The sequence below is a fragment of the Tauraco erythrolophus genome, chromosome 6, assembly GCF_009769465.1.
Source record: "Tauraco erythrolophus isolate bTauEry1 chromosome 6, bTauEry1.pri, whole genome shotgun sequence".
Lineage (NCBI taxonomy): Eukaryota > Metazoa > Chordata > Aves > Musophagiformes > Musophagidae > Tauraco > Tauraco erythrolophus.
Window position 1 is genome coordinate 57013972 of NC_141470.1, and position 132712 is coordinate 57146683.

Here is a 132712-nt window from a genome sequence, read left to right on the forward strand (position 1 = left end):
TATTTAAAGCGCGTCTTCTGTAATGCCCATGTTGTTAAATATTACAGTATTAGGTATTTTTATAGCATTGAAGGGGCATCCTTCTGTTTTTTATGGATGGAAGAATAATTATATCCCATGACAAAAGCTTAGGAAGAGGAGCAGCTGTTCAGTCTTATCCAGTGGGAGCTGTCAGAACATATGGGTCTATTTTTCCAATTTTAGCTGAAGTACTGAAGGAAATTGGCATTCTTGATTATTTCTAACATAAAATAGAGCAGAAAGAAACCCTCCTTAATCCTCTGCAGGCCATGATTAAATAATGAATTTTATCCAATTCAAGTAGGTTCAAAGAGAAGGCGAGCAGAGTACTTAAAATACAGAAAACAAAACACACGAATGCCAGGAGAATTCTGTAAGTTATTTTCCTATAAAGAAAAGGGTGTCTTTCTCCACAGCTACTTCCTCCTTGAGCCTGCCTGCTGACAGGTGTTTTTGATTTAAAAGCAGAGTTAGGATAAAATGTGTTCTATTCCTTATTATTCTATCACCGCTATCCTCTCTCCTTTGTAAGAAATTGATATTTTATGTCATGTATAATGATAGCTAACCTTCAGAGTTTAAGCTCAAATAAAAAATTGACTTTTGTGTTGGTTTCACAAATGTCTCACTAAGTAAGATGAAGTCATCCATGTGATACACAACTCTAAAAAATTCCACATATTTCAAACTGCTTGGCCTTCAGTATTTGGTAAAAACCACACAATCAACCATAAAACCAAAGCAAACAGGCCTTTGGATGAAAAGAATAGAAGAGCCCAAATGATTCATATCCATATCTCCCTTCCCCTTTTAAAAAAAATTGTATCAATAAGGGATGGGGGAGGGCAGAGTGTTTCTATTTTTTCCTGTTGAGTAACTGAAAAAAAATTGTGTTTGGGTTAGAAACAAGCAAAGTGCAATTTAAAAAATAAATGTGTCACAAGTAATTGTCTTTGTTCATGCTATAGAACCGTGTAATCACGCCAGCAGAAACCAGGCGCTGTGCTTTTTGGCTCTAGGTGTCTCGTCAGGTTCTAAAATGGACTCTGAAGACATTCGCTCCCGCGAGACAATGGTGACCTCTGTTGTTCCCTCTTGTTGATAACCAGCCATGATGCTATTTTGTCATTGTGTCGCACGCTGTTTCAATAACGCACTTTGAAGCAAGCTGGCAGTTACTGAGAAAGTACAGGCCAGAGTGTTGTAAGCAAGTTTCTGGCCAGGAGGGGATGTGTCTATTCTGCACTCCACTTGAGAGAATTTAACTTGAGGTTTTCCTCTCAAACAGCCCCTGGTCTGGTTACCAGGTTTTTCAGTTCATTGCTGTAGAAAAGAGCAGTTGCAAACATTTTAAACCACAGCGCTAACAATAACACCTGCAATCTATTATGAGAAAAAGCTGCAGATACAGTTATGGAGGAGGAAGGCAGAAGAAAGAACGAACTTGTTTTGGACAGAGTCCATTCCTAAAACTGGAGCTTAGATTTAAAAAAGGTGTTGGGTTGCAAAACTTCTGGTCCCCTCCTAAGATGCTATTTAAAAAAAAATTTTGGCATACTTTCACACTTCAGTGATTCGGACTGTGTAACTCTAAATAAGGATGTTTCCCCTAGTGCAAGAGAAACTTTTAATTCCCTAGAGTCTTTTTTTGACCTTTTTAAACTGCTGGTCTACCTTTTTACATCACTATTAAAAATGGGGTATCCACTCATTCACTCTTCCGAGGCAGACATTCAGTATTGATTACTACTGCCTAAAAAAAAATGTTGCTGTTCCTGATTGTGGAAAGCCATCGCTTAGCAGGAGCGTAATTGGGAATCTTTTTCCCTCTATCACTGACTTAAGGTTACGTTAAGCAAGTCGTGTAATTTCTGCATATCACAAGCAGCTGCAATGACACAGTACAAACTATCTATCACACAATAATTAACAAAAGTTCCTAATGTCCTTGAAATACACATTTTCGTTGTCCTTGATATACACATTTTCATTGTCCTTGAAATACACAGCCCTCGAAGACGATTCGAGGGCTGGAGCACCTCTGCTATGAAGACAGGCTGAGAGAGTTGGGGCTGTTCAGCCTGGAGAAGAGAAGGCTCCGGGGTGATCTTATAGCAGCTTTCCAGTACTTAAAGGGGCCTACAGGAAAGCTGGAGAGGGACTTTTTACAAGGGCGGGTAGTGATAGGACAAGGGGCAATGGATTTAAACTGAAGGAGGGAAGATTTAGATTAGAGATAAGGAAGAAATTTTTTTCATTGAGGGTGGTGAGGCAGTGGAACAGGTTGGCCAGAGAAGTTGTGGATGCCCCATCCCTGGAAGTGTTCAAGGCCAGGTTGGATGAGGCTTTGGGCAACCTGGTGTAGTGGAGGGTTTCCCTGGCCATGGCAGGGGGGTTGGAACTAGATGATCTTTGAGGTCCCTTCCAACCCGAACCATTCTATGATTCTATGATTCTATTTTTATGCTCCTTTTTGTCTGAGAACTGGGAAATGTCACTTCACAAGGTATAAACGTACTTAGCTGCTGTATTTACGCTGATTCTTGATGACGTGCAGAAAATACGTATCAGCAAAGTGATACATCAGTTCCCCAGGGTACAGATCAGCCATAAAATGTAATGCAAAAATAATCAATTCAAAGTATTTACAGCAGATGGAGCTATACATGTTGCTCTGATCATATGTTATGTGATATTCCAAGGTAAAGTGTTCAGTTTGGCAAGGACAGAGAACTGCCAACAGTACCGTCTAACCACGGAATGGAGTTAGTCACTAAAGGCATTTCATAAATTTCTGTAATTAACTCTTCTGGAAATAATCCTTGTGGCATCCATAGGAATAGTAACTCAAGAAAATCTTACTGCTGTATATGGGTGTCTTAAGAGAAATCACAGCTCCAGCCTGAGAGTTTGATGTATCCGCCCAGCAGTTTGAAGGTGCTCGTGCCTCTGCTGGCTTCTGTTCACCAGTCAGGTAAAATAAGCACTGAGGAGAGAACGCGGGTTTCAGCATACACTGCCAGCCAGAATGTATACGTGATGTCCATGGGTTATCCTTAGGGGGTCTGGGCTCCGACACAGCCGACGTGTGCGCACTGAGTGTACATACTTGCACATGGCTCCTTATCTGAAATGAACCTGTGCTCCTCTTTTTTGCTGCCATGATCCAGATGAGTATTTTTCCCATGCTGCATTTGCATCTTCTTTAAGCTACAAAAGTTGTGTTTACACAGCAAGGATAAGGGAGATTATTTTTGCCCTTTCTAACAATCAGAATGATTTTACCCCAGAGCAGTGAAGAGAAATCAAGTCCAACAATTCCTATTCTCACCATGTTTGAATGTGAACTAAAGTTTGGGTCCCATACTCTTGTAAAAGCTTGCCCTACTCCCATGTTCTGAGCTGACCCATCTTGCGTATTTGAACTTCACCCTGCCCCCCACGGTCTGCTTGTCAATTCCCAATCACTGTGTCACTTGCAAAAAAAATAACCCAATTTAAAAAAAAAAAAAAAAAAATCACAAGCTTTTTATTCGCCACTTAAGTATCATTCATGACACCAATAAAAGCTACTGGTCTCAAATCGTATCTGGAGATTTTAAAGTTATGGTAATGAAGAGGTGGTAGATGCCCCATCACTGGAAACATTCAAGGTCAGGTTGATGGGGTTCTGAGCAACCTGGTCTAGTTGAAGATGCCCTTGCTCGTTGCAGGGAGGTTCAACTAGAGGACCTTTAAAGGTCCCTTCCAACCCAAACCATTCTATGATTATGCAAGTCAGCACTGCTAACAGGACTGGACCCAAATATCCCAAATTCTTAACAGCATGATGAATATTCTGTTACTACCCACAAAATAGGTGTGGGGGAGGATGATCCAATACAATAGGCAGGTACCAGCTACTCCAGGGGTGATGAGAAACACATAGAAGGCATGTGAGATGATTTGATTTTATAGAAAGAACAGAGGAACATTTATGATTCCTGAAGCGTGATACCCACCAAACTTTTCGAGAAGAAGCACGCCTACTCCATTCCCCATTTACTATTTTCTTTCTCCGTGTTTATCCAGTTCAGACATATTTTTCAGGAGACAGATCATGGGGCTGATTGTGAACTGTGTTGCATCTCTGTTGTACTTTATTTTGCTTTTCTCGTATATTGCAAAGGGAATTAAGGTGTAGGGGGAGGGACATAGTAAATATGAATCAGCACTGCACCCAGTAATTTACTGATCCACTGGTCGAAATATTTACATAGAAACAGGCCAGATAAACTGAATTGTAAGAACAGTATATAATTCAGCACAACTGGTTTTGTAAGCTTTCCCATGGCTTGCCCTTATAATGCCAATTTCTCTGCATTAAAAAAATGAATAAATCTTCACCTTTATAAAAATTTAAAATTCATTCTGTTTGTTGACTGGAATAAAAGTTTAGATTCTTCCTCCAAAATTAAAAGTCACTTTCTGGGTAGGTGGGAAAACAATGCGCTTTATGAATTTGCTGTGTTTACTGAGATCTTCTCTGCCAAAAACTGAATATGGTTTCTGGGCGTGAAAATGAATACATAAATTAAAAAAATACATAATAATAACAACTATTTAAAATATATACAATATATACTATATGTAATAATAATGAATAAATAAGTAAAATAAGAATGAAATGGTGGTATCTCCTGAAATGAGATGTTTGAAGATATTTTCTTAGGAGGACAAGGACGAACCCACAGATAACATTATATACAGGAAGCTTGTCCATTTATTTCAAAATTGGAGATTTTATAAAATAAAGTAGAACTATTCACTAGTAAATACTATTCTTATTACAGCATAACACTTTCTAAAAACATTTTCTTTTCTAGTGTACCAACTATACAGAAGAATATATTTCTTTCTCACAAAAATTAGCTTTGAGCAACAAGTGCAAACATTCAATACAAACCACTGATTGAAAGCATTCAGAAGAAATGTATTAGAAAGTACACAGAAATGCATCTCCTTCAGTATATCTTTTGGTGCCACTCAAATCCTCCCAGCATTTGATTCCATGTAAATAACCGTCACTCCTCACCACTTGCCAAAGAGCAACATGTATTTTAAATATTACATTCCTTACTTACAAATGATTTCTTCAGGGTAAACGTCCCTCATTAACTCTTCAGCACTTTACAGATTTCATTTTAGACTGGAGAACTCTAACAAGAAGAGTAAAACACTTTCTTCAGCTTTTTACACAGAAGAATATAATAGCACAAAGTGGTATACCTACTAAAATATGATTTGTTCAAGACAAAGGCAGAAATTGTGGGTTTTTTTATTACAATAAAAATAGACTTATTTGACTTGTGTTAAGTTATTTGGCATTAAAAAATGACTGCATTATTTCTCTCAAAAAATGAGCAGCATATAATTTGAAAGTTACTTGATTTATATCAGACCAGTAATTTCTAACTAAACACTGGTGATTTTCTGTTACAGTCTAATAACGGCTGTGGATCAGGGCCCCCCGGTATGAATTGGTCCTTGGACACAGAGCACATCTAGTCCGTGAATCGAAGAGATTCCAGGAAGGCCCAGAAAAAGTAATGAAACTACTTGGGGAATAAAATATTACCTGACCTGAAGACAGCAGCAAAGGCCAGGATCTAGCCTTTCTTGGAATGGTAGATTCTAGTATTTCTCACCAAGGTAAAATGAATTAGTTTTATTGCCCCATCTGAACTTTTCATGAGGAAACAAGCATATTAATCACCCAGGGGCCAATTTTATGTTCCAGAGACATACACTTAAGACATTCCCCTCATGGTGAGAAAATTATACAGTTCTTGTTTTCCAATATCAGCAGTGGCATCTGCCTGGAAAGGAGTCATCCAAAGTGCCGCTGAGATGGAAGGAAGTTTTCCACATCTCACATTTGGAGGAAGAACGAAATACTTTGATGTTCCACAATTTCAGTTAAGGTAACCCTGAAATGGACATGGCACTTGAAAATAAAAGGGTTAATTTTTCACCCTTTGTGAGATCTAGAGTTGTGTCAAGTGAAGGACAGAGTAAGCAAGCTATCCCATTCAGCATATGGCTTTTCCCTATGATTTAATGTGCATATACCTCCCATCCTCCTGCATGAAGGGTGGGTGGGAACAAGCCATACAGCAGGGCCCTTTTAGATACAAACCTGGAACGTGAACAATTGTAAGTTGGGCAGCTGTAAATTAGTGTTATCGGTGGTATGCCGAGGGGAAGAACGTGATGTTATTTACCTGACAAAAAACTGCACAATGTGGAAATACACAAACTTAGGGTTTTTTTACCGCTGTTAAGATCCGCTACCTGTTAGCTCAACGGAAAACAGTGGGCAACCTATTGTCAGGGTAAGAGCTTTCGGCTGTAGCCGTTTGGGAACTTTCATGGCCACATTCCAGCCTGCAAACTCACCCTCGTCTCCCAGCCATTCGTTCCCCACTGTTCAGAAACAGAAGTAGAAGTTAACTTCCTCAAAGAAAGAGAGAATTGATCCCGCAGAATTTAGGCAAACAAATCCTATGCCTGCAGAGGGGTTAACTGAAGTCAGTGGCATTGTTTGTGTACATTGGATTTGGGGGATCCAGCGCTAAGGGCAATGCTAGGCTTCAGCTAGTTCCTGGCCTATGTGATTAACCTCTATTCAGGTCCCCTCAGGGCCAGATCCCATAGCGTGTGCGTAGCACACAGAAGATGTGTTGCATTGACTTCCACAGAAGTAGAGGAACTGAACACATCACTGGATGCATTCAAGTTTGCGCTTGACAAGATGGGACTCCAAGTACTTAAAGCTAGCATAAGTGATAATGCACTATTATAACTGTTATCTTGTTAGATGGCTGAATACGATTCCATATACACTGGCCAAATTAATCTTCTAAAAGCTCTGATTCTGTGGGGATTGGTGTGGAAAACCCTAAAAAAAACCCCATTGGGTATTGCATGGTACCCCTGTAAACTCAATGGAGCACTACTTGGATAAAGAAATTACAGGCATACTGAGCTGGAGTAAATTGAGTCTCCAGAAAATGTAGAAGATTTAAGTGTGTTTAGACACCAAATATCGACATGTAGAAATTTCAGCCTCTGGAATTTTTAATGGAAGAAAGTAGCTTAATCACTCAGTATATTTCGCAACTTTAGCTGAAAGTTTAACATCACAAAATGACATATTGCTATGCAGCTTTAAGAATCACACAATTGTATTCAATCATTTCCCATGTTTTTCAAGTCTGCTGTTCATTAAAAACTCTTGTTTGAAGTTTCCAGTTTTCCAATGGATGACACAACCGATGCATAGCTTAATGTTCATTTTCATGGGTCATAATTAATAAATAATCATATCACATACATAGAATTTTACAGGTACTCTTAAAATGGTTTTACAGTTCTATTAAATATATAGATAAAATAATCACTGCTATATAAAAAAATCATTTTAAAACAGCTGAACTCTAAAGCTTTGCATAAAATTCTGTAGACACATTCATTACAATCTAGAAACTCAATAAAAATACATTTTAGAGCTCAATCCATCAAAAATATTCATGGCATTGAAAAGTGATTGTCATTTTACTGTAATCTGTGCATGCCCTATGTTTGCACTGATAATTTCCTCCAATTTGGCAAAGGCTATTTTCAATTCAGTTTGTAGATTGTGTGACTGTTTAACTCGTTTCTTCAACTCTAAGACATCTGCCCCATAAATGTTGTCTTTAATAGCATATCTTTCCTTGCACTTTCTATAAAATCACAATGAAACATTTTGCAGTAAAGTTACATGACTGCAATAACATTGAACCATCCTATTATAGTTGTCTCTCAGTCTTTAAAGGTGCTTCTGTGAACACAAAACGTCCCTTATCCAGTGATCCTCAAGCACTTCCTGACACACTTCACAATACTCTGCTCCCACACATTTGCTCAACAACAGTTTTAGAAATGGTCTTAACAGATCGGTACCCTTGTGTATCTGAATTCTGCTGCTAAATCAAAGTACCAAACGTGGTCAGTTCAAACTTAGCATTTTTCAAAAACCCAGGCAAAAATTCAGCAAAAACTTCCTTATTCTGACAGTGCACATATCCATTGGAAAATGGATAGATGATAGATTGCCCACCAGCCTTTAAAACCTCTGCTCCCTCAAGTCAGTTGTCTGGCCAGTGAGTTAAAACAGGCTTTGCCATAGTGAGGGCTTCACAATCAGCCTTTTTTAGACTGTAAGCTGAGAATAGGACACAAAGTCCAACAACAAGCAATGTTTTCGGAATAGTGTGCTTGCATTGAGGGATTGGTTCTTGCTCTGTGGAAGAAGAGATGCAGGCTTACAAGTCATTTTAAGTGGGGGAAGCTGCTGCTTCTGCAGGTGTCATTTTTTGTAGTTCCAAGTAATGGCAAAACTCTTGAAGAGTTCAGTCCCTTTCATGCACAGTTGACCATACCAGTATAATCACTTAACTCTTTACCCTGGATCTTCTTACCCATGGAATGGCTATGGTAGCCTGCTTCTGTTATAGCAAAAAAAACCCCAGCAAACCCAAATACGGAAAGCAACTTAATACCAAGTATCATGGACTAATTTAGTATTTGTTTTCATCTATTTTGCGTGGAAGAAACAATCTCCGTCTCTTCATGGGATAGGCTGGAAAGCGTACATCAGTTTAAACATTGGGTGAGATGATCAAGACAATTGCTGGGTGCTGTTTGAAACTTAAACTGCCCATTTCACTGTTTCAGTCACTGTTCAGCAGTGGGAGACAAGAAAGAAAACCCTGGGTTTCCTCCCTCTTGGAAGAAATTACTGTGTAACGAAATTGCCAGCACCACTGCATTCCTATTCACTTTTCCATTCTTTGTGGGCATCGGTTGCTTAGATGAGACTTCCAAAGACCTCCTTATTCTGATTCATATTCTTGCGAGGAAGGAGAGAAGACAACAAGAAGGAAGCTTATTTTATTTGATTTAACTTTGATAGCTGTAAAGTTCTAGGAAGAGACTGTAATTCAACTCCAGATAACCTCTGCTGAAGACTAAGAAACGTGGAAGAACCAGAGAACAAGACAGAGGCTCAGAAAAAGTTGTCATAAATCAAAGGAGCCTATGAAGACTGGCACATAATGAAGAGCTGTCAACACTTTTGCTCCAAACTAACGTACATTGCTCCTTGCTAAATAGCAGCCATGCCCCAGCCTAGTATTCAATGGTTTTCAGGATGAAGATAAAAAGTTTCTTGTATTAAGTTTTATTTTTTCAAAGAAAACGTACCAGAGCTTCAATGTTATATTTTAGCCTACTTCAAGAGAGCATCTTCAAAAATTCTAACACAGGTTTTCTTCTGGAAGAAAGTATCACAGTCATCATCAGCAAGCACAAACAGGTTCATGCATCACAAAGCAGTTGATTCAAAACTCTGAAGAATATTTTCATTAGCAAGATGAAAGACTATTTTTTTTACTTATGTTGATATACACAGAATTAAGTTGAGAAGTTTGGATCTGTTCCTCACCAAGCACAAGGGATCTTATTTTTAGGTTCATGAGGTGAATCCAGCTTTAGTCAACGGTGACGAGACAGAATAGAAAAGATTTCAGCTTTCTGTTGACTGAAAGAGATGCAGATTTTTACCTTCAATGTTTGAGATCTCCTGCCATGCACTGCTGCTATTGAATTCTAACTGCAGCTTGGAAGAAAAATCCCAGGGAAACAAAAAGCTTATAAAGAAGAATTAAGTGTGATGGATGGTTAGTATTACCCCAGCAGACGACTTGACTGCAAAGAGGTTTTAAATACCTGCAAATAAATTGCTATATAGTCTAATGTGTTCTGACACAAAGTACTATTCGTTCAGCTGAAAACTAAGAGGGCAGAGACACACATGCTAAAACAAAACATGTAAAACTTATAGCCACATGTTGTAACTTTCACTCAATGAAAATTATGAAACCTCTCATTTTATGAAGCACATTGCATTCAACCTTAGCAATTTTCAAGTGGAAGAAGCAACATGACGTAATCTCATAAAGCATACCATGAAACTGAAAATGTCCCAATGAAAAATAGTGACTTCACTAAAAGTCACACAGAGAAAAGTTACTGCAATTAAAGCCTTCTCTTTTCTCCTGTAATGCACAGGTACACCTCCTCTGGCAACAATCCTAAATCCAATATCCTAAAGTGATCACTGATGTGGACAAAAATTACAAGATGGAGAAGAGGCTCAACTGTGTCTACGGACAAGCCACATGAGTCTTCAGTTGCACTAGAAAGTCAATACCAGCTGTCAGCATTTCGCTATATTTACGTTTACATCTGTCATTTCTTTCTCCATTGATTCAGGCACTTAAAGGATGTTTCTAATCCTTTTACCATGCACTCATGCCTTAAGACAAGCTTCAGCAAATTAAATTACCTATTATTTTTTGTATCTTCAGAAAAGAGAAATCTTCATGTGATCTAGTAAGTAAAAGCAGCAGAGAAAAAGAAGCAGAAGCAGCCTCAGGAGGAGTAAGGTACTTTAAAAAAACAAAACAAAACAAAAACTATGGTTTTGGTATCTATTCGTGATAAAACTATTAAGCTTCTTGAACATCTTTTCAGAGATGGCCACCATCAGTAATGTAGAAAAAGGGTATTTCTTCAGGTATTCTCTACAGAATTTTCTGGGCTAAGATTTCCTGTATGATCCCTCCTAAGAAGCAGCTAGCATGTATGTTCTTCACAGTTCTCCACATCCAATTTATTCCTGCAAATTAAACATAACAAAAGGTGCAAGATAAAGATGAATTTAAAACCTAAAAAAACAAACTCCCCTACCCAAATAAACCTTCAACCTGATTTTGTTGTTCCACCAAACTGCCATTAGAATTGTCAATTCCTGGGGTCAGCATGTTCCACCACCTGCAGTTCTGCTCTACCTACAGCTCTCTCAAAGAATTCCATGGAAAAAGTGAAAAAGCATTTCAAGCCTTGCCCCTGGAGCTGGAGGTGGGCCAGATTCATGGGCAAGTCACCACTACCCCTCTTCCACAGCTGTCAGGCCCTACATCCCTGCCTAAGTAAATGAAGCCAGAAGAATAATTTTTGAAGACTAGAGCTCTGAATTGTTTATATTTCTACTGATAATTATCTGGTTTTATTTAGCATCTTATAAAGCAAGGCACAAATGTACAAAATTGCATCTACTAAATCAGGTAATTTTTATATATATTTACACAATTACCATAATATAAAATGTGCTTAGACACTGTCATAGCACAAGTAAAGGAACTGAGAACAACCTGATAATAAACACAAATACCAGGTCCTACATTTCTGTTTGTGCTTCACCTGAAGGAACTTAATTCATATGCAGATACACAAAGCAATCCAGCCACCATCATTTTTTTTTCCACACCTCACAGAGATCAAACTTTCTTGCTAAGAAGCTGTGGAAGGAGTAAAAGGCAGTAGACAAGGACCCAGAAGAAAATGATGAAGTAGAATAGTTCTGGCTGCTCAACAGTCGTAATCTCATGAGTTGATGCTGGAGTCTCACTTGCTTCTAAGTCTTTTTTCGTCCTGAAAGCAGGAGAAAATTTGATAAGAGGCACGAAAAAGAAGAAAAAACACTCACTGTTAATATTTCCTGTAAAGATCAGAGAGTGGAATAAAAGACAGTGGCTAAATGAACCATTTCAATCTAGTCAGCTGGAGCCCAAGCTAGCTTATGAGGTGCACGATGGGCTTTAGCAGCAGGTTTCCCTAGGAGCCAATGTACATAGCAATTAATCCTCTGAAAACGCTGGCCAAATTCTCAGGTAGTTTAAACGCATGCCATTACAGCACAGTCCTTTGACGTAAGATGACTTCCGTCAGTCAAAAAGATGCCCTTTTTATATTCAGAACCCTAAACATAGCTCTGGGCAACACATACCACACTTCCACAAATTTACTTATACACTGTATCCGACTTGATATACTCTCCCCAAATCATCAGCTTTCAGAGATTCTCATGTCAGACACCAGAATATTAAACAGAAAAAGCCCAAGACTTCCAGAAACCAAGTAGCAGTCTGGGATTTTGTAGGACAACTCCAAAATTCCAGCTTTCCAAAATTGCAGCTTCATAAAGGCAAAGCCTCTTGGACTCTGCCAGCACCACAGAGCACTCACAAAGACAAGAAAAGGTCTTATTTAAAAAGGCACAGGATGTTACACTCATTTTAGAATTTTATAATACTACATGAATCACCCTCTGGTAGACTTTTTTTTAATCTACTTTTGGAGAAAATTGCTTTTTGGCCTGTTTTAATGAGTCTTTTTTCTGGCCTGAGGCATCTTACTTGCTCAGATATTACACTGGATATATACCTATTACACAAAACTTGCTCAATATCAGCAGTCTGCAAACAGGCATAACTGTGACGACTATTCATGTATTTTTGTAACAGTGTGTTTTCTGCATTTAAATGAAACCATCATGTTAACTAGAACTTCTAGGAGGTACTATGCAGCATCAACTGAGAGGGAAAGCCTAAAGCAATCCTTGTTCCTTAGATATGTAGACTCTAATACCAAAGGGATACACACTCTCTGTTCAGGATCCGTCACCCTAAGTCTAAACTAAACATGCATACAAATAATGAAAACTCCTGGGTGCTCTAACAGAGGCCAGAACTCCACTGAATTATCATCCTTCCCTAGCACTGACCACACTGAACATTGCCTTGACAGTCTTCCACACCTGGCAAGAGTCACCACTGCCAGAGGGTCTCGTATTTGAAGACCTCCCACTGTTTTCTTGGTCTGAAATATCCACCATGTGGGGAGAGTGCTCACAATCTTGCTTGGGCAGCTGAATCTTTCCTCTCAAGTCAAGAAAAAACCTTTTAGTCATGGCAGAGATCGAGCAATAAAGAAAGTTTGTATGTTACACCTATGGGAAATACGGACTCTGAGCCATTACACAAGACATCCAGTCAGTCTCTACCATTATAGTTAATTTTCATTTCCCTTTGTAACATTGTTAGAAGTACCCAGGAGTTACGGATTCCTTGCAAAAGGCTTTGTTTGAATAAGAATGACTCACCTGATGATTAATGGATTTTCACTCTTATCTGTCATCTTCTGCTCATTTACACCATAGGTTTCCTTAAACAAACCAGGAATAGATTATATAAAAAAATAAAATTCAGCATCTTGCAAAGATGGTAATTGTGTGTGTATTTTATGCAGAGTATGTCTAACGCTTGCTCAAATAAAATGAAAGTGCGCCTATAAATTTATTCCCTGCCAGCACATCCACCACTGCATCTGGTACACACATAGAAAAGGAAAAAAGATGTGAAAAAAAAATTTTTTTGCTTTCAACTGCTTTCACTCAGTTGAATAAAGCTCCCCTCATTGATATATATTTCTAGTAGCTCTGATAGCGTTGCAAAACTAAAGCATCTGTGTGAAACCTCAGTTTCTTTGAACATTGGTAGCAGCGTTTCTTTAAAACTCTAAGATGGTCAGAATTTTTATTTTGTGCTGAGAAGAGCCATATTCCTACCCTTGCTTAGTGTGCCCAGATTGCTGATGCTGTCCATTCCTTCTGACTCAGAAAGTAAAAACCCAGAGCTCAGTTGTATAGCGTGCTCTCAAGAAACCAATATGAATTTCATCTGCCATTAAGGATGCAGTTTCACATTACAACTAAATTTCTTTTAGGGCTAGCTGCGGCTATTGAGTTAATGTAATACACCGCCAGTATGATGGAGAGGGAAAGAGGCCAATCTTTCATAAAAAGTGCACTGCAAGAGACACCCAGCGTTTTTGCAGGGCTGTAACCAGGACACCAACATACATACAGAGAATGCACACACTAAAAGAAACCGGAGCAGAAAATAAAGACAGCTTCAAAGAAGTGAAATGTTGCAGCTATACAGTTATGATGAAGTAAGCCTTGAAGTTACAATAGATTTAACTGTAGCATTAGGTACTCCTTTCTGTGTTTGTTCAACGTTCAGTAAGGTCAGTTCCATACATTTAGGAGAGTTCAGTAAAGCTTTTCAGCTATGCCTGGTTTTGGTGCTAAAATTATTAGAAGTCCCAGGGCTTTTGTATTATCACAGAGCTTTGGATATGTAGTAGACCCTTTTATGGTATGTGAACTTTTGGAGTTTAAGAGAAATGGAGAAACAAGGATAGGTAAATTGCCACAGACTTACCTCCTCAGAAGTATTAGGAGATTTTTTTCGGAGGTAAATGTTGGAATCGCTGTCACTGGTTCTGAAATATATGTAAAAGCAAAGTTTTTAAATTCATAAAGCTAAGTTTTGTTTTGACTTCAGAGAGAGCCACTGCAATTGCACATGCTAGTTTGAAGCTATGCAAAACCACAAATATGCATTGTTACAAGTATTAGAATATGGACTTGAATTTATCAGTAACATTATGAAAAATAGCTTTGGGAAAATCTGACCCACGATAAAGAATCTCTATGCTCAAATTGGAGTCTTTTCTGAAAATGGGATCTGATAGGCTTTTTGCGCCTTTGACATCACTGACAATTAAGTGAGAGTATACCCCCGGTTCTATGGCTGTTTATATAAATAAAAAATTGACAGACCTTGCAGGGAACAGAAAGATTGAAGGAGGCAATGGGTTCTTCTACACAAACTCTTTCAAATTCATTACAGTGCTATAGTGATAAGCATCAACAAATTACAGTTCATGTCCCACTCTAATACGTTACCTAAGAGCTAAATCAGGGCATAAGAGAGAACAGAAGAGAATGGAGTGTGTCCACTCCAAAATTAGTGGAGTGTGTTGGACATTAGGATTCCACTAATTTTGGAGTGTCCAACCCACTCCATGTCCAAAATTAGCTGAGCGTGTCTGTACTGGGTCTGGCTGGGGTGCAGTTAACTTTCCCTCTAGCAGCCCTTCTAGTGCTGTGCTTTGTATTTGTAGCCAGAACGGTGCTGATAACGCACCAGTGTGTCAGCTGACCCAAACTGACCAAAGGGATATTCCATACCAGATGAAAACATCTAAGAAAAAGGAGGAAGCTGGCAGAGGGAGGGACACACATACACATTCCTTATTAAGGCATTTGTCTTCTGAGGCAACCACTACACCTACTGAGGCCCTACTTCCCAGGAAGTGGCTGGATATTGCCTGCTGATGGGAAGTAGAGAATAAATATTTTCTTTTTCTTTTGGTCTTCTTTTGCTTCGTTTCCACATGTGGCCTTTGCTTTTTTTCATTAAACTGCCTTTACCTTGACTCATAAGTTTTTCATCTTATTTTCTCCCTCCATTCTGCTGAGGATGGGGAGTGAGAGAGTGGCTTGGTGGGCAGCTGGTGGCCAGCCAAGGTCAACCTATCCCAGTGTTGTTCACTTGTTCAGAGATAGAAAAAAGGCCAGCAAATATCTGTAGGAATGAATATTTCATCTACGTTACAGAACACTCGGTTGGAAAAACAGTTGTAACACTGCCATGTTCAAAATGCACTGAGGTTCCAGTTGGGTTTTGCACAGCAAAGCTTGTATAGCAAAGTCAAATCAAGTCCCTTTGGCACCAAATCACTCAACGTGTTTAAGTTAAACACAGGAAGAAGCCAAGGAGTCCAATACACTGCTCCTAAAAGAAGTCTACAAGAAACACCAAATGAACAGGGCACACTTCAAAAGACCATGCATTCATACTAGTTAGGTGTATTTAAGACAAAGTTAATGTGAAATACCTGATAAATTCCTGACAATCAGCAATTGCTTCCAGTTTATCTTCTGACAGAGCAGTAGTGGCAACTTCTGAGATCTGCAGGTCTTCTGCTTTTATGATATTTTTCCCTTCTTCCTCCCTATTACTACTGTTTTCTGGTGTCTTTATGGCTATTGATAAATCCTCTAGATGTTCTACTATGGCCTGCTGAAATTAAGAAATGTTCTGCATTAGACAACAAGACTGTTTCCCTGCCCTTCTAAATATCTTAGTGGTGTAGCCTACTCAGATGCTAAATTGTATGTAGCGCAAGATTGAAGGTCTCACTAATGAGAATAAAAAGCAATTCATTTCTTGAAAATCATTTTGGATACATTGAGCTATAATGTATCATCAGTTCAACACACATACAATTAGTCGTCAGTTCTTTTTATATAAGAAGTCTTGACATGACATGACTCTTTGAAGTAATCTGCTAAGGCTTTTTTTAATCTATCTCAAATTGAAGCTAACAGCAAATTGACTTCATTACTCTAGTAAGTGGCAGGACCAAAACATGTCCAAGCAACTTGTCTAAGTAACATATAGAGTAACATTAAATGGACACTCATTCCTGAAAAACACTGTCTAAAATTACTGCGTTAGAAAACTTTTAAGACAATTCAAAATCGGTGTCTGCGAGAAGAGATGCAGCAGCAAAATGCCTAAATCCAATACACAGAATAATTACCAAAAATCACCCTTTTCTCTTCCTCCAGTGTAGACAAGCCTTCATTCTACCCACGTCATTTATCCTACTCAAATTGGTTTAGGTTTTCATAGGCAAACTTACCTGCATTCAGACAAAAATTACCCTTGCCTGCATCCTTTCTGTATCAGCAATACTACTTTCTGTTCATCTCATTACAAATTATTGAAAAACCCATCTGTGACCATCTTTTATGCCTAAGGATTATACAGGAGCTTCAAACTACTTTAAAACATAATTAAAATTCATATTTTTGCAGTACTATTAGTATTAGAGCTTATTCTCTCTTTTAATGTCAGATCTTCTCAGGGATCTGCAATTCCCTTCATTCCAGTAGAGGGCTGTGGCAAACAGCTTTACTGGACAGGAAACCAAGCATATTTTACATATTTCTCCAAAGCATTGCAAAACAAAAGCAAATGAAAACCATTAAGGTCAGATGCTAATCCTCCATATATATGCAACGAAATGCTGGTAATAAAAAAATAAAATACCTCAGGATGTTGTGGAATGGTGGAATCTTGATAGTTGGTGGCCTTTTTGCCATCTTTTTCAATTTCTAACTCTTCTCCTACTAGTAATGGCACTTCTTTTTCATCGGAAGAATTCATGTGACTGTTAATATCTGTTGTTTCCTCCTCCCCATTCTCAGTATCCATTTCTGATGGAGGGACACCTAGCTTATTCCCTAAGTCTGGCTCTGGAGCATCTTCCTTGTAGTTCTGTTCTGGTAAGCCCTTCACATGTAAAACATCCATTACTGTTTCAGAAGAAGCTTTGTCATTTCCAGTATCATAACCTTCAATACAAGGCTCAAGGTAAGCATCCAAAACTGCTGATATGGGAACATTATAATGTGGGTAATAAAAGAGATCATGGGGTATTACAGATACTTTCGAAGAACTGGAGAGCACTTCAACTGAAGACTCAAATTCATCACAGCTGTCTGGGTCCTCTGGATTTCTAGATACATATGAGAGAGAGTCATCATCTGTTTCATGCTGTGTAGATGGTTCTTGGCTTTTGAGATTAGAACCATTCAGTGAACAATGATTAGTTTCTGTTGCCTCAAAGACAGGTGATTGCTTTGTATGTTCATTTTCTGGAAGTTTCAGTATTTCCTCGTTCAGCAGATGAAGAACATACTTATGTGTGTCATCTTGTTTTGAGGTATCTTCTGGTAAAAGAATTGGAGTTTGGGGTTTGCTCTCTTCTACTCTATTTATAGATTCATCTGTAAGTATGCCTGAAGTCCAGGATAATGGACTCAAAGAAGAAGTATTGGCTGAAAAGCTCTTAGTTTCATTGTCATATTCAGTAGAGGATTCTTTAGTTAATTCTTCAGAGTAGTCTTCAAAAGAGTTGACAGAATTTTTCTGATCTGTCAGAACAGCTGGAGAAAGGTCATCATTCTGTTTCAGTGGATCATCAGATATGCCTCCTTCACCTGGCACGAATTTATCACTTAGAACCTCCCAAGAGGAACTAGATTCAAAACTGACAGATCCTGTAATGTTAAGTGAGGTAGGCCTCTGAGGCTCCTCTTCAGATGTTTCCTGTGCATCATCTGACACTTGACTTGATTTCCCATTACATTTTTCAGGAATGGTTTCTGATGGGATTCTCTCAGGTGCATCATCAATATGAACCTTTGGAGGAGCAGGATGACTCCTTTCATGATTAACAGTATACATGTTTTCTTCACTTTCCCTTAAAATCAAGATTTTGCCTTCCTTTTCTGAAGGTGTGTCTTTGATGTGGACGTACGTGGATTCAATTGGAAGCTCCTTGTCAGGATCTATAAAGTCTTCCTATAAGCGATGATACAACATTAAAAGACAAATCATACCTCAGACACCATTTTACTTTTTCCAGGCACTACAGAAAGAGTAACTAGGTAGCCCATCACCTCATTACCTTGTGAATGGCCAATTGATGACTCACTTATTTTGAAAGTAAGGAAACCAATTTGGCAAGTCAAGTGAGTTGAACAAAGCTCAATGTCAAGAAGCCACTTGTACAGGAAGATTAGAATACAGACAAGCCTATTCCTCAGTTGTTAATGTATTCATCTCTCCCTGCTGCACCTGTGGAGACAACTGACTTGGCTTTTTGACACAATCCCAAACCATGGGGATAAAATAAATCTAACAAGTCCGTTAAATCCACTGTTAAATATATTAATATACTAGATTATTCCATTCCAATTTAAATTTAAAAAAAGAAAAATTTTTTTTTTAAAAAGTAGGCTTTTTTTTTATTAAAATGCCCACAAATCCTAATGCCAACAAATCTTACTGCTCATCTAATCTAATAATCATAATTAGATTACTATAATAATTCTAACTCTAGTAACTTTAGTAATGCCCACCAATTTTATAAGCTACAAAATACACACCAACTGGAGCATTCAGTCAAGAAATGAGAGGAAATGCCTTTCATGTAGGAACCATCATTTATGTGCATGTACTCTAATACAAAAACTTACCCAGATACTCGAGGGACACAGAGTCCCTTGGGAACCCTTTCAAAGCAAAAAGACTACGTTGAACTAGGTTTGTCTGGAAGTATGAGCAGCCTCCAGAACAGTTTGACAGCTTATGCAGATCTCTTCTCCAGTTCCTGAGACTTCCCATTTTTTCTTCAGTTTTCTGTCTCCTATCCTTTATAATTCCTCTATAAGTTTATCCTGTTTCTCCAAAACACCTCTGTCAATCCCTGACACTGTCAGTCCCTACTTGCTCCTCAATTCTTCGTTTTTGATGAAATCTGCATTAAAGTCCTATTCCTTTAGCTGCAGTTTATTAGTGCCTTTGACTGCTGCGTCGACAACATTCAGCCTCTGGTATCTTGTGTCTGACCTGCTACATTCAGGTTGATTGTGGCCCTCAAACTTGAGAAGACAGAAGTCAAAATGAAATTCAAAGTCCATCGAATCATGATAGATGAAGGGATAAATTTCAGCCTTATTCTGAGACTAATATAGCAAAGTAGTAGAACCCTATGTAACCAATTCTAACCTCTGAAAGTTATAGCTGGATGCAGATTTTTAAAAGTACTATTCTACCTAAAGCATTTTAGCAATCGCCAATGAAAGCCTATTTGACTGGGTTTAATAAAAGGATGAAAAATTAAAACTGAGTTTGTGGTTTATTTTAAACAGTTTAGAAAGAAAACTAGAAGATAAATACAGCAATATCTGACATGTTAAGTATGGCAAAACAAATTTAAAAAATGATGTGATGTAGGAGTAAACACATACCCCTTCCAGCTCCGGGAAGTGCTCCAGAAATTGTGCCACGTACGTCACAATTGACTGTTCATCAGGTGATTCCACCATGATATCTATGGAGACAGATGGAAGGGGCTTGAGCACACATGACTTTAAAATGCCCTTCCAGAGGAACAGATCATCAGACATTTATCCTGCCTTTATGATGAGAGAAATAACAGCTACAAATGCATTTCTTTTTCTGACAATCAGAGAGAATGGTCCTTTTCATCTTTCATGGTACTCAAAAGTTCTTAACATCTTACTCACATTAATTTTTCCCTATTTCCAAACACATACCGAACCCTGATCAGAATCCCTTTTCATCCACCTTCGTACTGTCATTAGACAGTGATCTTGCTGAGTGACAGCAGAGGTTTACTTTCAGCAGGATGGCCCACTCTTCTACCAGGTGACCAGTGAAAGCACAAATAACCAATCTGTGCTTTCAGTCATAAAATCAAGGCCTAATACCTGTCTAGTAGAGTTCAGTAGAAAAGACTGCAAGAAGCAGCTCCATTTATATACATATATTTATATACAAACATGTATGCTTATATTTACATATATAAATATATATATATGTGTATATATGCATTGTAAAGAAGAAAACTGGAAGATGCAAATACATTTGAATAGGTATCTACCCATTTTGCTGGTATGGCAGACTCACATACTTCATCCTGGAGTGACATTTAGTCTCTACAGACTGTAGGCATTACGAACTGGTGCTAACCTACTGAGACACCTCTTGGCATAACAGAGTGGTGATTAATGCCCACTAGTAATGCAGATGTCACACAGCATCTAAACATTAACCTGGACCAGTGTACATAGCTAAAACTATGGTAAGATCTCTGCTCCCCAGGAGCTTACAAATATGATACAACCACGACCCAGTTACCAACTCATTTTTATATTTCTTATCAATCAGCCCAACACGCTGATCACATCGACAGCCTAATCACTGGGAGGTATTACAATACAATATTCATGAATTCATTATAGTTTGAATGTTACCCAACGAAGTTGATGTAGGTGTTTTACCTTCTGGTTCTAGGAGCCGAGGAACACCCAGCTTATTTTGTGCTATGCTGAAAGCATCCTCCAAGTTTTCTCGAGCTGATTTCTCCAGTGCTTGCTTCATGTCTACCAGAGTCGAGTCTATTGCTTTTATGACAGCTAAGAAAGCAAGGCCACTCCTCCAACTGCTGGCAAAGTCCTGAACTGCAACACCGTACCTAAACAGAATGACATATTTACATGGGTGGTTGTGTTACAAAATCCAAAGCAAAGGCATCATCATTTTCCAAGACTCCTGAAAGTTAAAAGTAAGGTTGCTCAGTTGCACTTGTCACATTTGAGATCTTTTTGGATTTCAAAATGCACAAAATATGTCCATAAAACACAGGGATTCACAAACTGGATCGGTGTGGATAACAGCTGACATCAACCTGCTTGTAGGAAGTCATTAGTAAAAACAAAGCCCTCAAGAACTCAGCAACAACATTTAATGTTCACAAAAGCAAATGTCTCTGTGATTCCTGTTTCTGTTGCTCTCCAGCATTTGAATGCCATAGCTTGGGAAGACTGCCAACACTTAAGTATTGAAAAACATAAGCATAAATGATTCACATTCCTGTGTACTTGGCCTTCTACAGCAGAAAATTGGGCTTTGCCAAATGCAAATGGCGTCAGTATATGCATAAACCACAAGTGTGTTAGATGCCCAGAGTTTTAGAGGAAAAAACAACCATCCAACTTGCAATGAAATACAGACCCAGAATAGAAAATTCTGCACAGGTCATTGGATAACAAGATTATAATGACGCTATTCTGGTTTTAATAGTGCAGTTGCAAGAACAGTTTTCTCCTATTAGATGTTTTCAATTTGTACTCTTTGCTGGACTGAAAAGTCTATGGCGTTTACTTCTCTGGTCTTCACTTTCCTTACACCACCTCCCTGTTAATGACATGATCAGCATTAATTTGGGACTAAAACTGTGCTTCCTCTACGCTTTGCGCTGGCAGCAGTGAACTACGGTTCTCAATGGAGTGAGTTTATCTGCACAAGCACCCTTAGCTTCACTGGAGATAACCAAGGGATGATGTCGCCCACAGGACCAAGTATTTAAGATGTAAATTTGTATCATCTTCAACACTAGACACAGAACATTTGTGTTCACAGGCAGATTTGGACATGTAAGTCCATCAACAGATAAAAATGCCAAATATTCAGCTATGCAACTTGTACAACTAAGTTTGACCCATGCCCTCTTTAAAACTCTGACAGTCAGAAAACAATATACGTAAAATACACTCCAAGCATTTACACGTGCACTAGACATCTCACACTGAAGTTTTTCAACCCAACAGTAACTCTGCCACCTTAAAGCATTACTAGACAAAATGCTTTGGCGGAAGAAGTGCTTTTTTATTAAATAGGAGAGAGATGTGTTGAGCAACAGAAATGGACCCAAATGTTACACGTTCTTGAGAAGCAACCTAAGATTCACCCCTTCCCCTCTTTAGTTCTGAGAAAAGAGGGACCATCACAGGGGCTCTGTCCTTCGAGGCACTCTGCAGCACACCGAGAAGCTCCCTCGGGGCTGCTGCTTAATTCAAAAGGCTGTTGCTAAAGTCTTTCAATATATTTATTTTTTCAGTTCACCCCTTGTTTATGCCTATCCTTTTCATTAGCAAAAGACATCAAACGAACTGCACGAAAGCCAGGGGGCAGGGGGAGGAGGAAACGATCTCGTTTTAAGCAGCGCCAAGCAGATTAGTGCAAGTTAACATTTAACGCTTGGATCACGAAACCAGCGACGCACGCGGCGCCAAGGTCAGGTGGCCACTGCTGGCACAGGGCCGTAGTGAGGCACCCCCTGCAGAGATTGCACGCCTGCAGACTTCCAAAGCATGGTAGTGCACACACCAGGAACGAGAGAGAAAAGAGCTTCAGCTTCAAAAGTGCAGGTGGCAAAATATGGTTTCCCATGAGGGTTTGTGAGCTTACTTTCTGGTTTTCCTCTGCACCCAGATTAAAAGGGCTCTGATGGCTTTCCGCTGATCCTTCACTGTAATGGACACATTTCTCTCCACACTGGGAGTGCTGGGGTGGGATGTGTCTGACTCCGGACCGCTGGGCCCGGAGGACAGGCTGGAGGAGGAGGAGTTCCTGTTGAGGTTGCCTGTCAGCTCCTTAATCTGTAAAAAAAGGTGAAACACACAGTGCTGTGGTTTAGCACCGGCTGCACGGGGAACTCAGTGCTTGTTTTCATGCAAACTTTAAAGATAACAGCACCATAAGTGAATTTTTAGAGGTAATCACAGGGTTGTCCATTATAACTCTCGACTTGTATTGCGCAGGCGCGATGGCCAGCAGCAGCCCAGCTGGCGATCCCAGGAACCAGACAGGGCAAGGTGTCAGTTAAGGCTGAACTCAGTGAACTTGTATTAAACAAAAAGCAAAGCAGCATGTCCTTGAAAGAAAAGCTAGTCTAATTGAAATCGTTCTTTCTCTTCACAGGACTCGCTTGAGTGAAATATTTTTAGTCAAGAAACGGTGACCAGCAGTAGCACTCCTGTCCTTGGTCAGTACTGATATCTGAGTCCAAATTAGCCACTCTGCTGCTCCCCATGCCCTCTGCTGCCAGGGTGGCAGATTCTGGTTGCACCATCTCTGCCCACAAGTCCGTCTGGCCAAATTGGTGCTGTGAAGCGCTCTTCAGATTGAGAAATCTCAGTGCAACTTCAAGATTATTTTTTAAACCTGTAGCCATTTTTAGAAATGAGTCCAAGAGAACAAAAGAGCCTCATAATCTTAGGAGATTTGCAGAAACCCTCCCTTTATCTCTATCTGTTCATTAGAATTTGGTACTGTCTAGATGGATGTTTTCAAAATAGGTGTAGATTAGGGAGCAGTTTTAATCTAAGCCCGGCACTAAATCAGTTTTCAGGCTCCAATCAGTTTTATCAGTTCTAGGCCCTTCAATATCTTTCATTTGGCCCTCCACATCAGTTGCAAATTTTTGCCACGTTGACTAAGTCTCCAGAGATCAGTGATTCTACATGGAATTTCCCACATTGGACCAAATCCAGAAAAGGTTATTGAAAATAGACTGTGACCTGGAACCAAACCCGAGACCTTGGTTCAGATCCAAGGAATCTGGAGCAAAACCCTGAGAAGACACAGAAGAGAAGGGAAAATAGTAATCTGAAGCTCTAATTCTGGTCCAAGTCAAACAAGGGCTTAAATTATCTCCTATTTACACCAAAATAGGTCCAGTGAAGTAAAATGAAAGCAGCTGCAGGTATAAAATTAGTGTATATTAAGAGGGAAAAGCTCAGGTTTAGCATGTTTAATTATATTCTTTAGGATTAAAAATCAATTTAAAAAACAGTATTCAGATGGAATAGATTGATACCATGAAGACTGTTCACTTTTGATTAAAGTATTCAAGTTTTATTACCTGAAAAAACAGGATTATATTCCATATTAGTCCAAGCACCAGAGAGGAATTTCCATCTGCTATTTCCGCTGCATCAATGCTAACAAGCTTTACCTGTAGAAGAGATCACAAATTCGGAGCTGAATTCAAAGAAGCAAGGTAAATGCAAAAAATGCACTGAGACTACTGGATATGTCCAGAACAGTTCTGCCACTGACTGGCCAGCCAAAAAGCAAGACTGAAATCTTGTGCTAATTATAATTTGCCCTGATCACAACCACCCTGCTCATTGAACTGTTATCTCAAGCCCCCCTAGCATAGTCTGCAGAACAGAAGCGAGCCCAGTTCTGCATCCTCAGGATCACAAATGTGTTTCCTCCATACTAAAATGTAACGAGATGGTGCCCCCTCCAGTGGATCTCATTCTTAAAAAGCAGAGAGTCACTTCTCGTACAAAAATTAAAATCCTATTAAGATCTGCTTACTTCTGTTTTGCTATACATCTCCTTTCTCCTTGCTTATCTCACCTTACACAGCTTGTCACGGAGTTCTGATTAAATCAGTTAGCAAAGGATAGAGTTGCCTAATCCAAGCAAACTCGACTTTCCCACACTGAGGTTTCTTCTACCTGATAACACCAGGATGTTATTCTCTTAGACAACACAGACTTGGTTTTGGCAAAGGTCACGGAGGAGGGAGGAAGCAAGGAAGCTGTCAGTACCACACATGGCACCCAGACTGAGTTAAAGCCCAGCATACAGCCCATTTATCACTAAGAAATCCTGTACATGACGAATCACTTAGCAGTACTTTAGCCTGCTGCCCCACTTCCACAGAAGCGTACGGTGACGGGTTCCACCCACTGTGGTTTAATATCTAACCCCGAAGCTCCTGGCAGCCAAGGCATTTTGCCAACACTTTCATCATCACCCTTTACTAACCGGTTTGGTTAAACTGAAAAAAGGAAAGCAAAATAACTTTTTATCTAGTGGTTCGCACAGTAGTTTTTAATCTTAGCAAGAAGACACCTCTAGCTGTCATATTTCGAGGCTTAGATTTCTTGCTAGCTCCAAGTTATTTGCCATGGGGAAACCTTTAAGACCTAGTACATTTTAACGGCAGTTTCTCCAAAATGGGGAGCAAGTGGCATTTAACATTAGACTGCTCTCAGTGTCAGCTCTGTCCTCTTACTGCTGCTTATGTTTGTCACCCAGCCCAGTAGAGATACCTGGCTATAAGATACTGGCTGCTTACTCTTAAGGAAACAAGAAATCCATAGAAAAGTAGGTGGTTTAGCGCTACTAAGTAAAAGTCTGCCTGTGTCCAAGGCTCCTCCTGTCTGCCCTTGCTCATTGAGTTTCTGGCTTCTTCCTTAGCAAGGTCCCAGCAAACAGACACACTTCAGCTGCAGCTCTGCAACGCATTGGTATCAGCAGAGAGAAAAAAAACTCATCTGCCAGTGGGACTTAGCTGGATTTGGGTAGAAAGCAACTGGGAAACTGTTAAGAAATCTGAGAACTTGTAAAATATTTCTTAGCAGTTCTATAGCAGGACATGTAGACATACACATCTAGGGCCAGAGCAGCCCTTACTGGTGGACTTTCCAAAAGGAGATTGGAACATCTGGAAGTGTGGATTTAGAATAAAGCCCTAATGGGAGAAATCCAAAAAGAAAAATGATAATTGAACCATTTCAAGCTAGAAGGTCTGATATTGCTTGGTCACTTACAATTTTAGGAAGTGATGTTGCAGTGCCACACTGGCTATGAGGGAAGTTATATCCTGTATTAAGCATTTATGTCATGTTCCCAGATTCAATTTTCTTTTGCCTTTGACTCATGATCAGCTGCTGCAGCAGTTTACAAGATAAATACATGTTTTTAATACTGTAAGTATTTCTGATGAAAGGAAGGAAAGTCATCTACCTTCAGCATAACCGAAGTAATGCCACTAAGACCTAGTTCATAAAGATTACTTGCATTTCTTTTTCTTTTCTTTTAATATTGGGTTCCTAATCCTTTAATCCTGTTGAACTTTTACATTATAAAATGAACAAATAATCCTCGTTTTAGACTCTGTAAGTGTTCTCGTTGAGCATTTTTATGTGGCTTTTGAGCCTTGCTAAGGTAAGTCACAGTGCCTTTAAGCAGTGCATTGCTCCTGTGTACATGCAGTGCATCAGACTAGTTACAATTACAACAACCACAATTTGCAACATATATCAAGAGGAGGTATCAAGACCAGCCTTTGGAAATACTCACATTACTGTCCTCCAAGAACTTAAGTGCTTTGGCTATGTTGTTCAAACGAAAAATGCGATGGGTTGAAGATTTGTATTCGTGCATCTAGAAAAAAATAAGAGCCATGCTGTTTTTAAAAATAGTGGAGTTATTCACCATGTCACACACAGCTTAAAAACCTACAAACACAGAAGCTAAACAAAGCTAAAGAAATCTACCTATATAAAATTATTGCCATCTTTTCTGATCAGTGAAGTGCTTCAACTACATGATCTGCCCTTGCTGTAGCAAAACAGGGTTAGCAACCAGCTTTCCTGCTCTCCAGATGTTATCATTCTCTTGGACCTGCCACGTTGATTATTTATGTAATCACTCCCCAACCATATGCAGTCACAGGATCAAATTTACCTAAAAATTCACAGTAACAGATTTTTTTTTTTTTTTTGTCTTGAATTAAATTCAAGGATTCCTGATTAGGAAGCATGAACAGTTTTCGTAGCAGGCACAGGAAGGTGGGAGGCAGAAACCTTCACTTTGGTAGAGATGAAACAGACTGTTGCATGCCTGTCTCCCTGCAATTCCACTTTGGCACACTGCTTTTATCACATGTGTGCAGGAACATTTCACTGCCAGCACAACAAGTTTGGCCAGCTGACCTTACCTCCTCCCTTGCCCTTCTCCCTGACCTTCCAGGGCATATAGCTCAGGATTTACTGTAATGTCCTTTCCAGGCTGGCTCTCAATGTGATCTGTATGAATGCACACACAGACTCTGCTGCTTCTGCTACAGCTCCCCAAAACTGCAAGAATATTAAAAAATAGGCAGTTCCGAATGTGTCACCACAGCGGACATTCATTCTGCAGTATGTAGATGGTTCAGTCACTATAGAGCATCACCAGGTGATTGCAAGTGCATCTGCAGCAGTGAGATGGCTGCAGAACAGGTCTCTCCTCTTACCCAAGTGTGATACTCACACAGAAGAGAGTACTTGCTGACAAGATTGATGTAGAAAGAAAACATTACAGTCAACTGTAATCAGTCATTTATATTTGCACTGGGCGTTTCCACTTCTAGTATGTGGAACTTTATACACCTCTTACAAAGAAAGGAGGAGAGAAGACAACTCCGGTGAGACTTTGCCCTTCAGACTTAGACCATATCAGTATGACTACTTAAACCTGAACCAGGATACCAGAACTAAACTCACAACTACACCAAGCACTAGCAGACCTATTAAGTGTCATTAGACAAAACAGAAACATAATTTATGGATTAAAAAATAATACAAGCAAATATATCTCTTCTTGGTAATGTGACTTGGATGATCTCCAAATGGAGTATGTGAGCATTAACATATTAAAACCTTAAAAAAACTGAGGGGTAGGAACATTTACACTAATCACACACCATTTACACCATAGTTATATATTTATGTATATAGTTTTATATATATATGTATATAGTTACATATAGTTATATATGTGTGTGTGTGTATATGCGGTCTTACGAGAGCAGAGTAGAGGGGTAGAATCACCTCCCTCGACCTGCTGGCCACACTTCTTTGGATGCAGCCCAGGATACGGTTGGCTTTCTGGGCTGCCAGTGCACATACATCACTATATACATACACAGTATATATATACACACATATATATATATAATTCTATTATTTCCTTGAAACCTAAGTTACAACTCAGGACACCAGCCTGTAACATAAGGAAATTACAATGAAGTTGCTGAAACGCGTATTACTATACTTCAACAAGTCAAAATGCAAGGTCCTTCACCTGGGTCGGGCCAATCCTAGGCACAAATACAAACTGGGCACAGAGTGGGTTGAGACTAGCCCTGAAAAGAAGGATTTGGGGGTGTTTATAGATGAGAAGCTCAACATGAGCCGGCAGTGCGCTCATGCGGCCCAGAAGGCCAACTGCATCCTGGGATGTACCAAGAGAAGCGTGGTCAGCAGGTCAAGAGAGGTGATTCTCCCCCTCTACTCTGGTCTTGTGAGACCCCACCTCAAATACTGTGTCCAGTTCTGGTGTCCCCACCATAAGAGAGACATAGATCTGTTGGAGCGTGTTCAGAGGAAGGCCACAAAGATGATCAGGGGCTGGAGCACCTCTGCTATGAGGACAGGTTGCGGGAGCTGGGATTGTTCAGCCTTGAAAAGAGAAGACTTCGGGGGGGACCTAAAAGCTGCCTTCCAATACCTGAAGGGAACTTACAGGAAGGCTGGGGAGGGACTTTTTACAAGAGTGTTGACTGATAGGACATGGGGAAATGGGTTTAAGTTGAAGGAGAACATATTTAGATTAGATCTTAGGAAGAAATTCTTCAGTACGAGGGTGGTGAGACTTTGGAATAAATTGCCCAGAGAAGTTGTGGATGCCCCCTCCCTGGAGGTGTTCAAGGCCAGGTTAGACAGAGCCTTGAGTAGCCTGATCTAGTTGAGAGGCATCCCTGCCCATGACAGGGAGGTTGGATTAGATGATCTCTAAGGTCCCTTCCAGCCTATGCCGTTCTATGATTCTATACCCAAGACGTGGCACCAAATTCACCATTATTCCTTGGATGTCCATACATTGTTGCTTGGAACACACAGAGTTCCATGCCTACAGAGGTTTCTCCCTCTCATATACATACCAGCTTTTGTCCTGACAGGACTTCCAGTAGTGCCATCAAGATTTTGCCATCTTGTATATCAATAAATAAGTCTCTCACTTTCAGAGGAGGCTTGCACTGTGAAGAAAAGAAATGAGGTGTTAAAGCAGTGCTGCTTGGTATGTCATCATGATTTCAGAGAGTAAGAAAGAGAGTTTTACAAGACAGAGATACTAGAAATAAATCTTAGCCTGCAGGAAGAAAGGGCTGACTTTTCTTCACATCAGTGGCAATTCTGTCTTAGGAATGTTTGAGCTAAAACTGAGATATAGTACTCATGTAATTGAGATCAGACAAGGACTTATTCCAGATTTCCCATAAAAGACTCTCACGCTAAATATTCTGCTGAGGAAGCAACTACCCAAGGGTTGGGTGCTGATCCCTCAGATTAAGTCCAGCAGAAGCGAATCCTGCTGAAATAAGTCCGAGATCCAGCCAGCCCAATGTCCTGTCTCCTCTGTAGGGTTCCTGGCGGTGCCATTCCGTTTCCCAGTATTTTCAAAGTACTTTAAATAGCAGCTTCTTGTACTGTGTCTCTCTCTTCTCAGCAAACTCCTCCAAAGGGAACCATCTCTTCACCAAGGTGTCGGATGATGAGTGCGCTGTGAGGCATGCTGCCAAGGCAGCTCAGCCCTCAGGGGAAGTCTCAGCTGCAGCAATTACGGTCTGTTCAGGTGTCACTCACTCACGTGTCCCTAAAGAGCCAAATCTTTTTATCTTTGGTTGAGCAATGCACTACTGTTCAATTAAGCACTGCTTCTGGCAAACTGGGACCATACATTTTTGTTACTAGTCTTTAATCTAGCCAAGAGTGCTAAACAATACTCCATACTGAAAGAAGGAAAAGTATAATTCATTTCAAGATTAAATGACCTATCTGAACGCCTCAAACCCAAACCGTTTTTATTCTTTCATTACTTTAGACAACAACCACCAGAAGTCAGAAGATGCAGACTACTCCCAGCTATCCCATGACCAGCAGAGTCAGCTCCTCTTAAAAGATGACCCAAAAGGGACGGTCTGCTCCAAAAGGAGATATACACCATAAGTTTCCTGAAGAAGTACAAGAAGACAACTTCACTCCTGCCCTTAAAAGAATGAAGCCACTCTGCAAGAAGTGCTTCTTTAAGGATACAGGCAGAAGCCACCTTTCTCAGTGGGTATCCTCAGGGAATCACGTGAGGATAATTAGAGAGGTCTTCAGCAAAGCTCTTGTCATTTACAGGGATATGTTTATTATGCCACTTCCAGGAAAAACATTAATATAGCAGCAGATTTTTGCCCTTTCTTCAGAAAATCTTTTTTTGGTGTTGAATCACAGAGGAAAAAAATTTGTATGCACTCCAGAGAAAACAGTTTACCTGCCCACAAAGTTTCTAAGACTTCATATGCTTGGCACAGCAGAATTAACAGCACCCTACAGCCTTTTTAATGATATAATTCCTTCTGTAAATCAAAGACCTTCTCCACAGTCATATATTTGACAACCCTTTTTGACAACTTCCAAAATTGCAGTTAGTTTAAAGCCCAAGAGCCTAATTCACAAAGGAATCACGTAACTCTGTCTTCGTTCTGAGGGACCTTTGGGAGCAATTGCTAGTCAAAACATTTCCAGCTAGCCTTATTCTGATTTTCCAGTGAGATTTAAGAGGATCTCCTTATTCCTTTAGCAACACTCACTGCAGAGTAGTGGACTTAAGCAACTACGTATGTGATGCCTTTTTTCTAAAACCCTTTTGCTTTACTATGTCTGAAATGCAATCACTTTCCAAGAACTACAGGAGCTAGACTGAGAGTCAGCTTGTAACCCAAACTTAGTCTCAATCTGTACTTTATGAAATTTAGCCACAGATACTAAGAGCACTGTGAAGCCCAAACTCCAATCCAAGTTAGGACTGTTAGTCTAGGTTAGGAAGCTGGTCTCATTCCTTGATGCTGCACTAAGCATTGCTGCTGTCTCAGTAATACTAAGAAGTTATTTTCTTCTTTCATCCCCAAGAGCAGGAAAATCATTCTCTGGGTGGCAGACTGCTCAGGAGAGTTAGTATGCATCTGTTATCAATAAGAACAGTAAACTAGGCTTAATAGCCAAATTATGATATGATTAAGAAACAATTACATCTTAAAAATATGAAGCGATGTCCAAAAATTAGTTCCCTAACATAAGTGGTGGATATGTAAAGATCCTATCATACAGTCCCTCCAAAACATGACTGACAAGGAATTAATGTTTCCCATCTGCATATCTGGGATGAAGCCAGGTTCTGAAGAACATCTGTCTTTGGCCATGATGCCTCAGATGTTCGAACTTCCAGTCCAGGGAAGAACACAGCCATCATCACCTCAGAACAGCCTAAACCACACTTGATTTTATGTGGGTACGTTCTGTGGGAAAATTCTAGCCTCATGATAACAGTCAGTAGCAGTAAAGACTTAAATGCACCTGAGATGAACTAAAGCCAACCAAGCATCCGTTGTGCCTGAAAAGCCATTTTCATTTACCCAGAAACTTGCTTTCACCTTCCCTTCATTCTCCTCCAAACCTCCCCATATGAACAGAAGTCAACTGTATTTTCAAATTTTAACTACTTTAAAATGAATTAACTTCAGTCTGTCTATAGCTGTGTTGCTTTATCTCAATATCAAAACTGTTTGTCAGTCTTACCTTTCCCAAATGTAGGTTTATCCATCTGGTGAATGTCCTTTTCTGTACGTTTTCCCGTTCCACTAGAAATATCAGAAACAAAAAACAGCACTTGAGTTTCCAGAAGAGGGAAAGCTGGTAGGAAATTTCAAAAACTGATGCACAAAAAAGTCAGAATTCGCGAGAGCTCTATGAATAAAGCAAATATACTCCAAATAAGGAGATATAAGGTTGAGCTATGGTGTTTTATTCAATTTCTTTGCCCAGACATCAGCTATAGACTTGCAGATGACTTCTAAAGGATGTAGGAAGAAGTCTCTCTTAGCTTTGCAATCTCCAATGTAGCTTTTGTGCTACATTGAGATTTATATGTTGTGCGCAGCTCTCTGGTGATGTTAGATTCTAAGCAGGCAGCTTGACCCTTCTATGTCAATTTATAGGATTATGCCTCTGACACCCTCATGCAAATGAGGCTGTCGTGGATTCCAATGTGCTTAGTTGCATGCACAAGGAAACAGGACCGCATTAGCCAATGCAACAATTTTGCCTGCATTCTTACGAATGGAAAAGGCTCATCAAATCTCATCTTCCCAATCTCCTAACTAGTGCATTAAGAATCAAAACTGCAAGACCCTACATTGAAGAATCATTTTATTTATATTGCAAGAAGATGAGGAGTGCTCATTCCTTGCCAGAAGGGCTCTATGCTAGGCGCTGTACAAACAGCTCTTGGGCCAGCTGAAGTGTTTTTAATCACATCTGCCATTTCCTGAATCCATTTCCATAGTGAACTACAGCAAAAGTGTAAGGGGAATCATATTACTGACCAACTTACATTTACCTTCTAATATAAAAAAGTAAAGCGTATATTTAATATAAATGATGTAGACTAACAAAGCAATATTTCATTTTAGAGACAATTATTCTCAAGTGGTTCTCAAATTTCACTTGAATTAAGGAAATCTGGCAATTTATGAACAAAAAAACATTTAAACTAGTTATATGCTGTATTTCAATTTACACATAGAGCATATAAAATATATTTTAAAACCATTTGGTGGTTCTTTGGCCCTACAAAAATAGCTAACCTATCTACTGGGAAATCACGTTCTGTAGAAGTCTGATTTGTTTTTATTGGTCAGACTAATTATAGGCTAAGTAGCGGCTTCCATAAATCAAATTTTAATATTGTTCTTTTTGATCATTTTAACTGAAGGGTCAGCAGCCTCTAATCATATGTATAATTGTTTTCCTTATTTTGATGTATTGGAATAGAGCTTTCAGCATGAATTACATCTGTCACTGATGGCCATTCAGGCCTTTTAAGTCCCCTTATTCCTGTAAAACCTGATTTTATGTAAGATTGGTTAAAAAAAGCCATTACCCCTTAAGTGCTTTAGAAAACATGGAAAATGCCAAACTAATTATTGCTGTTGGCTTTTCTTTTAAAATATCTTAGAAGAATGTGCACAGATTTGAAACAGCTCTCTATAAATGAAACTGTAAATTATATTAGGGTTCCAGAATATCTGTAAAAAACCCACAGCATTTACCACCTACAAATCTCAAAGTACAATAAACTACGAGACATGTCACATCTTTCTTGGGCTTCCCTTCCTTCAGCACCTCAACCCCAGAACTGGCTTTCCATGCACTCACGCATCCACAGCTGAGCGGTAGAAGTGCTATGTGTCACCTAGGGTGTAACTTCCATAATCAAACTGTTAAAATTAACTTTTGAGGGTGGGTGGAGGTTAATGTTAAGCCAGATCTGTTTCCAGATACGCTTCTTTTTGTCCAAATACATGTGTTGATGCAAAGGGGAAGGCAGAACGGGTGCAGGAGCTAGCAGCACTCAACGTGGTCACCTCTTTCTTCAGCTTGCCTGAAATGCTCAGGAATGCTCAGATGGGCGGTGCCAGGTTTTGGGGAGGACAGGGGCAGTGCCAGATTTTGGGGAGGACAGGTAACCTTATCAAACAGGATGGCTCTACAGACTTCCAGTGTCGACCAAAATTAAAGAGGAAACACAGAAGGGCATATAGAAGCAAAATTAATGTTTTCTGATTTCATCAGAGGCTTGGTTTCTTGGTTTCTGGTCCTATTTTTCACCAGTCACTTTGGCAACCTTCATTTTCAGGGTAAATAAGGATGCAAAAGAGAGCTGTGTTTATTTGCAGATCATCCATAAATCTGAGCACACATTGGCTCCTAATTTTGCTGCAGAAATTCTGCCATCGATGCAAATTAGAGTTGCACATATGCCTGAAAGGATGAGCAAGCCAAGCTGGTATTACTGCTTCAGGAAACTCGCACACCGAAAAAAATCCAGGCACGTTCAGGAAAGCACTTGCATATATACACATGCTTCTGACACCACTCACTGAACGTTTCTACAGAAAACAGACTCTTACCAGTAAGAACGATGACCCCCACAGTGGACACTATTTGATTCTGTAATAGTCTAAAGCCATAGTAACTGGATGGGGAAGAGGAAAGGGGAGGAAATCTGTTTATAAAAGCCCTAAGGCAGACAGACCCCTAATGCAGTCCATATGCTCACCGGTAGAGTTAATGGGTAAAGTTCAACACAGGTATTTACTGATGTGTGCCTTTAACTGTTATTCTTCTCCAGCTTTGTGGACCTCCCAGTTTCTGTGCAACTCCTCTTCTCCACAACCTTTTCATTTGAGATGATTGTAGAGACTCTATAAACTTTATACAGTTTCTATAAATTAAATGGAATCTTTTTTTCTCCTTCACACCTACTATTGTATAAAAGTGAAGAAAATCATTCAAGTCTAGAGTTCTTATGCTGACGTATATAGTTTACTGAAACTGCACTGAGTTTACTGGGCAGCTAGAGAGCAATAACACCATTATAAAATAATAATTACACACACCATATGGCTGGCCTGCACACAGATCCTATGCTGGAAAAGAAGGATGCCTGCTGTGAGGGTTGGATTCAGACATGTAATGCTGGAAGGCAGTAAAAAGTTAGAAATTGCCATTTTGGTTCAGCTCAGCTCAGACCTTGACATAAGAGAAAAAATTATAAAAAGAAATTTCAACCACCACACAGAAGCTGTCTTCCGTAGTCTTCCAATAAACTCAACTGCAACATGCTTTCACCGTAGGCTCTAAGATGTTGCAGAGACACAGTATTCGTATCAAAGTACACAGTTAAGGCACTGACAGGCATTAGCTGTGATAATTTCAAGGGGGAAAAAACCCTACAGAAGGAAAAAGTGCACTGGTAGGATGATGAGCCTATTGTAACACACAGTTCTTTGCCCCACAACTGCGTTCTAGAGGACAGCAGAATTTGGCTCAGACACGATATCTGCACCCTAGTCAGTTTGCGAATAAATATTGACAAAGACATAGATTCTGGTTTGTCAAATCTTATGGCAAAGGCAACTAATTTGTCACAGAGTAAAACTAAGCTAGTTCAAAACCCACTTGGGCAAATTCAGCGTTAAGCTGTTATGGACAAGAGAGTTTGTCTGCTTCCCTTTGTGACACTACTTCCTTCCCAACCAACTTAGAAATTCCTCAGGCATTTACTGCTAATGTCATTTCTTCTTCCTTCAGATCTCCTCAAAGGTCACTACTGTTGTAATACCTGCAAGAGGCCAATCCCCTAACAGCCTCTACGTTCAACAACAAATTGGAGATAGCAACTATAGATTTGCTTTTAAATACTATTTATTCTGTTGTTGTAGAACCAGTTATGAATAATCCTCTGAGGGACACCACCACGGGGCTGGGCACATGAAGGAACTATGAAACGTGGAAGCTGATGTGAGTGGAACACTTGTCAGTGTGTAATCACCTAGCTTCAGAAAAATGCTTGATTTGCATGTATGGATATTACTCCCAAAGCAAAACAGAAGGTCACTTAAATTTGTTTCCAAAGCTATTAGCGTTTCATCCAGGATATAATCATCAGATGACATTAAAACCTCCACAACAGGCCAAGCTGGCTTTCAGATCGGCTTGCAACTTACCTTCAAGATATCTTGGTAACTACTAGTTTTATAACACGCACAAAAGCCAGCTTCCTCATTTCTACCACAGGTTATAACCTCTATAGATACAAGATACACCTGTTATTAACATAAAGCAAGTTTTCAAGACGGAAGTGGTGGTGTTGGCCACCTAACTATGAAATAGGATGATTTGACTGCCCTTGCTTTCAGAGGCCTGGAGAATCACCCCATATCCACTTCATCAGTAACCAATGGTCACCACAGAACCAGCTCATAACCTGGATGGCTCTGGAGGTATATCCGAGCATCTGCCAAAGTCTTAGATCAGGAGAAAACGGCACATCTTATTAAACCACAAAGATATATGGGCAGATGTATGACACACAAACACTACAGCCTAACTCCAAAATGAAACATGGGGTTCCGACACCCTAAGTCTTGGGAAATGCAAATTCCTGCCCTTCCACCTTCCTCACCCCAAAACCTCAGCTCATACAGCCAAGCAATCTATCAGCCTCTAACAAACACACATTGAACACTCTAATTCTGAGCTACCCAAACTCCAGGCCACTAAATAAAATGAGCACTGAATTTTAAACTGGGCTTCATGGTGCTCCTACACCTTGACTCAGCCTAGGTATTTCTGATTATTAGTCATCATACTATCAAGTTTGAACACTGTTTTCTCTGCAAACTTAATGTTCATGAAGGAAGCCAAACTGACATCTTAGAAAATGGATTTTACCTCCAATTGCTTATTTGCTTCCCACAATATGCCAAGTTTGTGCTACTGTGTCTCAAACACTGAAGAGTGCATTTCCAGGTGTGAAAGCCCATGTTGTTTTTACACATCATGATGAGGCTGCCAGCAATACCATTAGTTAAAGAGAACTTATTAGATTTTTGGTTTCATTAGGTGATTTTATCTTTGCATTGACCCAGACTGATGGCGCTGAGTAGCCAGGCTGAATTTTGGTGTCAAACCAGCAAAAGAGGGTGATGCCTGATGAAGATCTGCCTCAATAAGTTTCTGTATACATTGCAGATGGAACACATGAATCCTAGCATGCTCTTCTACCTTTTTTGTCTATATAGATGCAAGTAATTGCATATGCCATATGGGCAAATAAAAGCCATGACATTCATTACAATAAGCAGTCAGACATCAGATACAGGACGTTGATGTTAGGTGCAGCATATGGACAGCTGTAAGGAAGCACAGATCCTTGTCCAGGAGACCTTCTACTGTTCAAACAGAACACGTGGGGTGAAGTTCAGATGCAAAGACAAAAGACAGGGCATGTGAAGCCACACACCCGACATGGGAAGGGCAATTAGAGGTGAGCTGTGACAAAAAAAAAAAACCAGAGGGGTAAGAAAGGAAGACTGGGCCAGGGGTAGCAACTGACAGCAAAACAAATGGAGAGCTTAAGATGAAATGTGTAAAGTAGGGCAGGAAAAAGTGCAATTAAATTTTCTACTTTTGGTTCATTTCAACACAGTTACATTAAACATATTGAACTATGAACCCTCAAAGACTTAAACTCTGTTATATATTTTTACAAAAGGCTGAAAAAATAGTTCACAGCATAAGACAACATGTAGCACAACAGACTCTTCTCAAGCCTGTATGATGCAGTCCAGCTAGACTGCTCAGTGAGTACTCAGTACTTACCAGAAAACCTCCATATTTGTAGGAGTGTGAATTTTAATGGCATAATCAAAATATAAAGAATAATTTTATCCAAACTGCCCACAAAATTCATTTTATAAGCTTCTGGATTCCTGGGAATTGTATATTTTCCTTGCGCTTAAGAAACCCCCAAACAGCTTAGAAGATTAATATAAATTTTCTTTTTGATCTATACAGGGGTTGAAGGCTTTGTTGTGTACTGTATGCCAATTTGATGTAATTTGGAGCACATGAAATATTAAATCTCAAAAACTCTGGTTTTCTAAAGGAAACATTAACTACACTATATAACATGAGACTGCTCTCAAGTTACCTCCCATGAAATAGGGCCTCTAAGCCTTCCAGATGAAGTTGTTAAGTTAATTGTTTGTTGAAACTGACCCATTTATTAGGGTCCTTATTAAATTTCTATGGCAGGTGTTGAAAGCTTGAGGCTTTTTCATTCCATCAAAGTTGCAGAGTCTGAGTCTTACTAGTTCAAAATTCTTTAAAACTCAGGTTGGTGCTGCAGAACACAAACATCGCAGGATCACAGGCATTACCATTTTCATTAGCTGCAGCTAAACAGGTTTCTTCTGAGTTCAACATCTGGTTATAGCAAAATATTTACTGCTGCAATTGGTATATTAGGATTACATACGCCAGATAAATATTGCAGGATGAATATGAGATTTCTAAAAAAACTCTTACTGCTTCAATCCTTACAATGTCTGAGACAGATGTTCCTCTTACCAAAGCATTGGAAAGATGAATTTACTTGTAAATTGTACTGGGCTTTGGAAGAGAAATCCTACATAAAATATTACTATTAGAGCTGATCAAAATAGCTTCCAATGAGCAGGATTTATTTTTCCCCCTTGAAAAGTAATTTGGTAGTGGCAGATGGTAAAGATTCCCCTCCCTGTACCCTTCAATCACAAAGTAAACATCTTTGTTCTCATGACTTTTTATACACATCGAAAATGTTATTGAACAGATTAAATAAAATCCTCATTTACATACCAGGAATTTTCTTATGAAACAAAACTTGACAATTTTCAAAAAGAGAAATGCATTTTCTGAACACTTCGAATGAAACAAATATCACTGTTTACTGGGAATGTTACTGGACTCAAGAAAGTAGTAATTAGATTAAATAAATAGCTTTGGAATTGAGTTAACAATTGATTTAAGCGTTGATCCAGCAAAGGGTTTTCAGACTGTGCACACCACCTCTTGTGATATATTACATGCTGTGCAAGGAGTGTAATACCTCCTTCTGCACATGAAAATAAACAGGATTTGCTATTACCAGCTGTGGCCATTAGGAGCAATGCACTCAAGAGTTGCTCCTAGCCCAGGGTTCACTGTGTTCCCGTGCTGTTTGCTGCACTAGCACTGGTTTCTACGAACGGTTCATCTCCTGGGACTGCTGACGTTTCTTGAGGGTATTTAGGTTCCCAGCTCTGCAGTGAGCAAACATCCAACCCTTGCCGTTGCTGGAGTGCTGAGCTTTGCTTCAAAGAGCAATGCTTAACTTCAATTTGAACCTCTTCTTGCACATCTTCTACCTGCTTGAGTATATCAGGGCTGATTCTCTTCACTTGCTCTAAAATAAAATCAGGAGTGCCCTTCTGAAAATAACAAAATTGCAGTCACTGCATTCAGCCAGATGCTGGTTAGCCCTATCTTCTTGTTAGTTAGAGGAACAGCTCTTGAATCCACTTCACATCGACATGGTTTTACCAGCAATAGCACAGCTCTTTCCCTCGCACTGACATGGAGAAGAATGCCCCATACCTATACCAATAGCTGCACCAATATCTAGATACCACTCTTAACTGAAGATCTCAGTGCTCATCCTGTGGCATCGAAAAAGAAAAGAACAACAGCTTCAAGAAGCCATCCTACCTCAACCAAGTAAGGGCTAGTCACAAAGTCCAGTCCATTTCATCTCCACCACTCTCCATTTACGCTTATTTGTTGTGGCAAACCTAGAAAGCCTAGACTGTGAAACATTCCTTACTGTTTATGCTTCTTCCTTCCAGAGAGGAAAAAAGTCCTTTTGGCTGGTTAATTTTGTTGAGACATCAAAAATTGAAATGCAGTAAGATATTCTGCTTTACATCAGTTCTGACAACAGTGCTAAAGGCTGAATAATTTGAGATGAGCAAAGAAGCCCAACAAAACCCACACTATGTGTCAGGGTTATTTCTTGACGTTCAGAGTCAGATGAGAACTAGTGTGTGCCCAGATTCCCACTGCTTCCTATATTTGTCAGTTAATGTGAATAGGTTAGTGGTTAACTGTACTTTCATGCATTTGAAAATGTTGTAACTCAGTTTGTGAGTAGAAGGAAGAAAATGCAGGTGCAGGAGACCAGCGACACATCCACTTCCAACAGAAGTCCTGGGCAGCATCCTGAGCATCTGTCCTGGTTTACAGGAGTCAGCCTTTAACACAAAATTTGAACTCTTGCAATTAGTAACAAGGACCTTCAAAGAATTACAGGATGGTACAGAAGGGCTAAGGAGACAATTGCCAGAGACATATAATCTCCTTTGGAATTTGCCTTTACCTGTGGGAAACTTGTACTTAGAAGACGGTAGTTTCATTTTCTAAAATCACGTAAGGAAAGGCAACCACAAACGTGGTCTGACACAGAGATACTTTGCAGAAGCCATGAAATCACAAAGAATTGCCTGTTGGGGTGCCTATGGCTTCTGGATTTCTCTCTTCTCTGGATTCCTGTATTGTCCCCAAACAATCTGGGGACATTACCCAGCCAGTGTATAATCCAAACCAAGAAATGCTTATGAAGAAATGCTTATGAAGCCTTCTGAACCCGACAGCACAGCACTAGAAGAGGTTCAGAAGTAAAACTTAATTATACATGTGCAGTACTGCAAAAACACTATTAAAAGCCAGAAAGAGTAACCCACTGCACAGACCACTAAAACCTACTGGTACGCTCAAGAAAGGAAGCGACCTCAGATGGGTCTCCCTAGTGAAAAATATATGGAATCACACTGCATTCTGCCTTTCTTCCACTTTTTCATCGCTTTAATGTCATTTACCAAAGCCAATAAGCAGCACAGAAGAAAGAGTGAGGAACATGGTAGTCAGATGAATGTTAGAAACATGCAGAAATACATGCACCTCTAAGAGCAAAAGATTGAAGAGATTTATGGAGATTAATATTAACTAGCACAAAATCCCATGGCTTTGGAGGAAGAAGCAGATGCATTGTCCATTGTGGGCCAGACATGTGATCTGAAGTAGAGGGTACAAGACTGTTCTTGGAGGGACGGAGAGGAAAACAAAACCAAAAACACAACGCAAGAGGCGGGAGCTACACTGTAAGGTGCTGTGTCACAGAGCAAGGCAACTGCCATTTAAAAATGAAAGCAGAGTGTAAGCTGCCAAAGTTAGATTGAAATGGCTAAAAAGCTGAACTAAAGTAGAAGTCCTTTTTAAAACACATTATAAAATGCAAGAGTCGAGCAGGGACCAGTGGATACCCCTGAGGAGTTGCCGTTTGTCTTAAATGACCTTCTAGAAGGTATGCTTCAAGGGAGTTACACCTGCTCTTCTGAGGAAAGAGCAGCTGCCACAGAAGAAATTACAGGCAGATCAAAGATGGCAAACTTCTGAGTGTTCGGCTCAGCCAATCATGTAGCCTCCCCACGAGACTCTGACCCTAATTCTGTCCCCCTCTAACCCTAACCCAGGCTTCATGGGCGGCACAGCAGAAAGCCTAGGCTTACCGCTGTAAGTAGCACAGGGAACCATCAGTTAGAAGTCTTGGGCGTTTTTCTGGGTGATGCTATCCAGCTGCCGTAAGTGAGCACAGAAAGTATTTTTCTGAAGTCGGTAGCAGTCTTTCTTTTGCTCCAGCAGGCTTTGAAACCTGACTATAACTTGTGAAGATTGTTCAGAAATAGCATTGGCACAGCTTACCAATTAATCTAAACTAGAAGGTGCCAGCCAAAATCTTGGACTGGGCTTGAATTGAGGCCCAGGATCTCAGTTCTTCCTAAGAGTCTCCCAGAATGTGGCAATGTAGCCCTCAAGTGCCTGAATGAAGCTCTTGATGGAGCTCCACGTTTTTAGCCATATGCCTGAAGGCAGGTTTCAGCAAATCTGCCAGGATGAAAACCCAAGGAAAAGAAATGTGTATACAGGTTCTCTTGTTCTGAGGATCCAACACTAAAATAGTACTATTTTATGGCATTAAATCAATGCCATCAAAAGAAGAGAGCACAATGAGCTGTAGACACTGCATGCATCTTCAGCACTGACACTGTCATTAAATAGTTATCTGTAACTTCCTGGACATCCATCACCTTCCTACTTGTCTATTTTTTGCAACTCTTTTCCAAAATTCAAATGAGAACATGGTAGGAACCATGACAACTTACTCTTTCTCCCTCATGGCCCACAGGGAATATCAACTTGAAAGAAAAAGCAAACATAAAAGAATTTGGACTTAAGTGCCAAGCAATTATTTGTGTTATTTATGGACATTTCCAGAAACAAAATTTAGCAGAAAGGCATTCCTGATGTACAGTATTACTCATTGCAAGACAATCTTCTTCCAAGCAAAAAATGTTACTACATAACTATACTCTGTCTTTGCACAGTATCTTCAACCCGATGAGCTCTGTGATCCTCCTTATCAGACTCTGACATCCTTGGGGACAAGATATAGCATTGTCTCCTGTTGCAACAGAGAAAATGGAAGCACCAAAAACTGCAGGGACTAATTATCATGCAAGCAACAAGCCCTTCCTTTAATACACTCAATAGTGCTCATATGGCATCATATCTTTCCAAAAGGTAAGGGTTTTTTTTTAAAAAAACAAAAAGCTCATGGAAAGAACACGTATTTTGTTGCTTTGAACTGTGCTCAACATGCATAAAGATCCCTCCTGAGATGGATTTAAGTGATATACTTCAAAACGGGACATAAGCCATTTTATTTGCTATGTTAGCTTGTACTCAGACAAACGGTAATCAGACTTTCCAGGGAAAAGCAAACCTTCAAATATATGTCAGAGTCCATAGCACAAGAGGAATAAAGGCACTTTGGAGAGAGAAGGAGCTTCTCTCAGAGGGTCTGGTTTCTACAGCTCCTTGAATCAGTTCTCTACTTTTATTTTTCCTTTAATGCCAAATAAAATTATTTTTTCCAAGCTTCCTGGTGCTTTTGGCCACTCCCCAAGACTATTAGAGAGACGAAGAGAAGGAACCATTCGGTCACTGCAGCCTGCCTGGTGGGACTTCAAAGCTGCACCACGCCGAAGTGCAGTTTCACACACCCTTTAGCCCAGTACAGACCCGCACTGCCGCTAAGAGGCTTAGCAAACACTTCGGCCAGCGCAAGGGAGGGCGTCCAGCAGCATTTTGGCAGCAGAGCTGGTCTACTCTGTACATCAGCCCCTGGACTGAGAGGTTCCCCCCTTCGTTGCCCTTGTGCTGCCTCGCATCTCTTGCCTCAAGACCTAATGACATGATTCTGGTTAATGTGTTCCTCGCCTTTTTATCCAGTTGCCACATCAAACCATGAACGCTGTACAACGGGAATAATGAAGAGCATGAGGACTGACAGCATTCCTACTGCTGTAGGAGTCAGAAAACTCTACTCAGCTCCTCTTCTGACTCTTTCTCACTGTGACAGGCACACCTGCCAATTTCAGCACAGAGAACCGCTGGTATGTGCTGGATATGGTTAATAGATGGTACATCCACCTTCTTTAGGCCTGCAGGTACTTACAGAGCTGGCATGTGCATGCTCTCTCACAGAAAAATCACTATTTGGCTTCCATTTTTCTTCATCTGCAGTATGTGAGATGGGTGGATGAGCAACAGAAGAGGACAGTGAGGCCACTGCCGCTTTCAGGACTACATGCTTCGGTTCCTTATGGCAACTCAGCTGGATAACCCAGTAAAATAGGAAAAGACCCCAAAAGCACCAGGAAGGCTGCCCTGCATGCAGGCTCTGATGTTAGCAACACCTTCTTATCAACAACATTGAGACCAGCTGAGCTAGCACAACCATAGACATTGCATTTTGGATGACAACGGATGATGAGATGTTCTCTCCACTAAGGCCATGTCTATACTTAGACCTGGAGACTTTAGGCTGAGAAGCTTTTGCAGATGGTGTAGGTCCTGCTCAGCGATCGGTGCCTTGCCTTGCTCATGCCATTCACCAACTGCTTAGTTTTGAGAGCCTGATTTTAAGGTGAGAAGCTTAACTCTTGCAAAGTTTCTACTCTTTACAGCTGTATGAAATGACCTACGGCAAACCAAACATTTCAGGAATATGAGACCTGACTCATGGGTTTCGAGAGCCATGTATCCCCAGTGTCTGTCATTTTCGGATCATGGAAAGACGTTATTAAGTATTCCAAGGACTCTAGCAGGCTTGAAGTGTGCATGGCAATGAGCTTCACCAAAGCCCTCGCAGCACACAGGGTACAAGCAAAGTCAAACCAGAGAACTGAGTAATCATGACTAAAACATGATCGTGCAGTCAGTCAGTTCCCTCCGGATTAGAAACACAATGAAATCTTCATAGAGAAAAAAAAAAAAAATCAGGAACGCAACTACCTGATTGCAGCCTCTTGCATGGCAACAGGGAAACAGTCTTTAAGCAAAAGATGCTATGCTGAAGCTGAGGTATCATTAAAAAAATAAAAGGACTCTCGATGCCAAACAGCATTTAGACTCTGCTACAACACACTGCTAGGAAGGTCATGGATACCAGAGTATGGCCTTTATTAAAAATATTATGTAGAAGATGAGAGGAGAAGGCTCAACGTCTTAAATTCTTAAAGGAATCCCTTTCAGACCTTGGACAAATTTCCATGAGCTCTGTGCTTCTCATCTTTAACAGTGGAATCATTCATGCTTTGAAAGGATCTTGAAATTAAACCCACGAACACTAATGGCAAAGGCAGTCAGGTACTTCGGTGACAACTACACAGTCAGGTCCTAATGCTTAGGAAACAAGCAACTCGTAAGATGATTTTTGTGATGCATCTATCTAACAATATCACAACTGTTGATCACCAACATCAACAACAGAATCAAGAAAGGAACACCGACAGGACTTGATACAACAGCGTGCCACTTGTGCTAGTTTTGTTTGCACCTGTATAAAATTCGATCCCAGTGCAATAAAGTTGTAAAGGCAGCAACAGCCTTTACCTACTAACCCTATGATACTGAAGTAAACAGGGAGGAAAAGTGACAACTGAACTTCATCAGCAGAATGTTCTTCCCTTGATCACCAACATTATATTCATAAGCAAGTCACCGGAAAAGTCAGGATGGGAATTTTGTTTGGTGTAACTTCACTTGGAAGAAGACAGTGAAACTTTTCATGATTATCTTTTAGATTATTTCACCATTAATGACTGCAATTTAGCTGTAAGAATGGCTTTGAAAATATACCTTCTCTATTTCAATTTATTTCTACAGCTGCAGAATTACATTGTTTAACTTTTCTTTCTTAAGTGGATTTCCTTTGGCTTTGGCTCCCATTTAATAAAGTGACGAGTTTACTGAAAAAGTCTTTGCAGTTTCAGTGGATTAGTACGGTAAAGCCTAACTTGATTGAAAAATAACTTCATGTTGCTTTACTGCCAGTCAGCTCACACTGTTCACTACAGCTGCGTCTGGCTGCCAGACCAGTTATTTCACTTTTTGTTTGTTTTCAAACGGTCAGGAATAGCAATACCAATAACGTGTGCACTCTTCATTTTCACATTCTGCGGTGTGTGCAGAGTAGGTGGGAAACATCTGAGCAGAGACAGGTTGTCAGGAGAGGGCTTTTCCTGCTTTGCTGGAGATCAGCAGATGATAAAAGCAAAGAAAGCAAGTATGGACCAAGGACAGCAATATAATTACTTGAAATTCAATGCCAGATGAAACATGTGGGTGGCAATTAAGTAGGAAAAGCTTGTCAGAAATCCCTAAGCACATAATTTAATCAGGATTTGATGCTATGATACCACCACATGGTGCACACCTCTTCTAAGGTCTGAAGAGCCTTCATCCTCCCCTCATCTCACATCCTGCAGTGCTCTGGGACAGTCATGTCCCAAGGAGACTCTTCCTTGACAGCATCCACAGCTAAAGATAGGCATCAGGATTTAGCTTTTATTTGTCTGCTAAAACAAAGAGATTTAATCCATAGTCCATTTTATTATGACATAAATAATAGTTGCTCTGTTCTTTCAACGCTGAAAAGGTTTAATTTTATAGCTGTTTTACAGACGTTCACATTAAACCTCACACCTTTAGAGCAAACAAAGACTCTTTGACATTAACAGATGAGAAGCGAGAACCATGGGCCTTTCAAGTTCCCAAGACAAACTTTACCTGCCCTCTCCTTCCTCGGCCAGAAAACTAAAAATGGAGATAAATGCTGACTTTTTACAAATGCCATTATCAGCTCATAGTGTCTGCTGGAACAATAATAACCGATTGATTTACTTCTGTGTCCACTGAACACAGGATTTTAAAGCTTAATTATATAATTTCTTCCACTTATATACTTTTAGACCACTCTCTCCACTAAAAAAAAAAAAAACAAAAAGATACAATCTAGTACAGAAGTACGCCTATAGAGCAAAGGCCGTATTTTTGTCACAGACAATGTGCAGTCAAGAAAAATTTTAGAGTTTTGCATAAGCAAATTACCATTCAGAAAATAATGACAAAAAGTACTTACATAAGTTCACAGTATTTGCGCTTTCAACAGAAACCTCCATGGTAAAGAACATAAACTTTGCTCACTAAACAAGAGCCACCAGTCTTCTAGAGAGCTTGCTTGGTAAGGAAACTGTCAAGGGGTTGGAGAGATGAAACTCTGGGTTCAGCAGGAAGAGCTAGTCAAAGGAAAAACTTTCAGCCAGTATAAACTGGCCCTTTTTCTCTGAATTCTTAGAAGCTTAAAAAATTGATCCTTGCAATTTTAGGGGCAAAGGTAAGAAATGATCACCAAAAAAGTTTAACAGTTAATTGCCTTGTCTAATGTCACACAAGAAGCCAAGTTACAACTTGAGCCTTGCTCTCAGAGTCACACTTTGCATGGTATGTAAGCATATGCTTAGAAAGCGCTGAATGGATTTCAGTTGCTGTGCAAGCAATGGATCTTTAAACTGCAGCTTGTGTGGGCCCTTTTCTTAATGAAATCCACCGAGATACTGGACTCCACAGTTAAAATAGGTTTTACCATGCAGGTCTGAAATGGATAAATCTGGAGCAGAATGTACTTGCTATAAAAAGTAGGGGGAAAAAAAAGTCTTCAAACTTACATTTGTCCCAAGAGTCACATAAAATTTCATGTCTCGGGGTTGTCTTCCAGAGAAACTAATGTTTCCCTGGAAACATGTTTCTAAATACAGTTGCTCCACTCGTATCTTGTACTAACAGTTTGTTCTTCAAGTACAGAGGCGGCTAATCAGTGCTGAGTTAGTATCCCTGAAACTTGCCTGTTCTAGTCACATCTCATAATTTCTCAGGATCCATCTATTTTTAATAGCTGAGAGAGCAACAACAGTAACCTGTGGTCCAAGTTACTTCCAAAAGTCGGTGGATGCAAGTCCTAATGCGTTTAGGAGGAGCACTAATGCGTTTTTGACCTCTGGTGTAGAAACAGAAATGCACTACTGCTAAATGCTCTTCAAATGTGAGAGACCTGGCGCTTGAGCAGGCACCATGAGCACTCCACAGAAGGGCCTGTACCCTGACTTTGTACCATGCCTGGCAAACTGGAGCACCAATCACCTACTAGAAAAAGATTCAAAGCTGCCCCAGCTAAGGTAGGATGAAATGCACATTTCTGATGAGCTCCTGGGAACCAGCGGAGCAAATCTGTGAAGTCACCACGATGCCTGGTTTCAGGAGATGGGCTCTCTCCTTGCTCACGCACTAGTGTAAGCATTAGTCTTAGTTTCTTCAAGGAAAAAAACATAAATGCTGGTGAGAGTGCATGAAGAAGAAGGAGCTGCCTATTTCCAGCATCCTTTCTGGTTACTCTGCATTGAAATTCTTGCCAATATCCACCTACAGCTAGGAGGCAGAGCTGGTCCTTTCCTAACAAGATCTCCAAGTTGCAGTGGGTTTGGCAGAGTGTTTGCTGTTTTGTGTGTCTGTCTAGGAGGAGCCGGCTCTGAAAAAGAGTGGGTGGGTGATACCAGCCTTTGGCCTGTCTTCCTTATGCTTTACCAGAACAGAGGTGCTGGAGGACATCACACTAATCTCTTGTGGCTACCTACCTGGCAGACAGATTTTTTCAGTGACAAACAATTCTTTTATCTTTTGACACAAGAGAGGTGGCAAGAGAAAGGTTATTTGATCTGAAGAAAGGAAAACTTAAAACTTGACAGAATATTTTTTTTCTCTTTCTGCAAGGTCTGTAACATCATGGCTGGCACTGAGAGAGACTAATTTGTTGATGTCTTTCCCAGCAAAAGAACTAGGGAACATCAAATGAAAACATCAGGAGGCAGGTTTAAAAAGAAAATTAGGAGAATTGCCTCTTCACACACAACATGGTTGCATTGTGGAAGCCCTCACAGCCAGACACTATGGATTCAACACGTTTAGTGAGGGCTTAAAGGAAGGCGAGTCACAGAAAACAAAGCCACCTATGCTAATCACCTACAGTGAACTCCCTTCTGGCTCTGGAAGTCCCTGGTTTGCAAAACGGTTGCAGACTAAATGAAGAAGATGTGAAAACTGCTTGCCCTGTTCTTACATTAGGTATGATCCAAAGCTGTCCCAGCTAAGGTAGGATGAAATGCACATTTCTGATCAGCTCCTGGGAACCAGCAGAGCAAATCTGTTCTTATATTAGGTACCTCCTTTTGGCCAACATCAGACAGAGACAGCTGGCTAGACGGACCTTTGGTGTGACTACATGGTCTCCAGTACATTCTTCTATCGGGTATTACAGTGGACGAGTCAGCTGTGGGACAAGCCACACAGAACCTGGCCTGAAGGCACTCTGTCATACTGCTAGGCTGAAGCGAAAGATCACTTTGAATAAAAGGCCCCGGGAGGTAGAGAAGAAGAGAGAATTCTTTGTCGTTTCATGCTCATATAGCAATCCATAGGCTCATGGGAAGGTGAGAGGTTTGGGTTTAGTTTTCTTTTTTTACTATTGCCCACTCCGTCCAATCTACAGTAGGACTTCCACCACTGCAGATAAGTGATGACTGTTACAATATTTGGCATCAATTTATAGTCTCCTTTGAATGATCTTGGCTGGTCCCACCCTTAGACAGGTAGAAACATCAAAAAAAAAAAAAAAAAAAGCAGGGGAGGGAAGGACCTGGATAAGATGACCCTTTTGGCTACCTGCTCCAAGAACTTTTCACTCACTTTTTCTGGTAAAAAGTAACACCCCTTATTAAAGCTGACTGCTTTAACAAATTACTTTATTAATTTAAATGTATTACCCTACTTATAAAACAGCTGGCCTTGTTAAACCAACCTCTTAATAAAACAGCCATGAAAAATTTCTGCAGTGTATGTCTTACAGGGCGTAGCTACCACTGAGCCCATGGGTGGGAGAGAAGTATTGGCATCCAAAGCTGGATACACACAGAAAAACCCCTACAGTAAGCGTAAGAACCAAAGTAAATAGTAAACCAAAGTCTCCTGTCACACCCTGAAGGTTGCCACCACCCAGCGCTTGCCAAGGAAAGCACATTCCAGATACGAGGCCCTTCCTTGCTGAGCCAGGACTGCCACAAATACTCCCAGAAACAGGTCTAATCCATCAGACTCCAGATCTCTATGGGAAATCAAAAGCCAGAAATAAAGTCAGTACAACATTATTCTCAGACAGGTCACCACAGAGAATATTTTTAGACTAGAAACAGTTTGACTGATGTGGTCTAGAATGCAAAGAGCAGTTACTTTCTCTTACCCTCACAGTGAGCACTATTTCACTGATGCCAACATGCTCTGTAGATTTATTTCTCCGTCCTCTTGCAGACTCGCTTAGTTTGGCCTGCCCCTAATTGCATTTTGTTGATCAGAAAATGCCACTTTTGCCTGCTTTGCCTTGGGCTGCCCAAGCTGTACGAACATGCCTCTTCTTCTCCTTCCTTCATCAGCAGAGTTCCTTGTACTAAATCAGGTTTGCTGAACACCCAGGGTTGCTATTAAAGGTTTTCCGAACAATGTAACCGCTTGACAGACAAGGTCACCCTTGTATTTACTAGCTTTAAAAAGGAAACATTACAATATCAACAGAGTGGTTTTAAAGAACCTGCAGCTTCCAGGAGTGTCAGCATCTACTGTGAGATGTACTTGCCTTTGACCCATAAGAGCATTCTGGGACTTTGCAATAAGCTCTGGCAGAGAAGTTTTCAGTCAAATACCAAGCTAAGAACTCGACTCTGACAAATTCTGCCAGTGTGGTGCTGTGTGAGAACACCCTTTTAATTCAAAGCATGTCATTGCTGCCTCTGTTCTTTTTTGAGGGGGAAAAAGAAAAAAAAAGAAAAAAGTATTTCTTAACTGGTATTTTTTCAGGAATCGCACCTGGAGCAAAAGAGAAGAACCCCACAGTTATCAAAAAGGACTCTATGTTCTTACTGAGGAAGCATTTCAGTCCTCAGCGCTGCATCTACCTGACTCATGACCTACACATAAGATGCATATCCAAGCACTTCTTCCACAAAGTCACCTGTGCTGCACTCCCAAGGACATATCCCCTTCAGTGTCTCTGCCATCACTATGCAGCTTCTGGGCAGGCACTTCTCACACCATAGTCCTTAAACATCAGATGATCTACATCGGTCTCATATGCTCATCAGCAGTTTCTTATGGCTTTGAGACTCCGTATCCACTTCAGACATGGAAGTGAGAAGGTGGAATTGTTCCACACTGAGGAACGCTGTCAGCAATCCACGTATTTTGGAGAAGACATTTCTTTAATAGCTAATAGTTTCTCAGGTTGTAGCATGGATCAATGAGAGATCAATGGCCAGTATGGCACATCTGAATTTTCACCTTCTGTTTGGAAGCACCAACTCAGGATTTTCCCTTAGATGTCCTTCTAGCTCTTGCTTCAAATTGTACCAAAACACCCAAGAAACCAAGTTGTCTGTACTCATGAGGTCCATAAGTGACATCAGGTGTTTCAGCTAGCTCTGCAAACCACATACTCATCCTTGTTTAAAACAAGGAAACCCTCTACCCTGAATAGAGTTGGTGGTATGAGTAGTATCAGGCACATCAGTCCCTGGAAATGGATAATTTCTGTCCTCTACTCGGTCATTTTAGACAGAAAAAGAAGTTTCTTCCTCCCTATGAAGTTACAGACCCAAGGAGGCCTAATTCACCTATCCACATGTCCTCTGGGTGCCCGCTCGTCGATGCATGCCCTTGTGCTCCACATCTCTGCTGTCCGCGTCCCAGATCACCGCCCCAGATTTGTACCCCCTTGCCAATTCTTCTCAAAATTGCAGAGAAACTCACTGCTGACCCAGTTCTGTTGGAACCATCTCCCTTTGCAATACTGTGGCTGAAGCAGCGATGCCGTGGCTGGAGCAGCCATGCCGTGGCTGGAGCAGCCATGCCGTGGCTGGAGCAGTGATGCCATGGCCGGAGCACCACGGCTGCCTAGAGCCAGGTTCCCCCAACCCCGCAGACCACTGGTGCTGCCCTGCCAGGATTTCTGCTGTCGCGGGACGTGCACAGTCCTGCCCTCCTTCTCCCTCACCCCAATTTGCAATGAGGAGTTTTACTTCATACTTGGCGTGCCACTGTCTAAAATATGCGCAGCGGATAAGATGCTACTTTTTCCGCCTTTGTTAATCTCTTTGAGCTCCTTTAATTGCAGCCTGGAAGCTTTTTATGCACTAGCAGCTGGTATTATTTTATCCTTTCCCCTAAGAGTTCAGCTGCTTTGCTATTTACAGGCATTTCTCTAGGGTTGAATCTGTTCCTCTAATTCTCTCCTGGCATATAAAGTCACATGTTCCACAGATTATCTCACCAACCATCTCTCTTCTGCTTCTTGAATCAAGTCAGAAAAGAAAAAACAACCTGTGTACCTTTTTCGCCCCCGAAAGTACCTTCAATCTCATTAAAAACTGATGCAACAAACAGCAGAAATAAATACTACAGATTGACCAGCTTGTTATCTCCTCCACTGTTCTACCACTAGCCAACAAAATTAAGTAAAGTTTGTTGGTTGTTTTTTTTTCTCCTATGGTCCTCTCTGCACTCAGGCTCTGTTCTTGCTTCCACATGCACATAAGCATTTTTTGCCAAGAAGCTCATTTCTCCAGGTAGTTTGTGCTGGATGTATAGTCTTTCTCAGTTACTTTGCTTTCCCTTTCTATTCCTTATTTGCTACATTGACCACTTCAGCTCTATTACACATACCAAGTACCAGAAAATACCAAGTTTCAGAAAAGATCAGAAGAGGCTGGTTTCAGAAACACCTGGGCTAATTCCAAGACTAGCTCATGGATACACTGCAAGGATGGCTTGTACTTCACTAGGTGCACACAGACTGTCTTGCTAGTGTTCTCCAAGCTCCTCCCCTCTGTAACCTGTGTTTCTTCCTCAAAGTTGAATTTAAATTGCTCCATCTCGCTTTTTAGCAGTTCTTTTGGTTCCTCATAGACATACTACTTCTCTGACACCTTCTCCAGCTTTGATAATTTTACCTCCAGTAAGACTGTCTCTTTACAGCCTTGTGACAAAAAAATCATCTCCTTTTACTCAAGGGCAAGAAAAAATGCGGATGCGAATCACAAGCATTTTGTATTTTGTTTTTGCTGCATACGTGCGAAAAGCAGGTAGAAAAGCAAGCACAGCAGATCAGCACTGTAAATAATTCAGGTTGTAAATAATGAAAGATTCCTCTACAGAAGCATCATTATGTTTTAAACTGCTTTCAGTTTAACTGTTTTTAACAATTAGGAAACACTTATGTCTGCCACCTCCTTTAAAAAGCACCACTCTCATCAGTAAGTTCACTATTCCTCAGCTGACTAAATGCTATTTATTAAGATTTCCAAAAGGACCACTGACTCCTCTTGTATCATTTGGGTATGATTCCTTAATAAGATTAATCAGCAGCTCAAGAGCTTCTGTCCCCAAATTAGAAGAGTGTGGAAGTGTGATGCATCGAGGGCCATGCAACTGCAAAGTGACAGAAAAGAACACTTTCCAGGCTAAGAAGATTCTGGATGGATGGATGGAAGGAAGGAAGGAAGGAAGATAAGTAAAGACTTAAGCATATTATTAAGTATATATCCGTCTCTAGATTTTCTCTTCATATCAGTGTCAACATCCCAGATATTTCTGTAGCTCCAAAGAAGGAATATCCACTCCAACCACAATTTACTGAAACATTATGTTTCTGCAAGTTTTGGCTAAACTTCTACTGCATTTCTGATTATTTTTTTAAAAGGCAAAGTATACTGAATCACAAGGAATGAAGAGATCTGTTGAATTTTTAACTAGTTTATTCTCTCTACCTATCAGAGGCAACTTTTTTATTATGCAACCAAAAACCTAATCCTGTTAGTTGCAAAATATCTTTAAACTGTGAATAGGATATAAGCCCTGCAGCCACATTTGCAGAAAGACACCTTAGACTCTTCTCCTGGCGTAGAAGCAGGAAAAGAACAGGATAAGATGGTGCCGCAGGGAGACTGGTGGTATTCATGGGAAAGGACAGATATCCTGGTGCACCTCCGGAGCCTGAAGCATTATTTGGAGATTTCAGGTCACCTACATGTTAGGAGTCCAAACAATATACCTGTTGTTTAGCAAACTGTTGAAATGACTCACTGAATATTTCTTTAGCAAGCTGTCAGGGTTTTCTGGACATGTTTTTTTAATAGGATTATTTCCATCATCTTTTATTCCTTTGCCAGCATAGTTTTTATGCTGCATTCTGAAACAGATGAAGTATTTGCTTAATGCTTTCAGAAAATGCACCCCTACCCTTATTAAAAATGTCATTTATGTTAACATTTAGTGATGTTCCAAGACACAAGACAAGAAAAGCAATTAGAGACAGTGTGATTTTTTTTCCCATATGCATTCGATTTCTCTATTTCTCACAGTAATTTGGGTCCCAAATGTAGGTTTTGTAATTTTCCCAGAAAATCATTCAAAAAGATATTCTTAACTCTGGGTTGAGGCTGGTTTCCCTAGCCAAGAGTTTGCCTCCTAAAAGCTTTGCAAAGCGAAGTCAATTTTGAGTTCATTTTCATTATCTTCAGAGATAAACATAGTAACTTAATAGCATAAGCAGCGAAGAACAACACTGTAGTTCAACAGTACAGTAAATCCATCCTAAAGCTTGTAGAATCAGATTTTTTTTTAAAAAAAAAAACCACCTCATACAAAATCCTGAACTAATATAAACTTAATCTATCATCTTTATTATTTAAAACAAGTTGCATCTTAACTTTGTAACATCAAGTTTTAGACCACATCAGTTCTTATCCGGTCTCCCGCAGCCAGCGTGTAAGCGTGGAGCTGCCAAACTCTTCACTGTATGTTCTGGTGACTCAGGGAGATCTTCTAGCAGCCTTCCAGTACTTAAAGGGGGCCTTAAAGAAAGCTGGAGAGGGACTTTTTGCAAGGGTGTGGAGTGATAGGACAAGGGGCAATGGATTTAAACTGAAAGAGGGTAAATTTAGATTAGATATAAGGAAGACATATTTTACAATGAGAGTGGTGAAACACTGGCGCAGGTTGCCTAGAGGAGTTGTGGATGCCCCATCCCTGGAGGTGTTCAAGGCCAGGTTGGATGAGGCTTTGAGCAACCTGATCTAGTGGAAGGAGTCCCTGCCCATGGCAGGGGGGTTGGAACTAGTTTAAGGTCCCTTCCAACCTAAACCATTTTATGATTCCGTGATGATTCTATGACTTCAGTGAAGAAGTTAACTGTGAGCCCACATGTGATCTCAATCAGCTCTGTGTTGCTTTATGGTACAGTAACAACATATATTCAATATTAACAGCTATGGGCTAGGTAATGTTAAAATAATCTCTGGTTTTAATGAGCTGGGGCATTAGGAAACGCTTTCTTCATGAGCTAGGCTGTCACTCATGAGCCTTGGCACCACATCCTGGCATCAAGCAGAAGGAGAGAAAAATGTAAGGTGAAGTCTGCTTTTGGTTCATCTTTAGCACAGCTAGTTGGGATCCAACCCAGGACAGCTTCAGACTTCCTTTCGTACCTGCTGTGAGTATCTGAATGCAGAGCAAGAAAAGGAGATTCTGCCTGTCCCACTTGGCCCTCAGTTCCTTGCCAATGAAGGTCTGGAAGCAAACTAAAGCCCTTATACCTGTAAATATACTGGCCAGGGAGAGCCTGCATCAGGGCTTATTCACAAGAGAAGGGATACTGTCACGGAAAAAGCAAGAAGCTTTATCTACTACTTTTAATATGAATATCATATCTGAATAGGTTTATAACTCAATCACGTCTTTCATTATTACCTGGTCTTGGAAACAGCCGCTGTAACTAGAACTTTAAACTACCTCTGTAAATTAGAAATGTTAATGTAGATGGATTCAAACCTTCACCCTGGGAAGCAATCAAAGCAGAAATGCAAAAACAGAGAACTAACTGACTACAGCAAGCTTCATCAGTCACATAATACGTATCTCATTTCACAATTGCAAGTCTGCAATACCAATCAGGTATCTCATCAAGAAGAAAAGACTCAGCAGAATGACGACTTGGTTTCTTCTTCGTCCTTTAGTACTACATGACTGAACTCGGCATGTAGTACCACAACCGCTTTTCTCTACCTTTATCATGGAGTCACAGTTTACATACCTGACGAGGGCATGCAGACAGCCTTTGCACAAAGATGTGCTTAATGTTCTTCAGCAGTTCACAAACTCAAATGGCCTGTACAAAGTGGGAGATAGGGAAGAGAGGTCTAAATCCTTCTGTGATTCTATGGGAAACCAGGTGCAGGATTTGATGCCAGCTAAAATTAACCTGGCGGACAAAGGGGTTTATTTTAACTTGGTCACTCGATCCAGTTCACTGCACAGTCACACAAACACTTGTGCCTGTACGAGCCAAGGGGAGAAAGGGTGTGTTACAGCTCTGCCTGTCTTGGCAGCAGCACTGGCTTATTTCTATTTAAACTGTATGTAAAAGTATGCCTTTATAGCCCTTGAGCCATTTTATTTAGTCTCCTGAGTCACATATATATCACACAGAGTTTTGCTGCTGTCCAGACTGGAGACACTTCATAAACAAAGCATGAATCCTCACACAGGATGGAAAATTATGACATGTCTAATCAAATATTCAGTGATCCAATGGCTCTATATAATGGTTGTATTTCCATAAATGTTTGCAGTCTGGTAGTTAGAGAAGAGGATTGCCAAGATGTGCCACCAACATGAGAGAAGCAAACGAACTCGTCTCTGTACCCCAGTTACCACCTTTTGTAAGCACTTTGTAAGGTCTCAGGATTCCTGAGAGCTAATCTTTTGATTGCATGTCTATGAAAAAATAACTAACAAAAAACTAAGATTCTTGAAATGCTTGAAAAGCATTTTAAAATGTAACATAAAGCTATGATACAAACCAAGTAAGTGCAATGTTAACAGGGTGGCTGTCCATTCTCTCCTGTGTATTTCCAGGCCTACTTAGAGATGCATGCCTGCACTACAAGAGAAGTCCTTATCTTACGAGTTCATTGATTTTCTCTCTCCCTTCTGTCCCTAATCCTTACCTCCACCTATCCTGAGATAAGCCACAGAATAAAGTATATGTACTGTTGATTTAGAACAGTTAAATTACACATTTTTTTACCTGCTTATCCCAGTCCTACTCTCAATGATGTAAATGGAGGAACTCGTTTTGCACAAGTGGCTGAAGCCATAAGGATCAAGAGCCACCTTCCTCCTTTTTGCATTTATTATTCCTATCCCCCTGTTTTGCTAGTGCTGATCTCTCCATTCAGTCTTTGATCTTGTCTGTAATCTCGGTTCACAGTTATCTGTACCTTTTCCCTTCTCTGTTCTCTCCTTCCAGCTCGCAGCAGATAAAGTGGCACAGATCCTACAGAGGTAGTTGCCTTTCTCACCAGATAGCAAGTTAGAAAACCAGAACTGACGCAGCTCTGAGACAGCTGTGGTTAGAGGAGCGTTACACATACCTACTCACTCCAGCTGTAACATTTCAGGTCAGGACAAAATTAATAAAATGCCCCTCAGGCATGTATGCCCAAAGGCAGCAGCTGATGCACCAATCCAGGAGGCTTGGCAGCAGGATCCAGCCTCTGCTCATGCAATAAATATCAGAATCACAAGGGGCTTCCACCTTTTAAATCCAGCTAACCATAAAAGAATCGTCTATATTGGTTACTTCATATCTGAAGGAATGAATAATTAAAAGGCACTAGGTATTCTGTGCAAGAACTAAATCTTTAGATAGGAGCAGAAAAACATCTAACAGATCAAGACTTTCATGTATAAGAAAAAGCTTAAAAGAGTCAAAGATCAATCACTCAGATCAGAGGTATGCAGAGCAGGCTGGCAGAGGAGGTCTGACGTGCACAGCGCACACCCACCGGTCCTGAGTCACTCCGGCTCTCAGCTGGGTGACGTGTTCATCGCTCAGGCACGTCCCCGCCTTGCACAGGACTCACACGACTGTCCTGTTTTCCCCATGCTGGCAGCATGTTACAGGCAGATGAAGATTCCCTCTTTTGCAGTTTCATTTCACGAGCTGCTCCAGGATGAAACGTGCCCCATGGTTAAACAAGAGCTGCGCTCAGGCTGTGGGATTTGACTTGCATTAGCTGCAAGATGCCACATCGGTGGAAATGAAACAATAAACTTACCTTGTTCCAATGACTTAATGCTGCACAAACAGAAGCTGGCTAAATATAGACCATGCCTGCAAAATCACTTTCCATAGGTGAAGCTATGGAAATTCTGGCTCTCACTGAAGCTGCAAAGCCTGCTGCTATCTGCGGTGGCTGGCAGCCACTCCGAGGAGGCTCGGTGCTGCCAGCTCTGCCAAGGCACACCGAGATGGGCTGGGCACACACAGCATCACCCACACCTACCTAGGTGTGAGATGAGGTGGGACAAATGCTCCTCTGCTCCAGAAATCTTTATGTTACAGCCCGGCGATGGAGGCTGGCTCTGCTGCTCACAGACACGTGCAAGGTCTGTAGTAGAGCTGGCAGCTGCACCTTCCTCCTCAACAGCCTGACAGCTTTGAACTCCACTGGCACAGTCACAAGTCCTCTTATCCTTATTAGTGGGAGGAAAAGTACTATGGATACAACTCAGGCTACGAGGTGGATCTATCATTCGAGGCAAGGACACGAAATCAAGAAAAATCAGAGAACAGCTTTTGAAGATAAAGTCTCTTTGAATACTCAGCTTACTAATCTGATCTAAACCACCTGAATCCAGATCATGGAAGAGTCTTCTGTCTGCCTCCACTTACGAACACATCCTCGCTACTGTAGGATGAAGCGTTTCAGCGTCAGTCACAACCAATATTCTCCAAGGACTGACGACATCGCAGTTGGCGTTTGCCAGCTGTGGGAACGGCAGCTGGAAGGTCAGCATGCGGAGTGGGCACCGGGCTCAGGTGCAGTTCTTGGCCTCTGGAAAGAAATTCCTGAGCACTTGCAAAACTGCATTTCCTCTAACCAGGGCAGGCAGTTCTGTAACATCAGTCAGATTAGGTGGCATAAAAATCACTTGTATTTCCTCATTCAGTTCTTTTTTAACACTGGGCTATTTTAGTCAAAGAAAAGCCATTGTTTTAACGGTTAGTAATTAGCCATTAACATTTTTCCTGCCTTAGCATATTAATATTTTTTTCTGTTCTCCTTTGGAGCTGCGAACAGGCAGAGTTCAGGAGGAAGAGTATGAAAAAACAGACCATGCAAATGCACGTCGGGTCACTCATACAGTCACAGGCACGCTGGGTGAAACAAACCTCTGGAAGCTCATATCCTACAATATCCCTCTCCTAGGATGTGCTCTAGTCACCTTACCTCCACTGGACCCTCTCCACATCCCTCTTGATCTGGGGTGGGGGGCAAAAAGTGGACACAGCACTCCAACTGTGGTCTCCCCAGTAACCAAGTAGAGGGGCATAATAACTTCCCACAGTCTGCTGACCATGACCTTCTCAATGTGGCCTCGTAGAAGGTTTGCCTTATTTGCAATCAGGGTGCACGGCTGAGTTGTTTTCAGCTTCCGTATCTACTGGCATTTTTTGACAACCAGGCTAGTACCCACATCCATATCAGCTGGGCTACAAGTCATCCAGTCACTTCCTAGCCTCTACCAATGCAAGCAGTCATTCTGGCCGAGGTGCAACCGTTTTGCTTTTTCTTACTGAACTCCATGAGCTTCATGTTGGTCTCATCCCCAGGTTTAACTCTCTGGATTTAGGTTCTCCCATTTGCTATGTGAGTTGCTCCCCCTGATCTAGCACCATCAACACATTTGGGGAAGGCACGCTCTGTGTCTTCAGCAGCCTGCTGGTGCAAATGTCGAGTAACATGGGCCCCAGCATCGAGCCCAAAGTACTCTGCTCACTACTTGGTGCCAGCTGATGTCAGGCCTTTGAACTCCTAGAGTCCAGCCAAAGGTGGTCCCATCGGTTCTCGACCCACCTAACAACAATCTGTTCAACCAGATTGTGTCTGCAGCATCAGAAAGGCCATTTCCCACTGCCAGAATCTGGCAGCTTTGAATCTTTCCTACACTGGCAAGGATGAAAATATACAGATGGAAAGAGAAGCCGTAATATTTCTGAATTAAATTTTTAAAGTCAAAAACAATCTGAGACCTAGGATTGCAAAGGTCAGCATTGAATTTATCAGCACAAGAACAGCAGTCTGTGTGGCCTTCCGCTTACTGATACAGGATGATGTTGTTCACAGATGAAATCGAGATCCAACAGAAATTCAGGTGCATTTTAGGCACAACTTGCAAGAATTAAGTTGAGTAACTCCCAATGTCAACGACTGCCATTTAAACTTTACTTCCAAAACCAAATATTATCTTCTCTTTACTGTGGCCTCATTAACAGTTAACAAGGTCACGCTTTCAAGATCACAGCACTTGTAGGAATAGATTTTGTAGCTTTCAGAGAAGCCACTAAAAAGAGTAACTATCCTGCGATCCAAACTTGGAATAAAAAATGGCAGCAAAAACACATCAACTGACTCCAGTGAGAACTGGGTGTTCAGATGAAGAGATTACCATTTTGGGCGTATGTACACAAATTAGCAATTAGGGATAATTGCTTTCAGCTGCATTTCGCTGTTTTAAGGGAAAATTAATGACTTGTAATTAACACTAATTTAAGGACAGATGAAAGCCCATGTTGGTGCTGAGAGGAGACACGCCTGATAGAAAACAGCTACCTCAAATGCAACTCCAGTGGTGTCAGCTAGGATATTTCTGCTGTGTTCCCAAACCAAAATTACAACAGCTTTAATCTCTGTCTTCTCAGGCACTTCCTGCCCATTAATCTTTCTCTTTCCCCATGGCCAGATCCTCAACAAAGGCACAAGAGAGGGAGAAACTCATTGTGCTTCCTAATTACTCTGCACGTGCTGCCAGATACCAGCCAGGCACTACTCCTTGGGATCTACCTGTAGCCTCACGTAATGGCAGAGGACGTGCCGTGCTGAACCTGGAGCAGAAGCCTGTGAGCCACACTGCCCTGTGATGCACGCTCTTCTACAGCTACATGAAAACAGATAAACATATCCAGACTCAAGATTAAGATGAGTTTGCTGGAAGATTTCCTGGCCACTTCACATAATCTGCCCTGACATTTCCTGCCTTGAAACAAGAACTGTCCAGCTCCGGGCAGCCCTGGTTGTGTTTGTCCACACATCCTTGTGCAAGGCAAGCCTGCGCACAGGCTGCATGATGAGCAGGGCAGCCATTTGGTCAGTCATTCTAGGGGAACCTCAAGTTGGGTTACAAGTAGGCAAACCAGTGAAGTGCCAGGGTGATGTGGGGGAAGAAGCTACTTGGCCATTACAGAAGCGTGGCTCTGTGGTTCTCCTGGGGTCAGCGAGGAGGTGCACAGGACAGGGCACCGTGCCTGGTCAGCACTTCAGCCAAGGGCAAGTCCACCTCACAAGCAGCCTTCCCACAAGTTACTAGTCACAACACAGAGCACTTTGAAGAGATAGAGTCAAAAGTGTACCTACGCCAATACTCCACCCTGTAAAAGCACATACCTGTTACAGGCTTAAATGCATCAGTCTTGTAAACTTATGCTAAAGAAATGTGCTCCCAGCATTTGGTTAACCAAGCAGGGTGGTTTACTGTGCACTTTTCTGGACCGTGATCAGGCTGGATCGGACCTAAATGTCCATCTAACCCAGAACCTCACCTGATGATAGCACATACTTGTCAATACACAGGACAAATGACAACAGGGACCAGTTCTCAGTTGAGCTTCAGATTATCAAACACCGAGTCAAAACGCTGAAACCCCAAATCAGTGACGCATCTGTCCTACATGGCCAAGGCATGCCCATTTCTCTTAACTATATTCCTTTCTGTTGACTACCATTGTATTCCTTCTGTTTTTTTTTTTCCCATTCTAACCAGCATTTATATTTCATCAAATGGGCGGCCTTCAGCAGGAGAGGAACAAGTCCCTGGACCCATAAGAGCATTTCTCAAGTTCTCCAGTCCTGCTTCACTGAGCAGGCGCTGGGCTTCCTCGCTGGGGCTGGACCTGGGACTTGGGTTAATTGTCCAGTTTCCTGCACCATTCTGGCACACCTCTGGGTTCACCACATGTCACCTTTCTAGTGGGGCTGAGCAGATTTAAGTTTCTCCAGTATAACCACTTGTGTTCACGTATCTTCCTTCAAAAAAAGGGTCTAATAATTATTATTCTGGAGCACCAACCAGGCATCCAGATTCTTCAGACTGCAGAGAAGCTCGGACATCTCATTTGATCTCTGTCTCCTCTAACTCTTATTTCTACAGTCTCAAGGAAACTCAGGAAACTTTTATTAATAAAAGGCTAGTCCCTTAGAGTCAGTCTGAGGGGCTCAAACAGACTCAAGACAGAATTCAGTCATTTTTATCACCAAAACTTCATAGCAAACAGGCCTCACAGTAAAGAGCATTACATTATTCAGACATTTTGATGCTTTTTGGAGCAGAGGAAGCCCCTACTTGTGACTGTGATTTTCAGTTTAGCCCTGGGTAAAACATTTAAACTTTTCACACTCCTTCTAGTCTACTGATTTTGCAAAGAATATCCCCTTACCTGTTACAAACCATTAACAAAGCTCCCTTTTTGTGCTTCCTCGCCCTCCCCCATGACATTTGGAAAAATGCTGAAAAGTCGTAACCATCCTCCGACTCCACCACTCTGGGTCCCAGGAGCCAGGGAAGGCAGAGGGGAAGGCGTCCTTCGTCGGCACTGAGCAGGGGTGCAGGAAAACAGGAATTTCCCTTTAGGAATCAGCTGCAGAGAATTACCTGGTTGCTTAGAAACATGAGATTAACTACAGCTCCATTCTCCCCTTCCTCACAGGCACTTAAGGAGAGGCCGTAAATCGGCTACTTGGGAGACTCAGGACGGGCCATGTGGGGAGGGAGACGCGGGGTCAGGCAGCAGGCGAGGGGGAAAGGGAGTTTCCTGCTCCCCTTTCCCCTTCGCGAGCTGCATGAGCTCCCTTTAGTTTGCAACAAAAAGTTTCTCCTCACCGAGTTCCAGCCGCCAGAACGAGAGTCAATCATGCAGCTCCGCAGCCGGATTTGCCTGCGCCAGGATTTCAGCTCTGATGAGAGTCAGTTGAGGGAACACAGCTAGGGAGAAGGAAACGAGCATCCAACAAGGAAGAGCAGCTGATGCTTAAAGCCGATGATATTTAAGCAAAAAATAACACTAATTTCTGCACCTCTTAGTAACGTTTTCTACATGAGCTGCCAAAGCATTGGTGATGGGCAGCAATAAACACGCTTGCTGCCTGTTTGCATCTCCCATACCTTAAGGAGTTGTAGAGAAAGAGGGATTAGAAACATGGAGACCCAACTACTGCTTTGCTTATCCCCTCTCACATAACATGGAAGAAGGAAAAAATGAGCTAGGTAAAACAGACGTGGACTTAATCTCACACAGTTCACAGTCAAACTAGTTTAACATGAAAAAGCACCAGCACTAATGCAAACATGAGAGCACAGCCCACAATGTGTGCTCAAGAGCTTTAATGAAGCCTCTGCAAGAAGAACGCTCTCCAAGCCTGACGTAACAGGTCAAAGGACAGACGAACTGAGATCTGTCTAGTAAGTAACAGGATTTGGAAAAAGATACTGGGAAGCGTCCCTAATTTAGACTCTTTCACATTCATTCACATTCACAGAAGACAGCTCTCAGACGCGGAGCGGAAGGAATACGCTGCGTAGTATGTACCTAATAACCTTGCTGGACAAGAGCCAGCGGTGTGGTTATCGTTATGCTGGATAGTTATTACAAGCTGAGGGTTAATTATTAGCAGAGCTTAAAATCAAAGAGAGTTTGATCCAGACTGCATAGCTACACACACACACATATAAAGCTTCTACCCTGAAGTACTTCCAGTCTCTTTCCAGGCAAACTCAACACAGTTTAGACCTGTAGAAGCTGGCATGCCATGCGAAGGTAGAAGTGATGAGAAGACTGTAGCCAAAAGACTCTTGAAAAAAGTTAGCACCTACATGATGGATGTTATGGGGGCTTTCCACTGGGTTTTTTTGCAATACCATTTCAATGGTTGTTTAAAAACAGTTAACATCACTAGAACAAGGTTACATTTTTAGTGTTATTTAAGTACTGTACTTGAAAATTCTTTGACCTGGGAAAGATTTTTTTTCTCCAGAGAGGAAGGACCAGAGTTTCCTTCTGCTCCATGCTTGCGTGCTTTGCTACGAGACCAATGAGCTCTGCAAGGACAGGCTTGCAACCATCAGAGCTGTGATTTTGTTAGCAGTTATTTAATGATATTTGATGATTTCAGAGATCATGGTAGGATGGGAAAGAGGAGGACAAGGGAGTGAAGTAAGAACACAGAAAAAAGACCAAAAATTGAAATAACCTAACAAGTTTTTTAGATTAACAGAAACTCAGATTTGATAAGTCGTTTGTTCTTTTCCACAGCACAACGTTCTTCGGGCACAAATGGATCTCTGCCAAGTAAGTCAGCACCCTGCTTTGCTCCTACAATGAACATCCCAACCATACCCAGGGGTTTTTTTTCCACTCAGTTGTCCTGTTAATTCAGTATTAACCTGAGGGACTCAATTCTAACAAATGCAGTGTTACCTGTGCATAAGCACTTGATATTCAATCTGCATTAGGAAAGAAAACAAGGAATGTGGATAAGCAGAGAAGGCTGAATTCAGAATACACAGTGGCAGCGGGGAATAGGCTCTTGCCAGCAATGTTACCCAGGACAGTGCAGATGTGCAAACCTGGAGGTTTCCAAGGCAGGCACGGCCAGCATCACCACATGCAATGAACAGATGGACCACGTGCTTTTGTAAACACCACCGGAGAAAAAGGAAAGGAGCTCGCTCCGGCAAAATGAAATAAAAATGACTGGCCAAGCTGCCTAAACAAGGTGGCATTCATGTAGGACGGGAGGTGGGAGGGGGCTCAGCTGAGAACACTCCGCTCTTATTTGCCCTCGTACCGTGTGCGGTGCATAAAGACGGGCTGATGTGAGCAAGGGCTCCCTGCGAGCGAGTGGGGCAGCCTTCCTCAGGCGGAGAAGGATTAGAGTTTGCTGACTCTGTCAAAAGGAACCGGGGGGACCCTGCCTCCCCGCATCGCTCCCACCATCCCGGTAGCAGCAGGGCTTATGCTGTAGTTTGCAGCGTTTACATTGCTCGCCTCAAACCTTTTTCTGTGTCTGCAAACTTACAGTGGAGGCAGAGATGGAGCCTAATTCTCCCTCAGCAAATGAGAGTCCTGTCCTCTTCCCGGCATTTGGCATTTCACATTCTCATGCACTGCAAACAACCATCAAACACAGGGAAAAGTCATGGCTCCAGAGGAAGTCTGCACAATTAGCCGAGGGGATCCCAATTCCAGACAGCTAAGGGCTTCAGAGAGCCCATTAAGCCAAAATTGTAAAGAGAGTCCCGGGGGTCTTCCAAGGCAAGACAGCTAGGTTCAGGAATTGCATCCAGCCACTACAGAGAGCCACGACTCAAGGTCTTTGTCATTAAGAGTCACAGTCATCAGAAATGCACAGCTTTAATGAGGACTAAGTCAATGGGACGGACCTTCCAGGCAAGTGACTGCAGATAGGAGTGGACTGTATTTTCATCAAGGGAACATTTGCCAAAATAGTTTTGAAGCGAGCAGTCCAAGCAGCCTCTCGACTGTTTACACCGACGCTCTCCCAAACATGGCTCTTGCATTCATAAATCCAATCATGCTTTCGTAAATTAAAGTGCATTTCCACTTTGCTCTGTTAGCCATCGCAAGGGCAGAAAAGGTGAATTCAACACTGTGGCTGCTCCTGGGATCCAGGAACAACGTCGACAGCCTGGTGAGGGCTTGGGAAACACTCGGGCATCTCCCAGCCTTTGCTCCTGTCCCATCCCTGAAGAACTTCAAACAGGCCTTGCCCTACGCAGCCAAACAAGCTAGGGAAAATGTACTTGTGATTTGTAATATTTCCATTTCAAGCCATGAAACTCCTTGTTTTGATACATTATACATGCTGGAATTACAGGAATTACAAACAAGCCTGCAAACTGGATAGGCGTGATTTATGCATTGCTTTTTATCATGAAACACTGCTGGGTGACTTCGTCCAGGGACCGGGCAGACCCTGGAAAAGTCAGGTTATATACGATAGCTGAGCAATGTTCTCTGGCCTGACTATCATTTTAGTTTAATTCATTCATTTGCTACCTATCAAGGCCGAAATTTCACATTTTGCAACTGCAGTCAGGCTAGGTCCTGGCTGTCCTTTTCGGCTACTTGTTATTCTCAGTCAGTCGCTGCTGTAACCTTACTTATTTGCAGTCATGCTATTGAAGCAATGAAGTATTTTCAAGAGATTACTCTGTATAAATGAAAGAACATATTTTTTTCTCAATGGTCACAAATTAGAGAACAAAGGCAACATAAGCAAGGCAATAAATAATCTAGATTTATAAAAATTAACCTTGAATTTGTTTCATAGTTTGCAATCTGGAAACACGACCACTTGCACTAGGCTAACTTCATGCATTTCTGTTACTCGGATAAGCACGCCACAGAAAAAAAAGTCTGAGGTGAGGTAGTAGCTTTTATTAGGCCAACAAACAGGAGCTGGAAAAACAACAAAGCAACTTATCAGCCAGCCTAATAAAAGACATTACCTCTCCCTACAAACCTTGCCTTGCTTATGTCATGGCAGGAACTTCACTACCCAAATATTTCTCATCCTAACAATTACATTTTACATTTACTGGAAGTCAGACAATTCCAGCCTCAGTTTATAATTGACTTTTGCAACTAAACAAGATTTTCAGTGCAGAAGGGCAAAGAAAGCACAGGAACGCTGGTACTTGTACAATTTTGCCAGCACGGGCATCAGATCTGCGAGTTCTTCCACCCCCACATGCTGCGATCCTGGCATCCGCGGAGAATCCCCAGCAGCAAAACGATGGGCCTCGGGACCAAATTACCTTCCAGTTGACGCTGCCCACAATTACCATCGCTAGCGTGGGTGGGTCTGTATCCCAAATAACTGATCTGAGAGACGAGCTGGCTCCCTCGCGGCCACGCAGGATTCCTCGGGGACTCCTGAGAGGCAGCAGCAAGAAGCTCCTGAAGCTGCTGGATGCCATTTTTCATTCCGCATTCATTGTCACGGCACTGAATTAGGAGAGCATCTTCTGCAAGGCTGGAGGAATAATTGTATGCCACGGATCACCAGACGAACAGGTAATGAATAGCTATGGGGCACTGTAGGGATACTCAAGAGAGTTTAGGAAAGCAGAGGTTTCCCCAGAGCATCCTGAAGTCTGGAGACGACTAATAAACTGCTTCCAAGAACCAAGCACATTAAGGTATATAACTCTGCTTTGTCAACTGCACAGTAAACATACACACTCACACGGACACGTGGCCCTTTTTCAGCATCCTTGTTATTAAGAGGAGCTCAGGCATCCCCAGTGAGCTTGTTGTTGAGACAGAAATGCAGGGAAACAGTCATCAATTTCTTTCCTTGCCTATTTTTGTTTCGGGTAGCCACACAACTCCTCCTCACTGCCTCAAGGTGACAACAAAAGCAAAAGCCAGAATTACACACAAATGAGCCTCAGCCCCACCGCCCCGGCAGGACGGGACTCTGCGTTCAGCCTTTCCAGCTAAACCGCTCCTCCGCCTGCCTCCCCCGGCACAGCCTCGAGTGCTGGCGCCTGGCACCAAGCCCAGCTCCACAGGTATTGATCCTGGTATGGAGCACACACTTGGCCCAATGGTCCCAACTCGGAAGTCAGGGTCCTCTCCTCTGCCACCCTCCCAGCCGGCTCTGCATCCACCTCCGCTGCCGGGGCTTTGCTCAACTTCAAAGAGGCAGCGATAGACCTGCACCACTAACAGCTTGTCTCAAGGAAAACACTAGCAGAGGGAAAAAGCATCGTTAATTCGCTTTACATGTAACTATAAATAGCAAAAGTAGAGCCACCTTCATTCTGCATAGGAAGCACCATGCCAGCAGCCAGAGTGGTTTAGTTAATCGACTTTCAGGAAAGTTAATTTGGATTAACTTTTGAGTGTACTCATGTAGACGCACTCTACATTATTCCTTAGCTACACCATATCAGAGTGGCGGTGGCCAGGTTCATTGCTCCGCAGCACTGTAAATAAATGCTAAATCTGTGTTTTAATAGTATCAGGCAGGCAGCAGCTGTTGCTACTGAATGCCCAGCAGATTGCTATTGCTCTCAGGACTCTCATCAGGGAAGGTACTGAATCGCCTAAAGATATTATTGTCTGGGAACAAGCATTTTCTTTCATAAACACCACCCAAAAAAAGAAAAAAAAAAAACAACCACAACAGTTACATGTTGTGAAGAGACGACGAAAAGGCTTTCCTATTCCCTGTTCCCTATTTCCCTGCTCTGGGCACTAGGCTGTTTACAGGAGGGAAAAATAAGACATTACAGGGTCTTCTGAAAGAGCATGTTCGAGAAATGGAAGGCAGGATACAGAATTAAATGTATAATTCATGGCTTGTGAAAGCCTTGAGGCAAAACCTTTCAGACTTGCTAATTGCTTCGCTGAGAAGCAGGCCAGAAGCCACAATGCCTCCTACACCTAGGTAAATACATGCAGAAAGCTGTTGTAACATCCACCCAGGGGCTTCCACATCACCCCCATGTTGCGCAGACATGCCACTGGCCCACCTGACAACACGCCAACCAAGGACAAGTACATGGGATATCAAACTGATCCGAGGATCTGGATCTAATTCTGGTATGTATATTCAGGTTATGAGACTGCAGTCAGATGTATCTCTATAAATCGCCCGCAGCCACACCGCAGCCCTTGGAGGGCCCTCACTGTGTGCTCAGAGCTGTAGCATGCAGCTCTGTGCACATGAGACGGGCAGAGATGAGCGGCTCCTCCACTGCAGCAGCCAGATTTAGCCCCGCTGAGCTCAAGGGCAAAAAATTCAGTGGGTGCAAGATCAGATCCCAGTTGCAGGCAAGGATATTACTATGACAAGAAGGAAGGATGGAGGCAAGCAAAACAGCTTACAGTCACAGAGGCTTGGGCATGTGCATAATTTGGTGGATCTAAGTCAGAACTCAGAAAGCGTCAAAATATATTTTAGTTTCCTGTGCCATAACCACCTCCTCCCCCCTGTCCCCAGCAAACACCCTTGGATTGTCTCATCCCAGCAGGCAAAATCATAGGCTTTCATCTACCTACATGTTCAAGTCTCTCCTATTCACATTCTCAAGTTTCAGAAAATGCTATTCCAGCCAATTCTGGTAATATCCTGCCGACCGCCGCCAGCCACTGCTGCTTCTACTTTGTTAGACCCCACCAGGAGTTAGCCCCGAGGAGCTAAGCAAGCCTTTGCCATCACTGTTTCCAATTTGTTACTGAATTCAGTTAGAGTCATTCATTGTGTCTTAAGGGAGATGGAATTGCCTCTAAAGCACGGGGATCAGTCGCCTTCCTGCACCCTCAGCTTCTCTGGTTCCAGCCCCTTCGCAGCAGTCTTCCTCTTGCTGTCCTGTTGTAAACCTCTTCCCCTGGCACACCCTTAGAGCAGACTAATCCCGCGACAGATACTCTGCATCCCTTGTCACAATATATCAGAAAGAACCACATTTAAGACCTTTCCTTCCCCTATGGTATTATTTACTGATATACCAAAATTACCTTAAAAAATCATTAATAAAATGTGAATCAGTATCTTCCATAAAGCAGCTTATCTCCCCGAGGTTGCAGAAGCAAAACTACTGAAAATGCAAGAAAACAGAATCTGCCGCTTAATTGTACTGTGCTACGTCATACTAAGTCGTACTACGTTTTACTGAAGCAAATTAAATTTTTACTGTTAATATACTTATTTACTGATTTAAAGATGTTCCATCTATTCCTCAGGGTCAAGAATATGAAAAAGCAGAAGGACTCAAGAGAGATGAACTAAAAATAAGCTGGTTAAACAACCCTGGGCTTGATGAGTTTCATCTGGAGACCATCAGTACTAGCCTGTAGAAACTCAGTAGTGTGAATGAAGCTACCAATTATATGATAGTGGAATAAAGTTTCAGAGCAAGTACAACATCTTTTTTTGTGATATTTCAAATCACATGACGGTGAGGAGACAGACTGCTTTGCAACACCTTCTGTATAAGAATCTTAACTATTGATCTGTAAATATAAAATGCCTCACAACGAAGGCAGAAGAATTTAAAGAGCAGTTTGAAAGTCAGTGGAGCAGTACAATGAAGCTGAGGACCCCCAGACTTAGACCAGACTCCAAATGCCAATACCTAGCTCTGAAGGCAAATAACCTCTAAGCTAAAGAAGCAACATGACACAAACCAAGCTGCAACCCATTCAATGGGCAACTCCCACCTCACTCTCACCATTTTAAATCTACCCATACCATGTTAACTCTAGCAATGATACTGTCTTTTACACGCTCTCCGATTTAGGTTTTGGCATCTACAAGGCACTTACAAGGATTCGGAGTTTCCCCAAGACCAGGGGTTTACAGCCCAAATAAGCAAATTAAAGCCAAAGCATGGGAAAGGGAAAGTGAGAACAACAGAAAAATGTCACTTAATCTTGTGAGTTCCACCTTTAATAAATTTTGATAGCTCCCACATTGGAAGTAAGGTAAATAAGCATTAGCAGTAAGTACTGTTCAGTGTAGTTTTATTTTGTTCTGTGACCTACCCATTTGGTCAAAGAGAGAGAAGTCATTAAAAACAGAATGAGTTCATTGCAATCGCAACACAAAGGGCAGTCTTTCACTTCATACAAAGAATACTAGCACAGATGGTGAATCAACATTTTGCAGTAAAATCCATGTGCTTCCACATTAATGAGACACGCGTTAAAAGAACATAGTATTATACACTGTCGTCATTATGTCAGAAGGGATTTGTGGTCCAAGCTTAGGTATCCAGATGGTACCAAAACCCCTCCAAACTTTCTATAAGCACAAAGCTTTCACTATAATTAAAAAATAGTTTCAGAAAATATACGGGTTTCTCTGAGTATTCCTAGTTCACTTTTATCTGCTGAACATGTCCTGCATTTTGCATGCAGTGCTTTAACAAGGAGGATGTATATGCACTAGAAAACCTCAAAAGTCAGCGCTGGAGAGCAATAGCACAGGAGAGGGGGGCTGTCGAGGACCATGACATTCCCAAAGTGTGGAGGAGACAGAACCATGAAGCCAAGAGCTACGCGGTGCTTCACTGGTGCATCCACCAGCGACGTCTTTAGAAAAGACCCGGTCTTGGGAAGTCATGTCCACAGACCTGCACATGTTACTGATACTTAGAATTTTAGTAATTAGAATTTAATCAATAGTTTGTAATTAATATAGGTTGCAATTGATTTTAATAATATAAAGCTATAAGAAATATTTCAATGAAAAGTATGCTCGTACAGTAACCAGATGCTGCTATGAAAGTCTTTGTATAATCCTGTATCAAGACCAAAGGGATAAGTTAGAATCATGTAGAAATTAGATAACAAGTACAAGTTGACCTACCAATTGATTTATGATACTTACATAGAACTAGAAGAATGCATGTAGCTATCAAGGTTTGGGTTAATGAGAATGAAGAAGGCCAGCCTTAACGAGTTATGGGTACTTGCCAAGAAACCATGAGGTAATTACCAGAAACCGTGAACTTAAGCAAAATGTAATTCCGGCAGGGGGAGATCGCGACCACCGACTCACAGACCACCTACCCATATTATACCCCAGACTCATTTCCAGATGATTCTAAATTTTATTGCGCAGAATCGGAAATAGGGGAAGAATATGCTAATGATTTTCAGGAAATAATTTGTTTATGCATGTGTAAGCTCTATAGAAGAAGTTTAATTTTGGTGCAAGGTGCGCACGCTAGGAGGAGATATCCCCCGTGCACCCGGCGCCGCAATAAAGAAGTGTCTGCTTATCTACATCCCATTGGTGTTGATAAGTTTCTTATTCCGGATTTTCGGTAACACACACAGGATGGCACTGATGCAAAACCAGGGAAGTACGTGAGCCATGTTCCTGGCATTAAAAATAGCTCGAACTAGGAACAGTGGCTGCTCCTGATTCAGATAAGGTTTAACCTCCTCTCCCCATGATAGGGTTTATCCATATTGGAGCCAAAGCAATTGGACTTTATAACTAAGACTCATTATTAACACAATTCTATTTCTGATAGGAGCCTCAAAAATCTTCACAAGAAGCTTGCGGTGAAATAATTGCTTTCTTTTCACTTCACCCTAGCAGGCTCCCACAGGTTTGACTGTATTTTTTCTCTTCGAAGTAAATTGTACAGCCTCTCTTAAAAGGCTTACCTTTTAAAAAGCATTCTAGAAAATACCAGGCTAAATTTGACATGTTTTTCTCTATGTTTCAAAGCCATGGAAGGGTTTTTCTGGAAGAAGATGACACCTTTTCTACTCAAGTAGATTGAAAATCTGCTGTAGAAAAAAAATGAGGGAAAAAAAGGAAAGAAAGAAGAAAGAAAGGAATAAACTGCTGGGAGAGTATGTGGGTGGCAGGATTCAGTCTTTAATCTGATAGGTGTATGTCAGCACTTCTTTCTCCACAAACATATCTGAAAGCGATCTAATTGTTTTCCTCTTTGCATCGCTATAGGTTTGTACTGTTTTCTAACGATATCTCTTATTTTTAGGTTGGGTTCCTGACAGTCTCTTTGCATGATGTCCAAAAAGCTAACAGGTTAACAAAGCAAGAAAAGCTGACGGCTTTCTTCATCAATGCATTTGCCTTTCTAAGTGCCTCAAACAATTCATCTTGACATTAAAAATCCTATCAACAACCATGCAACACACAATGTGGTCCAAAGAGAGATTTACAGACTGGTAACTAGGGAGCAGGCAGAGGAGGCGGCTGCTCAGCTGATGGATATAAATAGTAAAAATCCTAGTCAACAGGATATTATTGTTCTTTGGGGTTCCCAAAGAAGCCTTAAGCAATGGATCAGCTCCTACGCACATGCTGATCACAAGTCAGCGCCTGTGTGCACTGAGGAGGCCCTGCCCAGGGAGGACTCAGGGCTATTTCAGGAGTTACCAGGTCTCAGCACTTCCCCTGCTCCAGTGGGAGGAAAGACTGAGATAGTGCGGGGAAAGGGCTCAGCAAAACACCTGACATCTATTCATTCCTTCACATATTAATAACTCATCTCTACGAATCATGAGACTAAACAGCAATGCTTTCCTCTGCTCATGCCGTGAAGCCAAGCCTCGATGGAGAGCACTGAACAAATACCAACGAGCTTGAAAAACTGGGAAAAGAAAAAGAAGGAAAGGAGTCTTCCAGGAGCAGATCAGAATGGCTTATTTATCAAGCTGTGACTCCACAAGACACCAGCTGCAACTGGCTTCAAGTCTAGGAAGCTGACACTCTCAGGTATCGCAGAGCTTCCACTATAAACTGCATTTCAAGGTGAGGCAATTAATTGCTTCATTCCTCTATGATCTTTGCAGAAAGGAAAAAACAGAATCTGATTCCTCTACTATTTCTAATTTTGCTTCTGTTAACTCTCTGACTTTCTTCTCTTGCAGAACATATCCTTATAATCATCCAGGGAAGACAGGCACATTTAGGTAGATGCCTCTCTACATTAATGCAGGATTAACGTATCTCATCCCTGCCCTAAGCAAGCTCTCCTCTCTACCCTGCCGAGCTCTTTCAGCCCCATGAACAAGGGGGACAGGATTTCAGGACAATGGATATAGCACTGCTCTCTGTTAAAACAACATTTGGATGACTCTGAGAGCTGAACTGAAGAGTATGATTTGACAGCAAGTTCAGTTTGGGATAAAATTTAATCTGATTCATTTATGCATGCAAACGGAAAGCTTTTATTAGCATACATTCCTCAAAGAAAACACATTCTAGTTCCTGGAGATGTTCATCGTGAATTATCCTCTTCCAGCTTCCAGTAGCAAGTTTTCTTCCTTCCCCAGCTCCACTCTGTCTTCTTTCTAGCAACACATATTCAAACCAAAGCAAACAAAACTTCTAGAACAAACTCAGTGAACTGAAACCATAGTAAGAAGAAGCAGAGGGAGAACAGCTGATTTGGATCTCAACTGAGGTAATTCCTCAGGACTTGGAGAAAAAAAAGTTTTTACCTGAAGATGATAAATAGTAACTCATAAAGATGATCAACATGAGACATCAAAAAAAATATATCTTCACAAATAGGGAGAAGTAGAAGAAAGCAGGTTGATTCCATTCCACAAACATTTTGTTCTTCTTGCATTAAAAAAAAGCCAAAATGAAATCTGATTGTACTCAGCCTTCACACCAACTGGTACGCACTGGAGAGAACACCAACAAGCACAAGCAAATCCAGAAGGAAACCACCTGCCACCAAACATGGGAACACCACATGCTGGGATGAAAAATGGGTTTGTAGCTTCATGTGAATTATCAAGTTGTAAAAGTTTATGGTAGACAAAGCAGCATATATGTAGTACAGTTCATGTGAATTGTTAGATGGCATTGTTAGCTTTTGCTGTCAGATAGCGAAGGAGAGAAAAAGGTGTGAAGAGAGGAATTTGGTCAGGTAGTTATAATGGTCACCTTGGAAAGAGAAGACCAAGATTCAAGGCCTGCTCCACCAAAACTTTCCATGTTCACACGCAGAAAAGTATGCCATTAGGCTGTCTGGAAACTTTGAAATAAATCCTCTGGCTTTCATGTGCTTTTGATCCCCAACTCTAATGTAGGGGTGTCATCTAGAGAAATACATCAAAACCATGAGACACTCAAATACTAAAGAAATATAAATAAATTCCTGCTAGAATGTATTAAGAACACATTTCAATTCAGCCAAGACAAACGCAAAGCAGTGGGAAAGAAAGCCTATGGGCATCAATATTATCCGAGTACCAGAACTCAAGTTTGGACTCTTTCTGTAAAATCACAGTAAATAAACGCTACCTCCACATGCGCAACAGCCCCATCCTTCTGTAAGGATGCAGCGTGCAAGAACATACACATGTAGCAGGACTGGCAAGCCAAAATGCAGTGGGCAGCCCATGCCAATCTTTTTGTCATGTGGACATCAGGTTAGCACATTAATCTGTGTTTCCCATGCAGCTCCTGAGAGGCAGCCTGTGTTTAGGCTCCAAAACTGGTCATTAGTGTGATAAATGAAATGAGTGGAAACTTTGGCTCGTAGAGCCCAAACTGCAGCAGCTCTGCAGTCAGTCACTCTTCCTAAGTCTTGGTTCATTAGTGGAATGAGAATATAGGAGGTAAAGTGAACATTCAGTTCATAATTAAGTGCCTGAACGACAAAGCTGTCTACTGGCCTGAGTGACGCAACACAGGGGCCTCCTCTGAGCTTGCTGTAGGCATCCAGACCACCTCTGCAATTGGCTTTCGTCATCAGTCTCAGCATAAAAGTGAAGGACTCAATATGCATGAAAAAAATTTGCTCTAGCTGTGGGACAGATAATGAAAAAAATGCTTAAACAGCTCCCCCCCACTCTCTTAAGTTAAAGGAAGTCAAGGATTTGAAAGGTACCCAAGATCTGCCCACTCGATCGAAACAAAAACCGAATATAACTAGCTATGCTAATTAGGTGCAAACCAGTCTTAAAAGACAAAGAGGTATCAGCTTTCCAGACCTCTGCAGTACATCTGGGTCCCACAGCACCCGAGGACGGTCCCTCTTGGTGATGCCCAGGCAGCACGCACTGCCCTTCTCCGGCAGGCACGGGCGATCATCACCACAGTCACAACTGCTTCCTGACTTCAGAGTGCTCACACCGGTGCAACTTCCAAGTTCTTAAATTAAAATAAACTCCTGATGAGTGATACTGTCAACTGCAGCATTACAGATGAAGGATTTTATAGCATCCCTTAGCTGTATTAGCAACCAAAACATGGTGCTTCCTCTTGATATACAGAGTTTTGGAACACGATTAAATCTCCTGTCTTCTTTGATCCTTCTGATAAACACACAACGTTTTAAAGTTTTGAAAGGCCAACATTGAATACATCAAAAAGACCATCCACCTTCAAAAGAAGAAACGCAGCTTTAGCCAGCAAAATTTCATACTTCGTCTTCTTTCAGCCAAGGTCAATAATCGTATAAACTTCTGGAAGAAGGCTGAGTCCAAGTTCTTTTTAACTAACATTAGGACCCTTATAAACTTTTTTCTTTATAATCGGCAGAAACGGAAAAAACTCATGCAAGAGTCCCTACAACTTCAAATCACTCCTTGCCAGTATCCAGGAAGAGCTTTTTTTAAAAAAAAAAATAAAAAAAAAGAAGAGAAGAGAAAAAAATCCTGAAAAACCCAAGAGTATCAGGAACTAAACGCTGTTCCAGGGCATTAATCATCAGGGCTGGGAAGTCCCCTACCCAGTGTGGAACCTGAGAACAAGGACAGGGACCAAACGCTTTCCAGCTACTCTGAACAGTAACTGCTGGAATCGCTCAGGATTTGTATCAGAAATTGGCCTACCAAGTACCTTGTCAAAAAGGGAGAATCAATGGGATTTTGTTTCTGAAAGCTTGTCTTCTCATTTGGGCAGGATTTTCATGATTCAGCGATTTTAAGTATGACATGACGGTGCTGGCCACAGTCCCTCCTGCGCTGGGTTTCTGAGGACCACGCAGCTGGGATCAGGCGCTCCGCTTTTCCGTGGCTCTTCCCCATTTGCCCACTTCTATTTGCTTGGTTACTCTCCCTGGGCAAAGAGCCCAGACAGATTTAGGCTTCTTTCCTTACATATATCCCAGACAATAAGTCTGAAGTGGACATTTCATAGTATGTTAGTCATAAAAACTGTATTAAGTTATAACTGCAGTTCATGTTTATCATGAACTTCAGGAAGAGCCAGAAATCTCTAATCACGTGTCTAGATGCAGTCATATGAAGGATCAGTTTTTAACAAAGTTACCTTCGTTGGCACTGCTCTCATCTGTGGCGGTGCCAGGACTCCCTTGCCCTTCCCATTTTCCACGGAGCCAAGACAAGCATCATCAGCCCTCAGCTGCGAACTGCTCTGACTGCATACGCAAAACCTCTCTCGATGTACGTTAGGGGGTTCTTTGCAAAGACTCAAACAAAATGGCAAAGTACTTCAGACCAGTAGCGCACGACAGGACAGCCCGTGCATGCAACCAGTCCCTGCGCTTTGGCAGCAATTCAGAGCTTCAGCTGGAGTCCCTTGAAATGGACAGTTCAGGCTGTGATACAGTTCTCACAATGTCTGAATGACGCACGGACGCCTGGTCATCGAGGGGTTATTACACTGTTATTTGGGTTTCTTTAAGAAAACATAGGAAAAACACGCTGGAAGAATAAAAATGTATCTTACCATAAGCACTTGATAGTTATGAGGCACTAGCAAAATCAGTGCACATCAGAGACCAGGTTTCAGAAGTACTAATGAATTATTCCAAAGGACAGGTCCAAAACAGTAAGACTTGCCATGTTACCATTGACAGTGATGGTCAGCTGGGTGGGGAGGGAAAAAATGCATGTAGGCAGTTTATTTCATTTTCTCCCCTGAAAACACCTTCTTCCTGGTGCAACATGCAAAATGCTTTGTTTTTTTAAGGGCTCTTTGTTAACCTGGAGGCTGCAACTGCTGTGCCACTGTGGACAACCACTGCTCAAGAGAGTTTCAGCCTCTCTGAGGGACAGTCCCAGGTGCAAGACCTACATCTCAGCTACCATGTAAGTCTGCCTAAAACATGGAGCACCTGCCCTGGGGGTTCCAGTATAATAACAGGAGCATCATGGCATCCATCGTGATGGAGGTTAATTAAACACTCGAGACTTGTTTCACAACCAGGTAACTAAAAGTGTCTCCAACCCAACCACAAAACAGAAAACTGAGAAGTCCCGTTGCCGAAAAAGCCATAAAACCACCAGCACAGGTAAGCAGAATGTGATTTACTGCCTTCAGACAAGATTTCATCTTCTACTTAAAATCCCTGTGCACATTATGGCCCAGGTGCCGCAATCTGCTCAACCTGGGCCATTGGGTGGGTACGAGTAAAGCATCCCTGACTTTAGCAGGGCTCCGGATGGACTCAAGACATATAGAGCATCACCAGAGTGAGCAAGGCAGCACTTCAGCCTGCGGGATGCGCACTGCAGGGCCGGGGTCTGGCTGTTGGGTAAATCTAGACATGCCGCTAAACAGCCATGTTTCCTGGTAAGGGACACCGCGCCAGAGCAGAGGCTTCTTTGCCCAGCTTGGGACACTACAAAATGCACTCATCCCCAGACTTAATTAGGACAGGATGAAGATCCAAAGGGATACAGGCATTAAAGACAACAAGGACTGCAATATAAATGTTTCTACTTGAAATTAACCCTGTGGCACGTATTTAGTGAGCATTTATTTTGTAAACAACTAGAATTAAACTACCCAAAGAGAAAAATATTGAAACTTCTGTAACGAAGCAATCAATGACACTGGTCTAGAAAGGGTCTCATTTCTGACTAGAAACAGCAAAAGATGCTAACATAAAAAGTACAAAAAAATAGGGTAGCTCATTGTTCATAGATTCACTGGATCTGAATTACACTGGTATGCATCAGAAGCAACTTCCAAGACACTACAGCATAAAGTATGTTTTTATATATGTCTGAATTTGTGGAAAATAATTAACATAATCCCTCAAAGTATTACACTGTTTCAACAAATACATCTTGAATCATGCCATCGAATTAGAAACCAGTGTTATCTTAAGTGTTTTTGATAACATCTTTTCAGATTCAGTGGGATTTCTGGTTTTAGAAAGAAATCCTCTCTGCTTGCAGGTGACACGTCCGCAGGCATTCACTCTGCAGACATCCAGGCTGTAGCTACTACGAGCCTCCTTAGAAGATGTCGATTTAAACTTGTGTTTCTGGCTATAAAGCCTCAAACTGCAGCTAAAACACAGCTCAGCTGTTTGCACAGAAATATGGAGCAATTATAATGAAGTAAAAACCATCCTGCAATCCTCCACCTACAGTCCCTGTATTTAACTGGTTGGAGAGAGATAAAAATAGAATAGCAGGTAAAGAGACATGTAGAAAAAGACACTAAAAAGTGCTGTGATGCCCTTCACCACCCCAGCACTGACACACACGTGACTGCTTATCTGGTAATTTCTTTTCCTGAATACATTATTTTGAGAATCTTTTTGACTTCTACATGACAAGACAGAAAACATTTGGACATATGCCCTTAACAATCATCCTGCAATAACAGTAAGTTTGAACAGCACAGGACATAAACAAATAATGTTTAAATGGACACTGACAAGCCAAAATGCCCAAGGTTGTTTCTTCTGGTCCAACAGAAAAACTGTCCTTAAAACGGAAAAAGGAAGCAAAGTCATTCCTTTGTAATATTTTCAAAGTAAATGCTACAAATACTCCAGGGTGCAAGTGACGTAACCTTGACATTGTCTTCAGGAGAAAGAAAATTGTTTGAATTTCTGTCCAAGCTGAGTGGATAAAACAAAAAACAAGCAAGAGAAACTATGAGAAGTACATTATATTTTTAAATCAGCATTAGTTTTAACACAGTATTTTGAAGACTGTCATTTTGCCATTCAACCTCAGGCAAACAATACGGTCTGAGATGTCACCAGCTCTCCTAAGGTCAAAGCTGGTCAGTGCTTGAAGAGCTCACCAAGGCAAGAAAGAGGTGATGGCTGGGGGATGACAGCAGATCAGCCCCATGCCTAAAGTCAGGTCCATGCTTGGATGCCAAACACAAACAGTCTCTTATGATGAAGTGTTAATACACAGCTGTAAGAGTTCATTGATTGCAGAGCTACTGGGCATGATTTGAATTTGGTGTCATTTCATCCATGCATTGGGACAGAGAGCCCAGACTTCTAATTTGTTAGAGAAATCAGGCATTGACCTTGTTACAACTGCATGCTGAAACATGCAATCTGTGCTTTGTCTTACCTCTCATTGCTCCTTTATTTCACTGCCAGGGTTTCCTACATCTGGAGCAGGTAAGTCTCCCTTCAAATGCTGACAAATACTGTCAGGTATGAGAGTGCCCTTACGGAGACCATCTCCACCAGATGACTTATGTTCCCAGCATTATCTTTGCTTTCTTATATCTGGAACTCAATCTTTATTCTGGGGATTTGCATTTATAACTCTCAGGCCTATTTAACTCCACTTTTATATAGAATAGCGTCACTTTGTGGTTCTACAGAGCTTCATCTAAGGTTCTCCAGGCAATTTAATCTTTCCAAATGTCATTTTAATCTACAAGGAGCTCCACTGAAATGAACATGTCTACAGAAGGAAATCCTGCTGAATATGGGAACAAGTTACAGAAGAGTTAAAGTAATGAACAGTTACAGCACCTTACTTTTGTCAGGATGAATGGATACATTAAAAAAAAGTTCCCTTCCATTTATAAAATTTCCATGTGTTTGAAAGGCACATCAAGCTATAGCAAACAGGCTAAATGCTGCTGTATCTTGTAATTAAAAAAAAAAAAAAAGTACTCTCTGGAGTTCAGTGCAACACTCATAAGAATAATGCTTCATACATAAATGGAGAAACAAAAACACAGGAAGAAAAATTTTCAAGAGTTCCTGATTGCCTATGAGCACCTACCTTTGGATGTCCATCAGAGATGCATAAGAACTCCAAAGTAAAGACATGTAGATACTCTCACTGAGAGAGTTAACTATTATTAGTTAAGGACCAGTATTACCTCTTAAAATGTAGACCTCGGGACCTGTTATCTGAGAGGAAGCTGAGGTTCATATCAGCAACAACTACAGCTACCACTGTTTAAAGCTTATAAAAGCTTAGATCTTCAGCATCCAAATGAAAAGACAAGCAAAATCAGAGAGTGCTGGGAGTTTATGACTAAGTGATTCACGCAAAGGTCGAAACTAGGGTAAGGATGGGGAGCCACTGGGGCTGGCATTGCTCAGTTTATTTCTTTCAGCCTGTCATCAATCTTTTTTGCATTATTTCTGACAACACTACAATATATTCCTGTGTAGCCCTCCAAATATGTTTGAAGGCCATGCAACCCTCAGCAAAACAAGCCTGAGACTCGGGAAAGTAAATCTACTGAAATCAAGGAATAAACATCTACGGATTTCTGTAGGTTCTGGACCAAACTCTCAGTGAGTAGCGAAATGACGAGTAGCAGGACTTTGGGCTGCCTATCTCATCTTCTGGTAGAAGGATGGTAGACTTCTACCATCTCAGCCCATGTATTCTATTACATGCATACATATATGAAATGAGCATTCAAACCATAATTATTTTAAAATGATGGTAACAGCACTTGTTTGCCAGAGATGGACAAAACATCTGTCTGCACAAGTATTCATCTCCACATATATAATTCCAAGCAATGTAAGGAAAGATATGTACTACTAAAGATACGTTCAGAGTACTGCAAAGCACAGGACCGAAATACCATCTAAAAGAGAATAATTCCTGCTGAGGATGTTGCCTCTTTCTAGTGAGTGCAATTCACCACATAGGGGAGTATATTTTTGATGATCCTAAATCAAGCTTCCAGTAGAGAAGATTTTAAAATATTCTTGTGTTGTAACAGAATGTTCCCGCTGGTGTTGTAATGAAAGAAAGAAAGATAAAAAAATCCCATCTCCTGGCAGGAAATTAATTATTGAGCACTCCTCTGCTTGGCGATGCGCTCCTACATTCTGCGCAGGCTTTCCATTTTTCTCTTTCAGTATGTGGAGAAATTCACTATGGAGAATATACAAACGGAAGACAGAGCACAAGAATACCAGTTTATTAAATACATCTAGAAACCAAACAGACCTGGAGTGAGGAACTCAGTTTGTGCATCACCACACCTGGTGCTTATTCCCTCTTTACATTCTCCTCTCCTATTCTCCCTCAGATTGTCACTTTTGCTTCTGTTCTCTGAAATTACCTCTGTCGAGAACAGAAGACGTGCGCCTGGCTTTTAGCATGACTTACCTGTGACAGCTTTGAACTATCACTTCCTTCATTGAAAAAATAAAATGGAAAATCTCAGGTCTTGATGGAAAGGGAAAATAAAAGCCCATCATCGTATGCCTATGTCTTAATATCCAGATGTAATTCCAGTTTTAAAACCATTCTCTTTTTTTCCTTGTGTCCAGTCAGTTTAGCAAATATCATCCTGGCTGTCAGTTTTAGTCTCCCCATGAAAAAGCTGAAAACCCCACGCATGCCAGAATTTCACCTATCAGTTACACGACAGAATATACAGTGAGAGCAGACATTTCCCAAGAACTGGCACCCTGGATCCTTCCTGGATGCGTAACTACCAATCTAGAGAGGCAAGATGCAACAGACTGAAACAGCATATGCCATCTTCAAATAGTATTTTACATCAGCAGTGCTCTATAGCTTAGCTAAGACATAACGAAGAACTTTTCAAGAGAAATGAGTAATTTTAGCTTTTAAAAAAGGAAGCAGAAAGGCATACGTGGAAAACTGCTACAGCAGATGGCTGTATGACACCTGTAGAAACTGTAATACCAGGTAGGCTGCTCAGGTGCTAGTGGTCCGTTTCTCATGGTCATTGCCACGTGGGCTCACCTCCTTGGGCTCTTCCATCAGCTGCTGGGCAGGATGGTTCACACACAGCATGACATTACTGCTTCTAGCTGCCTTCCAGACCTGAAAGACCTCACATTTGGCTGGCTCTGTGCATCAAGCAGAAGAAGGTGGTCAGTCTTCATCTCTGCACACAGACATGTCAGTGTTTTCATGTGTTGCTCCTATCTGCAAACATTTAGCTGCTGCCTCCCATCCTCTCCTTATGACATACTCCTTCTTGGGTGTATGTTCACGTCATGAGGTCCCCAGAGACTGGGAAGTGCTTTCATGTATGTAGTATGTCCCATTGAAAGGAAGCATTTTGGAATAAAGCAAACCATCAGCTTCACAGCACCTACCCTAAACACAGCTGCTCTTGCAAGAGAGTGCTGCAGGAGCAGGAGACACAGCGGCAGACGAGGACCCTCACCACCTGAGGTCGTTCCTGCAGCCCTGAGCAGCACGGCCCCATGCTCTGGAGCTCTGCCGGTGCTGCTGGAAACTCTGCATCATCCTCAGCTAGTTTTTCATCCTAGACTCATCACTTTCTAGCACATCAAAACCGTTATTGATTCTGCAACTGATAGACAATGATACTGGTGGTGATTCAGATGGCGTTGTTTTGAGAGGAGAGAATGAATTTTGAATTATAAAGCAAGAGCAAGTTTAATTACTACATACGAACATAGAGCATATGCTGCCATTTTACAAGAAACCATCCTGAAGAGAAGCAACGTGCTTTGCCACTGAGCTCCTGAGTGACAGAAATCACACCCTCCCAAGTATCAGACTCACCATCTGTAAAATGTTTTTCATCTCCAGAAGATAATGTGAGAACTATGTGTTACAAATCATACATACTGTAAGTGATAGATATTATCACTTGCTTTGGAGCAGCACCTTAGAACAAATGCCTTTTCTCCCCTGTAACAGCCCACACCAGGCATAAAACTTCTTAAACCTCTATTTAGTAGTGCAAGTAAGGTGACAACTAATATATCTCTCAAAATTCCTCTTGTATGGCAAGAAGGGAACCAGCAGGCTTTTTTCATGAACATAATGTTATTTAAAGGAATTTGCCCTGTAGGATGACATTCTCCTACAGGACTCTAGGAATTTTAGAGAAGGCTGTGTGCATCTGTATAAATGCATTTTAAGTTCCAGAAAGGGAAATGAGTTTAACTCCTTCTTACACAAATGACCAAGAGGCAAAATGAAAAACATATTCTTTGTAAGAACAGATTTCTTTTCTATTCCTTCTCAGCAAATGCTCATGAATTAACGATTAAACCTGGTTTAGTCACTACAGTTTTGAATGACAAGAGATCAGATGCCAACCATCCGTGCTAACACGGAATCGAAAGAGACAGAGCCAGGAGTCAGAAAGGGAGAATTACACTGTCTTGAAAGATTGTCAAAACCCAAGAGGACTTCAACCTGGAATCAACAGCCCTGGCTGTACTCAAAATCTCAATTTCAGAGGTGGTGATGATGCAGGTCAAAATGTGTGGAGTGCCCCCATCAGCAGTTAACTGCGTGAATACAACATCAGAGCCGAAAGAAGGGCTAATTTGGGTCTCTCTTCTGATAAATTATACATCTTCTATAATCATGCCAAACCAAAACTAATTTCCAGCAACTGCGCTGCCTCTGCCAGTAGGCAGTGCTTTAATATCATTACACATAAACAGGAAGAGATAATGACCTATAATTCAAGTCTATTATTTCTATGGAACATGGAGATACATTGGAGTATAATGCGAGCTGTTGATTAAGATTGGTATGTTACATTAAACGAACTGTTCTCCCATAATCCACTACCGCTTTTTCTTCTTTCATCGATCCTTGCCGTCCTTGCCGACCACGGAGAGTTAGCTGCTGAGGAGCAAACATAACTTAGGAGGAACTACTACATCGATACCGAACTACATTCAAACCCAGGTATTTGCATCCTTTCCGCCAGCACAGCCTGTGGCAGATTAGGAGAGCGTCTCGTAGATGATTTATCCAAAAGCTCTGTCCATGTTTATTCAACAGTAGCTCGTGAGAAGGCACATTAAAATTGAGTGCTCGGATAGCCACTGGCTTCCCTTCAGAGCGCGCTGATGCGGACCCAGGGCCGTATCCCGACCGCGGCCGAGTCCCTCCAGACCGCCAGCTCGGAGCGGCAGGGCGGGCTCTGCCCCGCAGCTTTCGGGGCGCCTTGGCCAGGCTCCGCGGGGAACAACAGGCAAAGCTCCCGTTACCGGCAGAGGCAGGGCGAGCCCCGGCACCGCTCGCTCCGCACCGCCCAGCCGGCCAGGTTCCCCCAGAGGGAGGTGAGCCGGAGCCTGCAGCCCCCGCCCCGACGGCCCTCAGGAGGCGGCTGTGGGTGGCGGCGGCCCCCCGGGGCGGGGACACCGGCTGTACCGCCCCCCGCCGCCGCCGCCGCAGCATCCCCCAGCGCCCGCGGAGCGCCCGCGGAGCCCCCGCGCCCCGTCCCTTCCGCGGGGCCCGGCGCCGCTCGCCCCAGCGCCGGGGCTCTCCGCGGGCAGGGCGGGCCCGGAGCCGCGCTCGGCGGAAACTTTAGCCCCGCCGTCCTCCCCCTCGGCTGCTCCGGCCCCGCTCCCGCACCGCCCCCGCTTTCGGGAGCCGGGGGAGCCCGCACCGGGCGGCCCGGGGAGCGGGCTGGGGAGCCCGCGGCAGCCCCGCGCCAGGGCACGGGGAGAGGCGGAGGAGGAAGGACCGGCACAGGCAGAAGGAGAGGAAGCGGAGCGGGGCGGCGCGGGGGCGGAGGGAGGGGTTTCTCCGGGGGTGCTGGTTTACCTTGGAGGTTCTGCACTCGGATGTCGCTGATGTGCCCGATGAGCTCCTCGCGCTGGAACCAGTCCCACTCCTGCCCAGCCATGGGGCCGCGGGGCCGCCCGCTCCGGGGTCGGTGCGGGGTAGGGGGGGCGGCGGGAACCGGCGGCACCGCCACCGCCGCCTTCACCGGCACCGACGGCGGGCGCGGAGCGAGGCGAGGGGGGGGCGGCCCCTCTCCGCGCGGCGCCGCGCCCCGCCCCGCGGCCCGGCCCTCCCCTCCCTCCCTCCCGCCCGGCCGGGGGTGGCGGAGCCGTGGCGCGCAGCGAGGGCGGAGCGGGGCGCGGGTCCGGCTGCGCGCCTGCCGCCTCCTTCCCCTCGCCAGCGGCGGCGGGGCTCCCGCATCGCCTCCCTGGAGAGCTGCGCGGGCGGCAGCGCGCGCCCGGCACCGGCCGCCCCTCGGGCGCAGGCGGGTCCGGGTCCGGCCCCGGCCCCGGCGCTGCGGAGCCCCCCGCGACCCCCGGCCCGGCGGCGCGCTGCCCCCGGCGGGAGCGCCGGCCCCGCCGCCCCGCGCCGCGTCCCGCTCGGGAGCGGCCTGTTGGCACTCTAAATAAATAGGGTTTTCTTGCTGAGGCAGCAGGGGGGCTGCAGGCAACCCCCAGCTCTTGCCCGCTTTCTCCTGCGGGGGCGGGAGAAGTGTCGTCCCCTGGAATAAATGTCACGTCCCCGACAGAAATGGAAGAAGAAAGTATGAACAGCAGCGGGGTTTTCCTCGTCGAAATGAAATAAGCGCCACTATAAATTAAAAGCACTAATCTGCCGTTTGCATACTGCTTTAGCCTGCTCTTGCTGGTCTGTCCAGGCTGTCAAATTTCCTTGGTAGCGGGTTTTCGCATCGAATATCTTCATTTACTGTTTTCCATCAAAATTGGTCAGTAATTATTGTCGTGGCTCTTCAGTATCACTGAGATCTGTGCTCTACAAACTTGGTGAACAGCATGAGCGTTGCCTTTACATACAAAGTATTTCTTTACAACATGCCACTATTTGTACTTCTGTGCCTGTTTTCTTTTCAAACCATGAAGACCGTATGATGTACACAGAAAACTTTGACACAATCCAGTCAGACCAGTACAGCATCATTAGCTAGACTAGCAAAACACACAAGCCAAGCTCTACAAAGTTAAATATAAACAAACTGGGATCTAGAGATTGCGGCTCTTTCAAGTTGGAACTGTTGATGTGATCCCAAGTAAACGCTTATTGCACACAACCAGTTGTTTCACCCCGCTCAGGAATGCGTCCCTCTTCCCACAGCCCGCTCCAGTGATTTTATGACTATTACAACCAAAAATCAGACAGAGATGGTAAGACGGCAAAGTCATCCATAAAGCAGGTGAACTATTCGTCACTGCTATAACATGCACCAGTCAACTATCCCTCAATCCAGTCTCCAAGAGTCTGGGGCAGTCTTCAGCTTTATTACTGTTTACATACCAAGGCTTAACAGTTACGCACAAACATGAGGACAGCTGAACGCCATGCTGAAGAGTTTACAAGCCTGAATTCAAGGAGCAGAAGAAACGGCTTGTGAAAAAGAAAACACATCCGAAATCAGCCAGATTGGCACAAATCGCCATGCTGGGCTTTGACTTCGTTTCGTGCTGGGAGGACTTGTTTTTTCCAGGAGTTATCCAAGTGGGCTGAATGCATCAGTACCGCATTTAGAGGTGGAGCTGGAACCTGAGCTGGTGTGGCTGTGGGGAAAGCAGGTGAATGACTTCACAGCGTCGGTGAAATACTGTCTGGAATGGACAGCTGGAGTTCCCTAGTCCACGCTGCTGCTTGAAGAAGGACTACTGCCAATGCTGGATGGGGACAGCTGAGGCTTTGTCTCATCGTGTGCAGGGACCCCCCAGGAGCTGGGTTTCCTGAGCTCTCTAGATGGCTCGTCCCAGTCTGCACTGGCTTGCTTGTGAGACCTCCCAGTGACCACTTGCTGTGGTCAGTATGCTGGAGAAAGGGAGTTGGTATGGGACACAGGTAAATGAATGAGAAGTGGAACAGTCCAAAACCTTCAGCAGCAGAAGGTGGACACTAAGGTACAGCAGAAGGAGCAAAGGTCAGAGGAAGCAATCCAGTAACTCCTTCCTGCCAGCCCCACCTGATGTGTGATGTTACAGCTGCCATTTATTGCTCTCTGCACGTTTTTCTGGAGCTAACTACTGCCCTCACCCAGCTCCCTGCCCCGTGCGGGAGCTTCCCAGCTCTGCTGTCAGGGTGGCTGAGGGCGCATCCCCGGTGCCTCTGACATCCCCAGGCCAAGCAGCTGCATTTGACCTGCACACTCTGGGTCTCAGGATCAGGTTGGGTTTAAGATGTCATAAATGATTAACATTGTGAGCATAGGGAAGTTAAAACTTCCATTTAGGAAGAGAAGAACGGCATTAAACCTTCCTTACCTGGGAAAGCATCTGCTCTGCGCAGCCCCGTCCTCTGAAGGAGAATGGCCGGCAAAATGGCACCGGCTAGTGTGGTCCAGCAGGCAGCACCGACTGGGACTGCCCACTCTTCCCACGCTGATGGGAGGCGAGAGCATCAACATTGCAGTTGGCCCTTCTCCTGCCAGTGAGTCAGGCGGGGCCTCAACCTTGGCCTGGGGTCCAGGCCCATCTGGCAGGTTTGGCCACTCCAGTTTCTAGCCCAGCACATCAATATAAGCTGCATCAACCTCATATTAATATGCTGGGTCGTAAGCTGCTGTGAATGAAAACTCCAGTCCAGTTTCGTTTCACTTAGCAGGGGTGCAGCTCTGTTCAGGGAGACAGCAGCTGTGTCACCTGCATTTCAGATAGCTCTTCAGTACCTCCCCCAAACCAACTTTGCAGTTACCAGAAGCCTTTATAGGTAGAAACTTATCTGAGATGGTTGTAAAAAAAATGGCAATATATGCAGAACTAAGTGCTCCAAAATGAAAAGCTAAGCCTTTAAAATCGTAAGGACACTAAAAAATTGTGAGATCAAAAGGGGCATCTTTTCTAAACATTTTTTTTTTAAGTTTTTGAGTTCTTCCCTGCAACCATGTGGTCTATGAATCAGTTCAAGAAGAAAGTAGGAAATCTGAGATTCTCACATAAAGCCAGAACTCCAAACATTATGTTACTGTTCATAAAATCTGTAAGTGCTTGTGGGAAATTATCTGTGAAAATACTATATGCCTTCTAAGAAGTAACTGATTATATACTGTGAGGAGTAAAGCTCTTAAACAAAAGTGATTTCAGATTTTATTATTAAAGTTCACTTGCCTTTTGATGTTTAAGGACAATTCTATAACTGAAAAAGCAGGTTACATTTAATTAAGTCCCTTGGCTCAGACTTGTTACTCGGGGCAACACTGTAAACACTTGGCAGAGACTCTGAACTATAATAACAGGTTTATTAAAAAAAGATTTTGGTCACATATGAGAAGGCAGGGAGTCTAATAGAAAGTTCATGGGGAATTTACTGCTGTTCTACATCACCTTCATCTTTTTTCTTTTTAGTGTATGCAGAATAAAGATGTTAAAAAGCTTTCGGTTTACCACCCTTTGCATATCTTACCTGTGAGTGACTTAATGAGTTGAATTCTCAGTTTGAGAAGAAAATTTATACTAGAAGATTGTCTGACAATAGCAACAAACCCCTCAAATCCTACAGGTAGGCTTTGTGCCTGTCCAGAGGGAGGGTGCCTTGTGGCTCCTGCTGAAACAGCAGGGAAAGATACCTGACACAAAGGAAGCTATTTATGGAATTAAGAAAGGTATTTATGCCATTGTAGCTAAATTTCTTTAGCTTTATAGAGTTCCCCATATGAACAGTCATTCCAGGAATGGGTTATTTTCTGGCTTTGTTTAAACCAGTTCCAGACCAATGGTAACCAGAAAAAGATTTTGTCTATCTTGGCAATAGGTACATCCATGTGAGGACATCATGTATATTCAACCCAAACCTCAGAGAAGTATAACTTGCTATCCAGGCATGCTGTAGCCATCCCTGGCTGCTCTGGTCAAAGAGCTACAAAAATAAATCCACACTGATCCCTGCCAGACCTCCCTCTGCCCACATTCCCAAAACATCCTTGTTGGACACCACAGGCCTGAAGGTGCTCCTCTGCCCACGACAAAGAGTGTTTCTGGAAAGGTGGTGGGCGTTTGGGTCCTGCCCGTACACTACTGGCGTAGCCCTTGAGTCTTTGCATGCTCTTCTGGCTCGTTAAAGTTGGTTCAGAGAAAGTGTGGGTCTTGCTCAATTTTTAATCTGTTTAGTTTTTCTGAAGTCTTCCTGGAAGGGGACTGAAAACAGAAGCTTGCTTACCCTACAGCTGAATGAAGAAAACGGAGGACAGCTGAAATCTGTAAGACAGGAAAGTAATCCAAATTCTTATTTAACTCTCATATTTTACAGATACAGTGCAACCTGACCTGAACAGTGGCTCCATTTCAAGGCAATAAGTATTCCACCGTAGGTCTCATCAACACTTCATTTTCCCTGTTTAGCCTATGTCAGAAACACCAAGGAGTGCCAACCATGGGAAAAGACTCATTAGCTGTGCCAGATGAATAGCTAAGCGAAGATTTCGTTTCTGTTGTCCTATCCGACAGCAGCCACCCCTTAGTCTGGCTCCTCTGCCCACACACATGTAAACGAAGGGAGGGGTACCATGTAAAATAGAATTTCAAAGCAAAACACAGGAAAAGTGAGGAGAAAAAAGGCAGTTTAATTCAACCAAGTAAACAGGAGACACTCAGGAAAAGGTGCAAAAGGAATGAGAGATATTGTAATAAGAAGATTAAGCAACTGGAGGAAGTGAGGTCATGCACAAAAAATAAATAAACTATAAAATGTAAGTTCTTTACGACTTTTTCTTTAAAGGCAAGGGAGAGTGCACCAAAATCCATGTTCTATTTCTCCAACCAAAGTTTGATAACAAGCAATGAATTAATTGACAAAATTAATATAATCAATAAAATGAATACCAGCCTTGAAATGGAAGGGCTGTGCCCCACTAAACCAGTCCTCATCTTGATCCCTCTCCGATGCTAAGAGAGGAAGAGGTCTGGAGACTGTTGGCCCTGCCTCACTATACTGCTGAGCGTATGTACACATGCTGGATGTTGACCGGCTTCTCTTCTTCTACTCTGTTGTGCCTCCTCCTTCACTGACCCCAAGAAGTCCACCACTTGGGCCACACTGATGATCCACAACTGCTGCCATGCAATGGCAATAAGTAGACTATGGGACCTGCTAGAGGGTCTCTGTGTGGTGTAAATAAGTTTCAACACACTCTCCAAAAAATGCAAGGAGTTACAGTGGCTTCTAATGTGGGTGGGTTCAGCTGGATTTGTTTTATTTGCCTGCTATCAAGGCGAATTTGTTTCTACCAACTTAGTAGGAAAATGCACTGCCCAGTAACAGGGGTATTTTCAAGACAGGGTCTTTTTGGGTGATGGTGTCACATCAGGTACAGCTTCCCATGTGTGAGAGCTCTATAGGTGAGATCCTTGTGATTCTTCACCAGGGCAGCTGGTGTAGTGGAAGCAGGGTTGTGGTTGTGTGGGTCATGTTCAGTCCTTCCTCTGTTCTTGTGTTTTCATTTCCTTTGGTGAGTGTGGTTTATTTCAAGGTGTGATTTATTGAGAAGATGCATGCTTTCTGTGATGGAGACAATGGGACAGGTCCTTCCCTGGCCTGCAGGCTGGTTTTCTTACATTCAGTTTGGTTTTCTGCCATTCTTTCATGCAGTCTGAGGGTTGGAAGAAAAGGAGGGTAGTTATATAAAACTCATTTGAATATTATGTACTTGTGGAGCTGATTTGTTTCTGTTGCCATGGGCCTTTCATTCAAAATCTTTCCCTTTACTAAGGCAAAACCCTTCTTTGATTCAGAGAGGACTTGACAAAGTAAAAACTTCATCTATTTTTTGGAAACTTGTTTGCTGTTCTTCCCTTTTTTCCTCTTCTTATTTTTCCTTTGTTTCTGATGGATGCAGGATGCAGTTGGTCTCATCTATGTGATAGTATTGTGTATTTCTTCCCCTTTGAGCCTGATTTGCTCTCAGTCGTGTGTGACCAGCTGAATTCAGGACCTTCAGATTCCCTTCTGTATGTTCCAGCATGCTATGAAGATTTGTAGATACTGAGCAAAGGTTGCAATGTGTAGCAGTAAGGGGATCATTTTTTCCCAGCTATAGATGTTGCATAGCACCCTAAAGGCCAGGAAAAAGACCCATGAAGTAAGTCTTTCATCTTGAGAGCATCTGAGTGTCTTCTAGGAGTTTCCAACTCTTCCACAACCCACTCTCGTAACATCAGTTTCATTGTTTCATCCTATCCGGTCTCTGTACAAAGGTAGAGATGCCAGCCTGGTGTAAGCAGCGACCCAAGAAACAGAGGAGCCTATGCCGTGTAGGGCCTTACTTCCCGGAAAGAGAGAGGGACAACACAGGAGTGATTTGGTGTGGTGGATATTTCTGTAGATGATGATGCCTGACGGTAAGACCCTGCAGAGCTATATAAGCTGGTGAAGTTGTGCAGGAAGAAGCAATCCAGCCACAGCTGAACATTGCTCAGAGCAGGCCAGCTCACTCTGCTGCACAATGTTCAGCTTCAGGCGACCCTGGCTAGACAGGTTACCTTCTTCTGCCTGAATTACCTTGGGATGCTTTTGCTGTATATACAACAGATACAAGTCAAGGCCTCTGCAATAATATTCACTGGGAAAGACTATTTCTGGACATAACTACGAGTATTTAACACAGTGCAAATCATAAATCAGCTAGCTCCAGCACCAACCAGAAGAGAATGCTTCAAGTAGAAAATGGAGATTGCATGGTCTATTTTTTACCCCGTGAATGCTAGGACTGGAAGCAGGGCAGCAGGTAGTTATTACAGTGTTTAAGCACTGCAGTTGCAGATGCTATGAAAATAATGATAACATTGCTGGCTTTTATACTCAGCTTTCCATCTGCAGATCTCAAATCTCTTCTATATTGCAATTTTCTGTAACTTCCTGACTTAACCTCCCTGAAACAAAATCTACAAACCCTGAAATAATATTTTATATTACAGAAAACAACCTGCATGTTTTTGCAATAGAATGTTTGTGGAAGAATGAATTATGTGTGATCTATTCTGTGTACTTCATCATAATAACAAAATGAATTCGTTTCTTAGAAGCAAGCAAGCAAAAAGGCTCCTTTTGAACTGCTCAACCTCTTTCACACAGCACTGGAGATGTCAAATATTCTCCAAACGCAACATTCAACTAAACCGCCTGTCGATGCAGCTCCCTTCAGAAGTAATTCAACCTTTCTCCTATTTGTTTGTTTCTATTTGAAGAAGTGGTTTCAATTATACATCCAATGTCAAGTCAGCTTGACCATGAAAGAGATTTGAGAAGAGGTTCCTTCCCTGCCCTTCCCAAATGACCTTGGCTTTGCAAGAAACAGAAATACAGAAATGTTTCAAATGGAGAGGCAGTTCCCCATAGATGATAAACAAGCTAATAATTTTTTGAGGTAAAAAGTGGATGACCGATACATAACCTGCCAAGAGGAGACTTTTGCAGTAGGAGATGCCCTCATGGTTCCAAGCTCTTCAGGAGCAGGCATTTTCAAACCTTACTTGTATTTCACTGAATATTTAATGTCACGATTCTGCCAGAAGCCTCTGAAAATTGGGAGAATTAAAACCCCGCAGTGATTCCTTAGCAGAAGGAGGCTGATGATTTCAAAAGTTTTTCTTTACCATGTTTCAAAGCACGACCTTGAGGAGTGCTACCAATGTCAGACATGTACTTGTGGTTGCTGTAGATGGCAGTTGTTTAGAAGTTGTGGTTGGTGGTACTTCACAGAATCACAGAATCACAGAATGTTAGGGATTGGAAGGGACCTCAAAGGATCATCTAGTCCAATCCCCCTGCCTGAGCAGGACCACTTAGATTAGATCACACAAGAATGCGTCCAGGCGGGTTTTGAACATCTCCAGAGAAGGAGACTCCACAACCTCTCTGGGCAGCCTGTTCCAGTGTTCTGTTACCCTTACTGGGAAGAAGTTCTTCCTCATGTTTAAGCGGAACCTCCTATGTTCCAGCTTATATCCATTTCCCCTTGTCCAATCATTGGATGCCACTGAGAAGAGCCTGGCTCCATCCTCATGACAGTCACCCTTTACATACTTATAAACATTAATGAGGGCCCCCCTCAGTCTCCTCTTCTCCAAGCTAAAGAGACCCAGCTCCTTCAGCCTTTCCTCATAAGGGAGATGCTCCACTCCCTTAATCATCTTTGTGGCCCTGCGCTGGACTCTCTCAAGCAGTTCCTTGTCCTTCTTGAACTGAGAGGCCCAGAACTGGACACAATATTCCAGATGCGGCCTCACCAGGGCAGAGTAGAGGGGGAGGAGAACCTCTCTTGACCTACTAACCACACCCCTTCTAATACACCCCAGGATGCCATTGGCCACACTTCACCTGACCACAGTTAACTGCAAGCATGTCTCAGGGTTTATCAACCTCTAACCAATATGACATTAAAGACTAATCACTTTAAAAGTCATGTTAGAGAACACATGGTGGAGTCTTTGCTTAAGGAAATTTTGACATCTCTGCTTTGCTGAGGTCAGCAGGGCCCTCAGTGTTGGGCTGGGGAGCAGCACCTCAGTAAGAACGTGTTTCTATGGAGAGGCGGCTGCCTGCTTCCTGTCACTGCACATTTGGTAAAGGGGATGAGAACAGATGAGAATCAAGCTCTGGCTTTCAAACACATCCTTTAACCAGAAGAAAGCTGGTGAGGAAACAAATAGTGATGTCTGTGAGGTGTGGGGCACCAAAAAGGACTTCCTGTGTTCAGGTTGTAGGTATTTGTGTGTGTGCATTAGCAGAGAAATGTAGGCTGAAGTGGTAACTTGCCATTGGTTCAGCACAGGGATTTCATTAAAGCTGCCTCTACCCATGACAAACCTTCCCCTGCATCTCCCAGTCGTGCCTGGATTGCAGAGATGAGTGTTGAGGGGCTAAGAAATTGATAGATTTATATATATTCATGCATTATTTACCTGGTTAAATAACGTCTGTGCAAAAATAAACAGCAGTTAAGAAGGAAGACAAGAGTATGAGGCATCATCATATGGCAAATATTCTTAAGTTAGCTTTGATGGAAATTTTGCTTCTGAGAAAGGCTCAGGAATACGTCTTTGTTGTATCTCATGTGGTTTTATCCAAGCCAAGGTTATCCCACTTGATTCAAACAAAATCTATGGGATCTCTTCGAGATTCCAGGATGAGGTAAAAGTGTGACCACATCACATCGCACTGGAGAGTTTTGTCTTTTGTATTCAGTGATTTTTACCTATGTTTACACATCTTGTTGCATTTTATTGCACAATCAATTAAAAAAATACATATCTGTCCAAGAGCTCTTTCTTATAATGATTGGTGAAATACCATTGAAGTGTTTCATGAAGAGGCAAAGTGTTCAGGGCTCTTCACACATATAGTTAATTTTCTTCCCAAGAAGAAAACATCAGGCATCAAGGGGTTTTTAAATGCACTGGGGACAAGAAAGACAAAAAGCAACGGCCAGAAGCTGAAGCCAAGATGAATCCAAATGAGGAGATTTTAATAGTGAGTCAGTCATCCAAAGAAATGATGATTTGCCAGCTCTTACTGTCTTCAGAGAGAGCATGCCTTTCTAGAAGATATGCCGTACTCAAACACAGTATGGTTTGTTCAGAAGTGGGTTAATTGTGCAAACTGTAATGGCCTGTAATATAAAAGCCAAATCTGAGGATCTATCTATTGATCCTTTGCCTTTAGTTTTGTGAGGTTTGTCTTAAAGGGGTGTTTTCTTTTAATTTTTCTAGTTCTTACACAGACTAGGTCACAGAGTTTTAATTCCATTCCTTACAGATTTCTACCTTAGAAAATGAAGCCATTGAGTAAAGCAAAAGTAGTAACAGCAACTGCGAAGTGGTAACAGTTTGCAGTTAGTGCTCAGCCGGTGGGAACTAATTAACTCATTCACAAAGCTACAAAGCTGCCGTCAGATGGCTTTTTTTTTTTTGTCACTATGAAACAGATTGTGATTAGATCCATTGACAAAGGTGAATGGTTTGATAGTCATAATTTAATCCTCTGCTATCAATTCAGCAAGCCAGTCACTAAAACGCATAGTTCGTTTTTTGCGAGGTTATCCTTCATTTATAGGCAAAGCCATTGCCACAATCTTTGAAAACACGTGTTGCTAGATATTTGTTATAGCACAGTTCACACCTGTGTATCTGTGTAGCCTGTACGGCCTCTCTGCCACACGTGTATAAAATTATCTATGTATGTACATATTCATACACATACCCATGGAATTAATGAATATGGGAGTAAACAGAAGAGTACTGTTGGTGGAACACGTCTGTGTTCGTTCAGCACCATCTCTACGAGTCACACACATCCATGCACAAGGAGCCACTACCTCATGTTCCTCTCATGTAACTTCACGAAGACTCCTGACATTCACATGATATGTGCAGAGAGGCTCATATAGTCAGTGGGTGCCCTGCTACTGGGTGACACTTTTCGATAGCTCCTTTTCCCTGTTTAGGTATGTTCTGAGAGTTATGAGGGAGTGGTCATCATCATTCACTGAGTTCAGAGTGCCTGAATTTGGAAAATCTGGATAATAATTTGGCTTTGGCTCTGGCTTAGGGCATACATGATCATATGTAAGTCGCTTAACTTCTCTGAATTCATATTATCTTGTCTACAGGACTGGATGCTGTTTGCTTACCATGCCTTACTGATCCCAGCTCTTGTGAGCTGCTACACTTCCACGTCTTCATGTCAAGTTTCAAGGAACCTGTGTGGTTTCATTATTATCTGCATAAACAGAAAGCGATGGCTGTATTTTGACTGGTAAAAGTGAAGCAACAGTGATCAGAGTTTTTATTCATGCACACTTTAAATTAGGCCATCAGATATGCCCAAGTGCAACTCTTTTTTCTGTTGCCTTTTAGAACAATGCAGTTGGTACTGCACGTGCTTAACCTCTCCACCCTCACCAGGAACGGTTCAAAAGGTCTTAACCTAAGGCCATCAGTGCAGGGAAATGGTGCAACCTCCTCAGATTATGGAAGGAATTGCAAATGCAGTACCAGAAATCCTCACTGTTTTCTTCTCAACAACTATTGCAAATGATATGCACTTAAATTCTTTTCCTCCCAGGAAGAGAATTTTTAGGGGGGATGAAGTATATTTTTGGCTTCAGCAGTAGTGGAAGAAAGCTAAGAAAACATGCTTCAGTTATATCCTAAAAGGGAAAGAGCCAAAATGAAGGAGGATTTTTTTTTTTTTTTTTAAAGAGGAAAAAGTAAGTAGTGCTTATTTTTTGAGAAATCTCATAATTTCTGAGCTGATTTCAATGATCTTTGAGCAGCTGCAAGCACAGGTACGCGCTGCCTTTCCTGCACAGCTGAACAGAAGATCTACCAGTTTTAAATCAGTTCTCAGCTGATAGGGAAAGGATTACAGTCTGCTTAATAGCACCTTTACTGAAGACAGGTAGACATCATTTCTGAAGGGAAATATTGGGTACACAGCTGATTTCCTGAGACTGAAGGAGACAGGCCTGCAGACATCAGTTGTATTGCAGAGCACCGTGCTGTGTGTGCGGATTACACACGCAGCCGCAGCCAGCGGCGAGGCTCACCCCGAGCGTTTTGTGCACTGTAAAAGCCACAGCTTTATTCCCACCCTGGTCTTCGATTTCTGACAGCTCTGTCCTCCTCGGAGAGCGGGAGCAGCAGCACACAATGCACAATATAACACGGTTCTTGCTGTTTCTTCCCACAAACCAGCCATTGAGCGCTGGTCAGGAGCCATTAGCACCCAGCACCCAGTTCAAACACAATGTAAATTCTATGAGGACTCATTTTTTTTTATAAAGATCATATGCAATTTGTTGCCAAGCAGCCTACAAAAATATTTAAAGCCTGTCTCTTTCGCCACACAATTTAAAAAAAAAAAACAAAACAAAACAAAACAAAAATAACAAGAGCTTTTATTTTGTGCCTTAAAGGCTGAGAGGGAATTAACCTCTTCCTGTGCAGGTCCCAGATGCTGAGATGATGGAATTATTGCCATGTGCATGTGTTTCATGGGGATGATGCTGGACAGGACTTGACTTGGAGGCTGGCTATGTATTTATTGGCTTGGTTTTGTATCGTCATACATTTTGTCAATGCCATATGGGTCTTCCCAATTCCCTCTCCTCTCGAGAGTTAATCTTTTCTGGCTAACCCTGATGTAATTACCTGATTTCTAATGACCACCTCCTCATCTCAAGATTCCTCCAGGGTCCAGGCCCGCCTAGGAAGAACTGCTACATTTGATTACGTTTTTCTTCCTCCCTTCATCTCTGCTGTCGTTCATATCTAAGCACATGCTTAGCTGCTTTGCTGAATCGTCAGACAGGAACAATGTCCCATCTGTTAAAATGAGATAAGAGTGCCAGCTCTAGATTTTTGTGTAGCAACTTGGAAGTAGACCCTTTTTAAAAAAATACTTGCAATTATTTCCACTCTTACAAGACTTGAGTTTCACCAATATGAGTTATCAGGCCAGGTTTTTCTGTCTGTGGAAACAGTCTCCAGACACCGAGCTGTCTAGTCACCCAAGAATTATCATCAGTATCACACAGGATGCACTTCTTACAAAAAAACAGACCAAGTATAAATATAAGCAATGGCTCGAATCCCAGGTGCATTATTCCATAGGAACAGGCCTTCATACAGTGTGTACCTTTGTTGTGCAACTGCAGTACTCTGCAGGAGTCATTTCCAGACAAACGAAGGCTTGATGCCCTCGATCAATGACCCCTGGCTCTCACTGCCAGAAGACATCTAACATCTGTGAGGAGTGGGGGTTATGAAGGTAATGAGGATGGCCCTAAGAACTGCATCCAAAGTGTGCCATTCATTCCCCATACAACTTATAATAGAAGAGAAAGACTGTTTCCAGGACATTTTCTGACCACCTCTCTCACATTTGATTTCTTAGGTTCAGGTATCCTTCTGCTTTTTGAAAACAAAGTTTCATAGATTCATAGATTCATAGATTCATAGATTTCTAGGTTGGAAAAGACCTTAGAGATCATCGAGTCCAACCATCCCTAATCCCCATTAAACCATATCCTCAAGTAGATCATCCACCCCATTCTTAAACACATCCAGGGATGGGGACTCAACCACCTCCCTGGGCAGCCTATTCCAGTGGCTGACAACCCTTTCAGAGAAGAAATACTTCCTAACATCCAACCTGAATCTCCCCGACTAAGCTTATGCCCATTTCCTCTTGTTCTATCACCCATCACTAATGTAAAGAGTCCTTCGCCTACCTCCCCACCATCTTTTCTCAAGTATTTATAGGCCGTAATCAGGTCTCCCCTCAGCCTCCTCTTCTCCAGGCTAAACAGCCCCAACTCCCTCAGCCTCTCTTCATAAGTTTTATTTTCCAGCCCCTTGACCAGTTTAGTCGCCCTTCTTTGGACTCGCTCCAGGAGCTCAATATCTCTCTTAAAGCGAGGGGCCCAAAACTGGACACAATATTCCAGGTGTGGCCTCACCAGTGCCGAGTACAGGGGCAGGATCACTTCCCTGTTCCTGCTGGTCACACCGTTCTTGATACACGCCAGTATCCCATTGGCCTTTTTGGCCACCTGGGCACACTGCTGGCTCATATCAAGCCGGTAGTCAACCAACACCCCCAGGTCCTTCTCCGCCAGGCAGCTCTCCAGCCACTCTTCCCCGAGCCTATAGCGATGCTTGGGGTTTTTATACCCCAAGTGAAGGACTCTGCACTTGGCCTTATTAAAGCTCATGCCATTGACCTCAGCCCAACGACCCAGTCTGTTCAAATCCCTCTGAAGGGCCTCCCTACCCTCGAGCAGATCGACACAGCCTCCCAGCTTGGTGTCGTCCGCAAATTTACTGAGGGTACATTCAATTCCCTCATCCAGGTCATTGATAAAGATGTTAAACAGAACTGGACCCAGCACTGAGCCCTGGGGAACCCCACTAGTGACCGGCCTCCAGCCGGATTTAGCCCCATTTACCACCACTCTTTGGGCCCGGCCATCCAGCCAGTTTTTAACCCAAGGGAGGGTGTGCCTATCCAGGCCAGCAGTTATCAGTTTCTCAACCAGAACACTATGAGAAACTGTATCAAAGGCTTTACTGAGGTCCAGGAAAACTACATCCACAGCCCTTCCCTCGTCAACCAGGCGGGTCACCCTGTCATAGAAGGTGATCAGGTTTGATTGGCAAGACCTGCCTTTCATAAACCCATGTTGACTGGGCCTGATCACCCGGTTAACCTGTATGTGCTCATTAATAGCACTCAAGATAACCTGTTCCATGACTTTGCCCGTCACCGAGGTCAAGCTGACAGGCCTGTAGTTCCCCGGATCCTCCTTCCGCCCTTTTTTGTAAATGGGGGTAACATCCGCCAGCCTCCAGTCCAGCGGAACTTCCCCAGTGAGCCAAGACTGCCCAAAGATAATGGTCAGGGGTTTGGCAATGACATCCGCCAGCTCTCTCAGGACTCTCGGGTGGATACCATCAGGCCCCATAGACTTGTGGGCATCCAGCCGGAGGAGCAGTTCCTTGACCCGTTCCTCTGGGATCACAGGAGCTTCGATTTGCTCTCCCTCCCTGCTCTCAGACACCGAAGGCCAGCTCACCTGGGAACTGCTGACCTTATTATTAAAGACTGAGGCAAAGAAGGCATTAAGGACCTCAGCCTTGTCCTCATCCCTAGTGACTAACGCACCCCCTGAGTCCAGTAGGGGCTGGAGGTGATCTTTAGCCCTCCTTTTGTTATTAATATATTTATAGAAAGACTTTTTGTTGTCCCTTACAGAGCTGGCTAGTCTAAGTTCCAATTGGGCTTTTGCCCCCCTGATTATCTCCCTACATGTCCTAACTTCCTCCCTGTATTGATTCCTGGATGCCTGCCCATTCTTCCAAGACTTATAGACATCCCTTTTTCTTTTGAGATGTTCCCAAATCTCCTTTGACATCCAAGCTGGTTTTCTACCCCGGCGGCTCGACTTCCGGCACACAGGGACAGCTCGCTCCTGTGCCTCCAGAATTTACTTTTTGAATAGTAGCCAACCCTCCTGCGCCCCCTTACCCTTGAGAGCTGTCTCCCATTGGACTTTGTTAATCAGACTTCTAAACAGCCCAAAGTCAGCTCTCCCAAAGTCCAGCTTGGCCGTTTTAGTGTTCCCCCTTCTAACTTCCCCTAGAATTGAGAATTCTATTATCTCGTGGTCACTATGCCCCAGGCGTCCTCCAACCTTCACATCTCCCACAAGACCTTCTCTGTTCACAAACAGCAGGTCTAGGGGAGCACCTTCTCTAGTCGGTTCACTGACCAGTTGCGATAGGAAGTTGTCCTCCACACTCTGCAGGAACCGCCTAGACTGCTTCCTGACTGCCATGTTATACTTCCAACAAACATCAGGTAGGTTAAAGTCACCCATAAGGACAAGGGCTAGTGAGCGCGAGACTTCCCCCAGTTGTTTAAAGAACAACAGAAGCTTCTGCTCAGAGCAGAAGCTCATAAATAGAGAGTTCCTTGAAGTTGTAATTTATATGATACATCTCATACCAGTTTAAAATCAGTTCCTCCAAATTGATTTTAGGACTGCCTGGAACTGTACTGCAAACACCATTTAGGGTGGCCTGACCTATTTTTGACAGAGGATTTTTAAATTTGATTGGAAAGTATCCCCATTTTAGCAATGACCTTGTTATTTATACTCAGGTCTCGATCTTATAATATCTATTTGTTATAAAAATTTTGCTCAAAATGTCATTTATCCACATGTTCATAGGGATGTCATATCCAGCAACTTGCATAACGAAGGTAGAACTGAAAAACCTTATTGTGGCTTCTGTTTCTATAAAAATGCAAATATCTAAAGCAAATGTACCATGATGGGATTGGATTGTCATGGTGGTAACAATGCTGTGCACAACTGCTGCATCAAGACATTAGTGTGTAAAATCTTAAGCAACTTTGGAGATTTATCTTACTTTAAACTATATTTACCAGCTGTGATTTTCTGTATTTCATTCTGTGAGTGCCAGAAGCATAGACTGTAAGACAGGCTTTTCTTTTGTTTCCAATTTGCTTTACCTGTGGTTCTCATACATTGCCAGTGAGATCCTCAGTACACCCAAATGAAAAGGATCATTTAAACTCACAAGAAACAACTGAAACTAGCCAAGAAATGCTATTTAAAGAAAACATACATGGCAGCTTTTCTTCACTATGGAAAATAGGAGCACAGGGTTCGTCAGACAGGGTCAGCCAGGAGGGGCATCTTGTCTGCTGTCCTCTCCTGGAGCCATGACTTGCAGTGGGAGAAGTGAAAGATGCAAGAACCTCTTGCTGAGCAGACAGGAATTAGTCTGTCCCCTGTGTTGGAAGCCTTAGAATCATAGAATGGTTAGGGCTGGAAGGGACCTTCAAAGGTCATCTAGTCCAACCCCCCTGCAAGGAACAGGGATATCTCCTACTAGATCAGGTTGCTCAGGGCCTTGTCCAACCTGGCCTTGAACGTCTCCAGGGATGGAGCATCCACCACCTCTCTGGGCAACCTTCCTGGTGCTTAAACGGAGGTTGGCATAAAAGAAGACACATGATGTTTAACGTTGCTTATTTTTTGGTCAGTGCTAACTAATGCAAATCTGGGTATTAGTGTTAACCATGCACAAATCTGATAACGGGTCAACTTGGGCAACGGAGAGCTTTTGAATTTGTCCTGGGAGTAGCTTTTGCACTGCCTGGTTGTGTGAAGAGAAATTACTGATTTTGATTTCCCTTCTTTAACTTTTCAGGCAAGGCCTTCTTTTCTGATGTTACAAGATGAGAAAATCAGAACTCCAGCAACAGTCCTGATCTGTAGATCTCTTTTCTATGTCCGCCCCGTAACCCTTTGGCTGTTAGCATGATAGCTTTTGTGGGAGGGTGGTCTCCATGTTGGCTGAAGGCCACTTTTCTTCTTCCCTCCTCTGGTGCTCCCTTCCCTGCTCCACGCATGCACATGCATCCCCAGGATAGGAAGGGCCAGGCCAAGCCGGTGGCAGCCCTGTGGGCACCAGAAGGCAGGCCACCGGAGGAGGACCCTTCTTTCCCACCACACATCCACTACGCTCTGTGTTTCACACAAACGCACCGGAGAGGTCTCCACAGGGATCCACGCTGGTTGCAGGAATCGTGATGCAAGGCCCGCGTCAAACAAGAGCTGGGACTATCTCACTGTTAAGGTCCCTTCTGGCCTTGAAACCTGCAACTCCTCCAGAAACCGCTGGTATTGCAGTCACATGCAGCATATGCGTATAGCACCTATGCTGCCGTGCACTGATGGCAGTACGTGCGCCAGCCGACCCGACCATCAAAGGAAACGAGGGACCTCAGCCGGGGCGCACCGCTGCAGCCCCTACGGCCGCCGCCCCGAGCGCTGCGTGCGCCCCCCCGGCCCGGCCCCGGGGGCTGCGCGGAGGGCGGCGGCCGCAGCCCCCTCACCGCCGCCGCCGGCGGCCGCTCGGCGCCGGGCACCGCTGCCCTCTCCTGGCGCCTGCCCGCAGCTCGCCTTGCGCCGGGGGGCCGGGCCGACCGACCGTCAGAGGTGGTACGCGGCTGTGCGAGTGGGAACAGCGCGCCGCGGGGATACAGGAGGCGCGATGCGGAAAACAAAACCAAAAACAAACAACAACAAAAAAAACCAAACCAAAACAAAAAAACACACACACACACACAAAAAAAAAAAAAAAAAACAACAAAAACTCCCAACCAACCAACCAAAAAAAAAACCCAAAAATCCAACGACAAAAAAGTGAAGTTCCCTGGTTATAACCCAACTTATTTACAGATCGTCGAAGAGAAGGGAGGTTAAAGGTTCCCAGACAAAGACTGTGCTAGTTCTCAGAAAGCAGCTTTTCAGCGTTTCCTTGCATTAGGGGGACCAGGCCCAGCCGTGCTCCCCTCCCCATCTTCCTGCCTTCCCCACCGGGGCAGCGGGGCAGGACACGCTTTGGGGCCCAGAGCCTGCCGTCCTGCACCGAGACAGGCAGTTAACAGGAGAGCTTTTTCCTTAGTCAGAACCCCTAATTTGGGGATTGTGTAAAGCGTTTTCCCATTCCCATTCCTATAGTTAACCTGAAACCTCCAACACATGCGCTGCCAGTCTCGGTGGAAAACGAATTGTATGTTGAGTGCTGCAATGCTCCACTGAGACCTTGGAGTGAATTTGTCAGCCCAGGACCATAGAGAGATACAGAGCCTTTTTCTTATTTTGACCTGAGGCAGTCATTTGTGACGGCGTCAAGAGAGCATCAAGCTCTGCTGCCTGTGTTTTCCAGGCACTTTGCACGAGTGCCTTTGCCTATACAAGGGGCAGGGAACTCGTGAGCAGAGCACTGCAGATCAGTCTGCTCTGCTCATCCTCTAAAGAGCAGGACCACATCTCTCCCTTTTCTCATCAGTTGCCATTTCTGGGGAACTCCTGACAGTACAAGAACGCTGCACACCTGCAAAACACTCAGCAACTTCTCTTCAACCAAACCCATCTTCAAGGCTCCTGCCCTGTCTAGGGCACCTCTCCCTTGCGAGCCATGAAATGAAAACAGAAACAGAGAGGAAAGTCCTTCACGCCTGGCTCTGGCTCTGGCCTGAGGTGGGAGCAACGGATCAGGAACAGCCAGTGCAGTTGAGAGAGGCGAGAGGAGAGGGGAAGAAAAGTCCTTAGTGTGGTACACTGCTCATTGAGAGCATCTTACAGCCCTCATCTGGTGAGTGGTGAAAGAAATGTTCTCTGTTCCCTGTATTTTTATTTGCCTTCTCAAAGAACTTCACGTAGCTGGAGGAGAAAAAGAAAAATAACCTTCATAGGTATTATTTCAGTGCTTTAATTTATATTTCAAAGAATCCAATTTATTAAGCAGCAGTACTTGAGATGACTCTCCCCAAGCAAATTCTCAAAGGAAGCCTCACCATCTAGGTGTATTTTTCATTATACAATAAACTCTGAACTCCACCAAAGGTGTTTTCTCGTAATGTTAAAATCAGGGCCTGACAATTATTGTCCAGCTCCATTTGGTGCCAGAAGTGCATTCAGTGGAGAAGTAATAAATCCTTTCATGCTGTTTAATAAAACAAGAAAATGTGTTGCTCACACTTGGATGCTTGACTTTATTACACAAACACAGCTAAAAAAATAAATGGAGTATTTCCTGTTTAGAAGTGCCTACAAGTCACGTGACGTTGATTTTCTCCAGGTGTTGCAATTCTAAATGAAATTTTCACTTAAGTTATTCTTAAAGAAGTGAGTTATTTCCAAATGCAATAATCAACATGTTGTTAAAGGTGCAAAAACCATTGTAAAAACCCCCAAAATGTTCAATGTGCTGTAATAAAATTAGATGTGGAATGTGGTGATTGCCAAATTATACAAGATATTTGTGAGACACTTTGCCATCCACTTGAGTGCTTTTCTGAGTTTCTACCAAGGAAAAAGAAAAAAGCAAAGAAAAATCCTATGAGGTCTGAGAAACCCTTTTAACTCGTCAGTTGGTTTCATCTCTTTGAGGGAGCTGGGGTTATTCTCCACTCTGGTGGCCTGGCCTTGGTTAGAGGTGCCACTGCTATTGTAAAATAAATGCCTGATAAAAATAGATGTCTTCAGCAAGGTGCTTAGCACCAAGTGGAAACACTTCCTTAAGCAGCATTGCCTGTATCTTCATTTTCACTAGCTTAAATGAAGGAAAAAAGTCAGCGACATATTGTCCTTTAATAAATAAATCCTGCATTTTCGGATCTGTTCTATGCTGCTTGTACTTGCACGGCTGTGTGAACCTCGTCCATGAAGGACATGATCACTATCTGTCATACATGCTTCATTCCACCTCTCACCTGCTCTCTGTTGATAGACTTGTATGGACTGCTCTCTCTCCTTTGGGGACTTGTTGGGGGGCATTGAGAAGTGCCCAATAGTCTGTATTTCTCTGGGGATGACAAGGTTAAAAAGTGCTCCTAATATTTGGAGCGAGAAGTACTGAGCATTAGGATGGGCTTTACATCTTGCTGAAGTTTCTCTCACAGCTTCTGAACAACCATCACCGCAGCAGAGAATTCTGCCCAGAGCAGCTCTACGTGCACTGTAAAACCTCCGAACACCTGAGAATTATGGATCTCACCCCAAAACTTTGGAGATATCTAGACAAATTCTGGGCCCCAACCATCTGTTATCTTCAGCCATGATATTTTTTAGATATGCCATCATACAAACTTATTTCATACTCTTTTGTATTTAATAGCTGAAATTGTATCTCTCTGCCGTTAACCTCTTGTTCTGATCTTTCCCAGTTTACAACGGTTGAGCACACTCACGCCGCAGGGATTAATGACTCCTGATGATGTTTCTCTCAGAAAAAAATAGATCTCTACCATTGGTGGCTCACACCTTTTCTTCTTTATGGACTAACTATAGCCCATATAGCCCTAGGAGGCACTGATGCTGCATCTCTGTGATTATCTCCTTAGACGTCCTCCAAAAAAACTCCTCTACCCTAAAGAATGACTCAAAGAACCACAATTTCACATGCAACAGAACAGATCATAAGTGACTTTTCAAGTAATGCAAATTTTGAACAGGCTCTCAGAGCACATGAGATTTCCTTATCAGCTTGACTGTCTGAAGACTGCGCAGCCACCAGAAGATGTGGGATCACCTCGTGGCCTCATCCCTGTGTCTCATGGGCCAGCGCCTGCAGTTGCGTGGCCGGACAGTGAGACCAATCAGAGAACACACCCATCTGAAAATCATTAGTATTTTTGTAGCATTGTTTTTTGTCCAGATCATCTTGCTGATTCAGTTGACCAAACAACCTGGATGATTGCTGTACTGGGGAAGCATGGCAGGGAAAAGAGGCGGGACATGCCTTTTTAATAACAGTGCAATCGTCAGGTGGCTGAAAGTGCTCGTGAAACCATCTCAGAGGGTTTTGCAAGCCTAGCGCGGTGCGATCTCCCTCAGTCCTTTCCTCCCAGAGGTCCCGGTTCAACATTGCATTTAAATGACTGAATTTCAAGCTCCTGAGTAGTTCCCAAGGCATTTCTTATTTAATTTCAATTTAATTATATTCTTAACTTAAATTTAATGATAAGCATAGATTTACTCACATACGCAGAGTTAGGCATGTGTTCATGTTCTTCGCTGAACTGAGAGTATTTCTCCTGAGGAATGTCACAATTGCATGTATAGAAAAGGAATTGATTTTTCCTAATGGGTGAGTTGGTAGGAATGTAGCTTCCAGTTAGGAATTTATTTGTCTCATTAGTTGAGAGCTGATTTATTCGCTCTTTCTCTTTACTGACAGTAGCAGGTTTCCTTCCACCTGGGTGTAACTCCAGGACTCAGAACTTTCCAGTTAACTCCATCTGCAGGTTTAGTCAAAAGCTGCCTTATCAGACTTGGTCTTACAATAGGGTTTTTGTTGCTTAAAATTTTCCAAACTCAGCGGGCTCAAATGTAGGCTTTTAAATCTACCTTTGAGCTCCTCAATACACTTTGGGGGTTGTGAGCTTCCCGCATTATTTCCAACAAGACAGAAAAAAGAAAAGCTCCAAGTCTCTCCGTGTGGCTGCAGGGCCAGGAGGGACATTTCTTGGCGTGCCGTCCTCCCTGTCGGGCAGCAGGGTCACGGCACAACACCGAGAGCACCTCCATACCTTGTGGGGTCAGATGAGCCCAAGTGAGGTTGCGAGTGATGATAATAATAGAAAAAGAAAGGTGAAAATACTGGGGATTTAAGAGGGATTTCAAAGACACTTCAGGAATACTAAATATTGGGTATTACGCAATGAAGGGAAACATTCTGCTGGTATAAAATATATTAAGGAAAAAAATCTGTCTGAGTTGAAGTGTGATGCCATGCTGCTTACATTATATATCAATAGTAATTGGAAACAGGATGTCTGCAGAAATTAACCATTAACTGTTGAGCACTAAAATCTTTAATTGAGTTTGTAAGCCCTTAATGGCACAGTTAACCTTAAACACAGCTCAGTGCACACACTCACTGGTTAACACTGGTTACTAACTCTAACAGCTGATAATATTTCACACCCATGAGAGCACCAGATTAGCAAGAGACTTGGCTCAGCTCACCGCTCTTTTGGACCACGGACATAACAGCTTCACCTTTTTGCTGTAACTGGTCTTTTTGGGTTTTCTCCCTTCCAGACCTGTGCATGACCAGAGCACCCCTGCCCGTACGGCTTTGTGAACTGCAGACACCCTGTTTGCTCAGAGCACTTCATGGCGTGGCAGTGAATAGAAACTACTTGGGTAGTTTCCCAACATCAGGTGGCCTGACAACTGGAAGAAGGGGCTAAAACTTGAAGTCTCCTTGACAGGGAGTGACACTGTGAATAACTCAAGGAGGGCAAAATCCACCCCAAGGTATCGATGGGACCTGGAGAGATCTAGGCTGTGAGGAGCAGCCGGCTCCCTGCTCGGCTGAAGAGTCATTCGGAAATCTTAAAAATACCCTCCTCTGCCATTAAACCATGTGCCCAGCAAACCCTGGCACCGTTGCAGCCCAGGAAGCCCAGTTCAGGAAGGAAAATTTCAGGAGCTTAGGCAGCTTAGAGGGACTGGTGCAAGCAACATTGCTGACAAACCTGTGGAAGGAGAGTTGTTGCAAAAGCACATACTTCTTTGCCAGCAATGTAAAGTAAAACTTGACAAGTGGATTCATGGGTCTGACTTAGCACCATCAGTGTTAGGTTTCCTAGTTCAGAGGCCTGTAAACCAAAAAATACTTTGTTACTGCCAACTTCTAACACATTTCTAAGCAAATTAACTCTGCAGTTATTCCAGAGGAAGTATTTTAAAAAGAAAAAAAAAGAAAAAGCAAAAACTTTGGGCATGAGTTGAACGAATTTTTGGAGACACTCAAAGATCCCAGCTGCAGAGCTGTATCATTTGTAGCAGGAGTGTGTGCCACAGCTCCGCCAAGGCTGGCATTTATCTGGAGAAAATCAGGTGACGCCTGCACCTAGGGCTGTTCTGAGGGTGTCTCTGCCCAAACCCAGGCAGAGCTGTTACACGCTGCCCTCACTCGCTGGTGGTAAATCCAGGAGCAGCGGTGAGAAACATCTACAGCACACCTGCCTGTGCTGAAACATCTCTCTGCAGCAAGAATTGCCGTCGGCCAGGAGGATGTCCTGCTGAGATGCCAACCTAGACCTGCCCTGTGCGTATCGGTTTTGTGTCAGCAGGGCAGGGCTCCAGGGAGCAGCGTGGCCCGAGAATGCAGGTCCGTGCCTTGCGACAGGCGACCGCTCTTTTATGGCCATGACCTGCAGCCTGTGACTGAAGCCAGGAAATGAAAATCGCCTTCTTCCTCAATTTTCTCATTTGCCTTAATAAAAAGTCTTGCTTATTCCTTATGAACCCTTATTTTATGTCATTTTCATTAACAGTACTCAATGTGACAGTGACTTTGACAGTAAATAATTGCCCTTTTTTCTGACTGTTTTACGGTACATGAAAATTCACAGTAAGAAGGTACAGACTGAACCCTTTGAGCCAACAGTTTTCTCTGAAGCCAGTTCTTCCTGTGCACTTGCAATAGACGTTCTCTAGCATCTTTTTGTACCCACCGAAAAGTTTTGCTGACCGAGATAAATAAAAGAATCGCAGCTCCATGTGATGTGGGGGTTTGCATTTAATGTAAATCTCTCTCCAGTGCAGAGATTTAGCCCCTCTGAGGCCGCTGTTTTCTCACCTTTTACAGGTTTGTCTCCTAGGCACCCTCGGAGTTTACTGCAGCTGACATGGCTTCCCGTGGACCTTCGCCTACGCGCTGCCGTTAGGTACCTGCAGGAGTCGATCACTTTGCAGCCATTATCCTTTTCCTATTTCCCCCTGTGTTTTTACAGCAACTTATGCTGATTTTCTAGGCTAGCTGGGGTATCTAGGGCTTCTTTGTGCCTTTGTTAGATGTTTTGGTTTTCTTTCTTTTTCCCCAATGGCAGTTATTTTATTACATCCCAGCCTGTGTCTCCAGGCCTCATGCTCTGGGATTCTTGTTTGGTTTTCTCATGGAGCAGCCCTTTTCCCTTACCATTTCCCTGATGCCTTGTATTGCATTTTTATTGCAGCAGAGGCTGCGTCTACAGGTCCTTCAGGCTATTTGTTCTGAGACTTTTATTGGATTCTCAATAAATATGTTTGCCATTGGGGGTCCTTAGCTGGTTTCCTTACCTATTTTATTGAAGCTGTGCTTCCAGACAAAATGTTAACCAGCTATTTCAACAGCAATCTGGTTTCTCTTCTGAGCCCTTGCACAGTTTCTTACATGTTTGCATTGGCTGAGCTGCATCTCCTGCTTTTTTTTTTTTTTTTTTTTTTTGATGTTTCCCTCACATTCAGGGCCTTTTGTTGAGGCAGTCTGGATGCTTTTCTGCAGCCTTCTCTGTTTTGCATGGCAGCACAACTACACCTTTGTGGCAAGCAGCAGGTGGAATGGAAATGGTTCTCCACAAAACCGAGAAATCTGAGGCTTTGTGTAGACAAAAGCAGGTTGCGTGCCTGAAAAAAGCTACTCTTCACTAAAGTGATCCAATAATTTTGCTTGGGATAGGCCATGCTCCACTGGGGTACATCAGGGTGCATCATCTTCATTAAGAGAGATGGATTCAGTGTCGTACAGGCTGGTGGGTTTGTTGTCCTGGGGAAGGTCCTACAGGGAAAGAGTGGTGTACCCTCGCAGGCACGTCAGCAAGGTACTGATGCTGGGGGCTCCCAGCCTCTCCAGGGCCCTACCGTCAGGATTTTGATCCAAATTTTGACAGAATTTCCCATCTGAGACTTGACTTAATCCCATTTCCATGGTCATTTTTGTTATCAAAAATAAGTCAGGGGGCAGTGGCATTCCCTGGAGAGATTCACGTAGAAGAGATGATTTGGCAGCCTGGGTGTGCAGGGTAGGACCAGAAGCTTCTCCTCCCCAAGGATGACAATTGCACCTGTGTACTAGTCCTTCAGGTAGTGAGGTTGTGGTACAACCACCCAGTGTTCACAGCACAGAAACCGCTGCCAGTGGGTTACCCCGCACTCCACAGGCATGCTGAGGGCAGATAGCAAAACACTGATGGTTAATGCTGGAGATGAAAAAAAAATGCCTCCAGCCCAAGCTTCATCTTTGAAAGTAATTTTTGTGTATTTCATTGGTTTTCTATTTTTAGCTTGGATAAAAAGGCTTACGTGACCACATTCTGTGTGTGTGTGTGTTTGTGCGTTTCTATCATCTGCCTTTTCCATAATAACATTTGAACTCGTGGACCAGTTTCAACCAGATTTGACTGAGAAGGAGAAATCACAAAGATAGGATGTTCCTGCAATTTCTTTGTTAAATAAGCAGTCAGGGAGAAGAGAGACACATCAGAGAATCCACACAGGGAAGAACTGTTCTAAATACTTTAACTGCAGGAAAAGTTTAGATTACAGTTAATGCTCTATTAGACATAAATATCCACCCGTCACTCAAGTTGTCTTTCCCAGATGAAGTACATATCCTGTGTGTAATAAAAGGGAATTTTGATTGAGCTTTTTCCAGTGCTAGAGGCATTCATAAAGTCCTCTCTCCTTTCACAAACACATGCTGCAGCTTTAGCCTAACCCAGTTAAAAAAAAAAAACCAACCAAACTACAAGATGCCAATTTGCTTGAAACCGGGATCTGCTGCTTCCAAGGCTGATAGACATGGATGTTTGCTTAGAGCTAGTTATAAAGCTCTTCTATGGCATTTGTTTTATTAGTAGTCTCAAAAATATCGAGAGATTTTTTCCATTTAACCTGCCACACCTATTAATATCTTTATTTATAAGAGGGAAAATTTGTATTTTGGGACCAGGGGATTTGTCCCAGATCACATAAGAAATTGATGGCAGAGCAATGAAGACAGTCCATTTCAAACGAGTCTACTGTCTCACCTGGAAGACAATGTCTCCTTCAGCATGAAGCTGTTTTACAGGGATTGAGAAAGGTGGAACTATCTAATGCTACACTATAATTTACCTCAGAAAAGGAAAACTAGAGCACAGTGAGACTGATAGCCTTGACTTGCCTGAAGTCTACAGGTGATCTGACTGAACAATTCCCAGGTCAGCAGCGAGACTGGAAGAATCACAGGAGTCACATCCACCCAGGTGAAGCTACTGGGACACTTCCAGTAGGCAAAAAGCTAAGTTAAAGAGAATTTATTTGCCTATTTTGCAATCAAAAGAAAAAAATCTAACTGATGGACAGAAATGAAAACAGAAGCTGTAAATACTTCATTTTTGTCCAATCTTCAGATCAACATAGAGAACTTTGTGATGAACTTTGTGATGAGCACAGCAGAGAGGGCAGGAGGATTCCACATCCAGGCACAATCCCAGCATCGGTCTGCCTAGGGCATGAGCTGCACAGATCCCCGGGGAAACGTTAGCTTAAGAGGGATGCTGGCCTCAGGAAATCCCACCCCTCAAAACTGTGTTTCTTGTGAAGGACTCATCACAGCAGCCTTCTCATCCTGAGGCCCTTGTGCTGACGGGCAACCCTGTGCAAGGCAGCCTGTGGCCTCTCCTCGTTCCTCTGTAAGTGAGGGCAATGACATGAACCTTGAAGGGGATCTTCTCTCAAGTATTCATTATTATTTCCACAAACATAATGAGATAGATATGGGTCACTCCAAATCCTGCAAAACAACTTTCTGGCCCCGTCCGCAAGGAGAAGTTAAAAGCAGCCGTAACCATGCCTAAGCTAAAGTATTTGCTGCTGCAGTGGACTGTTCATCCACATCAAGCTTCATTTGTCTAGCCTGTTGAGCAATGGCTTGGACTTGTACTGAAGCATGCTCAGATGTTGCCCTTTTTCCATCTGTCAAGAGGATGGGGTGGGAGGTGAAGCTGGAGTTGGGAAGAGCCATGAACCTCAGTCTGGTGATGACACTGGACTTCTTAGGCTAATGAAAGCCTGAAATATTTAATGTGAGTACATGCAGAACAGAGCAAGTCCATCTTGCTTCATGTCAGAATTCAGGGAAACCACAAAGAGGCAGGGATAACGTGCCTTCCTCTGGGTGCATGCAGTGCGTGGGACAGCGTTAATGACCCTGGTGTGAATGGGGGACACAGCATATTTCAGCAGGCTGGGGAGGTGATCTTAACTGATGAGTCCTAGCAAGAAACAGCTTTAAAAAAATCAGAACAGTTGTCTGCATTTCTGGGACTCTTTTATTGTAAACTTTTTTTTTTTTTTTTCCTTTTGTTGCAAACCTACAGTTAGAAAATTTAGAAGATACATCACACACGGACAGTTGGTGTTCCATCCTCCTGTGGGACTGAATGCTTTACAATAACAATAAAAACAAGTGCCATTATGTTGACTAAAGTGTGGGACACAATACCAATTTAAATTTTTCTTAAATGAAAGCAAGTAGCTAGGTTCTTTAGGGCACTACTCCCATTTATGAGTTATTTTGAGTACACAAAAGGGTCACTCTCTAAACCAAAAACAGTGGATATTTTTTCACTCTTAACAAAACTATAATCTTTTATTATTGTGGCACTTAATGTATCACAAAACAAAGCACTCAAATGCAGGTTTCAGCATCAGAGGCCAGCATACTCACCTGAACTTGGGACTGTAAACTGCATTTATATTGCTATTTTTCACAGTGACCATTCCCACTGCATGGTCATCTGCGTGATTAACCTGTTGGGATGGTCCGTGGCCCGGTTGCAGCTGATGCCAACTGGCACGGTCCTGAGTTTCTGCTGAGAACAGCTCAGGAGGGAGGGCTGGCCATGGCTGTCCCCCGAAGGCACTGAGATGCAGCTGTCCCATTTTGGATTGCTGCTAGTATTTGTGGGGTTTTTTTTGTTTATCAAAAATTATTTTTGTCTGACTTCGATCTAAAGTTATTCCCTATTAGAGACCCAGGTTTCAGAATATACAAGTTGTGTAGCAATACAGCCAACCAGGTGATTTGAACTATGATGCATTTTAAAATTAGTTTCTAACTTTTTGAAGTGTTCATCCCAAACACTGGTTTTCTTTTCACTGCTGATTTCTTGCAAAAAGACACTTCAGATGGTGTGAATTAGCATAGCTCCAGAGAGTCTTGGTCTTGAGAAGTATTGTTTTGTGCCTTCGTGGCCTCCATGAAATCAATAGCAAACCTCAAACATATTTTAGCGAGAGAAGGAGCAAGCCCAACACCTCCCTCACTGGGGAACAGGAAAGCAACTCTCAAAGAACTCTAAGTTTTGCTTACTGAAGTAAATTTGACATGAACTACTGAATAAGCAGAGTCCCATGACTAAAGGCATCCTGAAATGTGATAAGGGAGTCAGAAGAGAACTTACTGCTTTTTAAAAGAGCACACTGGAACTACACAAGCAGAAAATGTATTACTTGATAATGGATACGCTTTTTGGCAGGAATATCTAGTGAGTCTACAAGGTCATTTATGTTCTGCAATAGTTGCTTTATAACAAAGGGGGGAAAAAAGAGTAATTAGATCCCCATGCTTCAGGAAGGCAACAGATCCCTCTTTACTGGCAGATTTCAGATTCTTTTATCCTCCTGTGAGTCTCTAAAATCCTCACATTTCTTTTATATTAAGATTCTTCTCCTCATCCCTTCGTCCTGTTTTTCTTACAGGAAAATGCAGACAGAACTTTTCTCTGCTTTTGTCTGAGCTGAGCAACTCGATTTCGTTTTACCAACAGCTGTGCGTGCCGCTTGGTGGTTTTGGCATGCATGGAGAATGAGGACTCCGTCCCACAGATTATCTGTGACACTCTTAAGAATTAAAGTAAACACTGTTTTGGTTCGCTGTTTCAAACAAAAGAAGAAATAGCAGCTGGTTTTGGCCGGTTGAAACAGAAGAGATTTTGCACAATGTGACGGAATTTCAACACAAATGTTTCAGGCCGTGCTGTGAAAGGGGCAGAGGAAATGGAGCCTGGCCCCTTCCCTTGAGAAGCACGCACAGCCTCAACTGTGCCCCAAAAGAGCTTCCTATAGCAACAGCGCAAATTGCAGATAGATACACACTTGATTGCATCTCAAGTCAGCACACAGGGTCTCCAAGGAGGGTCTTACCACCCAAGTGCTCAAAAAAACTAAATAAAATAAAAAATTCAGCTAATCTGTTGTTCTACAGATCATAGTCCAGTCCCAGCCATTCTCGTTTAGCACATTTGTACCGAGCGAGTGTCCAGCAATACGGGAATACATCCCCCTGTGAGGGTCCCAGGCTCCTGGGCGGGTGGCCCCAGCCTGCAGACCTGGCGGACTTCTCTGCTGTGTGGTTCCCAGCTTTTCTCGCTGCCCAGGCTCCTCACAGGTAAGATACTAACAGGAATGGGTTTAAAAATAGAAGTGGTCCTTTTTCTGCCAGCTGCTGGCACTTCTGCCTGCGCTCATCTGAGCAGAGAGTGAGCAGCACGGCACGCATGCCCGACTGCGATTTTTGGTATATGTCAGATATTTGTTAGGTGCCAGTAGAAATCTTCTGGCTTTCTTCTCTCACCAGTATCAAAGGATTTGCACAAATGCAAGCAAGAGCTGCCTGTGCCCTGGCACAACCAGTGTCAATTTTTATTGAACCCAAGTTTTTCCCCAAGTTTAGGCAAAGACATCCAGAGCAATGTGATGTCCACCTCCAGCTACTGATAGCACAAAACCTGCGTTCACAGTAGTGCGGTGCTACCTTGGATCACCAGCTTGATCCAACACAGCTCTCTAAAACATTGACTTCCGTTTTCAGAGACTGGGAAGAAAGTGGCCCCAAAGGAAACGCTTACATTTCTCCTCCTCCTGCTTAGCATGAGTCTTCTTCTCATGACCCTGTTTTCTGTCAAGAGAAATTTAACACATTTTGCTGTCCTGGAGAAATTGCCCAGCGATGCTGGTATTGGCCGTTCCCACCTGCATGACCACTCTGCCACTTCAGGCAGGTAGGGGACAGAGCCGCCAAACACACCACAAAGAATCATGGCACTGTGCCAGTTCCTTCGAATTGCTGCATTTGGCTCTTCCCACAGCAAAACTAAGGTGGATGACTAGTGGTTAAAATACCAGTAAAATAACTCAGGCAAGGCTTCTGTCAAGGACAAATACGAACTGTTCCTCTCCCTTAGAAGGGGCACTGCGTACAAGAGCAGGAACAGCTTTTCTCAAAATTTGGCCCCAGGAAGACAGGAACGGCCCAGCTTGCTCATCCTGGGATGAAACCTCAAGGTTCAAGATTGCTCTGAAGCGAAAGGAGATACCCAGGCTCACCGGCTGCCCTTCCAGTGTAGCAGACAGGCACTAGCAGAGGTTGCTTGCATCCATGCAGAAATTTAACCTTGCTCTCAAAAAAAACCCTTCCCTTCTAGCTTTTCTCAAGCTTTGCCAGATGCCCTCTGGAGAAAACCGTGCTGCTGCCCTGCTGCCCCTCACCAGCACCCTGCAGCAGGGGCTGAAGGAAGGGCTGGGACCATCCAAGGAGGCTGGAGACAGTCCAGGAGGCAAAGACAGTGTGTGTGGGTGCTGTGCAGCAGCGGGCATGGTCAGAAGCCCATTTCTGTTGGCCTCAGCCTTGCAGTACAACACTGCCTAAGATGGTTTTGGAGGGAAAACTGAGCCGTTAGAAAACTGCTGGGTATAAAGATCCTGTGGGTATGGGTTAGTTCTGCCAAACTCAGCCTTGCTAGTTCCCTGGCAGCCTGCCTGCCAGCGGCGAGCAGGGCTGAGGCTGGCTCCTCTGTGGGGGATTGGGCATCCCCGTGTGCCGGGAGGACTCTTCCCCTGGCGAGCTGCTGAAAGGGAGCTGGAGAGCCAAACACATCAAGGCAGCGGCAACGTGGAAGATCAGTTTGGAATTTCTTACCATAAGCAATGTGACTCCTGGTTGGAAATGTTAGTAAAAAGTATCTCTAGACATGATTTTTAGCAGAAGGCGTTTTGCTTTTTTGCTCAGCTCCAAGGAAATGGGCTGAAGCGTGGGCAGCAGATCCCTGGCATGGCTGTGCCCCTCCAGGCTGATGGCTGTGCCCAGGCTGGAGCCTGACGGCTTGAGATGTTGCCCTGCTGCCTTCTCTCCCCTTGGGAAACCCAGCGCTGCTTCACGGCATGTAGCTGGGGCCAGAATTTCGTCAGACCCATAGGAAGCACTGTGGAGCCCTGTTTATCCCCTTTTTCCAGATCGGCTCCTGGGGCTCTCACCACACCTCAGCTCTCCAGGGTGGGTGGGAGGTGGCACCTTCATCCCTGGCAGCTGCAGGACACGGCTCCCATGCCCAGTGGGGTCTTCACTCCAATCCTGAGTCCTGCCTCTCGTGGGTGTCTTGCAAGTCAGGTACCCACAGCTGGTCATGGAAAACATTGATCCTTCCCCAAATCCTCTCTGCTTTTGTGAGCCAGATTACCAAAGTGCGAAATCGCCGTTGCACTGTGAAATCCATGAAAGCCAAGGGTGTTTTGGCAGTGATTTCCCAGGGACAGCGGGATTTCACCCCAGTTCCTCCAGTGACCTGAGGACACCTGTGACCCAGTCAAAGGCAGAACAAAGATCTCAGCTCCGTCCTGTGCCTCTGCAAAAGGCCTGTTGTGGCATGAAGCTGTTACCACTGTGTCACCCTCTCACTGGGCCAGCCCTGTGCTCCGCATCCTCTGTAGCCCCCTCCTTCCTGCCCGCTCCCACTCCCGCTCCCTTTCCCTGCCAGGTCCCTCCTCTTTCCCCCAGCACAGCGTTTCCATCTGCAGCTCTCCCCGCTTTCTTCTTGCCTTCGTTAGAAAGCTGTCACTTCATTTGTCATTTGCACTTTTTATTTCCCATACATAAATGCTATTATTCTTTTTTTTTTTAACCTTGCTGCCACATCTTTCCTTTATTTCCATTTTCTCATTATTTGCCTTGGACAGTTTGGGTTTTGAATGGTTTTTGTTTGTCTTTGAATTTGATTTCAGTTTTCTGGGACAGAATTGCCACTGTGTAAATTAAACCATAATGGCAAAGTGGTCACGTTTCTCATCATCTTCCCCACTTTTTTGAAGAGTAAAAGAGTTTTGAAGACTTCTCCAGTCTTTTTTGCAGAGCTGAGACAGAGAAGAGCCTAAACTGCTTCTATTTACTAATCTCTTGCCTAGGGTCTGCAGTCACTAAGGCAAGCCCAACACTACAAACGTTGCTGATCATGAGTATGTATCATGGTATCTATATAGAGGCATGTGAAAAAAAGCCTGTTGCATAGATATAGTTGTACCAGTAAAAGCATATTTCTGTCAATATGTCCTAGTTGTCCACTGGAAAAATAATGTTAAAAAGATGCAGTTTTGCAGGTGTAAACTGTGTCCTCTCACTGATGTTTTCTCAGTATCGTATAATTCCAGTCAAAAAGCTACGCTCAGCATTATGGGCACTCTGCAAAGTATTTTATCTGCTATAGATGGGAAGGCATCAACAAAACCAGAAATAGAATCTGCAGCTACTTCATCCTTAATGGGCTGTGATGGTCATGTTGAAAGCAGTAATGTAGCAGTATTAGCAGTATTAGGCTACATCCAGCCCCCTGAGCAAGCACACTTGGCTTGCTTTGCACAACTGAAGAGCTGCGAATCCTTCCCCAGAGGCTGGAGGCTGGGCTGGTCACGCTCAGCAATACCTGCTGTTCCCCAGCCCCTTCTCGTTTATGCCCCACAGCACCCGTGTGAGTTAGGTGAGATGAACGTGTTTGCAATCCTTTGAAGAAGAGGGAGAAGAAAGGGGTTGTGTGCGTCTTCTTCACTTCTGCACTGGCTCAGAAGAAAGATATTTCAGGGCCTGATGCGTTAGGAGGAAAAAGTTGACGCTGGTGCTCACAAGTGCCAGGGGCTGCGGACAAAAGGCTTGGTGCAGCACCGCTCATTGATTTCAGACTGACGGTGAGCTGAATTGCTCCTCCTGGCTGTCACTCCTCCTCTTGCCTTCCTTTCCACCCCTCCCTGCTCAGATACAGCCCCCTAATTACTGCGTGGAAGTGAACATTTTCCGTCCTTCAGCCTTAACTCTTGGCCAGATGTCTACAGAAGACAATTTTAGAAGTTCGTACCGTTTCCCTCTTCTGCGTGCTATCACTTTAGGAAGAAACACAGGAGCTCTTGCAGAGCCCTTCAGTGGCTACAAACATGACACGCAGTGTAAACACCAACCCTGCCAGCCACTGCAGACTGAATTCATTCCTGCTTTAACTTCGGTGACATCCTTGGAACTACTCAGAGAGGAAACCTGATGCTTACAGCCACATAACCAATTGGCTGTTCACGAGGATGTGTTATTAATTGCAATTACTGAATGTTAACAGTACTGCAGAAGCAAGGAGAACGCCCTATATATAAAAATATTTTTGTAGCAGCTAAGGTCATAAATGAACATACTAATTTCAATTTAAAAGCAGAAGCCAAGGGTCTGTAAGTTTGCCGAGGGGCCTCGTGTGGTCTAACACAAATCAGGTAGGGGCTGCTGGCACTTGGAAAATAACAGATGAAGAAGGAAGGTAATTGCTAGTCCTGACCTGTCAGAGCTGCTCCTTTGTGCACCAAGTCCAACTTCCCCTTACACTTCCAAGTTATCTACAGCAACATTTCTTCCAAGCTAAACAAAATCAGAGGCTTTTACGAACTTTGAAATGTCTGCTTAATCTCAGCGTCGATAAGCCCCTGCTTCAACTCATTCTTAATGTATCGAAATTAAATGTTTTAAGCATATTTATCTAGTTGCTATGGCTTCGCCTGGTGCGTCAGACACTTTATCCATCAAATATGACAACTGAATAATATTTTTATTTTTAGATAGGGATCACAGATCCTTCTCATCATACTATTCCCTTCCCCCCGCTTTCCCGAGTTTTGAACTCACTGGAAAATCTGTTCCAGAATACGGTGGGTAAATGAATTACAGTCACAGATGGCCTTGGGAGATTTCATACATGCTGCAATTCATTTGTTCAGGAACGAAAAAAAAAAGAGACCCTTGTCTTGCGAGGGTATTATCAGAGACAGCAGATCAGACACTGTAATGCTGCCTTGCACTCTGGATTCGACCCATTTCCAAAGCTTTTATGACTCGGCATTTACTATTCCTGGATTTGAAATTTTTTAAGTGGAACGTCAAAATCTACAATGAAAATGACTGAATGCAGGGAACTGCAGCAGTTACAATTTATTTTTACAATCCTAAGTGAAACTGTCACGTGCTATTGTAGAGAGACGCTCAAGAACAGCAATCTTTCACTCTGGCAAGAGTATTTCAGCTGTAATTAGCAAAAAGAACTTAATTCACAGATGATTGTTGAGAATTAGTTAAACCTTGCAGCAGGCGTTGAGATTCTCAGGAGGAAAACACTAGAAAAATAAGAAACATAATATTGAAAGCAGTATATGATTTTACTGCTTGGGTGTCTTGTTCAGCCTAAGTCATAAAGCCTATTTGCAGGCAAGCGTTAGGGTCAGTCCCCGAGACTCACTTCAGGCCAGCGCTGATGCGAGGAAGGGACGGGATGGTTGATGCATCAGCCATCAGGGAAAAAGTCATCCTGCAATAACTGCAGAGAATTGATCTCAAGAGTGAATCGGACAAACTCGTTTCTGTTTATGCAATGATATAAAAAATATTGCCACATAGTCAAAAATAGTCTGGTGATCTAACCATCCACACCAACACACCATCACCCCATTGCAGGGCCAAACTGGAATAGGCTGAGAGAGTGAATATTCAGCCCTTTCTGAGTGACATTTCACACCTTTCATCCCTCCCAGCTAACACAGCCCAATGGGCTCCTTAATGACGGTATTTGTCCGAACACCAGATAAACCAGCCGATGCGGCCGCTTGAGTGCACAAGTACTGGCCAAGAGGCCCCGCTCTGTGCTGGGGCTTGCATTGGGTTGGAAGGAAACAGTCCGAAACCTCCGGCTGGCATTTCCACCGGCGGGCGCCCGAGGGGAGGCTGCGCACCCCAGGGAGGCTCCTGCCCCCATGGCCTCTGCCCCCTGCGTGGAGGTCCCTGTGTGGAGGTGGGTCACCCACGTCCTGTTGGGGCAGAGGTGGCACCCATGGCTGCAGACGCTGAGCGCCGGCAGGGACGCCTTTGCTCATCCACCCCAGGGATGAGGAGTTTAGGGATCTGGGAGTTTAAAATAGTGGCTGAATCCTGCCCGGGCTGCCGTTCCCCTCCCTGTAAAGCGGAGGTGATTACACAGTCTCGTTGCTCTGCGGTTCAAGGCATGGCTCTCGCTGCAGCACTTGGGGACCCTCTGACAGGGTGCTGTGAAAGGGCAAAGGGGTACTAATAGCTGCTGTGTTTTCCAGCAGCCCCAGCCAGAGATAGCTCTGTGTATAGCTGACAAGCAGTCAACGTCTGCTCCCTGTCTCTGTTTGCACTTCATCGAGTTATCTCCTCGCAAGCACAGAAATCCCAGCTGATCGAACAGCACATTCATCATCTGGATTTCCCCCATATCTTTTCCTGTATCAATGGTGCCATAAAAAGCCCACCAGAAAAGTCTACGGCGATCTGCTCCTATCTTCCATTAAAAGCTTTTGCAGAGCCATGCTAAGATCTGAAGAAAAAAAAATCAAACAAACCCCAAACTTCCCCTCCCCCCACTCAAACGTCAATCAAGGAACATGAAACAAAAAGATTAGTTCTGCTCTTATTTGTTTGTAAAGCAAAAAGCATGAAATATTTAGCAGGATCGTAATGCGAACCAGATGGGAATAATGCTGGCTTTCAAGGCCCTGGTAACCACCTCCCTTTCATGCTGCGGCAGCAGCGGGATGAGGCCGGCAGCCCATTAGGACAATTTATGAACTGGACTTCCACAGAGGGAGTTCTAGCAAGAGGTCCACGGCTCATACAGAGCAACCCTGATAACATCTGTTAGGGTTATTCATTGAAGAGGATTATATTACAATCCTTCTTAATACCACGAGTGCTATGGTAAAACCGGATGAGCCTTCAGTTTCATTTGCTCCAGCAAGATGTGTTTATCAGAGCGTTTTTCTGCAGTTGGAAACCAAGGCTGCATTCATGGCATGTCACAGAATGAAACTTAGAAAGCTTGAAATATTAACCCAGAAAAAACCTCGGTCCCTGCTTTAACCTCTCATGGCCATAGCGCTCAGCTTCTCTATGCAGCATCAACCCACCATCAGCCGTTTTCCATAGAAAGCCACTCCCCATTAACTCTCCAGGCCTGAGATTGATTTTATTTAAATGGTTCTCACTCTGTAACCTTGCTCCATCCTTTTTTATTTAAGACTTTGCTAATGATGTGGGGTTTTTTTTCCCCTTAATTTACCTAAGCATATAATGAACACTCACATCCGAAATGACCTCATTACACTGGCAAGGACTTTTGTGCAGATACGATTTAGTACACAGGCATAAGGCAGAGGAGAACTCTCTAAATGGAAAGGTTTTAAGCATTTTGTAAAATCCCTGTTGACTACAAGCCAGATTCCTACTGCTGTAAATTCACTTAGTTCCAATAGCTTCAATGAAGCTACACTGATTTGCTCCACTTCAGGGTCTTATCCTGTTATTTTTGTTTATTGAACTTGCCACCTTTTGCTGCTACAATCTAAACAGGTACTTCCATCCTCTAGCAGCAGGGTTGCTGTCTAAATCAGGTGTTTCTCTACCAATATATGACTTAAGAGATTTATAACTGCCTAGGGTATTTCATTGTCCTCTACAAGTATTTACAGTAATTCTCATTGACTGTCTCAACTCTCACTGACCAGCTGTAGAGCTGTTTGCAGCCTGAACCTGGTCAACAAAATATTCATTCACTGTACAAGTGTGAGCTGTTTTATCTGTTCTCAGGCACTTTTCTCTGAACGACAGTCTTTCCTGGTCTCTGTACAGTGTTTGGGACAAATCAACCGCCAAGTTTCTTTGCTGGTTCCAGAAGAAGCAGCCCGATGGACACAAAGAAGACTACCTTCTGACTCCACAAAAAAATAAACTGCAAGATGAAAAAATGCATTGCAAAGGAAAAAAAAAAATAAGAACAGAAGTTTCTTTTGTGCACTGATTGTAGGCCTATGGGAATGTAGCTGTCCCACCATCATAGTCTGCTCTTCCTACAGCCCTGGCCTTCTGTTCTCTTCTGGATTTGAGCTGTTGCTACGATCAGCTGAAGTGTTTGCATTTGTACTTTTGGGGGCTTAGCAGGAGACAGCTCATAGGAATAGAATCATAGAATCATAGAATCGTTAGGGCTGGAAGGAACCTTCAAAGGTCATCTAGTCCAACCCCCCTGCAAGGAACAGGGATATCTCCAACTAGATCAGGTTGCTCAGGGCCTCGTCCAACCTGGCCTTGAACGTCTCCAGGGATGGAGCATCCACCACCTCTCTGGGCAACCTGTTCCAGTGTTCTACAACTCTCATGGTAAAAAATTTTTTCCTAATATCCAATCTGAATCTACCTCCCTCTATTTTAAAACCATGGACATGGACCACATGGTCCAAACACCTGAGAGGAGTCAAAGACGTGGATAAAGCTCAGTGTGTTGGTAAAAGCAACAGGGAACCTAGCCCAGAGGTTCAATAAAAAATTGTAGCAGTTTCCACTCTTCCAGAAGTAACTGCCTGTGGAGCCCTTTGACGTCAGAGATCCTGGCACACTCTCATAAAGATACAGGAAAGAAACCAGCAATTATTTGGATGCTAATGAGAGCTGTGCATCAACACATACCATGCTTGTGTTGGTTTTGCTGGGATAGAATCATATAATCAATTTTCTCTTCAGAAAAGCTACATTTCTAAAGTAAGATGCATTTTTAAGAAGACTGCAGCGCCCGATTTGGTGAGAACAAAGTTGATACGACATTTTGTTTTAGTTTGTAGCCAGCCGTGGCATGCAGGCATCCCTAGTGATGGAGGGCTTTTGCAACTCGCTTTTGCTAAGGACCTAAATGCCCAAGAACCTGGGGGGAGCATGGTCACAGCGATTGACACCTAAATTGGCACATGGGTATTCCACACCACTTAACGTCATGCTCACTACTATAAATTGGCAAGTTTGTTGGGGATGGCCTCTATCTTTCTCAATGGTTGTCATCCCTGGAGGGTCTCACCCACTGTTCTGCTCTCAAGGACTACCCTTGCTCTTCTAGGATTGCGGTTTTGGGATTTTCCTGCTCTGAGATTGCTAGCCGGGAACTGTCTGGACTCAAGGGGTAGTGAGCAACTGCACCAGACATCAGTTGTCTGTATATATTATTATTATCATTATTATTTTCCATTTTATTTTATTTCAATTATTAAATAGTTCTTATCTTAACCTATGAGTTGAATTCTATTCAAATAACTGCACAGTCTTCCAGAAAAGCTGACATTTTCTATTTAATCTTACAAGGCCAGAGTGAAGTAGGTGCATTCAGCACAACCTTCTTCCAGTGGCACATGAGCAGAGAAGCAAATTTTACCCTTTCTTCACTTGTTCTGGGTATTTCTAGGTCAGCTCAAATACTCTATGTAAGAAATAAGCACAGCAAAAATATGAAACCATCCCTCAGAAGAATTTAAAGGCCTTAAAAAGAAATACATATGTGTTTATTTACTGCATTATAACTGCAACATCAAATACAACTATATTTTCATTACAAAAAAGGACACATGCAATAAAATACTCTGATTTTATAATTTGATTCATCAGAGTTCATTGGTAGCGGTGGAGCATCACAGTACAATTACAAGGCTAGGGCTTGGGGTGATGAATTTCCAGTCTCTTTATCCTACGTGCAAACAGCAAAGTCACATCACATTTTGTCATCGAGGGATAAACTTTGGAATAATGTGGCCTGATCATAGAAGGTCCCAGCTGCCCCTTAACTCCCCGATGAGTCTTGCAGAATCAAGAGTTTTTTTACTTGAGAAAATATTATGCTTCTGACAAAGCTGAGGAATAGACAGTATTTTCCAGGTAGAGAGCAGAAATCCTTCCATGTTACGCCACAGCCAAGATACAAAACAAGGGCCTCTTCTTCACAGGTGCACAGAGGCCAAGGCTGTGAGTTAATTCAACTATTGTTCTGAAGAATGAAATCAGGTCAATTTTCGCAATATTTTACTGCAGCTTTCTATTATGTTCATCTGTGCACAGGGCTTCAATCGATTCAATCTGGCACTTCAACTATGGAATAAATCCAAAATACACAGGAGGAGTCCACAGCGCAGAAAAGAACACAAAAAGTTGTCCTGAAATCCTCAAAATCTGGCCTCTTAACTAGTTAAAAGGCCCCGTTCTTCATTAGAAAAGGGCCTTATTCTATCACTACCATTCACACATCATAGGCTCTTGCTTCTAATATTTCCTCTGAAATTTCATGGGAGTACTTGTGAAATAAGGTCGCAAACAGTGTAAATAAACTATAGAATCAGGACCCCAAATGGCACCATTTCTAGGGTAAATTCTCCTAACTTTCACTCAAGACTTTTTAGGAAGTGTCACGTAACACTGTCCAGCCTTTAGAAACAACGACCTGATTTCCTTCCATACGTCTTGTGTGGCATAACAGTAAGGATGATTTAGCTCTAACAATTTAAATAAAAAAATAAGGTCAGTCTTTTTATGCAGCTGCATTTTTACACAATGTCATAGAGTCAGTATACAGAAACTTACAGCTTTTTGAGATAATTCTAGCAAATAGGAGGATATAGATGAAAACAAAGAGTTTCAAAACTACATGGAAATCTGTAGAATAAAATATAGATCTATATATCATTTCCCAACACAAGCAATGGGCAGTTTAGAAAAATACGATTGTTACAGTCTTTCTGAATCAGTAATTGTAAAAAGAAAGGTTTTAAAAATAAGTTCAGCTTTTCAAAAAGTCATATTTTAATAAGAAAATAGACTGGTCCACATTTCCCTGAATAAGCTAGAAAGGTTAAGGAAAGGTCCAAGCAAGACAAGGAGTCTGACTTGGATTTGATATCAGCTGTGATAACATGCACATGTACACAGAAGCTGCTCGGCTCCAGTATTGTTTACCTTAGAAACGAGCCTGATTTATCACAAATGTATTTAAAACTCATAAATAACATGACAAAAGTGGAACTGGTCCCTGCAAAGCAAATAATGACGTTCGTACAAGCAAAAAGTGACATCAATCCAGTTATTTTCTTGTGACAGTTAAAAGGTATTTTGTAGCCAGCTGTTACATTGAACAGCACATGTATAAACACAGATTATTATTACAGACTCTGCTATCAGCTGCTACACATAAACAAGAAGAGATGTTCATGCCGTAATTGCCTCTAACATTTCTGTTCTACTTGAATATTAACATTTACAAGAAGCTGAGATGGAGACCTGAATTCAAGCCAGGATTTTGACATGCAAAATGCACAGGGCTCACGGGAAGGTTTCCGATCCTCCTCATTAACGACATTTGGAAGTGGACAGGAGCTCAGAAGAATGTTAAAACCACTCACAATGTGAGTTTCTCTTGTGAACAGCCTTAAGTTTCCTCTTTGCCCAGAGGTGGGTGATCTAATATGGGACATACTGGTGAAATTTATATCCGCATCAATGAACCTCCCATTCGGAAGGATTCACATTTTAGTTCCAGGTCACTTCTAAAAGAAGGTGGCAAAATGTACCTCAATATTTGCTCATTATTAAATTAAAAGCAGGGAATGGTCTGATTGCAGAAACTTCACTCCAGGCTGTTCTTAATAACTTTTTAATACGTCAGTTGGAACTTGTTATTAATTCTGTTCAATGTGAGAGCAAATCCCTTCATTTTGTTGCGATTTTTGTTAAATATATGGGATATTCACTCATTCTATATGGGAGTCAGCATATTTCTTTAAACTTTCTTCTACCTTGAAACTAAACAAAAGCACAAAATCTGATGGAAGCAAGATTGATGCAGTGTTGTTGAAGGGATCCAAGATTGTTTACACTCCAGCCTTGTGAACTAAATTGGGCCCAAGACAGCCAGCTTCTTTGAGGAGTGAGGACAGGTCCCCTGCAGAAGCACTGTACATCGGTTATATTGCTAGTAAAACAACAATGCAGCTTTTGGGTCTCCTACCACTTTTCAATGTCAATGGAGCATTACATCTCACAAAAGGCAATGACAGAAAAATGCAACACCTGTGTTATCGCTTGTGTAATTGCTTAACAGTGGTCCAGTACACCCAAGTAAACAAATGAGAAGAAGGTATGTTGCTGAAAGGGAAGCTCTGAGGCTGGGCAGATGGAGTGTGTCCTTCTGGAATCACCCAATAGACTCAATTAGCACAAATTAAAAGGAAAAATTGAAAGAGTGACACTGATCAAAAGGAATACATCCACTGAGACAAAAAATGACTGTCAGGGTCTTGGAGCAAGACAAAGGTGTGTCTTTTGCCTTCCAGTCAAGCACATGTACAAAATGGAGGTTGGTGTTTGAGGACAGACACCCAGTTAGTATATGCAGCATTCAAATACCTTCAGGAGCAGCCAGTGTTCAAGCAGTGACTCCTAAGTTAAACTCTTGGAGTCTGATCTGGGAAGGTGATGGGAAAATCATCTTGGGTGCTTTCTGCCTTCGAGACTGAAGCCCTAACTCAAAGCTTATCAAAGCTCATTAAAGTTCATTTAAACACATATTTCTAAACTCTTCCAGCTTCCCTTTAAGACACGGTTTCTCTTAAAAGCTGCACTTGAAAGTTACATTGAAGTGGAATGTCACTTTTCTTTAAGTAGAACAATAATTACACTCCCCATTACATATATATATATATATTTCAAGGCAATGGAAAGAACCATACAGAGGCGTTCATTCATACCTGTAGTGAAACCAAGTCTGTGGTGTTCAATGCTTATTGGACTTGACAAAAGAAATAATTTGATTTTGAAGGTGGGAGTCACTGCAGGAAAAATAACAGCTCCGACCCCTGAATTCCAGCTGGAGGCCTCCCAGCAAAGTGCTGGTGAGGGCGGGTGGCTCCGCAGCCTGCCTTCAGTTCCCAGCCTCTTGAAGTTCACCTCTCCCTGTTAACATACAGCTTTTGATGGAGCAAAAAGGAGCTAAAATAAATGGTTTGCTATAGGTTTGATAAACGACTTGTGAAATTAGTTTGTTAAAAGCGACCATTTTCTTTTTCTTTCTTTTTTTTTTCCAGCTCAGAAAAAAAAGGGGTCCTGGCTTATTAGGGTGTATAACAGCGAGATTCAAACACTCCCGGCAGCTCCAGGGCACACACCCTGAGGCGCACGGCCCCGGGCCCAGCAGCACACGGGAGCGTCTGCACAGGCAGCGACGCCGCGAGGATAAGAGAGCTGAAACTGAAACACCAGCCCTCCTCGCTGATTAGGGGCCAATTTTCTGCACGCAATAATTGGATTACACATCAAAATCTGCTTAGAGAGCAGAAGAGAAAAGGGTCTGGGCAGGCTGCGAACAATGCCAATGGCAAGGCTTTCATTATTAATAACTGTTTGTTAAGTGACACCCTTGCATTCTCATCTGCAGATGTGAATATTACAGGCAGTCCCTGAGCCAATGTGGAAAGCAGATGAGGGCAAGATGCGTCCAGGAGACTTGGAAGAGATGGGTGGCAAGGACCAGAGTCCCCTCAGATAGTGACAAAGGCTGTTTTGACACACGGGGTAGCAGAACCAGGCAGAGCGTCTGCAGGTGGAACTGCAACAGGAGAAAAATTTATTGAATTTCAATTTACTGAAACAGGACCAAATTTTTTTCTCTATGTATGGAGGAAGAACTGGCACTGGAAACAGTTAAGAGAACGGTGACAGGAACGATCAAGGGTGTGGAAGAACTGTAACATGAAAAGATGCAGAAAAGACTGAGACCATTTACTTTAGGAAGGAGACAAAGCCAAATCTCCTCTGCTCTGATCAAAGGAGGAAAGACAAAGCACGGTCTGGAGATGGTAGTGCTGATCTTTCTGCTGCCTAGAATTCAACACACAGGGACCAAAGAAGAAAAATCGAAAAACTCCACCTCCCAAACAAAAGGTTTCTGATTCAAAACCAATTCAGGGGAATACCTTTTCCACACAACTTGTTGGAAGGATATGGAACTCATGGCTGTGAATGGCTCTGAAGCCAGAAAGCCGCTAGCATTCAGTAAAGCACTGAACAGGCTCTCCCCTAAAATCCAGAAGACTAATGGCAACACCTGGAATTTACTTGCAAAGGAACAGAAAACCTCCTACTTCAGTTCTATAATGAATCTTTAAGGATTGAACAGAGACCTTCAAGACTATCTTTCTATCTACAATAGCATTTCCTGGATCTTTTCCTGGAGCATCAGCGCCTACCACCTACCATTAATCTGTCACTGAGGGGTTTGAATTAGCAGTTTCTTCTGTGTTTAATGAAAAGAAAAAAGATCACTTCTAAGGCTCAAATCTCAGTTAGAGTGAATCACCCTGAGGGGAGTCTCCTTCCACAGTCGAGGGTGTGAAAATGGACAGTACTGATGGCAACTGCCAAAATTCTGTCTGGCAAAGCAGGTGGAACCTTGTTCCTGTGTCATTAGTCCTGGATTGCTCTCATTATGCCAAACATGTTCATCTCTTGCATCAAGATATCAGGCTAGTTTTTGAAGACCTAATGTCTCCTGCTGCTTCCACTGGGATGCTGTATCTTAACCTGTGCAGTTTCATCTCACCCACGCTTTACTAGGAGGAGGGTGGCTAGCTCAGAGGTATAATGAGCTAAAATCTGGCAATTGCTGAAGTAGGTTAGGTAACAGAGGTGCCATTTAGGCTACAGATCGAATTGGTGTATTCCTGATATATGTTCCTGTTCTTTCCAGATTTACCAGTAACTCTCTGGTAGACACATATCCGTATTTTAAATGAGATAAACAAGAGAGAATTAAAAAATCAACTATGGGACAGATTATTCCATCCTGCTTTATATATATTTTTTTTAAACAAACTACATTCAAGAGTCTTGTTTTGTTTTAACATTGAGCAAGCACGAAATGAACCCACAATTCTTAAACATACGTGTGCAAGTCAAAAAGCCTTGTGCCTAAAACATGCCACACAGTTACCCAACACCTATGACTAATCTGTTTATAATCCAGTATAACCAATAGATACTTATGTTTAAATATGGCAAAAATAATAAGATTACTTTCTGAATGAATCATGACGTCTGTTCCAACAATATTATCTTTAGTATTTTAATAAACTGGTTTCTGAGAGTTGTCAACTACTGACAGATAGATTAACGCAATAAACTCGTAATGGCTCAGAGCAGGTCAATGATCTGAGAACTACTAAGAATATCCTTGACAGCCCCCAGCGACTCTGGAAGAAGCTGATCGAGTTCATTGGGCAAATGTGTTTTCAGCTGCAGACTAGCAACTGATACTGTCCAACGGATAGTAAAGTCTCCAAAAGCAGTTCTTACAGCCAGCTGGATACACAACCCATGACCTGAAAGACATCTATGATGCCTGGGCAAAGATATGTTTATTAGGGTATTTATACCAACATATCCTGAAAGGCAAAACTATTTCTCCAGTTTACTAGGATGGAGAATTTAATTTCAGTCTGTAATCTTCAGTTATTTCAAAAGGTTTTGTTCGCTCTGATAGTCCCTGTCACACAGAGATCTTATTTTTTCTAGAGAAAAGAAGACAATGTACTCTCTTGTGGACACAAGTTAAAAGAATTTCTGTATATGAACTCACTCTTCAAATCTCTTTAGCACTAATGAGATCTGTATGCACACACATCCAAGTAAAACATTTCCGATTTAATATTGAAGAGGAGATCAGACAGAGCAAACACCTGAGTCCTAGAGCAACTAAAGAGAGCATAGAACATACTATTTCTTCTGATGTGCAGAGATTACTATCTGCCTATTTAGTGATGGCCATTTTTTGGAGACATTTCTTCTTTCTGAACTCTTCAGCTATCCCAACGGGAAGGATTAAGGAGAAGCGGAAAGCCATTCTAAAAGCTCTCCAAATTATGCAGTGACCACTAGGTGGTTTTATTAGTTAGGCTAGTAGCTTTCTTTTCAGCCCAAATGTTTCAGTTTGGCCAGTACCTCAGTCAGGGCAAATAAGCTAGTACTTGGTAGAAACCATGATTGCTCTGGAGATTCTGTGCTAACAGGGGAATACAACATTTTTAATGTGTGTGCATAGAACTGACTATGTTTTTCATACAGAGATTTCTGGAGAGGGCATATATAAATCATATTTAATACAATCTAAATTGCTAGCTGGAATCAGAGAAAGGGCTATTAACAGACACGTGGCACAATAGCAATTTTCTGCCTCACTGTATTGCAGTCATGGAAAATTCTGTTGAAAGCATCTGGCTACAAAATCAATTACAATTTATAAATTAGGCTTGCTTTTGCTCCAAAGGCTGGGTTTGAAGTGTGCCTTTGGGGCTGTGCAGAATTCTGACTTTAACGCATGGGCACTGAAGTGCAGGATTTTGCCTTCAATGCTGAAGGGTCATTAATGTGGTAAATCAAATACTGGGTCCAACAGTGCAGGCAAAAGAGCCTGGAGAGATGCACAAGAGCTCAGCTCTGGGAATAGGCTGGGTATCTGCACGCAGTACAGGCTACGTGGCCTCAGCCAGATGCACAATTTACAAGCTCGAACATATTCAATCTATTTCATAGGTTTCAGCACCCTCTGAGAGTGGTTGGAACTGGATTAGAGTAAAGTAGTGCAAGTCCTCAGTTGTGGACACTTATCTGTTTTGTGAATCCTAGGTTTCCGACAAGGGATGTCTTACGGCAGCCGCCTCAATCCAAAGTCGAGCTGTAACACATCTCTGTTACATATAGATGTCACAGATGTACGAGCTAAAAATTTTATAGGTGCAAAGGGAGGGTGTAACCCCCAAATCATATATAAGCAAAGGTTCGGCATGAAGAACAGTGCTCAAGATTTTAAGGATTGATTTGGAAACAGTATGATTTAGTTTCTGTTTTGAGGAATGTTGGTTTTCATTATTCCAACCATTGACTTGATTAATATTTACACACACTTCCAGGGATCTGTATCTCAAACTTGAGAAGAAAAACAAGACAATGAAAAAAGGAAGTAAATTTTGGATTTACATTTCAAGCTTACTTCTGTGATTTTTTTTTAATTCTTGCTTTCTTAGAAAATTCTCACACCAGCCTTGTCCAGGTAAAGTCAATGACATTATGGAAGAGTGAAATTGCTTTAAGTGAGATGAACATCAAAGTCTTGTGATTTGGATAGTTTCCATTGCAAAGATTCATCACTTATGTGAGATACTTAGATTACTTAAGCTAATGAGAATGGATTTGCTGATATTTAAAGCAAAAAATTCCAAGATTACAGACAGGGGACTTATAGAATAAATTGAATGCAAACCTAGCAGCAAAAGTGTGTTTCTAATTTAGTGGTTTTTTTAAACCTGCCACAACACGGAAAAATCAAGGTGACGATGCAGTTGTTCCGTTACGGTCCTCTGTGTAGAAATTTTTTCCCCCAGTTACATACTCCTGTGGTGTCAAACACATTTGTGAACCCATAAAAAACATCCAGATCAGAAAGGTTGGGCAGGAAGAAATCTGATGTGAGATTTTGTGCTTTCATAGGAAAAACCTGTCTATCTCCCTACTGATTTTCTCTTGTGGTTATATTATTCCTCATTATTTTTACATTTTCACTGGCCTTTTACTTTCATCACCTGGAACAGCTCAGCAAAACTCAGAGAAGTGCAATGTAGCTATGCCATGGAAAAGTGTGTGCGCAAGAATACATACCCACAAACACATTCAGCAGGTTTTCCTACTGCCCCTCTTCCCCCACACTTCTTTTCTACTGGAGCATTTAATTAGAAATGGAGATGTGTTTGTGATGATTAGCTCCTTGCTGGGCAACCCCGGGGCTCTTGCCTCAGGGCTGGCAGCAATTTTTAGAGGAGCACTGTGGGAATGGGCATGGCTCTTGAACAGCTAATCAGGGTAGAGAAGGAGGTACGTCCTCCGCCGTCAGAAAGAACGGTTGCAAAGGAGGAATTAATTTGTCCCATTCTCTGATGAATTATAGCTCCTCTCCATCCGGCTCCTTCATGAAAGAACTCACAGGCCTTACCTTCCTTCACTTCCCCTTTAGATGTGAATGTCTTACTGCCTGGCATACATCCTCTCTCCTCACCTTTCTACTTTCACCCCACCTCTGCCTGCTCTCTAGAGCTCTTCTGCTATCTCCTGACGGTCAAGTTTTAATCTGCACCAGTTCAGCTCCTCCTTGCATTCCCCTTGTGCTCTGCCTGAACACCTTCACCATCCTTGCTCTCTTTTCCCTAATTTCCACCCTTCTTTTCACTCTTAGCAGAATATTTGACAATTCTATTCAACTCTAGCAAACCCAGTGCAGTTAGAAGCATTATTATGAACACAGTGACAGAGTCCTGGTGGTGGAAGTCTCCTCAGAACACTGGTAGAGTCCCTGTTACTTGCTCCATTTCAAAAATAGCTGTTTAATATGCAATAGTACCAATACTATAGCAGGGAGAGGGAATGAAAAGGATTCAGAAATTTTTCCTCCTTAGAGCCTGTATTCTTGCCCTCTCTGTTCATCATGACTTCTTTTTTTTAGGCTTTATAAATAGTTGAACACCTCTCTTCTCTAACTTTAGCTAGTTTTCTTTCACATCTTCCTGTTCTCCTTCATTCTGTGCTTCTAATGAGCTCCTAGCTGCTATGCCTCCGTATTCTACCCAAGTTCTCTTCTTTAGCAAAACTTTCACAGTTTTCTTACAGAAGTATGACTTTCTCCTTCAGTCTCTCAGCTACTAAATAATTTACCTGCACAACAGATTTAATATTATTTTGGAACTTATTTGGAAAACAACACTGAATACACCATACTGATATCCAGAAGACAAGTTCTTCCTGCAACATAGCCAGTCACTGTTTCTTCCATTATTTTTTGTTTTCATGATTACTACTGTGACTAAAAACATGAGACAATAAGGGATAGCTCTCAGAAATTAAATT

The 132712-nt window shown here is 42.7% G+C and overlaps 1 protein-coding gene across 2 annotated transcripts; it reads right to left on the bottom strand.

Moving 5' to 3' along the window:
- Positions 1–11447: 11447 nt before the first annotated feature.
- Positions 11448–84648, bottom strand: CLMN (calmin). Of its 2 annotated transcripts, XM_086613743.1 has the most exons (14): positions 84567–84648; positions 31775–31836; positions 29092–29187; positions 26466–26549; positions 24226–24318; positions 22770–22960; positions 20801–20994; positions 19745–19827; positions 16977–18293; positions 15757–15938; positions 14235–14295; positions 13112–13173; positions 12116–12190; positions 11448–11601 (listed from the first exon to the last, which is right to left on the bottom strand). In XM_086613743.1, the coding sequence occupies exons 1-14, from the start codon at positions 84646–84648 to the stop codon at positions 11448–11450; spliced, it is 2736 nt and encodes a 911-aa protein (XP_086469869.1). The 2 variants fall into 2 exon arrangements, with proteins under 2 accessions (XP_086469869.1, XP_086469870.1); XM_086613744.1 differs by lacking the exon at positions 12116–12190.
- Between the last annotated feature and the right edge of the window lie 48064 nt (positions 84649–132712).

Coding starts and splice junctions, on each gene's coding strand:
- CLMN (XM_086613743.1), bottom strand. CDS start 84,648: ATGGCTGGGCAGGAGTGGGACTGGTTCCAGCGCGAGGAGCTCATCGGG. Junction 22,961..24,225: donor ATATAATCCTGTTTTTTCAG/GTAATAAAACTT, acceptor CTTTTTTTACAG/ATTAAGGAGCTGACAGGCAA. Junction 11,602..12,115: donor TGGAAAGCTGGAATTTTGGA/GTTGTCCTACAA, acceptor TCCTGCTTTCAG/GACGAAAAAAGACTTAGAAG.